At 42.8% G+C, this 144,179-nt stretch overlaps 1 protein-coding gene across 1 annotated transcript; it reads right to left on the reverse strand.

Annotated features, from left to right (window-relative positions):
- Positions 1-18,257: 18,257 nt before the first annotated feature.
- On the reverse strand, positions 18,258-103,712 carry LOC124720159. Its single transcript, XM_047245467.1, has 4 exons — positions 103,623-103,712; positions 59,699-60,275; positions 49,085-49,249; positions 18,258-18,742 (listed from the first exon to the last, which is right to left on the reverse strand). Exons 2-4 carry the CDS (start codon positions 60,262-60,264, stop codon positions 18,358-18,360), a joined length of 1,116 nt encoding a protein of 371 aa, XP_047101423.1. The 5' UTR covers positions 60,265-60,275; positions 103,623-103,712; the 3' UTR covers positions 18,258-18,357.
- Between the last annotated feature and the right edge of the window lie 40,467 nt (positions 103,713-144,179).

The following is a 144,179-nucleotide window of genomic DNA, read 5'->3' on the forward strand; positions in this document are numbered from 1 at the left end:
GGAATGTTGTCTATCCCTTCTGACTTATTTGACCGTAAGTCCTCCAAAGCTCTTTTAAATTCCGATTCTAATACTGGATCCCCTATCTCTTCTAAATTGACTCCTGTTTCTTCTTCTATCACATCAGACAAATCTTCACCCTCATAGAGGCTTTCAATGTATTCTTTCCACCTATCTGCTCTCTCCTCTGCATTTAATAGTGGAATTCCCGTTGCACTCTTAATGTTACCACCGTTGCTTTTAATGTCACCAAAGATTGTGTTGACTTTCCTGTATGCTGAGTCTGTCCTTCCGACAATCATGTCTTTTTCGATGTCTTCACATTTTTCCTGCAGCCATTTCGTCTTAGCTTCCCTGCACTTCCTATTTATTTCATTCCTCAGCGACTTGTATTTCTGTATTCCTGATTTCCCCGGAACATGTTTGTACTTCCTCCTTTCATCAATCAACTGAAGTATTTCTTCTGTTACCCATGGCTTCTTCGCAGTTACCTTCTTTGTACCTATGTTTTCCTTCTCAACTTTTGTGATGGCCGTTTTTAGAGATGTTCATTCCTCTTCATCGTGGAACTATCGTGGAACAAGGCTAAGATTATTTTGATACACAAGAAAGGAAGTACTCACAATATTAAAAACTACCGTCCTATTAGCTTGCTCTGAATTTTGCACAAAATTTTCACAAAGATGTTGTTAAATCGAATTAGTTGCACCCTAGACTCAGCCCAACCTATAGAACAAGCTGGATTCCGAAGCAATTTTAGCACTATTGACCACATTCTGACCGTTAGTGAAGTGATAAGCAGAGCGAATGAATACCAACTGCCTCCCTGCATTGCCTTTGTTGACTTTGAAAAGGCATTTGACTCCATTAGCCATGTAGCTGTCCTCCAAGCTTTGAGTGAGCAAGGAGTGGGAGCAGCATACATTGAAGTGCTCAGGAAAGTCTACGAGAATTCTTCAGCTTATGTTAACATCGGCGAATCAACTCAAGAATTCCGCATCATGAGGGGTGTCAAGCAAGGCGATCCCATCTCCCCAAAACTGTTCTCTGCTGTATTGGAAATGGCTATGTCAAAGCTGAGCTGGGAAGGTAAGGGAATTAGAATTAATGGAAGAAGGCTTACAAACTTGAGATTTGCCGATGATATTGCCATACTGGCCAAAGACTTCGCAGAGCTCAAAAACTTAGTTACAGATCTTGCATCGGAATGTCAGCTGGTTGGCTTGAACATGAACCTTTCCAAAACAAAAGTAATATCCAACAAATGGGTCCCAGCTGGAGATGTGAAAGTCAAGGACAGTCTACTAGAAGAGGTCAGTGAATATGTCTACCTTGGCCAGATTATAATTATGAAGGGAGACATAAGGCCAGAAATCTATCGATGCATCAAGCTTGGCTGGCAAGTATTTGGGAAGAATTCAAAAGTATTCAGATCAAAAATGCCAGTAAATCTGAAGAAAGCAGTATTTGATCAGTGCATTCTTACTGTGATGGCGTACGGCTGCGAGACATGGACACTGAACTCATTCACGAAAGGGAAACTCAGGACAGCACAGAGAGCCATGGAGAGATCAATGCTGGGCCATACAAGAAAGGACAGGAAAAGGGCAGATGACATCCGGTCTGTGACGAAGGTTAATCACATCTTAGAGAGAGTAGGTTCCTCGAAATGGCAGTGGGCTGGCCACATTGCAAGAAGAATAGACAACAGATGGACGAAGCTAGTACTGGAGTGGAGTCCGAGAGAGCACCGGAGGCCTAGAGGAAGACCACCAGACAGATGGGACAAAGACATCAAGAAGATCGCTGGTAACACCTGGCACAGAACTGCCCAAGACCGTCCCACTTGGAGAAGACTGCTGAAAGCCTACCTGAATCCACGACTCGAAGAGGCCACATCATCTAGTGATTGAATTGGCTGCTGCTGCTGATGATGATGATGATGAGTTCATGTAAGTTAATATGGGTACAGGTCATTCATGGCATCAGGAATAAAATAATAATTGGATCCTTTTACTGATGCTCCAGCTCAGATGATACAATTGCTGAGAGGTTCAAAGAAAACTTGAGTCTAATTTCAAACATGTACCCGACTCATGCAATTATAGTTGGTTGTGACTTCAGTTTACCATCGATATGTTGGCGAAAACACATGTTTAAATCCGGAGGTACAGATACAACATGGTCCGAAACTGTGCTGAACACATTCTCTGAAAAGTATTTCGAGCAGTAAGTTCATGAGCCCATTCGAATAGTAATCAGTTGTGGAAACACATCTGACCGCTTACCAAACAAATAATCCAGAGCTAATAACGGGCACCAACACATATACTGAGATTACTGAACACAGGATTGTGTAGTAAGAATCCACGTGCATAAACACAGGACTGTCGTACAGAAACTGAATATTGTAACTCCCTGACGAAAGATCCGTAACCCAAAGAGTGGAAACTTGCACAGGTCATATTAATATTCAAGAATTGCAGTGGGCGTAATCCATCAATTTACAGGGCCATATTATTAACGTCGATTTGCAGCATGATTTTGGAACATATATTGCGTTCGAACATTATAAATAATCTCGAAGAGAACGGTCTATTGACACACAGTCAACATGGACTTAGAAAACACCATTCTTGTAAAACACAACTAGCGTTTATTCACACGACGTATTGAGTGCTGTTGACAAGGGATTTCCAGGTGATTTCGTCTTTTTAGATTTCCATAAGGCATTTGACACTGTACCTCACAAGCGGCCTCTAGTCAAATTGGGTGCTTATGGAATATCCTCACAGGCTGGACTGTGACTGGATTCGTCATTTCCTGTCACAGAGGCCACAGTTCGTAGTAATTGGAGTAAATTCATCGATTGAAACGGAAAAGATTTCCACCTTTTTCCAAGGTAATGCTGTTCCTTTTCTATATAAACGATTTCAGAGACAATTGATGAATCGTCTGAGGTTGTTTGTAGATGGGCTCTGAGCACTATGGGACTTAACTTCAGAGGTCATCAGTCCCCTAGAACTTAGAACTACTTAAACCTAACTAACCTAAGGACATCACACACATCCTTACCCGAGGCAGTATTCGAACCTGCGACCGTAGCGCTCGTGTGCTTCCAGACTGAAACGCCTAGAACCGCTCGGTCACTCCGACCGGCTTGTTTGTAGATGATGCTGTCATTTACCGTCTAGTAAAGTCATCAGAATATCAAAACCAATTTGCAAAACGATTTAGAAAAGATATCTGTATGTTGCGAAAATTGGCAGTTGACCCTAAATAATGAAAAGTGTGAGGCTCTCCACATGAGTGCTAAACGGAATCGGTGAAACTTCGGTTATACGATAAATCAGTCAAATTTAAAGGCTGTAAATTCAACTAAACACATAGGAATCACAATTATGAACAACATTAATTGGAAAGCACACATAGGAAATGTTGTGGGTAGGCGAACCAAAGACTGCGTTTTATTGGCTGAAGATGCCACAGATCTACTAGAGAGACTGCCTACACCACGCTTGTCCGTCCTCTTCTGGAGCGCTGCTGTACGGTGTGGGATCCCTACCAGACAGAATAAACGGACTACATCGAGAGTGTTCCAAAAAAGAGCAGCACATTTTGCATTATCGAGAAACAGAGGAGACAGTGGGACTGACACGATACAGGATTTGGGGCGGACATCATTAAAACACAGGCGTTTTTCATTGCGGCAGAAACTTATCACGAAATTTCGATCACCAGCTTTCGCCTCAGAATGCTAAAATATTTTTTGACGTCGACCTACACAGGGAGAAGCTGGCATTATCATAAAATAAAGAAATCAGAGCTCGCTCGGAATGTAATAGGTGTTCTTTTTTTGCGCGCGCTGTTCGAGACTTGCTTAACAGAGGATTATTGTGAAGGTGGTTCGATGAACCCGTTGCCTAGCACGTAAGTGTGATTTGCAAAGTATCCATGTAGATGTAGACGTAGATTCCGAGTTTGCTACGAGTGATATTGCAGTGGACTTTAAAGGCCGTCTATGGTTCTTGCACTTGCTCGCGTGAAGTGTGACAATAATTTATTTAATGCATGTTTGTTTTTGTTGGGAACATTCATATTTTACACTTTGATGTGTTATATGTATGGTAGTTTATGTTTTCTCCTTGATCTTCATTATGTAAATCGTTGAATAAATGGTCTCTAAAAATGTGTGTTCCTAGCAATACGGTGTGTTGCGTATTTGATTAAAAGGTCAACTTTATAATCTCACAGAGGACGAATTAGAGTCAATATCTAGTAGTTTTTCATGTTGTTACTTTCTATTCTTCTACCTCAATTTATTTCTGATATAACTTGTGGCTATTCAATTACTCGCGTGAGCTCCTATGAAATTTTATTGTATGTATGTCTATTATCTTTCTTTTCTGCGATACTTTCTTTGGTTTAGGAATAAACCTCATTGCCTTCAGATGTAGCGTCTGTGACTTAGATATGACGTCAGTCAGAGCCATAGAGTAGAAAAATCTCTGGAGTGTGCACTGCGTGATGCTCACGTTGTCAGCATTAAGCTGCAATTATCACGTGATCTCGTAATCACTCTTTTTAAGACCAGTTCACCTCGGCCATTGAGTCCCGTCACATCAGGTCAAACATCCCACAATGCATTTCAAATGGTGGCATTCAGTCAAGTCGTCAACAGACCGTCACGTCACGTCACGTCACGGCAGGTCACGGTTTCCCGGGAAGGAAATGTCGACAGTATCATCGTCTGCTAACATCGTAAGTTAACCTATTTTGCCGCATTCACGTGTATTATGGTAGTGGATATTGTGCTTTTGTATCTTCTTAATCTTTATTTTTATTATTGTGCTTTATTTTCGTGGAAAATTGTATATGTTTCATGCCGACTTGGAGGTTTTTTGCATTGGATGTTCTTACACAAGCAATGTGAGATATCCGAAAGTGAAAAATTATTTAGGTTTGACAGTAACAGAACAGATGCCCACTTTCCCACAGCGCAGAAATGTCGACGTTTTGAAATGTTGTTTCACGTCTCAGCACAAACGAAACTGATCAAGAACATACCTTATGAGGTTTGCTTTGGCCATCAACAACCTTGTTTCCTCAATTGCAATACTATACTCTCACACAGACTAAGGGAATTGACGCTACATGACGTGACAGATAGTGTGAACACACGCTGACTTGACGGTGCAGTTAGATGACGCCCGCTCATTTTACTCATCTAAGCTGAGAGAAGAATTTATTCCAGGTATCGAACGCAAATTGTTATGGTGTCTACAAAACGCCTGTCCCAAATACACAGCGCATACGAAGGGACTCTGTCGGTACTAAGGATATGGCGGCATTCCAACTTTATGGGACGTTTTACGGACAAACCTACGCCGCCCCGAAAATCAAATCCGTGCATCCGAATGTTCACTCTGTGGTCAAAGCCGAGGGTGGAACGGGACACTAGAATTCATTCACTGCTTTTTTACCGTTTGTGTATCATTAAATGAGGCGTCTTTATCGTCCTTGCGCCAATGAAATTCGTATCCTGCAGGTTAACGAGCATCTTATGGGTGCCGCCACTTACTCTGCCATCGACTGCGTTTTATTTGCAAAGCTGGCTTTCAAATGTAGAGAAATGATTACGTCCTTCTTTACTCTGGTAAGTAATTACATCTGGCTACATTTTTAACATTACATTCTGCTACCCCCAATGCTGTCTACAGATTCCCTTATGAACTGCACTAATAGCATTGTTCTCCTGTTGTTTTTCAGCACATTTATAAATTTATTCTGGCTGCCACTATTTTTTCTGTCAACAACTGTGTTTTATTTGCAAAATGAAGATGCTCTGGCCGAAATAACGCTTTTAAACACACAGGAATCAGTACCTCCTTCTTTACTCTGGTAAGTAATTGCATCTGGTTAACATTTTTACTATTACGTTCTATATATTAAAAGCATCACCTCGGTTCCGAGAGTTCCGGAAACTGTACATTTCCGCCCTTTTTATTCCTCACGAAAACCACATATATGCATGTTGTGCCACCATACAGCGAGACCTTCAGAGGTGGTGGTCCAGATTGTCGCACTGCTAAACGGAGATTCGTCGTAGATCCCTAAGAGTGGTTGGTGGGTCACGTCGTCCATAAGCAGCCCTTTTCAATCCAACCCAGGTTTGTTCGATGGGGTTCATGTCTGGAGAACACGCTGGCCACTCTACTCGAGTGATGATGTTATGCTGAAGGAAGCCATTCAAAAGATGTGCACGATTGGAGCGCGAATTTGTCGTCCACGAAGACGAATGCCTCGCCAATATGCCGCCAATATTGTTGCACTGTCGGTCGGAGGACGGAATTCACGTTTCGTACATCCGTTACGGTGCCTTCCATGACAACCAGTGGCGTACGTCGGCCCCACATAATGCCACCCCAAAAACATCAGGCAACCTCCACCTTGCTGCACTCGCTGGACAGTGTGTCTAAGGCGTTCAGCCTGACCGGGTTGCCTCCGAACACCTCTGAGACGATTGTCTGGTTGAAGGCCTATGCGACACTCATCGGTGAAGAGAACGTGATGCCAGTACTGAGCGGTCCATTCGGCATGTTGTTGGGCCCATCTGTACCGCCCTGCACGGCGGTGTCGTGGTTGCGAAGATGGAAATCGCCAGGGACGTCGGGAGTGATGCTGCGCATCATGCAGCCTATTGCGCACAGTTTGAGTCGTAACACGACGTCCTGTGGCTGCACGAAAAGCATTGTTCAACATGGTGGCGTTGCTGCCAGGTTTCCTCAGAGCCGTAATCCGTAGGTAGCGGTCATCCACTGCAGGAGTAGCCCTTGGGCGACCTGAGCGAGGCGTGTCATTGACAGTTCCTGTCTCTCTGTGTCTCCTCCGTGTCCCAACGACATCGCTTTGGTTCGCTCCGAGACGCCTGGACACTTCCCTTGTTGAGAGCCCTTCCTGGCACAAAGTAACAATGTGGACACGATCGAACCGCGGTATTGCCCGTCTAGGCGTGGTTGAACTACAGACAACACGAGCCGTGTACCTCCTTCCTGGTGGAATGACTGGAACTTTTAATATATTTTGTGGGATCTGAAATTTAAAAACCTCTCTCACACCGGCCTGATTTAGCTTCACTGGTCAGGATAGTAAAAAACATTCGTATATTAAGGGAATTTTCATTCACAAAGCAGGCTTATCACATTCACACAGTTCAATACTGTTCTATCCTGATTAAAGTGAGCTTAACTTAAATTCCATAAGGCAGTGAAGCAATTTCCAAGTCTCGGTGCGACGAAAGTTGTCAGTCGATCTCCTGAAAACGTTCGTAATAATTATTAACTTTCGGTGACCACATGGGGAAGACCGGAGAGCTGCTAGTAATACGGTGTTGGCCCATTTATTGAAAGTAATAAACTGGATATCTTGAGCGTACAAAACGGCAGGTTCGTCCAGTGTAAATCAGACGTTCCCCACTGATCCCGTGCAACACAGCGTAGTAAGCAGACACTGTCAATAATAATCAGTTAAATAATACGCGAACACACTTACTTTAGTTTAGTTCATGTATTAAATTCCTTCTCACACAGAATCTCGTCAAGATGGCGACTAGCTCAACAATACATACATATACATCTTCGTTCTTTCACGGCTAATCGGCAAGATCTGAATCCTTCTTTTCATAAGAGAAAACGTAGACAGCAGAGGAGCTATTCCATGGAGTAAATGCACGCTCCAAGGAATAATAGGACTTGAAACTACTTTGCATTAATAATCATCGTATATTAAAGTTTATCGGTAAGATAAGAAAAGATATTTCGAGATATGTACTGAGTTATACAATTTAGAAAATTTCTGAAAATATCGCGGAGAGACCGCTGCAACAGACATTACAAACTGATCAGCTGTCGGACCCGCTCCATCTATTTGCCGCTGCTCATGCATCGTTGTTTACATGTTTGGGACGGTTTAGTGACATCTCTGAACAGTCAATATCCACAGTCAACGTCTCTCTTCAGGAAATCTGGGAAGCGGGGTGATGCAAAAATTTTTTTTGATGTGTGTACTTGAAACAAAACATTTAGTTCAAAACTACTGACCAAATTTGCCTGCTTAGTCAGCTTCATACCTGTTATCGCCAATAGTGCGGAACGAAAGACTTCGTTTCAAACAAACTAACTGCCTCAACGGAAAAAAAATTAATAGAAGCAAAGTCCTCCACAGAACTGACAGAAATAGCTACATTAAGACATTAATGGTTCATTGTTAATAACGTGGAAATAATATAAAACCAGAAAACTGAAACTACTGACTTATTTTAGTCTTTCATTATTATGAGAATGCATATTAATTCACTTGATGGCTGCCAGACACAGAAATCCGTTTTGTTTTCATTTGATGTGGAAGCTGTAAAGGAAGAGAGACCGGCAATATCACGAAACATACACACGGGTCACGTGGAGAATGACCCCCCCACTTAACTCAGCTTGCTCTGCGCATATCTGGCGTTATTAAGAAAAATTTCTGGGTACCATCTGGCTACTCGCTGCTGCTGCTCACACGCGAAACAGCCGCGTCTCAAGTAGCCAGGAGCGGGAGAAGCACTGCTCATACGCGAATTCAGCTCTGCGCATGCGCACGAACGCGCTGGCAACTGCTCACAGGAACCTCGGGCTTCCTACGCAGTCGCCACCGCGCGTGCGCAGTGACGCCTGTTTCCTGGCGCTCGCTGGCAGCTGCTCAGCCGGACGTAAGCAGCCGTAGCAAGACCAAAGGCCGCACAAAATTGTCGCCAGAAATAGAAAATACTTTTTTTCCGTTACAGATGTGACACAGGGTGAACTTAATTTTTATCAGCGTATGACGCGGAATGTACAAAGTAGCTGTTTAGCGGAAGAGTGGAATTGTTTTCTGGCAACACTTCGGTGGTTAATTTTGGTTGTGAATGGCGGTAGCTTTTTAGTTTCATTCCGTTGAGCTAAACACATATCTGCAAAGAAGAGGGATTTGCTTCCTGAAAGCGGAGGAAAAGCGTGACGCATTACAACTGTAACAACACTCATGTTGCCATTTTTCCAGATGTCGATGAGTCTATCACTACTTTGTGGGTGACGTTGACCTTTCCACAAGTCCTGCACTTTCCAGCCGATTGACACAGGTAACAATGAACATTGAGCCATCCAGAGTGACAATGTGTATTACCCTGTATAGAAATGTGGGTGCAGATACTGACTGCAAATCCGCCTCTTCACGCCTCTCAATGAAAGCGTCCTTTTATCGCAAATTCAGAGACTGATTTCATTGTTCACGGTAGAGTCACTGTGAACAGCGGTCCTATTCTTTACATATCAAACGAAACGTACCAACACCGAAATTTGAATTATACACTTTTAAGACCTTCTTCTCGGTACCTTCTTTATTATCTTTCTAGACGTGATTTTCTGCGATGTTTTGGAAGCGGGTAGTCCAACTTCGTCAAGCACAAATTCTTTCGCTCCTTATATCGTTAGCAATATCAGAAACCATGTCATGCAAGATGGTGTTTCTGTCACTGATTGACTTTTCTATTGCTTCATAGGAATAGGTCCAAAGTGTGTATATTAAACGTCGCGACTATTGAGGACCGGATTTCACGTTATTCTGCATCTCCCTATTCATCGGATTGCTTCCCATCAGGGCTACCAGTATGTAAGCATTCCTTACCACACACTTGTCAGCACGTTCTTTCATCCCATACACCAACGCTTTCCGTACTTGCGGCATGGAAATTGTAACTCTTAAATTTATTTCGGAAACATTTGGTGGTCATCTACGGCACTGTCATTGGCCGTTTCTTTACGAGAGTAACTACCTACGATTTCTTCACTTCGGAGAACCAGCAGTCTGTTTTATCGAGCATTTCAGTCCCAACGAACCACATGCTGCACTATTTAAACGCTCATCTGAATGGTTAACAACAATTTTGTTCTTCACACAGTCCTTACAGGTGTTTGTCTTTGATGCGTGTTTCATTTTGATGCATTCAGTTGGCGCCAATCCTAAATCTCTGTAGCAAGCTGCGAAACATTCAAGGCACTCCCTATGACCTGGGTGGCGAGACTGAATGCGAAGAATTTTTTTAACACGAATTACGCTCATGAGGTGATGGTGCGGATTTATTCCCTACTGGGCGTTGTGTAGCTGTGGCTGTGGATAAATGACGAAACGTGTAAGCAGTGGGCGTGGGGCGAATTGTGTACGACGTGAGATCGACTTAACGGCACTACTTTGAGTTCTGGAGGACACGGTGTGTGTTTTGCCGTAACCTCTCACACCTCGCTACAGCCAGCAACTGGGTACAGGAGTGCGCTGTGCCACCTCTACACAGGGTGTCCAGCACCACGGCGACGGTGTGGAACATTGCGTGCGACATGATTAATGCAGTTCCTATAGCAATATTGGGTATAAATAGCAGAGGACGCGAAAGAACAAGACTACAGCCAACAGGCGCTCGCCATCCAGAGTAGCTTAACTTGGGTCGGCGGACGAGAATCGGTGTATTCAAAAGGTACGGCCGTGTGGGCGTCTCTCCAGACATACAGAATTCACAACTGTCGGACGAAACCGGGCAATATTTTATCCAAGGATGGCCTTCCTGCATTGTGTAGGATGCGGTACTGAAATTACGTGTGTAAGTGGTGGTGAAGTGTTGGTCTGTTTCTACTGTACTCCACTCCGTTCCACCCTCGATTGGATTCAGGAGTTGATACTGGCGCTAAACTGGAGGCACACGCTTTTTGGAAAATGCCCATAATGCAGAAATATCTCGTGTTGGCACTTAAATGAGAAATGGAAACGCGGTGTCCTATTTGCTGTGCCAATTTTCATGTACTTTGGGTCATAAATCTGAATGAACCTGTGAATTTGACAATTGCACTCAACCTCTGTAGTATCGGTACAACCATATTCGTTGTAGGTCTGTTGCCGACAGCACGGGTGTTGCTTCCTTTCACGGCAGTAGCAGGCTGTGTGTGTCGGGCGGTCTGGCTGTGTACTCGGCTGGAAGCTGGCCTGCCGTATGCTGGAAACAGCGTTAGATCAGGGGGATTTTGTAGCGACATACTTCGAGTAATGAAAACATGTCCGTATTTCACATACTTCTGTCTAGTTTGTTATTGTTATGACACTGCGTATGGCTGACGTTTGCAGCAGAAATTTCATATTGCAACATAACGTTTTGTCTCGTAAGTGAAACAACTGTTATCAAAATAGTGTTTAGTGTTAGTGCACCGTATACGGCCATTAGGTAGATGTAACCTGCTGACATACAACTGCGAAATTATTGGTAGATCGGGGGAAAATATCTTTGTAATTTCGTGACATTAACTGCCAGCCGGACCCTGGTGTCTCCGATCACGGCTGAATTTTGAATTGTTGAGTAGAACTGGAGCTCGAATCGCCAAAGACTGTTGCAGATTTTATATGCTAAGTGATAATCCCGATTTATTTTGAGCCTCCCCGTCGCGTGGCCGGTCTTCTCTCTCTCTCTCTCTCTCTCTCTCTCTCTCTCTCTCTCTCTCCCCCCCTCTCTCTGCTCGCAGCGCCCATACCGCCTGTTCCCGCCACGCCCGCCGCTTCTGCGCATGCGCGGCCCTCGGCCGGATTCGCTGCCCACATTCCGCGTCGCGCCCCCACCTACGACTTTCCCCGCGGCGTAAATGTCGCCCCCTGAACCTACTTGTACGTGGATAAAAGTGCCGTAAACGTGTTTGCCTAAACCACCAGACCGAATGTTTACGCAGGTTTTCATTGCGTACACAGTAACCTAACATGTTACAGGTGTGGATCGCTTCCCACAAAGAACTGTTTCTTTGGCTCGAGTGCCATTGTTGACATTCGGATCTCTGACATTTCTGTAGACTCTTCTCTCGTGTTCTGGCGTGCGCCGAGGCGCACTTGTATGGAAATCAGTGCCTTAAACTCACCGCTGTGATCCTACAGCTTACTGTACGATGCTCTTCAACTTCTTCCATTGATACCCACGCTTTTAGTACTGCAGAGGAAATTTTAGTGCTGACTGCTCAGGTAGTCTGAAGCCTGTTTCTCGTCGCTCTTGCTAGGCAGAACGACCTTCCCACCTTTCTTTGTATTCCTGTTTACAGTCGTCTTCAGTGATGCTGTAACGGCCTTGTGATCGCCGATTCCCAGTTCTACCCCAACACATTCGAAAAGTTCGGGTCTCTTTGTTACCGGCAGGCCTAAGATGTTATGTTCACCAGTCGCTTCTCAGCTTAATGGCTCGAGGTAGTTTTTGGGTAAAGCACTTGGATCAATTTATTATGATTCTCTGGGCCTACCACCATTCTTAGCCACGTCAGTCTCCCTGTATAGATGGCAGGATAAAGTTTGCACCTAAAACTATAACATGGCCAGCAAATTCACGCGAAATATTCTCCAGGTTCCCCTCAAACTGTTGCGCCACTTTTGCTGCTGAGTCTATGGAAGCATCTCATTACCACATTTGAGCCAACCTTAACACTTCTGTTGATACAAATTATTTTACATTCGGGATTTTCATTGATTTCTCTAATGTAATCCTACTTTTCACTGCTTTAAACACCAGCGATCGACCTCTCTTTACGACCTACGTTTCGACCGGAATTTAGAATCTCGTTGCTACTGACTTCGCGTTTCATCCAGCTTTCCGTCCCTACTGCTGTGTGACCATTGTTACTGCTTATAAGCGAGATTAGTTCTGAGAACTTTTCGTAGACGCTGCTGCACTTAACTAATATCATGTTGAGACAGTGAGAACAATTCAAGGCCAAGTTCTCCAGATTATAGCGTGCTGCATGCGTGACGGCGCTGGATCGGTTGCAATAAACACGTCACGAGTTGCGCGGATTCTGGGAGCAATGGCCGCCCAACGTCGGTCTGTTGCCAAAGGACGAAAGACCAGACAGAGCTCTTAACAGACGAGTAGTCCAAAGGTATTTCTCGCACCGTCCCTGAGGACTAACCTGGCATGGCCTTTTACTTACCAAATATTCTAGAGTCCTCTGTTCCAAATCATTGATACATGGGAAGCATGCCAGTACAAACGGCAGAATTTCAGCTCCGTTCTCGATTGGTTCCTGAGTTACAGTAAGCCTAGCGTGAGAATGAACCTTGTCCACTACAGTTGTGAAGGAGCTTTTAGGAAAAGGAGGACAATGCAATTTCATAACCTCAATACAGTTCAACAGAACTGTATAAAAATTAAATTTTGAACGGAAGTACGTGAAGGATGCGCTCGGCACTTCCGCTAATCGTAAGTGGAACTGATACTTTGAGCTAGAACTTATGAAAGCTGTTTACTCTTGTGGACGTGAAGTTTTTCACTCGATTTCAAACATTCTGATGAGACTAGAACACATTCGCGACTGCAACAGGCAAAGGCTGGAACACCTGTGGTACTCAGACTTACCTCTGTCACACACCAGAATGGCTCTGAGCACTATGGGACTCAACTTCTGAGGTCATTAGTCCCCTAGAACTTAGAACTAGTTAAACCTAACTAACCTAAGGACATCACACACATCCATGCCCGAGGCAGGATACGAACCTGCGACCGTAGCTGTCTCGCGGTTCCAGACTGCAGCGCCTAGAACCGCACGGCCACTGCGGCCGGCACACACCAGAATGCATCTGTGAAGATATCATTTCAGACGTTTCTGATCGGTAAATTGTTTCAGAAAGGTGTTATTTGTCAATTTTTAAGCAGTTTGTCACAAACTCAGATGCGTTAAATTTTATGTTCATTTGCATTATAAATACAAAAGCAGTTCTGGTACAATCATTGTTTCCATGTCTAAAGATAAGGATTAACAGTATCAAGGGCCAACATTTTAATCTGAGTCATTAGTTTTGTAGACTAGTTGCGTATATAAACTACATTCAAAACGGCCTGCTCTCTCGCAGGCAAATTGTTTGATGAACTGGCTACAGGGGATTTCGCATCGTGTAGCGTGTCCTTCACATACATTTTTATACAGTTCTGCTGCACTGTATTGAGATTTACGCATTTCGGTATCAAATTTCAACAATTTCTCAGATACCACACAGACACTTTAAACGACGAGTTTAAATAAATACGAACACGTTTCAAAAGATATCTCTTTACTTTTATCACTGTGAATGCCGTTGTGTTTGGTGATGGGAAGAACGCAGATGGAGTTCTGGGCTGTTTCCCTTGTGCTGAAGCGTGCCGTACCGTTGTAGTGGGCCTTGTAATACCAGAGAACAACAGACGAAGGCCGTTAAAGGAGCGATCCGAATTTTCGGCAGTCGCCGTTCTTCAGCGCGCTCTAGCGCCGTCACCGCTCGCTGTCAGAAAATCAGACCCGATTGGTGCGTTTTGTAGAAGAGTTTGGCTGCTGTAATTTTGTGCCGGGTTTCAACTTCGAGAAACGCATAGTCTTCTTGGAACCGACCAAAATCTGAGAGGAGAGTCAAAATTTTGAGGCTTTGTGGATCTTTCGTTGTGAAGCCGATCTCCTACAATGCACCAAATACGAAATTCGGATTTAGCATCACAAAACACGTAATTATAGAAGCGCTGAGAAATGATGTTCCGCAGTTTCGTTATGGGACAACCTCCAGTTTTCTGCGCTTCATTCAGTTGCAGAGGTGAAAACAGACATACACACAACGTTGTATTTTAAGAATCTGCCAATGGAAAGACGTCTAAAACTAAACTCTGGAATATTTGTAGTTATTTAGCTCTTTTACTTTGTAGATTTTTCCACTTTCTTCGAAGGAGGTGCGCTCAACAGCGATAATGTTAATTATTTTTCCACTTCAGCTCTAAGACATTTTTTTGCACAATCAGATATCCGTTGCGTCATTTGAATTACATTACAGTTACGAAATTACGGTTGAACCTTTCTTCACCTGATTGTTCTGTAGTCTCCTAGAGACTGTCGCAACATGTAAGAACTGTTCTATAACTGGCAATGGGAGAAAAACAGAATATTTTTCCTAATATCAGCCTTTACTGTGCAGCTGTAAGTAAACATATACAGGGCTGATAATATTTCGTAATTATTTTCTCATGTAGGGTGTGGGTCGTGCAGCACTGCATTCAGACTCAGTTCTGGAGACGTATTGTGCTGGAACAGCTGGAGGCTGTCAACCACAGACGTATCAGTAAAAACACGAAATGTAGAAATTACCCCAAAACTAATAACATAACAAAATATTTAAAAGATGAAACGATGTAAACAATCATGGTGGCAAGGTGGAAAATGTGTTTTGCATTATAGCACAGCACTGTAGCTATCAACGCAGCGCGCGAAATCACAATAAATTCTCCAGTTCCTGCATGGTGAGTCGTTTCAAGTATTTTACTCGTAGTGTGTAAACGAATCGCACCAGGGAGCGTGCTGACATGTGTAGTTGTGAGTAATTCATGAAAGGGTGTGTTGCTGTTGTGGTTTAGTGAAGCATAGTTATACTTGGAATCTTTCATTTGTCAGTCGTTAACTTCAGTTCCTCTTTTTTGGTTTTTGACAGTTCTGTCATTTACTAATACTAAATAGGTTGCAGAAGAAACGAACCTTCCGTCCTCAGTGGTAGGCCAACATATTTAATTACCACTGCCCACTGTCAGATAGTGTAATTGTCGGGATATATCTGTGAAAATACATCATTTCAGAAGTTTCAAATCGGTAGATGATCTAAGACAGGTGTTACCTTGTGAGATTTGGAACAGTTTTACACAAAGTTGGATGCGTAAAATTTTGTGTTCATTTGCTCTGTAATTACTGTAAAACTGCTGGTACAGAGATTCTTTGCGAGGCAGAAGATAAACATTAACAGCATTCAGGGCCAACATTTCAACCTGAGTCATTTGTTTGCAATCAAATAGCATTTGTAAGTTTCATTGAAAACGCCATGCTCCATCGCAGGCGAGTTGTTGGATGTGGTGGTCAGACTGGATTTCGCATCGTGTAGCGTGTGCTTCACATACTTCCGATCAAAATTTAATTTTAAAACAGTTCTGCTGCCCTGCTCTGAGATTAACCTATTTACATATCAAAATAAATTTTACCAGTTTCTCAGTACCAACCAGACATTTACATACACCAGTTTAAACAGGAACACGTTTCAGACTATTTGGCGTCCGGTTATTGAGCGATATGAGCAGTGAATTGCGGCGTGTTTGACGATGCGAGGAAAGGGGAGGGAGTTCTGGGCTGTTTCCCCTCTGCTGTAGCGTGCTGTGCCGTTCCAGTGAGCCGCAGTAGCAGACAACACCAGGTGGAGGGCGTCAGGCGCGTGCCGAACTTTCGGCGAGATGCATAACATGGCCCTCTGTTACCTCCATAAAGAGCGTTTAATATCGCGGCGGAGGCGTGTAAGATTGTGTCTGATATGGAAGTCATAGTTGCACACAGAGCAACGAAACGTCAGCTTACATGTGCCACATGTGGGGAAGATGTGGCAAAAAGAAGCACTCGAGTTAACTGCGGTACTTCCGCATGACGTTTCTCCTCTGTTTTCAGTACAACTGCTGTTTCTAAGAAACTCATTTAAATTGAAAGTGGCAGCTATGGAAAGTTTTAAAAAGAAAATATCGGCAACGAGAGGCTCTGTGTGGGTAGGTGCCACGCATCCATTTGCCGAGGATTTGCCAGGATTACAATGGGCAGTTGAACTTGCTAATAACCTGGACTGCGGGAGCAACACATTGAACTAAGGAGCATTCATAAGTATTTGAAATTATTGGCTGCAATAAACATACGTAAAGTTGTACTTCAAACCAGATAAACATATGTTTCAAGTAGTAGTAAGAAGAGTCTCGCGGAAGAATGAAATCAGCTCAGAAATGTTGGGATCCTATTTATGCAGGAAGTTGCAAAGTAGCAGAAAATATTGGAATATCAGCTGAACCGAATGTAATGATTGATGAAGGAGAGAAAGGGCACGGCAGAAGAAAGCGCTTTGTAGATGAAGCAGCAGGGGACAATTTAAACCATAGCTCGACGAACAGTTTTCAGCTAAATGTTTGACACGTTATTACACAGCTGTAGGGAACTTGACTGTAGCGCGTGCAGCCACACGCAACACGGACACATTCCGTTTCCCGTGGAACTACGTAAGCGAAAACGATTCCCCGGTCCAAGAGCTTGTGGGAAACGACGAATCTTGCTACAGTGTAGACGTTAATAACGACGGTCTCGGAGAAGAAATTTTACTGTTGAAAAGATTCGTGAAGGCAATGTTGTGTCTGAGCATTTCTTCTGCGCCTTGTCAGTACTCTTTGTGAGTGAAGTGTGAGTGACGGCCTCACGGACTGCTCTGCCGTTTGCCTGCTGGCGCCTCACAAGCAGAGAGGCCGCTGACAGTTGTGGCAGGAGTCACGGAGTGGCGGGGAGCGGCGAGCTGCGTCAGCTGCGGACACAGGGAGTGAAGTGAGGTGACAGCAGCTGAGTTGACAGGCGTACACTCTCCACTACACTTATTTACTCGATGTATGAGTGAAGGTAAGTGTAATTTTATTACCTGTAGTTGCACGACTTGCGTCACCGTCTCAGCTGTGCCGTTGTGACCGATGAGTGTCGAGACTGGTGTGCGTCGTTGCGAAATTGGTTTCGTGTGCTGAAACTCGGGCCTCGGTGTTCTGTCTCCAATACAACTAGAATTACTTTGCTCGTTGCAATCTTTTACCTCAAGTAGAGACAACAGTACCAGATAGAGGATTTCCTTCACATTTTGTATGCGTGTCATGTTGTGGTCTGATTGTGTTTAGTTAAATGTAGACTGACTGTATGGTTCCAGATGATAGTCGCATTATGTAGTGTGAATACTGCTACTAGTATCTCATTGTTATTAAACACAACAGGTACGGTAGAGTAGAATGTTTGCTGAATATGGAGAAGTAAACTGAATCTGATATCAGGAGCGAAAATTCTGGTGATAGAACTGATATAGTGTCAATCTCGGTATGTTGCAAATTAGAATAGTGTGATGTAGCACCTTGTAGAGTGGTGTGAAATACTTTTCAGCGATCAGATATTATAGAGCAGTTGTGATTGTTCACAATGAAGTGTTGACTTTTGCCATGTTTAGTCTGGAAGTGAACTCCAGACATTTTTCTTGACAGAAGGATTGTCCGTTGTTACCTGAATTATTTTGCTGTTATCTGGTGTTGTCTCAGTTTTGCTACAGCGTTGCTTAGAGTATTTGTGTGCTGTATGCTACTCGAGGAGGCCTGAAATTAGTGAGTCACGATAGGATTGAGTTTTTTGCTTCTTTATTTAAAAAATATGACGATTGCTTTTCTACAAATTGTTTCAGTTCCTGTTTTTTTGCACAGAGTTCGCTGGACGGGCTGCCTCATGACAGCATCTCCACCAGCCGCCTCCTGTCGTACTGCCTGGCGAGGTCCAGCGCTGTCTCCCCACCAAGAGTTGTGGCCCCCCTGTCGGCCCCCGCATCGAGCAGCGCACCCGCCACTTCTGCGTGGCCATTGAGTGCCGCCCAGTGCAGCGGCGTCGCCCCATGGTCAGTCCTGGCGTCCACCGCCGCCCCCGCCCCCACCAGCAGCCTCGCCGCCTCGACGTCTCCCCTGTGCGCTGCCCAGTGCAGGGCGGTCCAACCCCTCCACTCGTCCCTCGCCTCCACGTCGGCCCCTGCGGCGATCAGCGCCCTCAGCTCCCCCACTGCCCCCAGCTTAACCGCCTGGCCCAGCCTCCTGTTCCTCTCCTCTGCAGAGAGGCTCCTGCACAAAACACACAAACTGCCACTCTCTGCTGCAAACACACAGCGCACAGAATGAGGAAAACAGCCACACGAGGAAACAAGTGTTGCGAATACAAATCTGTCCTGAAACAAACCTACCGTATTCCCCCTCCCACAGTACAAAACAGTGCACAATTGTGTGTATGTATTAAATTACAGTACATCTGTTCTATCCCCCTCATAAGAAAATCTTCATTCATCGTCCATTACAAATAGCATTATACAACCTCTGAAAGAATTACATTGTGACATTTTGTCGCACTCATTCCTGCAAGTCAGCTCGTTTGCTCTCGGCACGCTACACCTAACCAGTCGCTCACCTCCACTAGAGAACAGCCTTCTTGCAGCTGATACTGGTCTCTGTCTGCAGCTTCACTGCCAGACGTCACACACAAGAAGAATCCCATCTCCTGGTTTTCAAACAGACACTTTCCTGGTACGCAGGCAAAAAAATTTCACTGCAGTTACCGGCAGTTTTCTTCATTCACCCTCACCAAACACTGAAACTTTGTGACACATAGACAACAATTAATTCAAAACGTGGGAGATAAACACCAACTCGGCAACACCACCCCCTAAAAAAAACTGTGTGTGTGTGTGTGTGTGTGTGTGTGTGTGTGTGTGTGTGTGTGTTTGTTTGACATTTTATGGCCTCATAGCACATGTATTTAACATGTGCTATCATGCTCAAAATCATCTGAACGATCTCAGTTGTCGTCCATCTTCATGTTTTTGCGGCGTAAGGACTGTTCCATAAAGTTTCTGGCGTGCAGCCGCATAAATTAAGTGGTTCGGTCCTCGGGTTTAAAAGGACGGATCAAGTGCAGCAGCGTCACTCACCACAGCTCACTCTGGAGATGGCGGGACGGTGTTCGGCCGAAATATTAGGAGAAGAGGATGAATTTATGCGGCTGCACGCCAGAAACTTTATGGAACGATCTGAATTGTGTTTCGCCTGATTTGTAATCCGTCCTCATAACATTGTTCCTCTGCTCTGTTTTCGGTACAGTCTTTGCCTGTACAAAATGTTCACTGCATGAGGCCACAAGAGACAACTGCTCTGTGTCATTATCGGTTTCCTCCTTTAAATGACACGACGAAAGTTTTTTCACTGCGCTACTATCCGGGAATGCAATCTAACAAGTAAAGACGAAATATCTCAAGTATGGTTTCAGTCACAAGTAACAAAGAGTGTGCAACTTCAAACTCGAAATGATCTGCCATAAAGTTGTGTGTTTCCCGGAGATTCGAACGCAGCACTTAATCGGATGGTTAACTGAGCGCAATCAAACGTTAGAAATCGTTATTTTTAACCAGCAACGAGATGATAGACTAAACCCAGGAGACGAAAGTGTTTTGTGTTATGGGCATTCGAAACCAACCCCTATCGACACGGACCTCTAGTCACGCGTAGACGTTATATAATGATTTACTTCATAAGCAGCGAAATGTGCACATGTCTGTATTGTAAATACAATTATGAAAATTTTCCGCTGACTAGGAATCGAACCCTGGACACACAGTTGTTGACTACATAGACACGTTGACTGTACTATCCTCTTTCACGAGTAGCTGTGAGTGGCATGTTTGAAACTGACATGATAGGACGAAAAGCTGCGTGTCTGACTAGGGAGTCGAATCCAGAACCCACCATTATTGTTGATAAAGCGCAGAAAGGCATTAAAAATCATAATAATATCTCACATGTATTTTCGTGTGGATGTGATGCAACTTAAAGTGCCATGACAGCATTCGAACCCCACAGACATGTCTTTTGTGAACGTCTTTATATTTTGCAAGCAAGTGGAAACAATGAAGCAGTGGAAATGCATCACTGCAAACTGATCAAACGCGACGAAAAGGGAGATCTGAGTGCACCACCAATATTTTCTACATCTCAGGCTGTGATAGAGTCAAGTGCCCTGTGACCTGGCACAGCGATTGGCTCATTCATTAAAAAAATGGCATAAGATAGATAACTGGTGACTGAGTTTCGACCCGGCATGACTTCCTCCTCTGTCAGGGCCCAGTCTGTACCGACTCTCCTCCAGGTTACCAGATGTGGGAGAGCTGCTACTTCTGTTGGATGAAAATGACTGCCGGATGTAAAAAATTCTACAAATGGTTTCACTTATGATTTCAGGTGTGCCGCAGGGGAGTGTTGTAGGACCGTTGCTGTTCACAATATACATAAATGACCTGGTGGATGACATCGGAAGTTCACTGAGGCTTTTTGCGGATGATGCTGTGGTATATTGAGAGGCTGGAATGATGGAAAATTGTACTGAAATGTAGGAGGATCTGCAGCGAATTGATGCATGGTGTAGGGAATGGCAATTGAATCTCAGTGTAGACAACTGTAATGTGCTGCTAATACACAGAAAGAAAGATCCCATATTATTTAGCTACAATATAGCAACTCAGTAACTGGAAGCAGTTAATTCCATAAATTATCTGGGAGTACGCATTAGGGGTGATTCAAAATGGAATGATCATATAAAGTTGATCGTCGGTAAAGCAGATGCCAGACAGATTCATTGGATGAATCCTAAGGAAACGCAATCCGAAAACAAAGGAAGTAGGTTACAGTATGCTTGTTCGCCCACTGCTCGAATACTGCTGAGCAGTGTGGGATCCGTACCAGATAGGGTTGATAGAAGAGATAGAGAAGATCCAATGGAGAGCAGCGCGCTTCGTTACAGGATCATTTAGTAATCGCGAAAGTGTTACGGAAATGATAGATAAACACCAGTGGAAGACTCTGCAGGAGAGACGCACAGTAGTTCAGCACAGACTTTTGTCGGAGTTTCGAGAACATACCTTCACCGAGAAGTCAAGCAGTATATTGCTCCCTCCTACGTCTCGTCAAGAGACGGTGAGGATAAAATCAGAGAGATTAGAGCCTACACAGAGGGATACCGACAATCCTCCTTTCCACGAACAATACGAGACTGGAATAGAAGGGAGAACCGATAGAGGTACTCACGGTACCCTCCGCCACATCATCTAACTTAAAACTAACTTACGCTAAGGACGACACACACGCCCATACCACAGGGAGGACTCGAACCTCTGACGGGGGCGAACGGAGGAAAGTATCAACACCAAGGCATCAGACGTGACGAAAAGGGAGATCCGAGTTCGAATCGCAGTCCAGCACTGATATTTTCCACATCTCATGCCGAAATAAAATAAGAATCAGCTGCCCAAGTGATCTTGCACGATGAGTGGCACATACATCAAAAAACAATCTCGCGTAAGAAAGCATACTGGTGACTGACTTTCAACCTAGCATGATTAGGTGTCTGTCATGGCTCTGTTTTGAAATTTGTAAGACTGGATGTCAATTATGACTATTAAGGTAAATACATTGCTTGTTCTGTATCAAAATCTTTCATTTGCTAACTATGCCTATCAGTAGTTAGTGCCTTCAGTAGTTTGAATCTTTTATTTAGCAGGCAGTAGTGGCGCTCGCTGTATTGCAGTAGTTCGAGTAACGAAGATTCTTATGAGGAAAGTCATTTGTGAAAGGTATAGGTTAATGTTAGTCAGGGCCATTCTTTTGTAGGGATTTTTGAAAGTCAGATTGTGTTGCGCTAAAAATATTGTCTCAGTTTAAGCAGTCATGTATAAATTTTTCTAAGGAGACATTTCATATGTCGACCCTTAGCCGAGGATACCTCACTGGAATCTTCTGATTTTTTCTTGTAGTTTGTGTAATTAGTGTAGATTTTGTTTATTGCTAGCACGTAATTGTAGAGAGAATCTCCTTTGTAGTTGCAGTCTTTCATTGCTGTACAGTAAAACGGGTGTGGTACGCATGTAGATTTGCAGCAAGTATTTCGCAGCTTGCAATTAACTAGATATTATTTTCAGCGCTATGTTAATGTGTTATCGTGTGAAATATTGTGACAATAATGGCGTGTGAAAAACGTAACACTAGGCTCCAAAGTAAACTGAGAAATAATAGTGACAACGAGCGTAGCTTACCAGCACCGCTGTGTAATGAATTAACAGACATTCAAAGTAGTAATTTCGTAACTGTGCATAGGGAAATGGAGCGGGCGTCAAATAATGGTGTAGACAGTGAAACAGGTAGTGAACAGGGAAGCATTATCGATCGATCGGTCGGCAACAGGTCGCCTCAGGAATCGGGAATGGCAGAACACAATATTGCAAACACTGTAGACTCAGGTTTTTGGTTCTCACCGTTTTCTCAAATGAGTCAAGACATTTTCCGCTTGTCAAAATGTGAATGTTGCCGGTGCAAATTCACTGCCGAAAAGCACTGAGGAACATGTTTCAGACACCAGTGCATTGTTATTACAATTAATGCAACAAATGAGACAAAAGCTTCAAAAGTTAGATGCAATGGAACAAAATCAGAGACAAACACAGCAAAAGCTTCAAAAGTTAGACATAAAGGAACAAAATCTTCAAAAGTTAGACACAATGGAACAATACCAGAGACAAACACAGCAACAGTCACATGCAATGGAACAAAATCTTCACACCACGCTTGAACAAACACGTGAAGATTTAACTTCTGAGTTACATAAAATCTAATCTAAATGTCAAAAAGTCTGTAACGACATAAAAACACAAATTTGTGAGCATTTTCAACCTATTTTTTCGCGGCATGAAAACGCATTACAGAATCACGAAGCAGCCATAAAAGAACTGCAAATTATTGTTCATGAAAATCATGAGACCTTGCAAGCTAAAACTGACTCAGTTGCATCTACCGATTCAGTTACGCAACTTGCAAAAACTCAGGAAAACTTAAAGGACACAGTAGAAAGACACATGGAGGAAATTAGTTCATTATCAGAGAAAGTAGTTGAACTTTCGGATCAGCTAAATAAATTAACTACGAAGGTAGATGATAATCTGAATGACACAAAACCAGTAGTCTTTAATGACACAGAAGAGTGCGAACAAATTAGGAAATTCAAACAAAATCAGAATCAAATTAATACGCAACACCAAAGAGAAATCCGGGAAGTACAAGATCAGCTGACACAGGTAATACAAGAATTACGTATTTCAGAGCACACTCGCGCTCCAATACGGGAAGAGGGACATAGAAATACGGAACAGTCACAAAATAATAACACAGGACACTTCGGAAATTATGAAAGAAATTGGCAATGTGCACCGAATTTTGAGATGGAACCGCCGACACGACGTAGCAATGACCGACAGGCGACTCGCCGACATGATAATTTTGACTATAAGCTGTTCATTACTACACGTAAATTCAAAACGTTTAAGAATTCTGCCAACGACATTTATCCACAAGCGTGGCTCCATCAATTCTCTCATTGTTTTCCTCCCAACTGGTCATTGGAGCACAGGTCTGTAAGAATGCGATCGGTCATTCACGATTGCCACAGTGAAGGAGAATTTTACCATGCCTTCCTCTCAGCATATTGGTCTCAAGCTACACAAGCCCGAGTAAAACATAGCATCATAATGATGAAACATTTCGAACAATCTGAATTTTCCAGTCTTGTGAAATATTTTGAAGACATGTTGCACAAGAATCAGTACCTGTCAAACCCATACCGCCCCTCAGAACTCATCCGCATTTGCTTAATCAAATTACCTGAACATTTACGACATATTATTTTGGCAGGATGTTGCAAAGACGACACTGAAGCTTTTCAGGGACTCTTACAAGAATTAGAAATTGACACTGATAATCGCGAACGCGAAAACAGGAACACAACAATTACAGGTCACATCCGTCGCAATTCCGCGATGAAAGAAGTAATAACTGGACACGACAAGACTATTCTCACAACACAAATCGTGACCAAAGCAGACACCACCCGTATGACAACCGTTGGCAGAGTAGTAATAACTACAGGGAAAGATCACCTCTCCGCAGTAGTGACTATCACAGAGACAATCAGAGAAACAGACAATATGGGAACCAAAATAATTATTATCGAGGGAGACAGAATAACTTCAGACGCAACGGTCCAGCGCGCAGTTACGATTCAGGGAGAAATTCTCCACCACGTGACCAACATGAAAGAAACTATGGAATCTACCAACATGATGACAGACGATATGATCATAATGACAGACCTGAATTGCATCAGAACTGGCGAGATTCAAACAGAGCAGGGCCCTCTCGACAAGGTGAATTTGTAGAAGTTAGGTCTCCTAATCCCAGTAACGACGCGCGCCAACAAAGAAACAGACAATGACTCGTACCGCAGGCAGCCACGTGTGCCCGCTGGCTCAGAGAAAAATAACAGACGCTAACCTTGAGAAAAATTCCAGCATTCTTTACCGACGTATACAACATGATAATTGTGTTCAAGTAGAAACTGTGAGCACTAGGAAGAGTAAAGGATTGCACCACATTTCACACGTAAAACCGTTTATTGAGAGATAATCTGCTTTTTAACTTTGTCTTTCCACTTTACATTGCTACTATGCTTTGTCAGACTTATAATCTGTTAACATGCAACAATGTTTGAAGTTAAATATCCAGTCAAGAACCAAGAGAACTTATTTAAACAGAAATTACGAATGCATTGTTATTGTGAACAGATGACACAGTGTTATTGTGTGTGTACATTCTTGCTTGTTAGTTGCACGATTACGTAACAACTATAAGGCTCATATACTTAGAACAATTACTAATACTGCTAATGAGATTTTAATGCAACATTTTGGTTTACTTGAAAATACATTCTGGGTTTAAAGTACTTTCTGTGAGATACCAGATGACACAGTGGTTAGTTTATGTGACAGCTACACGATTTTATCACGACGCTACTAATGAGTGACAATTTACAATGTTGCTTTTTCAGTGCTTCTGTTTTATATCTGCACAGTTTTTCTGTATTATTCTGGAAAGTGAAACATGTTTTAGTAGTAAATTTTGTGGTATAGCAACAATGGGACAGCCTTTTCCGTAGCACAACAATACATTACATTATAGTACTTTCTTGATCACGGTAAGGTACGTAATAACTACGGTATCTATACGCACAGAATTTCACTTTCATTTATGATGAGGTGAGTACATTGACTTCAACAGAACTTTGCTTACAGAGGATGATAACTACGACACTTCCACAGAATTATCTTATAGCAAGACGCACATTTAGCGCTACAGGACATGCATTTGAGTGATTAATTTTGAACTTAAAACATTTTTTTTTAAAGATTTTGGAATTACAATGATACAAAGGTTTTCTGTGATACATTTCATTCCATTGCTGTAATCTGTAATACCTGAGGTTATAATTACGTTAATGCTCAGGGGGGTACACGCTTACTTTGTGTATCATGTGTTTGGCAAGCACAAGGAGCCCTACCTAATATGGTATTCGCTTATACAACTTTACACATCAGTACCATATTTCTGTAACACAGAATTACACAGCTATCTGATCATTTAACTAAGAGAGAGAAACATTTTTTTTTACTACATCAGTGACAGATGTTTACTTAATTACACAGTTGGATAACTTCACACTTATGAAATTGTATTTTGTCTGTCCTTTGTGAACTGTTCATATTTTTTTCAGAACCATTGTGATACTATGAGAGATTTGATGTCGTATTTGGTAAGGGAGCATGATTTTTAAATACGTTTGAGGTAGATGACACTATTGAAATGAGCAGATAATTTTTTTAAGGTTTTTACATTATTGCAGAAAGCTACGACGTTTTTGAGATTTGACTGAGGTTTATGATGTTATTTTTATGACGACGATGTGTATTTTGCTGTTGAGGTATGTTTATGATCAATAAGCTGATGCTATATGAGGAATTTGATTATGCTACATATTTATAATGATGAAATATTGAAGAGTCGATGAATAAGGTAAGAAATAATGAGTAGTGGTTAGGGACTCTGGTTTGTGAAAAAGGTTGCTGGAAACCAAGAATCGTACTTTAAGAGTTATGAAATGTATGTAAATGCATGAATGTATTACAATGCCGACGAAAATTTTTTGGACTCTGTTTTATCAATAGGATTTTGTTTCTACAGATTTGTAATGGAAATTCTTGACCTGTGAAATATTTTTATATGAGACTGTCACTGTAGCAGAAACTGCTGTCGTAAATATTTCCGTAAGTTAAGTGACCACCTGCACGTAATGCGTCGTGGGTACCCAGCTGTGTCAGACGCCTGGAGAAAAAGCCATTGGTGTGTGCCTTTTCAGAGACACAGTAGAAAAAAAAAGGGAGGCCATTATCCTCGCTATTGACATTCCTTTGTAAAAAGCATCGCAAATACGACACGCTCAAACTTGAAAACATATGATTATACTGTGGAGATATTTACTAAAATGCCTAATGAAACGATGAGAAACATTTCACGGCTATTGTCTTGCTAGTTGAGAGAAATGCCATATGGCTTGCTTTATGTATTTATTTACTCATGTTGTTTAATATCTAGTTTCTAGCTGCACTGCAGCATTGGTTAAAATAAAATTTAATAGATGTACTAATATAAATATTTTATGCCTACAGATCCAGTAAATAATTTTATGACCTATTCAAAAAAACGAAGGAGCATAAAAGGACATTTCCCTTCACAGGAATTGGATATGGAATTTTCTTTTCAACTACTTGGTAATTTTTTTGGTAGAATAACTTCTTGTGGTGCACCACTTTAATTACATAGACATTAAGATGTGAACATACATTTCCCTTGTCTGCATTTTTTACTTTAATGTAATATTTTTTCTGCTTGAGCTATGTCATGTTTAGATATAAATTATTGCATTTGCTGCTGCTGTTTGCCAGGCACAGTGTTACTGAATTTGACTGTGTTACTCTGCTAAGCCAGTTTACTACTGATTTATTTTTCTTTTTTGCTGCTCATTGCCTTATATTAGTTGTAATACTGTTGCTTACTTTGTCAATTTGTATTTTTTTTGTCCTTGCTGTTTGTGTTAATTTGTTATGTACTGCTGCATTGCTTCGTCCCTTGGTTTAGCATTTGAGCTCAGTAGATTTAAGTTAGCTTAAGAGGGGGTAGACTATATAAGAGAATGAGTTGCGATGAATTGGAAGAAATGCATTGAGAAGTTATACAAAAAAAGTACAGAAAGCAGGTATAGATAGGACCTTGTGGGAATAATGATGAACGAAGGGAGATCTCCAAGAAAAAAAAGGTTTTGTTTGCAAAATACTGCAGTACCAAATGTTACACTGAAAACAAACCCTGTCCTTTCCCCCTGTGTTATTCTGCTTTGTGTTTGTGTACTCTTGCATTTTTGTGTTTTTCCTGTCTTTATGTGTTAAGCTAATAAGACTTATGTTGTAGAATTTTTCTAGTACTAAGCTACATATACTATGATGAGGAATACTGTTATCCTCAAGTATAATTTGCATTAATAATACGTTATATACTTTGTAAAGATGTTAGACATTATAAATTCTGCTCTGTTTTAATGCTCATGTGTGAAGTTGATGTTTCAATAATTATTCTGATCTTTTATGTATTTACTTATGTCATAATTCCTATAACACTGATGTATATGTTACTTCGATTCTTTTGTAAAGCCTGTCCTACAAATGTTATCTGTATTGTTATGTTCTTTAATGATGTATTTTGTACCTTTGTCATTGTATTTTTATGTTATAAAATTGTAATTGACACCAGTTCATCAAATTAAGTAACTTGTAAGTTACATTTCACTGCACACGTTTCTGTTAGTCATAGTATATGGACAATATGTGAGAAGTAGGGACTGATAGTGTTTGCACGTGTGTTAATAATACAGCAAGGGACTGGTTAACAGCATTGCCGGTTCTAAGGACAATTCCAAAAACTTTGTGAGTGCACAAGTGGTGGTTTATGGACTTGCTATATTGTCCGCAAGACTCTTCGATGGTGATTGTGCACCTGCACAGTTGCAACAGATGGCTGCTGGCCATCTCTGCAAGGACTACAGTGGGTCTGCACCTTTGATGACCCACCAATACCATTATTTCTACAAGGACTACAGTGGATCTACACCTTTGTTGACTCACCAGTACCATTATTTCTACAAGGACTGCAGTGGGTCTGCACCTCTGGTGGCCCACCAATACTGTAATCTCTACCAGGACTATAGTGTGTCTGCTCTGTGATGACCTACCTACCAATACGCTTCAAAATTTCGACTGACTCTGCTGTGGGTTTGCTCTGTTGTGGACCAATACCTGTCTGCATGTCAAGAGTCAGTACTGTCTTTCCATTGGAAGGACAATACTACTTCTTCAAGATTGCATGGAAATCCATTACTTCCGTGTGCATTTTCTTTTACTGCTCAGACTTTGAGAGAAACACTGCAATGTTACTGTGATGAATGATCAGGACTGTCTTTATGGACTGTAAGAAAATTTTAGCTTTTGACCAACATTGTATCAATAAGTAGGTGCATTTGATATCTTTGTTATTGTAATTATGAAAAATTTTATCAAATCATTATTGGTCACTGCCCAAAACAATTTGTAAAATTTTTTGTGGGGAGCATGGGGGCTATGTAAGTAGGCTGTTTATGTTTTCTTATTGACAACGTTACGTAGCGCTCTGTATGGAAATCACTGGCTATGCTGTGTGCAGTCTGTGGCTAGGTTTGCATTGTTGTCTGCCATTGTAGTGTTGGGCAGCTGGATGTCAACAGCGCGTAGTGTTGCGCAGTTGGAGGTGAGCCGCCTGCAGTGGTGGACGTGGGGAGAGAAATGGCGGAGTTTTGAAATTTGTAAGACTGGATGTCAATTATGACTATTAAGGTAAATACATTGTTTGCTCTCTATCAAAATCTTTCATTTGCTAACTATGCCTATCAGTAGTTAGTGCCTTCAGTAGTTTGAATCTTTTATTTAGCTGGCAGTAGTGGCGCTCGCTGTATAGCAGTAGTTCGAGTAATGAAGATTTTTGGTGAGCTAAGTGATTTGTGAAAGGTATAGGTTAATGTTAGTCCGGGCCATTCTTTTGTAGGGATTTTTGAAAGTCAGACTGTGTTCTGCTAAAAATATTGTGTGTCAGTTTCAGCACAGTCATGTACAATTTTTCAAAAGGGACTTTTCAACTTACGCTAAGGACGACACACACGCCCATACCAGAGGGAGGACTCGAACCTCTGACGGGGGCAACCGTGCAGACCGCGTGGCGAACGGTGGAAAGTATCAACACAAAGCCATCAGACGTGATGAAAAGGGAGATCCGAGTTCGAATCTCAGTCCAGCACCGATATTTTCCACATCTCATGCCGAAATAAAATAAGAATCAGCTGCCCAGTGATCTTGCACGATGAGTGGCACATTCATCAAAAAACACTCTCGCGTAAGAAAGCATACTGGTGACTGACTTTCAACCTGGCATGATTAGGCCTCTGTCATGGCCCACCCTATAAGGACTCTCGCGCAACAAGTAGCAAAGTGACGTCTCTTATGTCCGTTTGGAACCACAGTGCAACACTACATTTTTCGAATGGCGTCACCAGAGGTGAAGATGTGCTGTTCGTACTTCTTAAATTGATTGCCTTATGTGAGAACCTAGCCCCGACCATCACAAGAATCATTCCAAATAAACACCTGTCTGCACAGAGCATTGGTTCATGACTGTGTCGTAATGAAGGCCTTTCCACACTAATGGAAAATTCCGATTCCATGGAGGTCGATTAAAACTTGTTCGAAACGTTTCTTTGTTGGTCCATATCGACAGTCACTGGCCACCGTGGCTACCTAAGGCGTGCTCCTGACTTGGTTCTGTTATCGCCGAAACAAGATCACGTTAAGAGGCAGCTGCACGAACGGGCAACACGGTATAGTGCGCAGATTTCTGCAGGATGTGCCTTTCCACTTGCGGTTCTACGCTCATAGTATTTCGGGTCTATTCACAAATTTTTGTAAACCCAAAGGCTAGATATTGAACATACTCTCGTCTTTGGTTTCGAAATTGCATTTCGTCTCGCGTAATTGCATTCCTGCAGAATTTTATGGGGAGAGTACTGAAGCATGTAAGCAACCAGGATAGATTATACCTAAAAACTGGACAAGTTTTTGTCAAAACTTAAATCGTGTTTGCAGGTGCTAGTAACATAATAATTGGTTGGATGAAAACGTGCACTTTTGAAATGCAGCAAACAGCTGAAGTATTGTTCTGCGAGGTGATTAAGGCCCACCTGCCAGGAAGGTGGAAATAAAATAAAATCTGAAACTAATAACATGTTTTAGTCTACCGTACTCATATCAATGTATTTTACTTTGCTTGATAGCTCCCGGCCACAGAGATCAATTTCCTTTTCGTTTGAAGTGACAGCAATAAACGAAGAGGGGACAGCAAACTCACTAAACGTAAACGCAGGCCACGTGGAGATTAGCCACCTCCCCAACATAACTCACAAGGAGACGGTACGACGACGTGGTCGGGGATTTGTCCGAAATTTTGCGTGGTCAAAGGCACCTAACACCTCACGTGGTTAAAATATTAGGACGCACTACTTGGAAAATCCCGAGAAAAATCGGTCCAATGTTTCTCAGGTGCCTTATGAGTATAAAATGTTGGTCCAGTGCCGAGCCGCCGTGTGGCATTATTTTGTGAATAGGAAATTTTCTACGAACTCCAGACTACATTCTATTAATCTGGCTGATTCCCCTTCGCGTACCACTTGCAACCTGATTGACACAGATGAACATCAATTTGTCTGTGGAAATGCAAATAATATATGGTTGTCCCTCAGAAAAAAATTAGCAACTATGCAGAGAAAACCGCCGTATTTGATAACGCCAACGTGGCTTTTATTCCCGGAAGAAGAATTATACCCCACCTCAAAGAAAAATGCCGTCAACTGGTTGAAGGGACACGCGGTATTTTACCCGCTGTCCAGTAAAAAAAAGGAGCAAAGGAGATTTTTGGACGTACATCTCCGACCGGCATCACAAGCTACTACGCATAAATAATTACTATGATACATACACCAACTTCCTCAGAAGAAGCATCATGTGAACTCCATTTTCGATTATGCGATTCAGAATATGAAGAAATGAGAGACAACTTAATCTTTGAAAAACAAATATGATCAAGTGACGAATGTCACTATTTGGTTTAGGCCTTGATTTCTTCTAAAACATCAAGGAACCTGTAATTAATTTTCGTTAGTTTTATTGCGCTCGATGAAGCAACAGATCTTACAGATACAGCCCAAGTTGTGATATACATACGAGGTGTCGATAACGCACTGTGAAACAGAGGACGTTTTGGACTTAGTACCTTTGCAAGGGACTACTACAGGTGCGGACTTACTCCAAGCTGTCGAGCAAGCGATTGATGGTGTCGGTATGGATTGGAATCTGTAAGTCTCAAATGGTTCAAAGGGCTCTGAGCACTATGGGACTTAACTTCTGAGGTCATCAGTCCCCTAGAACTTAGAACTACTTAAACCTAACTAACCTAAGGACATCACACACATCCATGCCCGAGGCAGGATTCGAACCTGCGACCGTAGCGGTCGCGCGGTTCCAAACTGTAGCGCCTAGAACCGCTCGGCCACCCTGACCAGCGGTGAGTCTCAGTGACCACAGATGGAGCACCATCAATGCAAAGCCATCGGAGAGGACTCATAGCACGGATGCGCCAAAGGCTAGGACGCACAAATGAGACGTACGGATTCATTGCATTCTGCATCGAGAGGCGCTTTGTGCAAAATCAGTAACGTTAGCAAATGTCATGCACATTGTTGTGCATACTGTAAACTACCTGAAGACACATGGACATAAGCATCGCCAGTTTCGGCGGTTCTTGGAGGAATTAGGAGCGGAGTACGGTGACATAGCTTACTATACTGAAGTACGCTGGATCAGTTGAGGTAAAATGCTGAAAATATTTTTCGATTTACGTTTGGTCATAGTAAAATTCTTACATGAGAAGGGAAAAAATGAACCTATGTTGGAAGACCCTTGTTGGATATCAGACCTTGCATTTCTTGTGGACATTACGTCTCACATGAACAGCCTGAACGTCAGTTTGCAAGGTGAAAATAATTTAATTTCTGACATGTTGGAAAAAGTAACTGCCTTTGAAAGGAAACTTGCGCTTTGGGAGCGCCAGCTAATGACAGAAAATACTGCAGATTTCGCGACTCTTGGACTGGTGCATGAAAGTGCTAGATTTCAAGAATACGTGTCAATAATTGGAAAAATTAAGGAACAATTTCGAGCACAATTTGCAGATGATACGAGTTTGCCTCCTGCCATTCGCCTCTTTGCTCGACCGTTCTCGTCGTCAGTTGATGATGCACCAAATGACCTACAGATGGAACTGATCGACCTACAGTGCAATACAAAACTGAAGGACAAGTTCTTTGCAGTGCGAAGTACAAAAGAATTCTACAAAAATTTTTCACAACAAGAATTTCCACACCTGCACAAAGATGCCGCGAGACTTATGTCTATGTTCGGGTTGACATATATTTGTGAAAGGTTTTTCTGGCTGATGTAAATGAATAAATCAAGGTTTCTATCAAGCATAAGTGATGAAAATCTTCACAACTGCTTGCGTTCGTCAATGAGCTGATCTTTTATGCCCGATATTAACTATATCATTTCTCATGACCAGTGATAAATGTGTTTGGATTTATTCCTTTCATAATAAAAAGTTATTGTTTACTAACTGTGCATTATTGCATCATTCTGCTCCATGGTACATTATTATCAGGAAAATTGCTCATTAAACCGATTGTTCGAATGTATACTTACATTTACGTTTTTTTTTTTTTTAATGTGTGAAGGGCTACGCTCAGCTGATGTCGATAAACAATAACCTTCATCTAATTGTCGGTTATTATGCATATTTTAGACGGAACTGATACTAGTATTGAAATAGCAGGTGATCGAGAGGCCTGCGGTTATTATTCTGTTCAGAGGTCAGTGAGACAGAAATTATGTGGGTGTAACTGAGGGCACCGAGAATTAGTTATAGGAAACCTTGCATTAGTTTAATGTTATTTGAAATCACGAATAAGGTTCGCTGGAAGTCGCTGACTGCTCTCTCTCTTAAATACTAGATCAAAAACATTACGCGTATTTGCGTGCCGTCAGTCAAGCTGCCTTAATAAAAACGCACGGTTGTTAACTGTATTACTTTTCTTACTGGGTTAAACTGGTAACATAAAAGTAGAAGTCTCAATGAGTAGATTGTGACAGTATTTTAAATGTTTTAGTACGCAAAATACCTTCCCATGGTTGGCTTGCAAGCTGTGGAAAGAGCACTAGAATGCGCTGGTACAGAGTACCCCAGCAAGTGGATAAAGCGACATCTATGCATAGAAACATGCACTACATGAATGCTGACGGCTGCGGAATGCACGCTGTGACCCGGAAGTTGCACATGTGCAGGAGCACCACACGTGTGCAGAATTTCTGGCCGGCCCTGAGAAAGCAGAATTTATTACTATCTTAGAAAGCAACAGTAGATCATTTTTGGTTAACCCGGACTGGCTCAAAATTTTGGATACTGTATTGCAACTCTGGATCATGATCCATTCTTTGTGGAACCGTATTTGGTACCTTTTTCTAAGAAACAGGCTGTGCAGAATGAAACAGATAAGATTATGGAATGAGGAGTGATATAATACAGTAACAGCGAATATATCAGTTCACTTATCATTGTAAACAAGGATGGAGGAGTACATGTGGCCATTGGTGCACAAACTGTGAACAAAGTAAAAAGAGAGGTTCACAGGCCTGAAAATCTGGACAAAATGTTGCAAAAATTTCATAATGAGGTATTTAACCAGCTTCAACATGACTGCTGGCTATTGGCAAATCCCATTAAGTCTAGAATCGCATGGATATAAAGCAATCCTGTTTACCGGGAAATGTTATCGATACAAAGTAGTTCCATTTGGACTGAATACCTCTCTGGCAGTGTTTATTAGAGCTCTGGACTGTGTTAGGAGAGGAGTTCAGTTCCAGGTTAACTATTTATGTAGATGATTTATTTATCTCCAATGAAAACTGGCAAAAAAGCTCCAAACTGTTGCTTTTCAAGCAGGAGGCATCACTTTAAAATTATAGTGAACATGAACTTGTAAAATTAGAAATTAAATTCTTGAGCCATATTATTACTACTACCGGCATTAATAAGGACCTCGAGAAAGCTATGTGCCTTAGAAAAATTTCCCCCACCAAAAAATAGGAAACAGTGGTAAGCCTTTTTAGGTTGGTGTGGATTTTGCAGAAAATTTGTTAAGGGGAAACCCTTCAATAATCCACACTTGAACAATCTATAAAAAGATTTAGTGCTTTTGTTTAGACAGATGGGAGTCAGCAGGATTGTGAATCCTTAAAGATTAAACTTTGACAGGATAATGTTTTATATCACCCAGTACTGTCAGAGACTTTCAATATGAATACTGACAGTAGCACCTATGGGATTGGTATTGAAATTTTCCAGGAGATAAATGGTACAGGAAATTTAGCTCTTAGAACTATAGCTTTTGCCAGCAGGGCATTTACAGGAAACAAAAGGAACCATACCATATTAGAGGAGGTAACCTTGGCCATATTATGGGACCTAAGGAAATTTATAGATTGGTGGGGTTTTAAGATCATCACACATTGACCACAAAGCTCAAACATTCCTTAAAGGTTGTTGCCTTCTAAATGGCAGGCTCACCCAATGGACTTTATACCTGCAACAATTTAATTATGAAATCTGCTATGTAAAGGGTACAAAAAAATTATGTGGCAATGAATTGTCCCAATGGTACAGATGAAGTACCCAAGGAATGCAATGGAGATGGAACTTTCCAAATTAATTACATGAAGAAGATCAGGCTGAAATGAATTTGAACAGATTTGCAAAACCATGCGATATCATCAAAATGAGCAACCAAATTGGAAGAAATCTGTATAAGTAAATTTTGATTTTTAAAACTATCTTGTATAAGAGGAAAGGCTTCATTACTCAAGAATGGATGGTGTGTTGGCCTACCCAATTTGATACAGATGTCAGATTATTTTCACTAGCATTGGGCCAAAGGAGTGTCTAGATAAACTGGCTAGTGTTATAGTGATTGCCAATAGTATGAGTCGAAAGGTAACTGAACGTATTAGGTCTTGTGACATCTGCCAGATAGCTAAGGTAACCAATAGAACTAATCAAGGTCCAATGCAGAACACGTTACCTAAAGATACCATGGATATACTGCCTGTGGAGTTGTATGGACCCCTCCCCACAACTTCTGGTAATTGTAAATGTATTTTAGTGATTTCGGAAGTATTTTCTAAATTTATAAAATTGTATCTCCTGAAAAAGGTGACAGCAATGTCAGTATTCGATATGATGATTCAGTATTTGAGAACCATTGGAAAACCCAGTGCAGTACTGCCCAATAATGGCCCCAATTTATTTTCAAAACCTGGCAAGATGGAATGGAGCAGAATGGTGTAGAAACTAAATATATTAATGAAGACCTTGCCTCATGGGTTTACTGAGTTCACACCTGGGGAAATTCTGCTCAGTACTAAGAGCAAATGTTTAAATGAGGAAAAACTAGAGTTCCCACCGTTTACAGATTTGGGATTAGCCCAGAAGAAAGAATTGGTAAAAGAAGAAACAAAGCCGAAACGAGATCTAAAACGCACAATAGCAACCTGAAGTTTGCCATGTTCAAAATTGGAGACTGTTTTTCTGAAGACCCATGAATAATTAAGTGAACTTAACCACGAAATTTCTAAATTTATGTATATATAATGGGCCATTCACAGTACAAGACACACCTCACAACAATGCCTACTATTTAATCTACCCAGAGTCGAAGAAGATCCATGATGTCCATAATGTAGTGGATCTGAAACTGTATGTGCCTAGGAATGAATACATGAAGAAATCATACCAGACTAAAAATGTATATTATGCTGTAGATGAAATAATGTATCTATCTTATGAAGCTACTATACTGTATTTAACTGTAATTTATGTTCTTATAAAAATGCTGTTACCTATGTAAAATTGCTGTTACTATCTTAGAAGTTCCAGATTCTAAAACCTGTTGTAAAATATGTGATACCCTGTACTGAAAGGGCTACAAGCAAATGTTGCCAAATTGAAAAGGAATGTGGAATGCCTTTAATACAGAATGGGCAGCATAGAAGACTTGCCAAAGTGGGGAAAAAAACTATGTCTGTAATAGACTGCTAAAACCCAAAATGGGCAGCCAATTGATTAATGTGATATGTAATTTGTTAATGTTGTCAAATGCAGTGCAAGATGCTATTGCAGGTAGCAAAATTATTTTATTTTCATATCTGTTAGTGTTGTATGTGTTTTGCTACAGTTTTCAAAGAGGGACTGTGTTTCAAATAAAGGCAGTAAGAAAAGAATAGTAGGTTCAGTTTAAATATGTTTGTTTACATAAATATCAAAGAATAGACTACTATTATTAGAATCAGCATTGATAGTTTCCTCCTTTGTAAATTTGAAATCATGCTATAGGATGTGTTGCATGTACAATGTCAAATTGCTTGTGATATATGTAGGGGGTATACTTGTATGTGTATACCTACATTTCTTGAATGCTTACAACATGCTACTGAATATTCTTGACAATACAGATAAATTTTGCTTACTACTCAACTTACCGTTTCACAAAATGAGAATCAGATGTGACAGGTGTACATAATTTAATAATGTTGCTTATATCTTGTTTTGGTAATGAAGTGTATACAGTGTATAGTGTTTCAATGTGTTTTGCAATGTATTCTTTTCATGCTCAACTCTGGATAAAGTGATTATTTTCGACTGCTTGGTACCATTAAGGTGTTATTGATGTTTGCCTAGCAGGAATCTTCAATGAACCCTGGGGCATATGTAACATCCATTTTTGACCTACTTTGTATTGATATTTCTATTTGTAGAGTTGCTTATGTAGAGTGCTGTATCTGTCATATGTAGAGTGTTTTGCCTGTCACGGAAAGTCTTTGACAATGTATACATATTTCAGTTATGTTAACTTTTTGAACAATGTTCAATTTATGCTTATGAATGTAAATAACTACTGGAATGATTGTTATATAATGTACTGTAAATGACTTGGTCCATAGTTAGGGAACGCAGGGTTGAATGTAAAAGATGTGGGGAAGCCCTACAGCTACGGAAGTAGCCTGGCGGAAAGGAAAAGGAGTGGTTAGCGCAAGCTGAAATGTGTCCTTTGCAACGGGTAAGGAATGAGGCCTGACCAGTGCTGTGGTTAATATCTCGCTAGCAGTAGCGGAACATTGTAGTTCATATTCTTGGAGTGTTGAGGCAGAGGAACTTAAGAGTGTTATATATGGACCTCGGATGCTGCATTTGGTGATACCATTATCATGGCATTGTTTTCGGCCCTGCAAAAATATAATTCAGAAGATCTATAACAGGGCAAGGCCAACAGTACTGCCATGACTACATCACTGCCATATTAACAGCCACTGCAAATCAGGCCACCAGTGACACCAGCTTTCCACCAAATTGTTTATATTTGGCACTGTAAATGAACTAGGTATTTGTGAAATTTGGTTGATTTTAATAACAATCGTGGTGTTGCTAAAATCTCTATATTACACCTGTGATTATCCCAAATCACAAACCTTGAGAATCCTATCCTAGTGAATTTAATTCCGAGTGTGCTAATTTATTATGAAAAGACTATTAAGCAGCCGTAAAAATAGTTGGGATTGCTTTCTAATGTGTGGAGTTATTGTGTTTCAAGTTCAGTTTAATAATTTGAGAAATACACCACTTCCAGTGCATTTTTAAATCGATCTCCACTAATTTTCTTAAATACTTTGCCTTACTTAAAAGCTGTCCAAAAATAGTAAAGTTGTTAGTTAAAAGAATAATAATACTGATTAGAACTGAAAAAGATTATTAATTGTTGCATTTATGCACTTTGATCAGAATTACAAAGTTTTATTACTGTTCATTCCATGAGAAGGTGTTTGAACTTGAATTTAATGGTGTTGGCATTTGCCCACCCAACTATATATTGAGAAGGTTAAAAGACTACTTTTCAAAGCACATTTGTTATTTGAAGAGTTATAGTTTGTTGTGCTTCACTTAATGAATAATTATTGATGAGAATACTCACCATTTTCCATACACACTTGTGAACATTTGTTAATGAGCATGGCTGTTCAAACCATGAAACTAAGGCCCTCATGTACTAAACTAGTTAGTTAATGAAACAAAGCAAAGGTCCCTCCACAGCCAATGTAGTTAGATTTGCATTCTGTTTAAGTGCTTCAAACTGGGCTCAATAAAGAAATATTTACTGCATTAGCTACTTAAATGCAAGCTGGGTAACGTAAAGGTATAGAGACCGTGTACTAGCAATGATGTTATATGGTATGATCTTAATAGACCTCCTGATTTAAATCAATCATTTCATGCTCTGCCCTGTTTAGTATTGCTATTAGTTTCATGTGTGTTGGTGACTGGTTCTATTAACTGCTGCATCTAGTTCATTCAAGGCAGGGCTTAACTTTTAAACTTTTAGGTGCCGTAAGGCACCCCCTTTTACCACTCCCCACTGGCCACAGAGAGAGACTTGTGATAAGACTTACAATGAGAAATTCTTTCTTAAATACAGTTCTGAAATTCAGGTTTTTAAACCATAATATCTTATAATCAAAAACATAACACCACAAGGTGCCACCATCTGCCGTACCAGTGTCACTTTGCTCCATAGTTCTGCTTCACATGTATTGGCACCAAGTCATACTCACGACATCACGTTTTCAAATGCTGCCAGCCACAACGTTCAAACAGTTTTTTGTAGCTGCTCTATGAACGTGTGTTCAGTATTTATCAACAAGGCATTTAGCAGTTAATGACTGAGATATTCCTGCTCCATCTGGGTCTAGTACAATTTCGATTTCCCACGTCTTCACGCAACGTTAATTCTGTGAGCATTTTGTACCATAGCAGCCGATCATTGCGTCGCGCCTGAGTTGATAACAATGCAAGATAAAGTTAAAACATTCCCTTTCCCCCTTCCTCGCCCTGAGGCTGCCATAATCTTCCTCCTCTCCTCCCCACATCATGTTACACTGCCATGGGGAAAGACTATATGTAATGTTCTTCAGTCAGATTTTGTCACTTGAAACTTTCATGATAGTGAGTGAAAAAGAAAGCACAAGTTTTACTTATACAGGTAATAAATAAATTCCCTTCTGAATGTAAAATGTAACTAATAGATTAAGAAATATCTATGACTTAACTTTTGCACTTGTAAAATAATTAAGTAGTTCCTATGTTACTAGCCAAAGGGAAAGGTCTTTACCATTTAATTAACATGAGACTCAACGTGTAAAAATTGAACTGAAAAACCACTATTGTTCCCAGAATGAAATTTCCACTCTGCAGTGGAGTATGCGCTGATATGAAACTTCCTGGCAGATTAAAACTGTGTGCCGGACTGAGACTCGAACTCGGGACCTTTGCCTTTCGTGGGCAAGTGTTCTTTATGTTATAATAATCAGGAAATGATAAACTCGTCATAGAGATGACAGATTTGTTCTTTTCCATAAGTCCATAGTGTCTTAACTGAGAAAAACATATTTCATGAGTAGCCGCTGCAAACTGAATATTTATTTATTAAACCACAAACAATCAAAAGGGACCTGTTATTATAAATGTGAACACATTTTCTGCAATCTGACCGAAAAATGTTTTACATGTAGAATATATCTTGTAGGAAAAGCAATCAACGCATTTGGCATTGAGAGAGAATTATTACAAAAATAAACATGCACTTATATTAAAATCAGCTTCACAGTGAAGTCTACAATTTCAGTCAAAGTCACACTTATAACAATCATCCATCTTTGGCGAATATTTTACAAAAATGTCAAAGCTTCTTGAGTTCCATTACAGCTCTGTTAAAATTACTTTTTCATTTCCAATAACATACTGTGTATATAAAAAAATTGGTTTGTACATTAAACCATTATTTAAACAATTTTACTTCAGCGGGCTGCACGAAGATGTTACACTGTTTCAAGCAGCAGTTCAAAACTTCAAGAATCCCACATCTCAGTAGATTTTTAGGTCTATTTGCCGTTCAACAATTAAACCGCTAATGACCAATAAACTGAATCGGTCAGATTGAGTATTGATCTGTTAACTCATTTATGATAAAATTACAGATGATTCCAAATCAAGAATATCACATTAATAATAAATTGTACTGAGCATTAATTTTGAGATTACAGTTTTGTAGTTTGAAATATGAATTTAATTTCCCTTCACTCATAAAATAAGTCCTGTCAACATGCAGTATATATCTTTGACCTAAGGGTATACAACTTTGTTTAAATATTTCCCTTTAAATTTTATTACACTTTCAACATAGCGTATTAACTTAAAATGACAAACATCTGTTATCCTGACAAAAGTCAGTGGCATATGACCAGTCAGTTTATACAGAATATACATTGTGTATTTATTGTTAAAAAGTACCTTTTTAGGATGTATTAATAACTGAACTCCTAGTTTCAACTAAGTTCATACTCAGTGGCTCAAATAAAGGAAGAAAAAGTAAGCACTGTGAAATTATTTCAAACACAATCAATGGAGATGGATTAAGAAAAACATTTCCATAATACAGAATTATCCTCATTATACACTATCACTTCATGCTTTTGACTGTGTAGCAAGTGCAGAATGATATCCCTTTGCCATCCAAGACACCCATTTTCATATCAAGCTACAGATGGTCCCAGAAGTCTGATGCGTAATGAACTACAAACAGTGCTGATGTAGAGTGAAGATCTCAGTGGTGTCATAATTAAGTTCATTGCAGAAATGCCACGTTCACACTCTGCAATCGACACTGCAATGCTGTTTATTATTGATACAAAATTTTTGAACATTGGTGGCTGTACAAGAACAGTTGGCATTTCTCCGCTTAGTACTGGTTTCAGACCCCGTTTGTACTCCCTCAAGTCCTTCATTATTTCAGAGGGCTATTAATCTTAAATCTTTCACACTTTCGATAAATCTCATTTTCTCCGTAAGTGATCGATATGTTTGTAGGCCAGAATTTCAGGTGAATGGCCTTCACGTAATTCATAACTTCATCGTAGCTTTCAGATGCATTCACTGTTGATAGCAACCTGGATGACAAATTATTTGCCAAGCTGCGATAAAACTGTTTATCAGGAATCTTAGAAATATTTCTTCTTTGAGAAAGTTTAACACATTGAAAGTTCATATTTTCCAGTGCAATGTTAGCTACATTTGCATGTTGTCCCATTGCATCAACCAGACTTTCAAAAACTTTTAATAAAAGTGTAATGTCGTTGTGAGCTTGAACAAGGTTAACACTTGATCTTTGAAGCTGTAGGGATAGATCGGCCAACTCTTCTAAGGCATCAGACATTACAGCTAGGTTGGAGATGAAAGATGTAGATGACAATGTATTACAAAGCCCTTTGTAAGTAGACCGTTGTTTTGAATCTCGTTTCGTGTCCTCTGATACTTCTAAAAAATGACTGTACAGAGCCCTGCAATCTTTCCACACAGCTTTTACTGCCAATAAACTGGAGGCCACCCAACGAGTGTCAAAACACATGACCAATTTTTAAATTTCTTGCTCCAAACCTTTAGCAGCAACTGCCAGCTCACTGCTGTTTTTCAGAGAGCAGCTGAAGATATTTCTAACTTTATCCATGAATATTTTAAAGTGATTAATTCCCACCACTTCTTCTATCATGTCGTGCATGGTGAGTTCTGAACGATGATTCAAACAATGCCAGATGAATAAGTTTCGAAACATCAGCTTTGCAAGGTCAGACTTTTTTCCTAACATGACAGAAGCTCCATTGCAAGTCAAAGCGATTAAATGGTCTTTCAAAAACTCACAGCCTAGTCCTAGTGATTCTAACTGCTTTAAAAGTTCTTTCAAGATATCAGATGCTGTTGTGTCATTTAGCTCAAAAAGTTTCAAAGAAATTGTCATGGTGTTTTCCCTTTTAACAATGTTCTGAACTATACAATCAAAGCTTTTTTGTGTGAAAGAGAAGGGGCTTTATCCAAAAGAAGTGAAAATTTGGAGTCACTTTTTATTAAATTATTTATTAGATCTGATGTCATCTGGTCAGAAATATGAATCACTATATTAGATCAAGCAACATTTGAACATAGTATTCGGCCCATATCCAAACCATTTTTAATTTGGAGATCAATTTCTGACTCAAACTCATAAAACAGTCTAACTTTGCTTGCTTATAAGCTGTCCAAAAACACGCACAGTAACAACTTCTTGTTCCTTTACCTAGTGTAGATACATTTCTACAAACTTGGCCTTTTTTTAATAATTAACCATGGGGTTTTAGCTTTATAATCTGTACATTGTTTGACAGACCGACAATCTGGCTTTTCATCATCATTACAATTATCAATACTGTCTATAGATGTTTTGTCTGTATCCATATCCACCAACTTATAGAAATTTTCATTTTGTTACAATGACATAGGAGAAGGATTGTCTGCTTTGTTGTTTGCATCGTCTTCTCCAGCCACAGCTGATGTCATGGATTCTACATCTAAACTGTGGTTTTCATTGCTCTCACTAATGTTTTGTCTTTTAGGTTTAAAGAAGTCACTAATATTTGTAGAGATATACATTACTATTAAACTCTCCTGTCCACTCAGTCACAATGTGTAAATAAACACTACAAACAAACCGAAACAATGCTGTCGGTTCTGAGCAGAACAACAACTGAACTGCAAGCGATTGACCTACATAGAGTGACTGAGTAATATCGTTGAACTTCAATTCCTAAAGTGCCTGTTGGATTGTCTGTTGGCTTCTCTGTGAGGCAGCAATGGCTAACAAGGTAAACTGATTCAAACTGAAAAAGCCGTAGACACGACCTGTCTGAATCGTAGACTACAAAGACTGAATTCACAAACAGACATACAGATAGGCAATTGTAACGTGAGAACCACTTATGGGATTTACATGTTTCTTTCTTTAACTCACAGACATATTCATTTACTATCTATTAGTATATATTTCGCTACTTTAGGCAGCACAAGAAATAAGCTGTGGCTATAATTGTAAGTCAAGTCACAAAAAAGTCAGCTGCCTTCGTGCTCTCTTACAGTACGCTGCATAAACTATTAGAGGAAAATCATTTGATTTTTTAATGAATTGTAGACCTCAAAAAGAACCACGAAAAGTCAGCAAGAGCATATGTTTGTCTTTCACAGTTGAGTCACACTCACACTTTTTCTGCTTTGTGGGTGCTGAAACAGGTGATTTCAGAAGACAAAAATCATAATTATTCTTCAACCTTAATCTTTTATTTAGGTACATCTTTTTGAGCTCTACAGTTTGGTACCACATAATGTGATGTAATTCTTATGGACTACATAATGTATTTCAAGAGAGCATGCTGGCGGAAAACATTTTTACTTCATATAGCTCATGACATTTAAATGGCTGAACAGACTTTCAGAAATATATCTAAGAACCGTCCTGATTAAACCAGCTGTCAAGTAAAAAAACGGCTTTAAAATTGGAACTTTCGTTTGAGAACTATGTTGGGGCAGACAGACAGACAGACAGACAGACAGACTTATGGGTCAAATATATACATGTCCGTTCTGCATTGGGAGTTCAAATTTGCCCCCTGTGGGAGCTCCTCTCTACTGTATAGTGTCAACCATGTTCTAACAAGGGTGCGGGCAGATAAAGACAATGGTCAAGAGTGCCGTGGACAAAGGGATGTATCGGATCGAAAGACTGCCAACTTTTAGTCGTGTCTGTTCCATACGCACTTTTGATTTTTAGCTGTGACATAAATTGCAAATGGAATGAAATGATTTCATGAAAGCAAATTATAAAGACATTCACATTCAAACACGGCTTACATTATTTATTTCTCATTGACACACACGAGACATTGCCTTGCTACTACATCGCTGAGGTTGTTAGCAGTTGTAAACAAAAGGCGATATGTACCAATCACAACTCTGGAATGATACTCACTCACTCACTCACACACTCACACACTCACACACTCACACACAGAGAGAGTACCTCCTGCCCATCACATCACGTTGGCAACCCATTGTCACGTTCACTTGTTCTGGTGCAGCGGAAAATTATAGTTACGTTTTGATTTAATACTATTTCAAATCTCCAGTGCTGTACTGTAAAAAAGGGAAAAAAAGGGAGAATTAGAAGAAAGGGAGTTTCTGGGAGGTGCCAGAACGTGTTCTGACTGAAATTAAGCCCTGATTCAAGGTACATGTTATTGTGGGGATATGCTGCTGTTTGCTATCTCATTGGCCATTTGTTTGACTTCCAAATTAGTACTACATTTATCTGCAAGGCTACGTTTCTCTGTTGTAATGTGAACAGATATAAAGAAAGAGTTTTGTGTGTGTGTGTGTCAAGGAAAGTTAGGTTAGCCTTAGCACTGCCTTCTGCTTTATAACATTGTTTGACAAGAATTCCTGATTAGGCTGGTGACTAATTTTAATACATAACTAATATTTAATTAATAAGACTTGCTTTCGTGCTGGAGAACATCTGTTCCTCACTCAAATTTTTAGTGTTGGTTATACTCCACTGGGGTGTTTTGGAAACGAATCCCGGTCTGTTTGTTCTGTTCCCATTAGGCTATCTCACAGTCACAACTTTCTCAAAAATTCCTCTGAGAGGTTTAATACAATCACTGACTGCCATTTATGGTGGTCGGTGTTACCATTACAAGCACTCCCTTTGGAGGAGCGCTCCTGAACCATTCCACCACACGTGGATGGCTGACTTGCTGCAAGGCTATGCCCTGTGTTCTGTGACATTTGTGCGGTTGCTTCGGTATCTCAGCATTTTCAGCTCTTAAGGAGGGAGGCAGAGCTTTAGCTGGTAAAGACATTTCCAGCTGGAGTACATCACAACCAGACACACACTCTGGAATCAGGTACTGAATTGTAAGGTGTATCCAGGAACAGATGTGCACTCAGATCACAATTCAGTTATGATAATCGCTGGTAGATCATCAGCAGTCGGCTTATCTTTGGCGCGTCCCCGGGCATGAGCATCTTTGCATTTTCGGCTGGGGCGCGCGGGACGGCGAAAGGCAGTCGTTTGGGGTGGCCGGTGAGACTGGCGGAGTTGTGGCTAGGGCGTAAGCACATGTGTGATGTCTGTTACGCTGGGGCTGTTTGTGAATAGTGAAACTCCTGCGGCGGTTACTGGTTGCCTGGAAGGCATTTTGTATAAATTGTGCCAAGCCTCACAGTGAGAGAGGAGTCCGGAGTTGGTGTTGGCCTATATGTTTGTACAAATTGAGGTGCCTGTGTGAGAAGCACGGCGTAGGGCTGTTGGTTGCTTCCTCCTTCTGGGAGCCATCGCAAGCAGATGTTCGCTCGGAATGTGTACAGTTTGTGGTGAGCATAGTGTGAACAAGTTCCCATGGGATGTGCTCCCGGCCTGACTCTTGGCCTATGTTATTTGTGGGCGCCGACCCCTTGTCTGTTACTGCTTTCGGGTGTCTAAGATTTCACAGCAAAACTGTGATTTTGGGGCATTCTGTGTTTCTGGCTCAGCCTCCGCCTAGAAAGGGGAAAGATTTGGAATTCCTTAATGCTGTAGTTTAAACATATAAAAATATTGTATTTTATTCCTGTTTAATGTCAGACAGATTCAAATGTAACTTCATTTATGTATTTGAAATAAATGTGTTGGATTGACCTTAATGAATTATGTGCAATCGAAGTAAGGGATCCAGTCCTTCATTAGTGCTTAACAGTGGCGTGTGGTCCGGGTTGTGACCCCTGTGCTTGGACCAGTTCGTGAACTAAATTTTAAGAGAATTGTTATGAGAATTCAGTGTGTAAATAATAGGATACTGAAGTACACAGGAATGGAATGGGAATTTTAACTTCTTTGAGGCTCTAGACAATGCAATAATAAATGGCAATCACGAAATATTCACATTTGTCTGCGTAATCCATGAGACAGGAGTCATAACAACAGACTGCCAGAGAAACACCATCCAGGCACTACAGAAGCAACCAAGCACCTATAAGTGCAATAGCTAAACAGCTCATGAATAGAACTTATTGAAAAAATAACAACAACATGCAGAAGAACGGGAGACGAAGGTGACAATCTGTTTGAGAAAACTGAATTTGGAGTAAAGGATCGAGGGATAGTAGAAGGGATGTTCAAGAAAAATCAAGAGATCTTTATTGGATTTGCAGATCTTTACATGACATTTGACAACATGAAACAGTGAAAGTGCATGAAATTTTTAAAAGGTACATATAAGATATATGGAACAGCAGGTAACATAGAATATGTACAATAATGAACAAGAATTGGTATTCTGAATTAAAGATGGTTAAAGATAAGGATGCAGGTAATCTCCACAAATGTTCAGATGAACACTGAAGAAACATTGGTGGAACTGAAGAAACTTATAGCAATTTAATTAAAACTGAAAGTGAAAAGGATATCATTTATAAAATTCACTGGTGATATTTCTGTGTTCACTGAAAGTCAAACTGAATCACCAGAATTGGTGAATGTAATAAACAGTTGAATGAGTACCAAATCAGGATTAATGAATGGAAGAAAGAGGAAAGTATTGGGGTGTGGCAGAAATAACATTGGTGGCAAAGTTAACAGAATTAAGGACCACACAGTAGACCACTTGTAGGGACTCTGGTACACTTGATGCTAATTTACACTGAGGGTCAAAGCACGGTTGTTATAAGAAGTAATGTAGCATGGAATAACAGGAGATTCCTCGCAAAACAAAGTTACTAATATCACAGATAGGCCTTAATTTGTGTTAGACATACCTGAATGTATGCTTGGAGCATAGTACTGCATAAAAATTAATCGTGGATTATGGAAAAACAAGAGGGGAATCGGAGCATTGTAAATGCGGTGCTATTGATGGATGTTTAAACTAGGTGAACTCATAACAGAAGAACTATCGAACATCTCTCAGAATAGGTGAGGATAGTGTGATATGAAGAAAACTGTGACAAGTACAAGGGTCAGCAGAGTAAGTTATATTTGAAGGCATCAGGGAATAACTGCTGTGGAACTAGAGGTGGTTGCTGAGGTTAAAAACTGTAGGGAAAGACAGAGATAGGAATGCATGTAATTGTGGACTCTGGGAGCTCATGGCACTGCAAATCTGCTGCTCAGACAGACAGGCACATTGTCAACAGAAGGCAGAGTTTCCCCTTTGCATGTCTGTGGTTACCGAGACTGGCTGTTACAGCAGAGTACAGTGGGGCAACCAAGGTGGTCCACACCCTGGCAAGCTGAGGCTCTGCTGACGTTTGCTTCTGTTTGGTGATTGCCGAGTATATTTCTTGTGACTAACAGAAACTTTATAGCAAATCACTGGGTTCTTTCTCCTCTCTCATTCCTGACAAGCACCAAAAATGGTCTCATAAATGTGTGTGTGTATGAGTCTGACCTCTACTAGGCCATTACAATACATCTAAAGTAATAGACATTTATCTCATCTGACAGTTTACACATTCAGTGCACTCATACTCTCCCCATCACTAAATTTTCTGGGCATGACATTGTCTGAATTATTGAAACTTCCTGGCAGATTAAAACTGCGTGCCGGACCGAGACTCGAACTCGGGACCTTCGCCTTTCGTGGGCAATTGCTCTACCAACTGAGCTACCCAAGCACGGCTCTCATTCTGGAAACCTCCCCCAGGCTGTCGCTAGGCCGTGTCTCCGCAATATCCTTTCTTTCAGGAGTGCTAGTTCTGCAAGGTTCGCAGGAGAGCTTCTGTAAAGTTTGGAGGGTAGGAGCCGAGGTACTGGCAAAAGTAAAGCTGTGAGGATGGGGCTTGACTCGTGCTTCGGTAGCTCAGATGGTAGAGCACTTGCCCACTAAAGGCAAAGATCCCGAGTTTAAGTCTCGGTCCAGCAGACAGTTTTAATCTGCCAGGAAGTTTCATATCGGCCACACTCCGCTGCAGAGTGAATGTCTGTCTGAATTATTGTTGGCATTGGTTTGCTGGTCTTGGTGAATAAGACACTGAACTGTTGACAATAACTATTTTTCCTACCAACCTATTCTTAACTAACCTCTCTCCCATGATACTATGATCTAGTCGTGGGGATACCACCTCTGATTGTATGTTTTGATTTTATTCCCAGTTCACTTTGCTGACCCTCATTAAATCTAGACTGAGCATTTACACTTTGCTTTTCAGTGTTTATATCTTACCTACCATATAATGGTGTGTGTGTGTGTGTGTGTGTGTGTGTGTGTGTGTGTGTGTGTGTGTGTGTGTTTTGAGGGAACTCACCGCATTTGAGAGACAGTGGCCTCATCAGGTCGAGGAGTTGTGGGCCGCGCAGCAGCAGGTGTCTGGTGAGGTGCGCTGGCAGAGGTGGCAGCGGTGGTGGTGGCGGTTCTGGTTGTGGTTGTGGTGCTGGTGGTGGTGGTCCTCGGCTCTGTAACGACTGGTGCACTGCACATACAGAGAGGCAGGGTGTGAGCTGGCTGGGCGTGTCCTCGTGGGGATGTGGAGGTGGCTCACTATGGCCAGCACTGCTGAGGGACCATCCACACTGGGGATAGGGCTGCAGTTAATACAAATGAATTACCAGTAAGCTAAGCTAATAACAATCAATCGTACCATCCGAGCTTTCCATGGCAGTCGCTCAACCCCATACAACAGGTAGTTCAAATCTAGGTGCAGCCAGAAGGTACATACAACGCCCAATACTTGCACAAAACAATTACAGAATTACTGGACACGTTAGCTCAGGTGCTATCGCCATCAAAACTATCCAAACGGCCTGAATTCCACTCCACCTAAATTGTATGATGATGATGATGAAGTGCCATATTCCTTGACAGAGTGTAGGGGGACGACGAATGCACCCACATAATGTTACTGTCTTGCAGTTCCTCTGATCTCTTTTCGATATGGGCATTTCATGCTACAAAATGATTATTACAAGACCCCACTTGAAGCAACTGATTTGTAACACTGAGTCCACAATCAGACTAATATCACGATAATGTGAATATCGAAACCTGTTATAATTAGATGGCAGCTTGTAAACTCAAGTTTATTGCAATAAATGACTTTTGGAAACTAAGTTTCAACTTGAAATTAAGTGACGAAAACATTTGTATTAAGACTACCATCCAGGATTCCAATTGAGCACCTATTGTCTCTGTTAACTAAGTACGAAAGATCTTAAATATCATTTCAGCCACATGTAAGCATGTGTGTGTGGGTGCATGTTGAAATGACTCGGCATTGTGTTCGATGATTCAAACCTAGCAACTAATAGGATTGTTAACTAAGTGCAATAATACAATACATATCCAAATATAGCAAAATGAGAATCTGAACTGTCGAGAAAAAGTATTTTGTTCCTTTACTGGGATGGATCTGAATCCACCACCTCTCATTGTTTTCTAACCACAAATACATGTTAAAAATTTGCTTAGTTTAGCTGTAGCAGGATGTGCCCATATATATACTGGAAATAACCTAACAGAACATTCTGTGTAGGTTGGGAATCTATCCCCGCGTGCTGCATGCACCATCGTTGTTGACTGCACACAAGATGATGTTGATTATCGAATTCTTTTTTGCCACTTGCTAGGAGGTACATGTTTTAACTTTTCAAGCAATCATTTAAAGTTGTGTGTGACAGACTTGAAATAGACACCAGCTGTCATAGCTGACAAGACATGCAGAGGCGATAAAAATCAAAATTGCTTTTCCCCTCTGGTTTTATGTGCACAACACAATGAAAATCTTTGCGGACAACCATGAATACAATGGATGCTAATAAATATGGACATATCCGTGGGAAGAATTTCTTAACACAAAAGAGCTTCATTACACCAGATGTGTACTGTTACATTCTGAGGACTCACATTAGCCTTTGATTTTACGTTTTTTGTCAGGACCAAACATTTTTGTTTTATGAAGGTAAAGTCAAATAGTTCAAATGTCCATCCAACCATCCTGTTTTAAGTTTTCCTTTATTTTCTTAAACTAAGCAATGCAAATACTGTGACCATTCCTTTGAAATGGCACGATCTATTTCCTTTCTAACATTTGAGAGCTGTAGATTCTACTTTGTCTCTAATGGTCTTGCAGTCGATGGGATGTTTGACGCTTAATTACTTCTTTCTTTCTTCCTCCTCAACATTTCCTATTGAATTAAAGTGCCGCATGATGGCTAATTGGTCACATTTCATGACATTTGGCAGTAATCGATTGAGCCATACTGGTAAACCACCACATCAAAACAAACCAACTGCAAATGAAAAAATTATTTCCTGACGTAATTTCTTTGACACACTTACCACATACACGCACAAAATAATACAACAGAACAAACACATTTCCAGAATACAAAAGGACTCACAAGCTGAAAACTTACAAACACACACTGACAACACCACACAGAAAAGAACCAGATGGTACACCATGACCTACACACATAAGCAGAGCCAAAATAAAAAAAATACCACACACACACACACACACACACACACACACACACACACACACACACACAAGCGCACACACACACACACACACACACACACACACACACACACACACACACACACACACACACACACACACACGCGCGTACACAAACAGATCACAGATACTTCAATAATTACACTCTAAAGTTTCGCAATAACATTCGATCTTTGGTAAAAACATTTGACAGTCAGCAACAGAAACCAAAACATTGCACTGAAACAATCTTTCAGTTCATAGTGCTGTGGAGTGTGGGAAAAAACTGCAAATTGTCATTCATAAGAAGAACACCACCAAAAATGCAATGGGAGTGTAATATGTAAGAAATTGTCCACACAACCTGTAAGTACAGTTCAAAACATTACTACTTAATAGGAAATACCAACTACCAGAACTGTTTATAACCTATAGGCACAGTGACAAAAATGTAAATTAAATAGCTAACATATGTTCATATTCCAGGCCACTGATAACGCCTTGCAGAAAATAAACTTTAAACGCGTATGGCACTAAAATTGTGTTTTATTCAGTTGCTGTCACATGGTCCATAAGTAAAAATTATCAATATACTGTGATGCACAAAATACTTCATGCAGCATTTTCAAAGGTTTAAACAACAATCCTTATGACCTTCAAGTGTACAATATTCAATAAGTCACTCAAAGAATATTTTATAGCTACAAATAAAAAATTATGATTGATAAATATACTTATTCCAACCTGCATGACAACACGTCAGACAAAAGTCTATGATATTATGCATGAATCTACTTGTTTCAGTTAAATTATGGGTGGTCCTTTTAGGCTACATGCATCAATGTAGTATGCTACATGAGGAAAAATTATGGACTTTCTTACGCACTTGCAAGGTACATTTTTAGGCCCCCTTTTTCCACATGGAATTTATATGGAGGGATTATCTGTGCTACATAAGCTACATTTACTGAAGACAAGCCTCATCTTTGCCAAGATTGACGGCGTTAATAATAACATAAGAAATTATAATAATGAATGATCTCTTCAAAAAACTATTATAGTGGATAAACATGGCTGCTTAGTAGCTTAATACCACTTCAAAGTAAAAAATAAATTCCTTCCGAGATTATAATAAAGGGAAACCACTTCAAGAATAACAATGGATGCATTCTCAAACAACAGTCACTGCCTATGATTGACTTCCTTATATATCAAATGCATCTCTTCTTTTAGTAAAATTATAAGCCTCTATCACAATAATAAAGAACTAGAAAATAATTAACGTTCCTTGACACAATGCCACACTACTGCAGTTATAAATGTGACAATGATCCCTGGAGAACATTGTGGAAGTTTGATTGATACTTGTCGCTGAGTTTATTTTGTACGATCTAGTGTTGGTGTAACTTAAACTCTTACAAGATCACAGCAGCTCAGGTGGGAGAAAACACTTCCTGCACAAATTTCTGTAGCCTACAATAATGCCAGTAGTGCAGCTGACAATTATGTGATTTTATTTCAGTGATTACAAAAACAACTCTAAAGTACACATTAGGTAGCTGAGGCAACTAGTGGCCATTGATATGGATTAACAAGGAAAAGAATGTTTTGTAAAGGTTGTAATGAACCTCGAGGGAAACAGAACACTCATCCAGTGAGGAGCATCCTTCGTTAAAGGCAAAACAGTGGCACTGCATTGAAAGTAGTTTGGTGGTCTGTTAAAATTGCTCTACCTTCATTTTCTTAAGCTCTGTGTTCGAGTCACTGATCAGCCAAACACTTAACAAGTATTAACAGACCCTCTTTGCCTCCGGTGACTTCTGTTGAACAACGTAAGGTTCCACTTTCCTTCCTAATCTACAATAAAGCCGACGGTCATTCACTATCTGCTGGAGGAGAGTCGGTGTATGTTGGGCCATGACAGAGGCAGACGTCCGGCTAGTGGAAGCTCACCATTAACCTTTCTTGCACCAGAAATTTTATTTCATTGCTGAAACAATTGTCATGTAAAGTCACGGCAAACTTATTTGAACTTGCAATGTTGAAAATGTTGGTGCTGAACTGGGAATCTAACTCGGATATCTCTTTCTGCCATTTTGAACACTTTTCGGACAATACAGTTCCATCGTTTTGTTGGGTCCCTAACATTCCATAGTTATCCAGGTTTCAAAGAAAGGGGAAGGTCTGGTTTTAAATACTGGTTGGGTACAAAAATTTTCACTGTGTGATTTCAAGTTGTAGCATTCGCACTGCAAGTAATATGTGGAAAGCAATAATGATTTTTAGCATTTGTGCTTGCAACGTCAACAATAACAATTGGTGCCAATTTTGACTATGAAACAGGCAGAGAACGTTTTATCCTATTATTTCAGATTTATAAATTTCACTCCTAGTGGCTGGTGGATAAGTATTTGACAGGTGTGTAGCCAGTGGTGATAGCATATACAGGGTTAAGAGTCCCAGTCAGCACAGAACTTTTCCTCGCATAATTTCTAGTTCAGGCATGAGCATATTTCACTGGTGGTGAAATAAACCGACGCTGTGTATCTATATGTGGCTAGAAAACAACATGATATATGCTGGGTTCGAAACGCAGCGGGGGAATACTTTGTTGTATAATCATTTCAGTTTCATCATCCCTCTAGCGGTGAAAAATTTTGATACATAAAATTATAACATTTTATTGTGCTTCATTCACAATCCCTGCCCAAAACAAAACTTTATGCCCCATCATATCAAGTTTGAAAAAGTGCATATGATGTTACATGTGGTTAAAATGATAGTTAAGATCTGTAGTGACCGGATTGGAGTCCTGGATCCCAGTCCATTACAAAAGCATGTAGTCTGAAGCTGAATCTTGCTTTTTGAAATGTCATTTATTGTAATTAACTTGAGTTTACAAGCACTGAGGACCACCATCTCTGGTAAAGGGATTTCTGATATTTACATTACTGTGGTATTTGTTTTCATATGGACGATAATAGACAAAGTGCAAGAAAGTTATGTGGCTGTGTACAAACCAGGTGGAATGCAGTTCAGGAAATTTGGCTGCTTCTGAGCATGGTAACACACGCATATAAATTTGACAGGCACGACACTCGTCTGATTGTGAAACATTTCGATTGTAATTAATGTGATACTTTGATCATCAGACATCGTTCAAAGCCTGTTTTAAAAACTGGTCTTTGAAAGGTACAGGTAACTAAATGGTTGACAGCGTGTTTCAAATTGAGCTGGAGAAGGAATTCAGTACAGCGGATAGTAAGGCACGGTGAAACCCATGATTTGACAACAGAAAGAGGCTGTGGTTGTGCAACAGTTACATGTCATGACAGTATTACCACATTCATCTAAATTTCATTCATTAAATACGGTTGACAGGAATTTAAGTATTTTTCAAGTGAGCATCCTCACCTTGTAAGCACACATGAAACCATGGGGTAGTTAAAGTAAGCTGTGTCATTCCCCAGTGATGGAAAAACACACACTACTGTGTGTGTGTGTGTGTGTGTGTGTGTGGGGGGGGGGGGGGGGGAAGGGGGGGGGGTGATGAGCAATGTTTGTGATTGATGATGTAAGTTGTGCTGTGAACTTGCTACTGAAATAAAATTATGTTTGTCCTTCACATACAGTAGGTATGAATGGTAAATTCCGTAAGAATTTGATGTCTATCTAGAAGGGCTGGCATGGATACAAGGGGGAGTAGGATGAACATGGGATAGTGAGACATCCTCCCCAAAAAATGGGAAAACACTATATCACTTCACTGTGTGAAGTGGACACTGTATGAAGTAAAAAATAATTCTGCTTACACCTGGTTTTATACATCTTATTTTAATTATTGTTAAAATCATAGGCACCTGTGGTGTATAAAATTTGAGTGTGACACTATGTATAATTTTGAGAGGTTGGGGGGGGGGGGGGGTGGAATCAGTGAAAGACAGAGGCAGTTCCAGAACCAAACATTGTGTATCTGTCTGTAACTGACACCCAATAGTGTGGGAAGTATGAGGCAGTGAACTAGGTGAAGATCACGACAAGAATCTATTATACATCATCAAGAGAATTTTTAAAATATACACAAAGATTACTGCTAGTAAAAAGATTCCCGTTAACAAAAAGTTTTTCAAACATAAGTGCTTGAGTCATTTCCCACAGCGTGCATAACGAGTTTGGAATAATATAATGCTTTAAATTTTTTTCAAGAATGTAAACAATTGTAATATGTTTGTTGTTTAAACAAGGAATTTTGATGTTAATCTTTATTGAATAAAAGAGAAAGACACTGAATGATTTACAACACTGGCTCTATGTTCATTACAATTGGTTCAGGGAATGCACAGTGTCATCTTGAGCACAAGATTTCTGATATGTCAAATAGCACATAAAATACTACTACATCATCATCATCATCATCATCATCATCATCATCATCATCATCATCTAAGACTGATTATGCCTTTCAGTGTTCAGTCTGGAGCATAGCCCCCCTTATACAGTTCCTCCATGATCCCCTATTCGGTGCTAACATTGGTGCCTCTTCTGATGTTAAACCTATTACTTCAAAATCATTCTTAACCGAATCCAGGTACCTTCTCCTCAGTCTGCCCCGACTCCTCCTACCCTCTACTGCTGAATCCATGAGTCTCTTGGGTAACCTTGCTTCTCCCATGCGTGTAACATGACCCCACCATCTAAGCCTGTTCGCCCTGACTGCTACATCTATAGAGTTCATTCCCAGTTTTTCTTTGATTTCCTCATTGTGGACACCCTCCTGCCATTGTTCCCATCTACTAGTACCTGCAATCATCCTTCATATCCGTAACCTCAACCTTGTTGGTAAGGTAACCTGAATCCACCCAGCTTTCGCTCCCATACAACAAAGTTGGTCGAAAGATTGAACGGTGCACAGATAACTTAGTCTTGGTACTGACTTCCTTCTTGCAGAAGAGAGTAGATCGTAGCTGAGCGCTCACTGCATTAGCTTTGCTACACCTCGCTTCCAGTTCTTTCACTATGTTGCCATCCTGTGAGAATATGCATCCTAAGTACTTGAAACCGTCCACCTGTTCTAACTTTGTTCCTCCTATTTGGCACTCAATCCGTTTATATTTCTTTCCCACAGACATTACTTTCGTTTTGGAGATGCTAATCTTCATACCATAGTCCTTACATTTCTGATCTAGCTCTGAAATATTACTTTGCAAACTTTCAATCGAATCTGCCATCACAACTAAGTCATCCGCATATGCAAGACTGCTTATTTTGTGTTCACATATCTTAATCTCACCCAGACAGTCTATTGTTTTCAACATATGATCCATAAATAATATGAACAACAGTGGAGACACGTTGCAGCCTTGTCTTACCCCTGAAACTACTCTGAACCATGAACTCAACTTACCGTCAACTCTAACTGCTGCCTGACTATCCATGTAAAGACTTTTAATTGCTTGCAAATGTTTGCCTCCTATTCCATAATCATGTAGAACAGACAATAACTTCCTCCTAGGAACCCGGTCATATGCCTTTTCTAGATCTATAGAGCATAGATACAATTCCCTGTTCCACTCATAACATTTCTCCATTATTTGCCGTAAGCTAAAGATCTGGTCCTGACAACCTCTAAGAGGCCTAAACCCACACTGATTTTCATCCAATTGCTCCTCAACTAATACTCGCACTTTCCTTTCAACAATACCTGAGAAGATTTTACCCACAACGCTGATTAAAGAGATACCTCTGTAGTTGTTACAATATTTTCTGTTTCCATGTTTAAAGATTGGTGTGATTACTGCTTTTGTCCAGTCTGATGGAACCAGTCCCGACTCCCAGGCCATTTCAATTATCCTGTGTAGCCATTTAAGACCTGACATTCCACTGTATTTGATGAGTTCCGACTTAATTTCATCCACCCCAGCTGCTTTATTGCACTGCAATCTATTGACCATTTTCTCCACTTCCTCAAACGTGATCCTATTTCCATCATCATTCCTATCCCATTCTACCTCGAAATCTGAAACATTACTGATCGTATTTTCACCTACATTGAGCAACTCTTCAAAATATTCCCTCCATCTGCCCAAGGCATCCACAGGATTCACCAGCAGTTTTCCTGACCTGTCCAAAATACTTGTCATTTCCTTCTTACCTGCCTTTCGAAGACTGCTAATTACACTCCAGAATGGTTTTCCAGCAGCTTGACCCAATGTCTCCAACCTGTTTCGAAAGTCTTCCCAAGATTTCTTCTTGGATGCTGCAATTATCTGTTTGGCTTTGTTTCTTTCTCCAACATAACTTTCTCTGTCTACCTGAGTTCTAGTATGTAGCCATTTTTTATACGCCTTCTTTTTCCTTTTACAGGCTGCCTTGACTGTGTCATTCCACCAAGCTGTTTGCTTCCTCCTACTTTTACACACTACTGTTCCAAGACACTCTTTAGCCACTGTGTCCCTGTACCTTGTCCATTCCTTTTCCAATGACTGTAACTGACTACATTCAACTAACTGGTACCTTTCTGAGATCGCTGTTATGTACTTTTGCTTGATTTCCTTATCCTGAAGTTTCTCCACTCTTATCCTCCTGCATATGGACCTGACCTCCCGCACTTTCGGCCTCGCAATCCCAATTTCACTGAAGATTAAATAATGATCAGTGTCATCAAAGAATCCCCTGAATACACGTGTGTCCCTCACAGCCTTTCTGAATTCCTGATCTGTTATTATATAGTCAATGACAGATCTGGTTCCCCTGCCTTCTCAAGTATACCGGTGAATGTTCTTATGTTTAAAAAAGGAGTTTGTGATTACTAAGAGTTGTTTCCCGTTCCTGTTGGCCTCCATATCTTCTCCAAATTTACCCATAACCTTTTCATACCCTTCTGTTCGATTTCCAATCCTGGCGTTAAAATCGCCCATGAGCAGAACACTGAAATACTACATAAGTATTAAAATCTAAATGAAAAATAAATGATCATTTATCAGTGTTAGTGGCTATTAGACTTGTATGAACATATGTAACTGTAAGATGGTGCAGAAAAATGGGAACTCTGGTCGCACAGCCACTTTAAGCGTCACAGACTATCAGAGGTGGAACAGCAACAACAATGGATGGGATAGATTATGTCATAAGGTGTGCCACAGGAGAATGGAAGCCTGTAGTGTTCACTGGGTGGCTATAGTAAAGCCATAGATCCACTGAAACACACACACACACACACACACACACACACACACACACACACACACACACACACACACAGGGGTGGACACCTGTTCGTCGAATACACAGTAAGGCACGGTATTCTGTGTGTCACAGATGGGAACGTATCAAAGCACTGCGTGAGCTTTATGTAATGCTGAGTACAGAGGCGAACAAAATGAGGTGGGAAGACTCAATTTTATGGGACCAGCTGGAACTGCTGGTAGGTCTGGCCTGTGATCCTGCAAGGTGGTCTCAGGCTGCAAGAGGTGTGAGCAGACAGACACTGGGGCACCGATGCTTACTTCACCTGGTTTTCTGAACATCTTCCATACAAGCCCTCACAGCAGAGCATTCTTTTATATTATGTGCCTTTAGAGCAATTAACATCTTCCGTGTACTGTCTGGATTTGGAGAGAACTAAGAATTATCTTGGAATAGTTACTGGCATATGGCTTGCACGTGGAAAGAAAGTGACAGACAACTACGTAAGAGCCAAAGCTGTAATACTAAGGTGTGAATAGTGATTACTCCGATAGTCTCCTTTACTACACAAAGAAAATTCCACAGGTCAACATCAGCAATATAAAATTGTAGACAAGTTGCCGCCCTCCTCTACTCATTCTGCAGTACACTACCTTTCTCGAGGTGTCGGCTGTAAGTGACTTACTCGGTCATCATCTTTATGCAGTGTGACACTATTCAAAGGTATCTCATTGTCATCAGCCACAGAGGCAATGGGCAACTTTAGAGACTACTTTATGGGAACAGGCCTACAGCAACCAGTACAGGCTGCCGGTTGCAAACTACACCCGTCACTGTGTCGGAGCCTGTGCTGGGCAATACAGCTTTGTGTCCACAGCAGTCTGGGTCATGCTCTATTCACACAGTGAGTGTACCCTCTGTCATGACAGTTGATGCTAAAACCTAAACAACCACTTTCTGTATACATGTAGTTTAATATAATGCCTACAAACTGGCTCTTTGATGATCTTTGTTAGCTAACATACCTGGTAATGAACACTGTTCAGTTTAGGGGTTCACTGAAACTGCTACACGAGGGTAATGATAGCATTGTGAGCTATGGTGAAATGACTGTCTATGATGGTGTATTTTACAGCAGACACACATCTACGAAAATTCAGTGGGAAAAATTATACAGTCGGAAATACACACACCTAGAACCGAGAGACACGAATCAGTGGGTTGTCTCACACTTACCTGGTTTGTGGTGGTGGATCGTACAGCAACCGGCTCACTTCGATCAAGTCTTCCGGCTGCTTCCGCATGGCATCTGCCCAACCCTGAGTGGCCATCACCTCGTGGGTACGTGCCTTAATAAATTCGATGGCGGCTCGCCTGAGGTCACTGCAGGAGTGGCGGACTGCGAGGACGGCTGCGGCCGCCGCGGTCTCCACGGTCAGCTGAGCGGCCACCTGCCGCTCGCACTCCGCCTTCAGCCCCGATGCCCCGTACTTATCCGCTGCAGTCAGCAGCTGGGGGGCCGTGCCGGGCAGCTGGGGGGCCCGCAGAGTGTACAGGTAGGAGACCAGCTGCCTCAGCACCGGGCCCCCGATGTCGGCAATCCTCACCACGCCAGTGCAGGCCTCAAGGGTGTCGTGGGCGAACATTGCCGCGAACACAGGGCTCCTATCTGCGAGGACGGCCCTGTGCACCACCAGCCGAGTGTCACCTGCCTCGAGTATCACCATGGCGTCGTCCCCGGCGTCCAGGAGAGCACCCAGGTCCACAGCCACCGTCTCTGTGATGCCCTTAACTGCTTCCATTGCGGACGATTCTGAAACACGGCAACACGGAGCAGCCCTTTCAGCATACAGGTGACTGACGATACTTCTACGAGTGACAGCCACACCTGTCTCCAGCGACATTTGATAAATACAGTGTGAGTCACTTAACATTACCGCTGGATATATTTCGTAAACCACATCAAGTACTGACGAATCGATTCCACAGACCGAACGTGAGGAGAGGGGCTAGTGTAATTGGTTACTACAAACCATAAAAAAATGCACGGAAGTATGTTTTTTAACATAAACCTACATTTTTTTGATGGAACCCCGTTAGTTTTGTTAGCACATTTGAACATACAAACAAATACGTAATCAGTGCCGTTTGTTGCATTCTAAAATGTTAATTACATCCACAGATATTTTAACCTAAACTTGACGCTTTAGTACCACTCCTATGCTGTTCGATCGTGTGTATCGGAGAGCACCGAATTACGTAGGGATCCATAGGGAACGGTGATGGACCTTAGGTACAGAAGAGACTGGAACAGCACATTACGTCCACATGCTAACACCTTTTTATTGGTCTTTTTCACTGATGCACATGTACATTACCATGAGGGGTGAGGTACACGTACACACGTGGTCTCCATTTTCAATTGCGAAGTGGAATAGGGGTGTCCCGACATGTCAGGCCAATAGATGTTCAATGTGGTGGACATCATTTGCTGCACACAATTGCAATCTCTGGCGTAATGAATGTCGTACACGCCGCAGTACATCTGGTGTAATGTCGCCGCAGGCTGCCACAATACGTTGTTTCGTATCCTCTGGGGTTGTAGGCACATCACAGTACACATTCTCCTTTAACGTACCGTACAGAAAGAAGTCCAGAGGTGTAAGATCAGAAGAACGGGCTGGCCAACTTATGCGTCCTCCACGTCCTATGAAACGCCCGTCGAACATCCTGTCAAGGGTCAGCCTAGTGTCAATTGCAGAATGTGCAGGTGCACCATCATGCTGATACCACACACGTCGACGCGTTTCCAGTGGGGCATTTTCGAGGAACGTTGGCAGATCATTCTGTAGAAAACCGATGTATGTTGCAGCTGTTTGGGCCCCTGCAATTAAGTGAGGACAATGTTTCAAGCGTCAACTTTAGGTTACAACATCTCTGGATGTAATTAACATTTTAGAATGCAATAAACGGCACTGATTACGTATTTGTTTATATGTTCAGATGTGCTAACAAAACTAACGTGGTTCCATTTAAAGAAACGTAGGTTTGTGTTAAAAAACATACTTCCGTGCATTTTTGTATGGTTTGTATTAAACAATTACACTAGCCCCTCTCCGCACGTTCGGTCTGTGGAATCGGTTCGTCAGTATTTGATGTGGTTTACGAAATATATCCAGCGGTAACGTTAGGTGACTCACCCTGTACAGTCCATCCTTAGTCGGTTCCAGCAGTATCACACCCTTTCTGTCTGACTGATGCCATTGGTGAATAACAGCAAATCTTTAATAATACCATTTTCCAGCTTTACCTTTTCTTTCAGCATATTTCATTTGGAGAACAAGCTCCAGAAGCGGCAAGGACATTATTTCCATCATTTTTTTCTACAGTGCAATGTTATTTGGTATGGAAATGGTTTGAAATAGACTTCTACCAAAATACTAAATAGGCTGTACAGAACTACAGTATTACTTTATTCAACGAGATGTTCTCTTTACTTCTCCTGTTAACAACACTGTTTTATGACCTGAATCTGTATTATTCGTCATTTAACAAGCAGTCATGCGTGTACCCTTGCAGGAGTTGCTTCACACAGTGGATGAAGCCTGTGTGTCGGGAGACTGACTCGTGCGTTCACAGTGAAAGGTCGTGAAGTGGGTTCAGTGAAGTGGGTTCAGTCGAGTAGGTAGTTCAAATTGTCATCCACCAGGGTACAGTAGCGGACAGACACATTCAAGAAACAGTCAAGGGAATGTTTTTGTGAATTGTAATGTTTATTTCTTGAAGGATTTTTCTTTTATTTTTGTACAGTTTTGTGTATGTCTTTAGTAGTGTGGATGATGCGTGAATGTGGTCTAAAGTAAATATGTAGATCATTGTTATAGTGACAAACGCCGTACAAAGTAACGTGAGAAATTTTTAATACACTGTGAATGAAGACGGGGAATTTTGTATTATAGTGTGTCAAGTAAGTTTATGGTAAAGGGAAGCTAATTTCAGTGTAAATGAAAACAGTTAATAATGTAAAGTATAAATAAAGTATCAGAATGTTAAATATTTTGGAAAAAAGTACAGTTCGAGAGTGTGTTGTTTATTGATTTGTTAGTCATGAAAAAAAGCGCGCTAACACAGGAGAATAATATTTTTGTATTGGCCTTAATGTAGACTGAGCAATCAGAACAGAGTATTCTTCACGCATCTCTTCTCTTGCAAATGGAGAACGCTTACACCAATCTAAGTAGTCAGAGCAATACCTTTCAATGGTACGGTCGTGTGTAGTATGAGCTCCGAAGGAAGTTATTGTTTGCCAGTTTCATGTCTACATGTGCTACATGTCTCAAAAGTGCTTTACAGTGAAGGCAAACAAATTCATTCCTTATTTTTTTGTTTTGTTCTAGAAAGTACGGATTTTTTAAGTAGTTTTGTGTATGAGAAAAGACAAATTCAGCGTGGCATATTGAGCAGATCGGTGACCAAAAATTTTAGTATATTAGACATCGATAAACTTAATAGTGTGGCCAGCATTTTCGTTTAAGAACAATCCTTGCTTAGTAACTGTTCATATTTCAGGAAATCCGTTACCATAGACTTGGTAACGTGATTTAAAGGGGTCTGCACATGACTTAGGATTAGCAAGGGCTTGGCAGCTAACTTTTAATTCTAAACTTCAGAATATAGTTAAGGCCCTTTCCCGACTCTTAGAATGTTACGCTGTATGCAGCCTGGTGCGAGTCTCTGGGGGTCTCTGTGTTTGTTCGGCCACCATCATTGCCTGTCGGTTTCACCGCCGCGCAAACCGACAAATTCGAGTGAAACAGGAGGTCTTTCTCCTACCGACCGAACAACCCCAAACGGGATCATCTCCCTGTCAGTTCACTTCATTTTTAGGGTTCCAGGCCAGGCGCAAATTGAGACGCGTATAGTGCGTGTGGCGCGACGCAGCGCGCGTTTTCCTAACTTCAGGTTCAAATGGGGACGCGCAAACTGCGACGCGACGCGACTGGGACGCGACGCGCGCCTGCGCCAGGTCGCGCGGCGTTGTGGTTGCGGCACAGTTTCTGGCATGGCGCGTCACGCGAGTACCGCGTGAGGGGTGGTGAGGGGGGGGGGGGGGAGGAGGAAGGCAGTCCTGCCGTGTGCTCACTCCGGCACGGCGCGTATGGGCAGTGGAGGTATTGCCCATCCCAAAAATACAGCCTTATAGTATACTGAATTTTATTGACACTGAGTATATAACACTGCAACAGCATTTACGTAGCTTATTCAATCAAATACCAAGTTTGGCTTCGTATGTACGATTCCCCAACAGAACAATTAGTCCTGTCACGGAAAAGCCACGTATAACACTCTTGTCTGCTACTGCTATACCATAACCTTAAAGTTGGAAGCAGGTCGTGAAATAAAACTATCTTGTTAAAGCAATTATGGTATAAAGCAACAGAGCAGTGTTACCCTCTGAGAGGAATTTTGTTATGTTGACCGTGTTGTCCCTAACGGAGGTGGCTTATCGGAAATGAAAGTCAGAATTACGTAAATATTCGAACAGTAACAAACAAAATTTTGCCTATCTGCACTGTTCAACGGATAAAGAAGAAGGTCGCCAGCCTAACTAGGCAAGAGAGAGTGATTAACATTCTCGTTCAAGAAAATAGTTATTAGTAACTTTAATGGATAAACACAACCTATACTTTGTCACACGCGAGTGCAGTGAACTCTGACACATACATATGTTTGCGGTAAGATTGACACTAACAGTTAGGGCAGCAGAGACTATTTGCAAAATTATAAGAGATACCGAAACACACTATTACTTTCAGGCTTTAAAGAAAGTATGGTTTTCCTAATTAGTGGTCTTTCCATTACCGAGCATTAACACAATAGACAAACTGTGGATCCTGTTATACTATTATTATGCACTTCTAATATACAAGAGAGACAAATGCTTAGCAAACATGAGTATAACTTTTCAAAACTGCAGTTTTCCACTTTTACTACCATGAGACACAAAATTAACAGATATGTAAGATACTGACTCACCTGCGATTTACAACAGGCAGTAATGTGAACATTTACTTTATAAGCCTCTGTCTTAAGAACTTTTAATTTTACAATTGGCAACAGCACTTTAATAAGCAGTTTTAATAGGAAAATTATTTTCAGCGAACAACATTTACTTTAACTCGCTCTCTTGCTACATTAACTTTAACTTTCTTTTGCTAAGTTCAAGAGGCATCAATTAGCAAAACACTGGTCATTAATGTTCTTTCAGTGGGGACACTCGGTAATTACTTCAGTTCAAACGGAACGGCACCTGAGGGGTGTTATGATGAGGAGAAAAATCAAGGTAGGTACATAAATTCAGATATAAATTACCTTATATTTGAGCACACTAACATCCATTAAGCTGATCCTTCACTGTACATCATTGTAGTATTCCGATGCAATGATTGCGCAATGTGGTGGCAACTGCATGTTGGTAGGTGGAATTGCAGGTAGAATTGCTAGACTCTGTCAGTTCTTGGTGGCGATGATAGATACAAATTCAAGAATAGTTCCAGCTATTTATCCATCCATCCGAGGCATTGGAAATTAGCAGAAAAAGCCTCTCTCGGAACCAGCACAATATGCATCCTTTACATGGCAGTGCACAGTTTGGTAGCTCATCCCCGACTCGTAGCTCGTCCCCGACTGACTCTTGCTCCACCTTTCCTACCTAGGCCAACCACAATTTGCGCGCGCTACACAGTTCCGTTCCCGAGGGGAACCACTATACCATTAACATACAAACTAACTAACTAAGAACCCTAAGTGAGGATCAACAGTTTACATAACAGCAACCAAACTGATTTAATAAAACAGAACATTTGCACATATTGACATTTCTACAAAAAATTATTCACACAGAAATTACACTTATATATAGTAAGTTTTGTTCCCTCCAAATGGGACAAAGAATTTAAATGACAGATACACTACTTTGCATAGAATCAAACCATGACATCAAAGTTTCAACAAAGAAAGGAGTAAACGATTTTGTGTTGTCTATTCAATCAAACATATTTACAGAAGCTCAACGATGTAACATTAAATGAAACAAAAGCAAAATAAATCAGTAGAGCATTAGAGCTATGGTGTTACAAGTAGTGTTTCGTCTTTCGCCGTTCAAGCGCTCCATCTATTTAAGTTACTACATAATAGTTTTCAGTTGCAAATTTCTCTGCAGTAGTTCTGTTTTGTTTCTTCTTTTGCCAAGAACTATGAACAGTTCAGTAACTTGTGAGCCCTTAGCCACTGGGATTATTATCTTCTGCCTCCGCCATGTTTTCAGATCGTAAGAAGGGACAGAAGATTCATCCTGAGGGTTGTGAATAAGGAAGTAAGGAATAATTATAAAATCACGTGATTTAGAAACGAGGCAGTAAATTAAAATAAGGGTATCTACTTGCTGCCTGAAATGCTGACGTATCTCTATGATCTGCCGCAAGAAGTCGAAAAGGCGTTATTTCCACAGGTATGACCTCTTTCTGCTTCTGATAAAATGTCGAAGATATTAAGTACGTGGGTTTCACTGTCGTTACTTGGATATAGATCTCATAAGAGACATTATAGTGTGTACCTGTGGACATCACATTTCCACTGCAAGCTAGAAACACTTGAAAAGCAGTCAGAAATAACAATGTTTCAATTGGCTCGCTAAGATGAGAAACAGCATTTCAATTGTTGCATGCACATTATTCCGCATTAATTAAACTAATTATACAAATGAAAAAAATGGTATTATTACGAAAGTAGGAATATCCAAAAAGAGTGTGGTGCTTAGATATATTTAATTTGTTGAAATGTAGTGCTTACAAAGGGAGATCTACTTTCATGACAATGTTCTTGTAACTCCAGCTCACAAGGCACACATGGCCAGCTTCTGCATTCCTGTCGCGCGTATTATCCTCCGCTGCTGACAATCCACTGACCAGTGTGTTGTGCGACAGATCAATTCTTTCCTTCTCTCAGTAACAACTATTTCATTCGCTATCACACAGTTTGGCCAGAGCAGTAGGTGAGTAACCAGCATCCGGCAGGTGCGTATTTACTCCGCCTGAAGGAACGCTCATCATTATTTTAATACTGCTCAGACAAGAGAAGAAATAAAATCCTTTGGTAATTTTCCATTCCAGTTCCTCAGTGTTAGACACAATGGGTTACCAGGGGATTCGACCAAAACTCCAACAGAATTGGCAATTAATTTTTGTGTGAGTTGTTAACCTTTTCTCATTCGAAGAAGCGTCACCATTTATGAGTAACGCCCACATTTCTCTTGTTAACAATTTTAATTGTACTTTGTCAAAAAGGTATAATTTGCACAAACTCATCTCACAGCAGCTACTGCGGCAGAATTCTGAAACAGAGTGCCTCAGAAAACAAGTAACTGGCAATCACAGAGGTCAATAGAGTGTCGGTTTGTAGTAACATAAGAGAAGAAATTTCATTTCTATTTTCATACTAGGAAAATAAAATGAGACGGTTGTAGCCTATTCCCGATGTTATTCAATCTGTATATTGACCAAGCAGTAAAGGAAACAAAAGAAAAATTAGGAGTAGGTATTAAAATCCATGGAGAAGAAATTAAAACGTTGAGGTTCGCCGATGACATTGTAATTCTGTCAGAGACAGCAAAGGACTTGGAAGAGCAGTTGAACGGAATGGATAGTGTCTTGAAGGGAGGATATAAGATGAACATCAACAAAAGCAAAACGAGGATAATGGAATGTAGTCGAATTAAGTCGGGTGATGTTGAGGGTATTAGATTAGGAAATGAGACACTTAAAGTAGTAAAGGAGTTTTGCTATTTGGGGAGCAAAATAACTGATGATGGGCGAAGTAGAGAGGATACAAAATGTAGACTGGCAATGGCAAGGAAAGCGTTTCTGAAGAAGAGAAATTTGTTAACATCGAGTGTAGATTTAAATGTGAGGAAGTCGTTTCTGCAAGTATTTGTATGGAGTGTAGCCATGTATGGAAGTGAAACATGGACGATAAATAGTATGGACAAGAAGAGAACAGAAGCTTTCGAAATGTGGTGATGCTGAAGATTAGATGGGTAGATCACGTAACTAATGAGGACGTGTTGAATAGAATAGGTGAGAAGAGGAGTTTGTGGCACAACTTGACTAGAAGAAGGGATCGGTTGGTAGGACATGTTCCGAGACATCGAGGGATCACCAATTTAGTATTGGAGGGCAGCGTGGAGGGTAAAAGTCGTAGAGGGAGACCAACAGCTGAATACACTAAGCAGATTCAGAAGGATGTAGGCTGCAGTAGGTACTGGGAGATGAAAAAGCTTGCACAGGATAGAATAGCATGGAGAGCTGCATCAAACCAGTCTCAGGACGGAAGACCACAACAACAACAACAACAACAACTAGAAAAATCTTGTTTCGCTAGCTGTCGATAACTCAAGAAATAACTACCAATGGAGTCAAAAAAATAAGTAGGGAAGTATAAGTACTGATATATCGCCAAATATAAAGTTCCCTGTGTTTACGAATTAGCAAAATACTCTCCTTGTGTGCCATCATTCGCCAATCTTTCGTTTCGATGTCTCGAGCGGTTTAGGAGATAGGAGAGATGTTGCGAGTATTTCATTCTCGCGGGCGTGAGATTGGAAGTGAGCGCGCTACATAGGATGCGTTTTCTCGAGATCGGAGGCAGATAGAGACCTCCTCCCAAGTCTAAACAAAAATTCAACATGTTGGCTAAATTTCAAACGCAACAACATATGGTGTAACCAAACGCAAAATCATAGCGACCCGTATTTTTCATTGCAGACTTTTCGAAGTTTGCGTAGCGTCTTACTATAATGTGTATACCGCAATAAGTATGACAATTGGCGAGATGATGGGCACTTGGCCACGAAGCTGCCATATAACGCTACAAGCAAGTAAAAAATGAAATATTTTTACTGAGTAGTTTCTGTAAAATCGTTTGAGAAAGATTACAGTGTGCGCGCGCTTCGATTCTGTCAGCGTGGAGCGCCGTCAGCCGGCGCGTGCAAAACACGTGCACGCGTCTCGACATGCGCTGGACACGCGTGATTCGTGCGCGTCGCGCTGTAGCCTCGTGTCGCGCCTCAGTCCGCGCCCAGGCTGTAAGACGGCCCTTCCTCAGCAACGGGCGGGCTGGCACCAGCGGGGCTCTGGTGGGAGTGTCGCGGACTCGGTGGCGGCAGGAACGCACTGCGGAAGCGTGGAGCAGGAAGGAGGACGCTGACCGCCAATCGACGAACCACATTCACCACAAAACCGTACAATTTGTGTTGTCAAAGTACGCCAGCATGTCAACAATTATATTATTTATGCGATCTGAAGGAAACTGTTGTTCCACTCGTAAACCGTAAATTTTAAGTGGTGCCAGTGTTTCCTGTTACGAATGTACCGGTATACTCTCATCTGCATAATTGTTAATTCGTTACATCGCCCCTTACGCGTAGCAATCAAATCTAAACATGAAGTACTAAACAATATTGCGATGCATAATGTAGCAGGAATGAGTTACCACCCGCACTTTACGGTGTGTAGTGGAGGGTATTTCGTGCACCGAGGCCATTCTACTCTGCGCCTCGCTGGCTTCCCGCCCACCCCCGCCGACTATCACCAGCGTGGCCGCGTGACGTCACCTCCCGCCGCTGCCGACCCTGAACTGGCGACACGCACTTATCTGCACCCACCGCGCGGACGCCCGCTTCCTGCCGACAAACCGCAGTGCCGCAGTGCCAGCGTCTCTCCTCGACGCTTTCAGGCCTGCAGCGAAATTAGCGAGACGAGAAAATTCTAGAAACTGCAGCCTACACACGGGCTTACCGACGATGACGCCAGCCACGTACCACTCACGAGCGGCACAGCCAAGGCGGATGGGAGCAGTCAGTGGTACCAGAGTACCCTCTGCCACACACTGCCACGCGGCTTGCCGGCACGTACATACAGACTTAGGTGTTAGACTTGCAAGTTTGCTGAAAGTCCTACAGCGGCATGAGGTACAGTGCAGAGGTCTCACAAGTCACAACCAGTATAAACCCCACGCCACGCCCGATTCTGTCAAGACTACAACTCGCACTTATACTGCACATGTAATCTATTACTTTACAAATGCACCACTGTCTCGAATATTTGACGTTATGCATGGAAGGGAGAGAAACTTTTGAGGAGGTTTGAGATAATGTTCAAACTTTGTTGCAAGTTGCCATGTGCTGTCATTCCCAGACGATGGATGAACGTATCGTGGGTTATTTGGGCTCCACGAGATGCGATGGCAATCTCCGTATCTGTCTCGTTCAGCGTAATACTTGTCTCGCTGTAAGAGGGCTTTAAACACAAGTTTGTACCTCTTAGCGAGCAGTTTACGCGGATAACAGAGTGAAATACTGAGAATAAAATTTTTGTTGCCTTCAGAAGTCGTTTGAGGCGCCTTATTTAACGAAATAGGTTCACCTACGTAACTATTTGTAAGAGGCTTGTACAGACGACGTGGGCCATTTCTAGTTTGATGTAGGCTTGTCGATATAAACGAATTTTATTTAGCCAAGACGGAGTCCGAGGTATCCTACTTACTTCACCAGAGTACTTTCAGTCACAGTTTCACTTCTAAACATGGAATAAAATTTCCAGAGTGAAATTTTCGCTCTGCAGCGGAGTGTGCACTGATATTGAACTTCTTGGAAGATTAAAACTGGGTGCCCGACCGAGGCTCGAACTCCCGACCTTTGCCTTTCGCGAGCAAGTGCTCTACCACTTGTTTTTTTGCATTTTGTTCGTTGTTGATCGTTGTGTACGTCACTACGTCACATGACATTCGGTCAGGTTCGTTTGTTGATCCTTTGACTCAGTTTTTTTATTACAGAGGCCAAACACCTCTCTGACCGAACACGCTGAGCTACCGTGACGGCTTATCGGAGCTACCGAAGCACAACTCAAAACACCTCCTCATAGCTCTACTTCCGCAGCAGAGCACTTGCCCGCGAAAGGCAAATGACCCGAGTTCTCGACTCTCGGCCCGGCACACAGTTTTAATCTGCCAGGAAGTTGCGTGCAATAAAATTTGTTTCGCGAGAGGCCGTGTCTGAGGGAGCAAGTAATTTTCCTTCATTTCTATTCTGTCACTTAGTAGCAAGCTGAGTTTATTGTACCTAAACTAGTTGTGTTGCTGCCTTTTCAGATCACTACAACGAAAAAATTTTTTTGTTTTGAGATTAAACTGAGTACATACTGTCAATTGTAACAGCTGTCTGTACTTTGCGGCTCTTTATACTGAATTCAACTATTAGTACCGGCAATAGTTGCAACATTTTTTGCAAACAAATCTCGCACTCTTCAGACAGCACGGGGCGATCGCGCGTCGTCCCCACCTGCTGCTGCGCCCACACGCACACTCGCCCGCCCCGCCGTAGGAAAGCGACTGAGCGCCGCCTCGCTGTCCCACAACCGGCGGGCCGGCCCGGGGCAGCGGCTCTCAGGTCACGTGACCCCTCCGCCGCCAGCAACGCCACGACCTTGGCGCTTCGTGGCAGCGTTTCATTCCCTTCTCCGAGAAGCGAGCACACGCAACGCTTACTGCGACAGAACGCTGCCTAACGAATAAACAACTCCGTCGCTCGCTTCTCCCTACGTTCAAAAATGGCTCCGAGCACTATGCGACTTAACTTCTGACGTCATCAGTCGCCTAGAACTTGGAACTAGTCAAACCTAACTAACCTAAGGACATCACACACATCCATGCCCGAGGCAGGATTCGAACCTGCGACCGTAGCGGTTGCTCGGTTCCAGAATGCAGCGCCTAGAACCGCACGGCCACTCCGGCCGGCTTCTCCCTACGTCATCGCCTGTATTTTCCGTAGTTATTTTGATTTCAGTCTTAACCGAGAAGCTCATAGGTCACAAGTACATAACGCAATTAATTCGCATGATCTGGCCATTCATCTTATAGCGTTTCAGTTGACTGCCTGCTGCCCTGGTGTCCATGCAACAGCTTAAAATTTCCTGTCTGCTCCGATGTACTGCGCAAAGTACGACGGTCGAAATGTTTATTTTGCAGCAGCAGTTTTTGCAGTAAGCGGTAGTAATATTTAACAGTTCGTAATAACAGTGTGTCATCTGTGCTGTGATTGGCTGAGGCAGAAAACACTGAGCAGTCGTCGTATCCGGTTTCATACTATCGGCGCTTTGGTGCCACATTTGCTCACTTTGTATTGAAACTTACGTCCAAAGCAAAAAAGGCCACCGAACACTCGATATACCTGCGCAATTTCTTACAATACAACGGCGCAAAATAACGGAATACCAAAACGTCATCCCCGTAAGTTGCAGTTACTTTAGGGTCAAATACCAAGTTTAATTTCCGCCGCTTCAGTGTAAGGCCAACACTGTGGATCACCGCACAAAACTGTTGAGGTCATAGTAGTTTTCTATACTCCTGTCTGAAAAATTTCGTTCCAGAAAAACCACGTTCATAAACTTTTGCATCAGCTGGAAACACTGTACTATTCGTCATGTAAAGAGTGGGTATTGCATAATGCAAGAAAAGACCCTACCACACCAATTACTACACTTTTTTCAAGACCTTCCCAGTGACCTCTGCTCGTATTGAGACAGTATTTGACTGCTGTGTCCTCTACAGAGTCCTGACTACTGGACTGACGTAAGGGGGTTCTCTCCCAGCAGTTGCTTTCCTGCTCAGAAATCCGCGCCCCGCCGTGGTGTGTAAGAACGTGGCGGTATCTGCTGGACCGCGGCCACACAGGACGGGCCTGGGAATTATTTTTGCATGTTTCATTATTATTCACTATCGTTGTTCGTTCGAGTGTTTAGCTTTGCTGCCACTCGTTCTCGGCCGACGATAAACTGCTACAAAGATAATAAACCTCAAATAAAAATTTGATTAATAAAAAGATAAAAAATCAGCTCCTTATTCTCATATCAAGTCGACAGACTTCCACCCCAATTAATTCTGAGACGACAGATAAAGTACGACAGATAAGACTGCTTACTTCCAAAAGTGATGTACATCGAAGATACCCCTAAAATATAGATAGGCTTCTCGTCCAATTTCGCATCGAGAACTTACATTTCACCATACAATATGCAACAAAGTTTTCCAGACGAATCATTCACAAAATTTATGCCACACAACATTTTCACCGTGTACATGATCGTACCCGTGGTCTAGGGGTATCGCCTTTGATTCATAATCAAAACGTCTTCGGCCCCGGGTTCGATCCCCGCCACTGCCTAAATTTTGATAAATAATCAGCATTGGCGGCCGAAGACTTCCGGCATAAGATGTCAGCCTCATTCTGCCAACAGCCTTGTCAAAGAGGGCGGAGGAGCGGATAGAGGTTCAGGGCACTCTCTTGTCCTAGGGGTGGGAAATTGCCCCTAAAGGCGGAAGAATCAGCAATGATCAACGACATGAGGATGCAGAAGGCAATGGAAACCACTGCATTAAAGACACGTGATGTGTATCCACAGGACATGTGGCCTGTAATTAAAGAAGTGTCATGATGGTCTCTCCATAGGCAAAAGATTCCGGAATAGCCCCCCATTCGGATCTCCGGAAGGGGACTGCCAAGGGGGAGGTTACCATGAGAAAAAGATTGAATAATCAACGATAGGATAACGTTCTACGAGTCGGGGCGTGGAATGTCAGAAGCTTGAACGTGGTAGGGAAACTAGAAAATCTGAAAAGGGAAATGCAAAGGCTCAATCTAGATATAGTAGGGGTCAGTGGAAGGAAGACAAGGATTTCTGGTCAGATGAGTATCGGGTAATATCAACAGCAGCAGAAAATGGTATAACAGGTGTAGGATTCGTTATGAATAGGAAGGTAGGGCAGAGGGTGTGTTACTGTGAACAGTTCAGTAACCTGGTTGTTCTAATCATAATCGACAGCAGACCAACACCGACAAATATAGTTCAGGTATACATGCCGACGTCGCAAGCTGAAGATGAACAGATAGAGAAAGTGTATGAGGATATTGAAAGGGTAATGCAGTATGTAAAGGGGGACGAAAATCTAATAGTCATGGGCGACTGGAATGCAGTTGTAGGGGAAGGAGTAGAAGAAAAGGTTACAGGAGAATATGGGCTTGGGACAAGGAATGAAAGAGGAGAAAGACTAATTGAGTTCTGTAACAAGTTTCAGCTAGTAATAGCGAATACCCTGTTCAAGAATCACAAGAGGAGGAGGTATACTTGGAAAAGGCCGGGAGATACGGGAAGATTTCAATTAGATTACATCATGGTCAGACAGAGATTCCGAAATCAGATACTGGATTGTAAGGCGTACCCAGGAGCAGATATAGACTCAGATCACAATATAGTAGTGATGAAAAGTAGGCTGAAATTCAAGACATTAGTCAGGAAGAATCAATAAGCAAAGAAGTGGGATACGGAAGTACTAAGGAATGACGAGATACGTTTGAAGTTCTCTAACGCTATAGATACAGCAGTAAGGAATAGCACAGTAGACAGTACAGTTGAAGAGGAATGGACATCTCTAAAAAGGGCCATCACAAAAGTTGGGAAGGAAAACATAGGTACAAAGAAGGTAGCTGCGAAGAAACCATGGGTAACAGAAGAAATACTGCAGTTACTTGATGAAAGGAGGAAGTACAAACATGTTCCGGGAAAATCAGGAATACAGAAATAGAAGTCGCTGAGGAATGAAATAAATAGGAAGTGCAGGGAAGCTAAGACGAAATGGCTGCAGGAAAAATGTGAAGACATCGAAAAAGATATGATTGTCAGAAGGACAGACTCAGCATACAGGAAAGTCAAAACAACCTTTGGTGACATTAGAAGCAACGGTGGTAACATTAAGAGTGCAACGGGAATTCCACTGTTAAATGCAGAGGAGATAGCAGATAGGTGGAAAGAATACATTGAAAGCCTCTCTGAGGGTGAGGATTTGACTGATGTGGTAGAAGAAGAAACAGGAGTCGATTTAGTAGGGGATCCGGTATTAGAATCGGAATTTAAAAGAGCTTTGGAGGACTTACGGTCAAATAAGGCAGAAGGGATAGATAACATTCCATCAGAATTTCTGAAATAATTGGGGGAAGCGGCAACAAAACGACTATTCACGGTGGTGTGTAGGATATTGAGTCTGGCGATATACCATCTGACTTTCGGAAAAGCATCATCCACACAATTCCGAAGACGGCAAGAGCTGACAAGTGCGAGAATTATCGCACAATCAGCTTAACAGCTCATGCATCGAAGCTGTTTACAAGAATAATATACAGAAGAATGGAAAAGAAAATTGAGAATGCGCTAGGTGACGATCAGTTCGGCTTTAGGAAAAGTAAAGGGACGAGAGAGGCAATTCTGACGTTACGGCTAATAATGGAAGCAAGGCTAAAGAAAAATCAAGACACTTTCATAGGATTTGTCGACCTGGAAAAAGCGTTCGACAATATAAAATGGTGCAAGCTGTTCGAGATTCTGAGAAAAGTTGGGGTAAGCTATAGGGAGAGACGGGTCATATACAATATGTACAAGAACCAAGAGGGAATAGTAAGAGTGGACGATCAAGAACGAAGTGCTCGTATTAAGAAGGGTGTAAGACAAGCCTGTAGCCTTTCGCCCCTACTCTTCAATCTGTGCATCGAGGAAGCAATGACGGAAATAAAAGAAAGGTTCAGGAGTGGAATTAAAATACAAGGTGAAAGGATATCAATGATACGATTCGCTGATGACATTGCTATCCTGAGTGAAAGTGAAGAAGAATTAAATGATCTGATGAACGGAATGAACAATCTAATGAGTACACAGTATGGTTTGAGAGTAAATCGGAGAAAGACGAAGGTAATGAGAAGTAGTAGAAATGAGAACAGCGAGAAACTTATCAGGATTGATGGTCACGAAGTCAATGACGTTAAGGAATTCTGCTACCTAGGCAGTAAAATAACCAATGACGGACGGAGCAAGGAGTACATCAAAAGCAGACTCGCTATGGCAAAAAAGGCATTTCTGGCCAAGAGAAGCCTACTAATATCAAATACCGGCCTTAACTTAAGGAATAAATTTATGAGGATGTACGTCTGGAGTACAGCATTGTGGTGAAACATGGACTGTGGGAAAACCGGAACAGAAGAGAATCGAAGCATTTGAGATGTGGTGCTATAGACGAATGTTGAAAATTAGGTGGACTGATAAGGTAAGGAATGAGGAGGTTCTACGCAGAATCGGAGAGGAAAGGAATATGTGGAAAACACTGATAAGGAGAAGGGACAGGATGATAGGACATCTGCTAAGACATGAGGGAATTACTTCCATGGTACTAGAGGGAGCTGTAGAGGGCAAAAACTGTAGAGGAAGAAGAAGAGATTGGAATACGTCAAGCAAATAATTGAGGACGTAGGTTGCAAGTGCTACTCTGAGATGAAGAGGGCGGGCCGCATCAAGCCAGTCAGTAGACTGATGAAAAAAAAAAAGAAAAAAAATGATTACGGCGCGATTCACTCTTAAGAGCCTGGCAGAAGGTTGATCGAATTACCCTGCGACTAATTCTTTCCCGTTATACTTTCCCACGAGCGCGCGAGAAAAATGCACACTTCAAGACGTTCCACGACAACTTCAATTCTCTTGTTTTATTGCGATGGTCATTTCACTATGCAGCAAAGTATTCTTGTATTGGCAGGACAAAACTGGTGACTGAAATTTCGTGAAAAGATCTCGCCCCGACGAAATGGCCTTTCACTTATTGTCATCGCAACTCGCGTGTCATATCCGTGACACTTTCTCCCCTACTTAGTAATAAAACAAAACTAACTGTCCTTCTTTGGACTTTTTCGATGTTCTCAGTCAATCGCATCTGGTAAGCATCCCTTCTCCACAGCAAACATTCCGAAGGAGGAGACGTCAAGGGATCACCAATTTAGTAATTTGGTACAAGCGTGGTGTCGGCCGTCTCTCCAGTAGCTCTATTGTATCTACTAAGTGTTCTGCCCATAAAATGCGCTCTTTGGTTCGCCTTCACAACAACATTTTCTGTGTGTTCTTTCCAATTTAAGTTGTCCGTAATGGTAATTTCAGACGGTTTTGCATAAAGCTTAACACGTCATTATGTAGGTTCAGTTGCCAGTATTCGTACACCGTCTCCAAATCATTTTGCATTTCGTTTCGATGATCTGCTGACCTTACCAGACGGTAAATGTCATCATTTTATACAGTCTAAAATGGCTGCTCACATCATCTAGTAAAGCAATTACGTACGTCAGGAACGGCAGAGGACCTTCAACACTTCCTCGGAGCACCATAGATGCACTTTCTGTTTTACTCGATGACTTTCCTCGAATGACTACCAACTGCGACCTTTCTGCGAGGAAATGACGAATCCAGTCGCACAACTGGGAAGGCACTCCCTGGACACGCCGTTTCAAATGGTTCAAATGCCTCTAAGCACTATGGGACTTAACATCGGAGGTCATCAGTGCCCTAGACTTAGAACTACTTAAACCTAACTAACCTAAGGCCATCACACACATCCGTGCCCGATGCAGGATTCGAACCTGCGACCGTAGCAGCAACGCGGTTCCGGACTGAAGTGCCTAGAACCGATCGGCCACAGCGGCCGGCGACACGCAGTTCGATTACAAGTTGCATGTGAGGACCGCTGTCAAGAGCCTTCCCGAAATTCATAAATATGGAATAGATTTGAGATCCTCTGTCGACAACGCTCATTATTTGGTGTGAAAAAAGAGCTAGTTGTGCTTTACAAGAAATTTTTTCTGAACAAGTCGCTTTCTTTGAGGTAATTCATTTTCGAAATTATTCTGCAGATTGATTCCAGTGATACGAGGCTGTCTTTCATCGCATTACTCCCATTTCCTTTCTTGAGTATTGGTGTGACCCGTGCGACTTTCCCGTCTTTAGCTACGTATGTTTCTTCGTGTGAGTGGTTGTACGGGGTTCATCGGACGTGGCTTGATGCTGACTATTTACTTTACCAAAGTAGAATATTCAACAAGTAGAAGATTAATCACCTCTAAAGTATCACTGCACTGTTGTGTTCCACAACAACGTCTGAAGCAAGAGATCAAACTGGTAACTGTACCCTTCAGCATCACTCAGGACGGCTGTAAATACGCATACAGAGGCCGGCAGGTTATGTGGGGGCTCAGCATGAAAATATCACCAGCGGCTGTCTTGAGCTCCAGTGGGCAGAGTTCGGCAGCACTGTGCGACACGCTTCCGGCACGGGTGCGCCGGCCAGAGTGGTGACGGAGGGCCGACACCCGCCGTGGTTCCGCACCAGCGTTAGGAGGCAAACACGGCTCCACTGCAAAACTACGCGCGGCCAAAACCCCACAGCAGAACTAAATTAGAGTAAGGAGAGCCTTATGTGCAGCATTCAACGAATTTAGAAGGCAAATCCTGTCTACCAACTTCACAGGATGTACTGGTACCAGGAAGTTTTAGTCCCACTTTAAGTGAATAAATAGGTCGAAACCATCTATCCACCCCAAACCCCGTTTTTACACTTCCCTCCACTACTAAATTGGGGATCCCTTGCTGTCTGAGAATGTGTCCTGTCAACTGATGCCTTCTTCTAGTCAGGTTGTGTCACAAATTTCTTTGCGCGGCAATTCTATTCAGTATCTCATTACTTACGTGATCTACACATCAATTCTTGTGCATTCTTCTGTAGCACTGCAATCTAAAACCTTTGTTCCTTTCCTGTCTGAACTTTTTATCGTCGACATTTCACTTCCAGAAAAGGCTACCACTAATACTGTCAGGAAAGACTTCTTAATATTTAAATTTATATTCGAATTTTAAACATTTCTCTTCTTCGGAAACGCTTTTCTCGCCCTTACCAGTGTGGATTTTATATCTTCTCTACTCTGTCTACCATCAGTTAAGCATAACTAGGAAAGGTCACCTACTACTTTTAACGTTTTTTCCTAAACTAATTTCGTCAAAATCGCCTAATATAATCTGGCTACATTGTATCGCTTTTGTTGATGATCTTGTATCTTCCTTCCACGACACTGTCCATGAAGTTTAACTTCTCTTCCAATTCCTCAGAAAACCTCAAAACCTTGGATTACAGAGAAAAGCCCAAAATACTAAACGTCCTTTCCCAAAACTGTTTCACTGACGAATATTAGTCCGTAGTTCCGCCTTTAATAATCGCACAAACGTCAAAATAGCAGATATCGAAAGATGCGACCATGTGATAGAAAACCAAGTGGAATCGCAAGAGAAAGTGCTACTGCGCTTTTTCTGAGAACTGTCTTGAGCCGCTATTTCGGGAACCCACACACATTGGGAATGTTTTAGACGATGAAACTACAAAGTGACCTGACGCTATAGATATTCTAACTAAAGGACAGGAATTAATGATCTCTATTTCAACGTAGGGACGATGGTTACTGAAGCTAACACATGCTTCACGAAGCCTAGGAGAATATCTGTGATGGATATAGTAGATAAGCAGGTATTAGTATCTTAAGACAATGAATAGGCATCATTTAATTTCGATATGATGGACGTGAAGGAATTGTGGACAAGGTGTAAAATAATTGGAAATTGCTCTCTGAAGCAGTACGAGCCGAGTGAGTGGATTAAGGGCAGTTTAATCACAAAATTGCGGAAAATCCAAAGCATACAACTTCCATGTCATAACTCACTTTGCCAAGTACCTGAGAAAATTCTAATCCCACGGCACAGCTGGGGTGTGATCCAAAAGGAGAAAGTAACCTACTTCCAGCCGCTTTACGGTGTGTGGTGGAGGGTACTTTCAGCACCAGGGCCTTTCTGCGCTCCGCCGGCGCGCCGCCTTGTCTGCCGCACATTCCCCTTCCCCCCCCCCCCCCCCACCCCCCTCCTTCACCCACTACTGCCAGTAGTTTTCCGCGGGTGTGGCCGCATTGCGTCAGCTGCTCGGAGAAGTCCCGGCCTCTGTGCAGCCCGGGCTGGCCGCAGCGGACGCAGAGGTCTCCACCGGCGGACGGCCGCTCCCTGGCGGCAGACCGCTCTCTCCCGGCGGCTGTGTTGTGTGTCTCCCCAGTGTCCAGGCTTGCAGACACAGTGTTTACTTCCGCGCCTGTCTGTCAACAGGACGCCAGCCGCACCTGAGTTGTGTCGTTTGTGCCCCGAAAGAGGCTTCCAGCGCGGAACCTTCACTCTTGCCAGCTGAGCTAGCCGCCCACGCCTTACGACACAACTTTAAACATGTCCAGATACGCAAGCTTCATCTGTCGCGCGTCACAAAATTAAAATGTCAGCAAGTTTTACAACAGTATACGCTACCCTGCAGCGTTCACGGTTCATTCTGTTACCTCCTTTATACGGAAGATATGCAAGCGTCACATCTGACACACTAAAAAAAACTTACAAAATTGCAATTTGTGATGTTTTTCCGATAGACAATCTGTTTGCGTGTGAGAAACATAACCTCAGTAGAAACGTTACCACCGATCTGTGGTTCATCTAGCTTGGAAAGAGTTTTACATTTATTTCGAAATTTATTCCCATTTCGCGAATCCGAATTGACGTCCGCTATTTGCGAAACATGAAACGTTTTGCCGGAGCGGGACTCGAACCCAAATCCCGCACAAACTTCCATGTGCCACAAACGGCTCACGTAAATACAGATTCGTGAAATGCGAATCCATTTCGCTTTATTTACGCAGCTGTAATCGTGAGACGAGAGCGTATGCATCTCCCAAGGGCAGTGTAATGTGATACAGAGATGGTATTGACACTGCCATTGTAACCATCGAGTTCTATTTGTTTCAGAGTATCTAGGCGTTACTGTAGCTCGATTAAGGATCTAGTTGAATACACTGGAATATGCAGTTGGAACTATCGTGCACTGACGGAGACGGAGACTATTGGGTTAAGATTTCCCAGAGCAGTCTTGTCAGGGCGCGAACAAGCGCATACATCTGTGACGTGGCCCACTTGTACTTTGATAGCGATTTGTCTCTACTTCGAAATTACGCTGTCTGCTTCGCGAGCGGTAGTTTCAGCTGTCATTCCTTGCACAGAAGGACGCAGATTTCATTTCCATTCCGAGCTCAGTAGCAAACTGCACTCGTGAATGACGCTAGCAAGACAGTGTCGTACACATTGATGTCTTCTGATGTCACTTAAACGATGTGAAAACTGCGTCTTCCTTACAGGTAAAACACAGCACATGTCGATAATTTTGAAATTCGTCTCTGCTTGTACGTATTTAAACTGATGTCTGCATGTAACTGCCGAAAACAGGAATCACGTTTTTGTGAACAAAGTTAACACACTAGAGAGAACAAGACGGGCTGCATGTCGTACAGAGAAATGTGCCCGCCGATATGCAGCATGTAACACCATAGCTCTAATGCTCTACCGATTCATTTTGCCTTTTGTTTTATTTAATGTCAGATCGTTGAGTTTCTGTAAATGATGTTTGATTGAATCGATGACAAAATTGTATAGTCCTTTCTTTGTAAAAACTCTGATGTCTTGGTTTGATTCTATGCAATGTAGTGTATCTATCATTTAAATTCTTTGTCTCATTCGGAGGGAGACGAAACTTAAGGTATATAATTGTAATTTTGTTTAAATAATTTTTTGTAGAAATGTCAATATATGCTAATGTTCTGTTTTTTTAAACGTTTGTTTGCTGTTATGTAAACTGCTGACCTTCACTTAGGGTTCTTAAGTTATTTCATATGTAAAAGGTGTTGTGGTTCCACTCGGGAACGGAACTCCGTAGCACGCGCTAAACGTGGTGGGCATGGACAGAAAGGTGGAACCAAGAGTCAGTCGGGGCCGAGCTACCAAACTGTCAACTGCTCATGTAAAAGTTGTGTATTGTGCTGGTACTGAGAGAGGCTTTCCGTGGCGCTTTCCAATGCCTCGGATGGATGGATGGATAAAGAGCTGGAGCTATTCTTGAATTGGTATCTATCATCGCCACCAAGAAATGACAGTCCAGCAGTTCTACCTGCAAATCCACCTACCTAGATGCAATCGCCACCACATTGCGCAGCCACTGAAAAGGAACCAAGGAATAGTAGAAGTGTGTGGTGAAGGATCAGCTCACTGGATGTTTTAGTGCGGACAAATACAAGGTAACTTACACTCGAACTCTTATACCTACCTTGATTTTTTTATCCTTAGTCACACAACCTCTTAGGGTCCTTCCCATTCTAAAGTGATTACCGAGTGTCTTTATTGAAAGAACATTTCAAGCTCAGTGTTTGAGCAGAACTGAGTAATACAGTAAATAATGCTTGCTGAAAATAATTTCTCTATTAAAACTGCTTATTAAAATTTTATTGCCAACTTCTAAAGTGAAAGTCCTCAAAACTGAGGCTTATGAAGTTTGCTTAGTAAATGACAGTGCAGTCTGTTGAAAATCAATCAAAGACGAGCTATTGTCTTATAACCACATCGAGTTGTGTTCTACTGCAGTAAGAGTTGAGAACTAATACTATTGAAGGTTACATGTTCATACTTGTTAAGGCCTTGTTTCTTTAGTGTACTGAAATTGTGTTTAGTATGCTCTGCTACAGTGGTCATGATTAAGGGCCCCTCTCCACTCAAAGTAGTTTCTACTATTCTTGCTATTCAAGTGAAATTCTGTAAAATATTGGGTTCCTCTTGTGTATTAAAGGTGACCATTAATGGTGTAACAGGAGCAACAGTTTGTCTATTGTGCCCATGCTAGATAACGATTCATAGAAAGACCACTATCTATGAAAACAATAATTTCTTTATTCAAAAGACAGTGAGGAGTAATCTGTTAGTTAATTCCATTTAATTTTCATTTTAAGTAGAAAGGTGCTTAGTAGCGAAAGACTAAATCTACGCACAGTAACTAAATTTGCTGTGGAGCATATCCATATTTCATGTCAGATAGGAATTTGTTTGAAAAGTAATATTAAATCTGTGTCCAATTTACGATTCTACAGTGAATATTAGTAGGAACGATATTGAGAGCATTCAATTTCACCAAGTCTTCAAGGTAATACTGTGTTTTGTTATGTGTTATATTTATGCAAATAGTTTGTTCTGATTTGGTAGCTCCAGCCTTAACGTGAACATGCTGTATTCAGGTGCCAGAGTTCATTGCAGTCACGTGTGGCGAAGTATAGGTTGTGTTGGTCCAGTGAAGTTACTCACACCTATTTTGTTGAACAAGAATGTCAATCGTTCTCTTGCCTAATTAGGCTGGCGACCGTTTTCTTTATTCTTTGAACAGTGTAGATCGGTAAGATATTGTTTGTTACTGTTTAAATATTTACGTAATTTTGTGTTTCACTTCCGATAAACCACCTCCGTTAGGTACAACACGGTCAACATAACAAAATTCCTGTCAGAGGGTAACACTGCTCCGTTGCTTTATACTATAATTGCTTGAATAAAAATAATTTCATCATACGAACTGCGTCCAGTTTTGAGGTTATGGTATAACAGTAGGTGTATTTGACAGAAGTGTTATACGTGGCTTTTCCGGGACAGGACTATTTGCTCTTTTGGGGCATAGTACGTAATATACCAAATTTGGTATGATTGCACACGCTACGTACAACCGGTTGCAGTGTTACAAGCAGCCTGTGTCGGCAGCTTCGGCAGCATTTGGTCTGGACTGGGGACACGCCACGACGCTGCAGAAACAGTCTGTGTGTGCCTCGCGCCGCCCTGTACCACCTGTGGGGCAGTCGCCAACGGCACTCTTAAACCTGAACTCCAGAAAGTAAGTTGCTCATATACGAACGCTACTGAAGAAGACATGAGATAATGTTTTCCTAACAGAATATATGAATCAAAATCAACTGACAAAGTATTGGCGCATTTGTGGACGTCACGGACACACGCACTCTGAGAATAGAGATTGGCCACTGGCGAGTGTCTCAGAAACAGCCATTCAGCAGCGATCCGGTAACATTCTCGCTCGCCACCCTGTCGTGACACGGGAATATTACTATCCGTGAGTTCAGCAGCGCAATTCGCCTGGAAGAGCTGAAGAAACTGGCACTCGCCACCCCACTGCGTGGTTCGGCCTCTGCCAGCCCGACTGCCGTCCCTCCACTCCTGAGGGCGTGGAGCGGCTCCCACTCCCTCCCTCCCTCCCACAGCACGTCTCTGCGCTCAGCGTCCCGGGCAGTTTCCCCGACGCGTCGGCGCTATGCGACACGGCGTTTTACCGCGGGGGAAAATGCGCGGTTTGCCGGCAGGGGAAGCTGTCAGGGCGTAGGCGGGAGCGCGCGCATTTCCCGCCGCGGGCAAATCGTTCGTACGAAGCGCTGTTCCACAGGACACTTTCTCCCAGCAGAAAACGCGAGGATTTTCGGTGGCAGAACCGCTCGACCGCGGCTGTTCGCGCACCGACTGTCAGTCTGCTGTGTGGAGCGGGGCAGGGTGGACGACAACGTCGTTTGGCTGTCGCTGTGCGCACTTCCGGTTCTGAAACTATACGGCTGCTTGAGCAAGAAGAGGAGAAGGACACCAAAATTTTCGACGAAGAAATGGCTGCAAAGAAGAGAGGAGAGTCTCTCACCTAGAATTGTTGCCAGTTTTAGAGTGTGGTGATTTCGACAATTACCTAAGAATGGATGGAGAAACTTACCAGCACTTGCTCCCCCTTCGTGAGCCCTTTACTACAAAGACGGGAGACACAGATGGGGAGAGCTGCGGCACCGCATGAGAAATCAGCGCCAACATTAAGGTACTTAGCTACTGGCCCTACATACCGTCATCTGCACCACTGTGTTGCTATTTCACAACTGGGTCTCTCGAAAATTGTGCCAGATACTTGTGCCGCAATTTTCTATGCTTTGATAAATGAACACATGGAGGTAGGTTGTAAATTTTAAAAAAAGTTGACGTTATATGTAGCTGTGTTTTTCCTTCCTATGTTACAGTTCCCAAGGTCTCAAGAGGGATGGATTTACAACGCAAAAGAGTTCCGAAACGTCTTGATCATATCGACGGCGAACACGTGTGCGTTTATCCTCCCTCCTCCTGGAGAGTGGCAACTACAATGGCTACTGCAACATGGTGCTGCTTGCAACAGTAAACGCAAATTACGAGTTCACTATGGAGGCTTTGGAACCAATGACGGGATACCTGATGGTGGCGTTGTGCGAGACAGTATTTTGCAACAAACCGAAGAAAAGTAAGTTATGAATACCGTGTGAATCTTGTGTCATAGGTCACAAACTGCTGTATGTTTTTGCAGGAGAAATGCCTTCTGCGTAAGGCACGATTTTATTGATCCCTATCAAGGTACTAAATTCTGAGAAGTTGGTTTGCTATTATCCCCAATCCCGTTGTCGAAGAACTGTGGAGAACGTGTTTCCGACTCTCTCTTCCACATTCCAGTCCTTTAAAAATTGATACAGAAAATATGCAGAATGCGGTGCCTGCCTGCTGTGTACTCTGTAACTACTTACGACGAAGATGCGGCCAGCTCTACGCACCACCAAGCACGTTTTACGCACAAAACCCGGAGGAAAGTGATTTTGCTGAAGTAGAGGTACCATGTTCTGAATATTGCCACGATTGGATGTGGGGAGCAGTCACTTCAGGAAAACTAATAACAGAGTAGTCTACGCCTAATCTTGCCGTTATTGCACTGGAAATGACAAAATTCTACCGTCGTTGTAGACTGGACGTGAAAATTTACACTACTCTTTAATCGTGTCATTTGAACTTCAAGTAAAGAAGTTTGTAAGTGACAGCGTCAGTCGTCCATTCTTTCGTAACAAAGGATGCTATTAACGCCCAAGCACGACTGCGGCAAATTTTTTGCACAAAAAGCCACACAGAACTCGAGGCGTTTCGGAGAGATCCCTTGTGCTTTGCTTTGTCAGCACGCCATGGACTTCTCACGCAAATTTTAACACAAGAACAGCCAAAACAAAGCACTGCAGCGTTGCATAGTACAAAAAAAGTGTTGTGTCTGATAGCTTCCCTTTCATCAGCTAATCTCAAAGCAGGAGACGTGACGTCACAGATGAAAAGAGAAATATGCAATATTTGATTTCACGAAGCAAAACATCACCACAAAACTTCGAGAATCCGCCTGCTGCTAATCCAGCCTTCGCCTCAGTCTAACCGAGGTGCAGGGGAGCGCAGCAGGTCTCTCGCTCACCACAGCGTTAGTTCCATAAAATTGTGAAAATACCGAAATGAAGAAGGTTGTATACATAGAAGAATCCTGGAGATACTAGAAAGTATCAGATAGATTATATAATGGTAAGACAGACATTTAGGAACCATGTTTTATATTGTAAGACATTTCCAGGAGCAGATATGGACTCTGACCGCAAGCTATTGGTTATGAACTGTAGATTAAAAACTGAAGAAACCGCAAAAAGGTGGGAATTTAAGGAGATGCGACCTGGATAAACTGACTAAACCAGACGTTGTACAGAGTTTCAGGGAGAGCGTAAGGGAACAATTGACAGGAATGGGGGAAAGATATACAGTAGAAGAAGAATGGGTAGCTCTCAGGGATGAAGTAGTGAAGGCATCAGAGGACCAAGCAGGTAAAAAGACGAGGGTTAGTGGAAATCCTTGGGTAACAGAAGAAATATTGAATTTAATTGATGAAAGGAGAAAATATAAAATGCAGTAAATGAAGCAGGCAAAAAGGAATACAAATGTCTCAAAAATGAGATCGACAGGAAGTGCAAAATGGCTAAGCAGGGATGGCTAGAGGACAAATGTAACGATTTAGAGGCTTATCTCACGAGGGGTAAGATAGATACTGCCTACAGGACAGTTAAAGAGACCTTTGGAGACAAGAAAACCACTTGTATGAACATCAAGAGCTCAGATGAAAACCCAGTTCTAAGCAAAGAGGTGAAAGCAGGAAGGTGGAAGGAGTATATAGAGGGTCTATACGTACTTAAGGACAATATTCTGGAAATAGAAGAGAATGTAGATGAAGACGAAATGGGAGATACAATACTGCGTGAAGAGTTTGACAGAGCACTGAAAGACCTAAGTTGAAACAAGACCCTGGGAGTAGACAACATTCCATTTGAACTATTGACGGCCTTGGGAGAGCCAGTCTTGACAAAACTCTACCATCTGGTGAGCAAGACGTATGAGACGGGAAATACCGTCAGACTTCAAGAAGAAAATAATAATTCCAATTCCAAAGAAAGCAGGTGTTGACAGATTTGAAAATTACCGAACTATCAGGTTTACGTCACAGCTGCAAAATACTAACGCGAATTCTTTACAGACGAATGGAAAAACTGGTAGAGGCCGACCTCGGGGAAGATCAGTTTGGATTCCGTAGAAATGTTGGAACACGTGAGGCAATACTGACCTTACGACTTATTTTAGAAGCTAGATTAAGAAAAGGCAAACCTACGTTTCTAGCATTTGTAGACTTAGAGAAAGTCTTTGACAATGCTGGCTGGTATACTCTCTCTCAAATTCTAAATGTGGCAGGGGTAAAATACAGGGAGCGAAAGGCTATTTACAATTTATACAGAAATCAGATGGCTCTTATAGTCGAGGGGCATGAAAGGGAATCAGTGGTTGGGAACGGAGTGAGACAGGGTTGTAGCCTCTCCTCGATGTTATTCAATCTGTATATTGAGCAAGCAGTAAAGGAAAGAAAAGGAAAATTCGGAGTGGGTATTAAAATCCATGGAGAATAAACAAAATCTCTGAGGTTCGCCGATGACATAGTAAATCTGTCAGAGACAGCAAAGGCCTTGGAAGAGCAGTTGAATGGAATGGACAGTGTCTTGAAAGGAGGATATAAGATGATCATCAACAAAAGCAAAACGAGGATAATGGAATGTAGTCGAATAAGTCGGGTGATGCTGAGGGAATTAGATTAGGAAATGAGACAAAGTAGTAAAGGAGTTTTGCGATTTGGGGAGAAATATAACTGATGAATGTCGAAGCAGAGAGGAAAGCGTTTCTGAAGAAAAGAAATTTGTTAACATCAAGTATAGATTTAAATGTCAGGAAGTCGTTTCTGAAAGTATTTGTATGGAGTGTAGCCATGTATGGAAGTGAAACATGGACGATACATAGTTTAGTCAAGAATAGAAGCTTTCGAAATGTGGTGCTACAGAAGAATGCTGAAGATTAGATGGGAAGATCACATAACTAATGAGGAGGTATTGAATAGATTTGGGGAGAAGAGGAGTTTGTGGTACAACTTGACCAGAAGAAGGGATCGGTTGGTAGGACATGTTCTGAGGCATCGAGGTACCACAAATTTAGTATTGGTGGGTAGCGTGGAGAGCAAAAATCGTAGAGGGAGACCAAGAGATGAATACACTGAGCAGATTCAGAAGGATGTAAGTTGCAGTAGGTACTGGGAGATGAAGAAGCTTGCACAGGATAAAGTAGCATGGAGAGCTGAATGAAACTAGTCTCAGGACTGAAGACCACAACAACAACAAACTGAAATGAACCCGAGTGCTGCGTTTCATCGCCACAACCATGTCGGGATGACGTCACGGGTTCTGATTCGCGAGTGGATTACAGGACACGCAATGCCGACACACGAAATAGCGCCCGACAACTGGTTGCTTTATAAATGAGTTAACGCGTGTGATATCCTACGTTACGCATGTATGAGAGAAGTTTGGGAACGGTTTGAAATTATTCTTAACGTGTGTTCGATGTGGACAAGTGCTCTCATTCTGAAACACAGTTGGATTACAGTGTGGCTAGTTGACACTCCTTTTTAAACAAAATGAAGTCTCTCGCGCGACTAAATGTTCGACATGCCAATCTCCCAGTGCGCGCGCATGTTTATGTGCGTGTGTGTATGTGTGTGGGGCGGGGTGACATTAGGGGAAATTATCTCAAGTGTTTGAAATGTTGTCTGAAGTTGGTTCCCGGTCGCTAACTGCCATCATTCTGAAGTACTGGGTGAATGACGACCATGTATTTCAGAACTGTGAGTTACGTCACCTCGAGACACGCCAAGTTTCCAGCTGTGATACATCCCATTTTCTTAGCAATCACGGAGACAACAAGAAGAACTGCACTACAAGATGATTATTTCTACACCAAGCCAGGTATTTCCATCGCAGCTCTTCAACATATATCAGAACAACCATCAGATTTCATAAAACCATACTCAACATTAAGTTCAATAAACTATGTTTGGCTTCTAAAATTGTACCTATCTATATAACAATAACTGTAAACAACATGTCACCAGCAGCACAGCAGACAAAACGTAAAGCAGAAATCATGTGAATAAAGCAAGAAATCCGGTCTCTGTATTCCAAAAAACTGACTCTGGACATTGAATTATACAGATTGCATATAGAACTAGCTAATCACATAACACACCCACCATTTTTTGATGAACTAATGTACAGGGTTAGAGCATACACAGATACCATAATAGCAGGAAATAGACAATCCAACAAAAGAAACTCACAAAAATGTTAAATCACACAAACACCCACCATTCCCACCACCGATACAACAAACACACCTTTCACAAAGGAGTGATTAATCTAACAGACATAAAATTATCTGAACAAGAAAGCAGCCTACTTGAAAAGCGTCCCAAACATAACATTAACACAGTGGTGTCACACAGGACAGTAGAAAATATAACAGAAGCTGAAAACATCAAAGCAACAAGAAAGACTAAACACACCTGTATTCAATGCAAACCTAACAAGAGAACTAATTGCTGAGGAAATAAACATAATCAAAGAGAACAAAACCACCATAAAAGAAAACACTAGGACTCCTGAAGAAAAAACCTACAGAAAACTACAGAATAAATTAACACAAGAAAATGCCATCACCACAAAATCTGACAAAGGTAATTCAATAGTAGTCATAAACAAACAGGAATGCATTCACAAAATATTAGAACTCATCCAAAGCAACAACATCACAGAATTAACCAGTGACCCAACAAACCGATACCAAAGTGAGTTACAGAAAACCATGAGAAACATAGAAACAATTTTCACAGAAACACAGATTAAAAAAATGATACAGTAAAATCCCAAGGCCCCCACCCTAAAATCATTGCCTTAAGTTCACAAACCCAGAATACCCATATGTCTTAATAAACTTCACCAAAGCCACAAAACACCACTTCACCAAACACACTCTGCTACAGACAATATACAAATACACTGACAACAGAAGTCTTAGATAAAGTAAGAAATTAAAACATACCAAACACAGCAACATTGGTTTCATTTGATATAATTTCAATGTACACACACACCCCAACAGAAGAAACCATCAACATAATAGAAAGAAACCTCCAACTGCAAGGAAACATACCCACAACAAACATACAAGAAATATTAGCCATACTCAGGCTCATCACAGAACAAAACTACTTCACATTCAACGATAGATTTTACTCTCAACAAGATGGACTACCCATGGGATCCCCAATCAGTGGCCTCCTACCTGACATTTTCCTCAGTCAGATGGAAAAACAAATCTTTGACAAAATAGTAATACCATAACAGTACAAAATAATGCACTCCTGGAAATTGAAATAAGAACACCGTGAATTCATTGTCCCAGGAAGGGGAAACTTTATTGACACATTCCTGGGGTCAGATACATCACATGATCACACTGACAGACCCACAGGCACATAGACACAGGCAACAGAGCATGCACAATGTCGGCACTAGTACAGTGTATATCCACCTTTCGCAGCAATGCAGGCTGCTATTCTCCCATGGAGACGATCGTAGAGATGCTGGATGTAGTCCTGTGGAACGGCTTGCCATGCCATTTCCACCTGGCGCCTCAGTTGGACCAGCGTTCGTGCTGGACGTGCAGACCGCGTGAGACGACGCTTCATCCAGTCCCAAACATGCTCAATGGGGGACAGACCCGGAGATCTTGCTGGCGAGGGTAGTTGACTTACACCTTCTAGAGCACGTTGGGTGGCACGGGATACATGCGGACGTGCATTGTCCTGTTGGAACAACAAGTTCCCTTGCCGGTCTAGGAATGGTAGAATGATGGGTTCGATGACGGTTTGGATGTACCGTGCACTATTCAGTGTCCCCTCGACGATCACCAGTGGTGTACGGCCAGTGTAGGAGATCGCTCCCCACACCATGATGCCGGGTGTTGGCCCTGTGTGCCTCGGTCGTATGCAGTCCTGATTGTGGCGCTCACCTGCACGGCGCCAAACACGCATACGACCATCATTGGCACCAAGGCAGAAGCGACTCTCATCGCTGAAGACGACACGTCTCCATTCGTCACTCCATTCACGCCTGTCGCGACACCACTGGAGGCGGGCTGCACGATGTTGGGGCGTGAGCGGAAGACGGCCTAACGGTGTGCGGGACCGTAGCCCAGCTTCATGGAGACGGTTGCGAATGGTCCTCGCCGATACCCCAGGAGCAACAGTGTCCCTAATTTGCTGGGAAGTGGCGGTGTGGTCCCCTACGGCACTGCGTAGGATCCTATGGTCTTGGCGTGCATCCGTGCGTCGCTACGGTCCAGTCCCAGGTCGACGGGCACGTGCACCTTCCGCCGACCACTGGCGACAACATCGATGTACTGTGGAGACCTCACGCCCCACGTGTTGAGCAATTCGGCAGTACGTCCACCCGGCCTCCCGCATGCCCACTATATGCCCTCGATCAAAGTCCGTCAACTGCACTTACGGTTCACGTCCACGCTGTCGCGGCATGCTACCAGTGTTAAAGACTGCGATGGAGCTCCGTATGCCACGGCAGACTGGCTGACACTGACGGCGGCGGTGCACAAATGCTGCGCAGCTAGCGCCATTCGACGGCCAACACCGCGGTTCCTGGTGTGTCCGCTGTGCCCTGCGTGTGATCATCGCTTGTACAGCCCTCTCGCAGTGTCAGGAGCAAGTATGGTGGGTCTGACACACCGGTGTCAATGTGTTCTTTTTTCCATTTCCAGGAGTGTATATTGGTACAGATACATAGATGACATAACTTGCTTAATAGATGAACCACTGTCTCGCATAAAAGAACTTCATGATAAACTCCATGCACCCACAAATACAATTCACCATAGAAACACAAACAGATGAAAAACTTCATTTCTTAGATCTCACTATACACAAGAGAAACAACAAACATGAATTCACAATCTAAAGAAAACCCACACCCCACCAGCACCATTATTCATAACCAATCCAATCACCCCATATCTCACAAACAAGCCAGCTTCAGATATTTACTTCACAGGCTGAACAAAATACCCACAAACAAGCATGACTACACACAAGAACTGAACACGATAAAGCAAATTGCAAAGGAGAATGGATATGACGCAAAGAGAGTAGACAAAATAAACCAGAAAATACAGAAACAAACAGCACATAACCATCAAACACACACATCACACAACAAATCAGCAGGCAGTAAGCAACAAATGGCACATAATGACTTGCAACAACAAGGTCACACACAGGGTGGGTAATATACTAAAGAAACAAGGACTCAACATAGCATACAGAACCAACAACACAATACAGAGCAGACTCTGAAGAAATATCACCAACACTGACAAATACAGCCAGTCCGACATCTACCAACTTACTTGCAACTGCTGTCAATCTGTATATGTGGGCCAAACATGCAGGACCTTCAGAACCAGATATAATGAACACCTCACAGCACTGAAAAGCAATAGCACACACTCAACATTTGCAGACCACCTGGTAGCACACAACCACTACCCAACAACTGACCTTCACATCCTAAAAACTAGCAGCAGCTTATACCAAAAATTAGCTACAGAAGAAAACTACCACATCCAAAAATCAAGAGCCCAAGGAAGTAAAGTACTCAATGAATACACATCACTGTGCAACAAAACCCTCTTCGCTACAATAGAAGAACTATACAAGTGACACACACACACACCTCTCCCTCTCTGCCCCAGTACTCACACACACACACTCCTATCTATCTATCTATCTATCTATCTATCTATCTATCTATCTATCTATCCCCCCCCCTTCGAAACGCGTCGTGGAAATAAATAAAACGGTGACTGGTAACAGTGAACTTGTTGTTTCATTTAATGTCAGCAACAGTCACGGTAAAGCCTAACCTAAAAATGTTCGCATTTAAAATAAATTACGTTTTGCTGTTTGCAGATGACAAGTTGTATATTGTGTAGCAGAACAGCTACCAAAATACGTGGACAATAATATCATGTAACGCATGTTACTCATGATTACACCCACTTTTCGCCAATTAAGTTATAAATGCAACTTTTACATAATGTTGTAAACGACACAAATGTTAATATGTTAAGAACAAATTTACAGTTAAAAACAGACATAGAACCCACTGACTAAAGCACAAAAGTGCTGAAACATGTATGTGTGAAACAAAGAAAAAAGGTGTCTTGCATAAGGCCGAGCTTCTCATCCCATTTTCTTAGCAAGCACGGAGACAACAAGAAGGGCTGCACCACAAGACGATTATGTGATACTTTCCTTACTGCGTGTCAGATTATACCTCTTAATCAGTACATTACAACATTTTAGATGTTTAAAGCCGGCCGAAGTAACCGAAATACGGAAGCTATAATTAACGAGTTCCCGTTATCAGCTTTCGTAACTAGGGCGCCATTATTCTCTAGTTTACGATTAAAACTTTTCACGGTTCTATAACGTAATGCTTTGATTGAGCGACAGACAATTCATTTCCTAAGATTTCACAGAATTCTTAGCCTAACCGCGTTTGAACATTCTTTGGCGTTTTGGTACACTCCAAACCTAATTTAAGGCCTGCTATGAAATTGTCTACCACGTGTGGTTCTTTAATCGCAGGTGCGATATTGAATTTCAGCCCTTTGGACAGTAACTGGGTCTTAGCTGTTGGAAATATGTTTTACTAATAACACGTTCACAGAACGTGGGTTTAAAACTTTATTATTCGAACATCCTTGTTGGTTACCTCTGATAACACCCTTACACACATTTGACGCTTTTTCGCATGACTTGCAGCGTGTTTCTTCTTTCTATTTACCAATGAAATCATTGGCCAGTGCCCAAAAATCATCTATTCGATAATTTTAAGACTTCGAATAGTGCATCAATATTTCAAGTTACAACAAGTAAGCTTTCTCGTTTAACCCATCTTTCTTTGTATACAATTCCGCAATTCTGTTATTGAGGATCTGAGCTATGAATTTCTTTTTGAAAGTAGGCGATTTGTAATATAATTTTCCTACATAATTGCGAGTACTAGCATGGCCATTTCATTTATTAATAAGTGTAAACAGAATCACTTGACCCCGAAGCTTGTCAGCGGATATTCGATGCCGCAAAACACAATCTTTCTTTCCGTTGAACGGACAGCACGGCTCTTATCAGAGACCCATCTGAGAAGAAATTCGCATGTTCTAGGTCAAAATGCGAGTAGATTTTTGTTTTGTAGAACATCTTCACATCCCCCCCCCCCCCTGGGCGCCCCCCCCCCCCCCACAGAGACAAAACTCGACGTTGTTAAGGCGGTAATGAAAGGAAGAATTTCGAAACACTGACTGCTTCTAGCAGGAAAGAGGTGGTGAGCCCTACACAGCGTATCCCAGACCGACTCGTGTTCACGGTCGGTGCAGCAGTGTCCGCAGTCCGTGGTTAGCGTCCCAGGTTCGATTCCCGACAGAGTCGCTAGTTTCCTTCTCTCGGGGTCTGGGTGTTTGCGCCGCCCCCGTAACTTCGGCTCATCTCACCGCCGAGCAGATGGGCCAAGTCGAGTGAAACGGGACGGCTTTCTCCTACCGGCCGAGCAACCCCGGGAGCAAATCTCCCGGCCAACACCGCCACCTCATTCTGTTTCCATGGCTCCGCAGCTCAGTCGGTACAAACTAAACTCTTGTAGGACCACTCGTGTGTGTGTGTGTGTGTGTGTGTGTGTGTGTGTGTGTGTGTGTGTGTGTACGCGCCAGTCCACAGACAACTTTTACTATATCTAAACAGGAACGAAAAATTTATACAATTACTGTTGTCAAATTATGCCAACATGTACACTTCTGTATGATTTATACAAGCTGAAGGAAACGTTCTTCTGCCTGAAAAATTCCTGTGGCGTACACATTTTACGCCCCAGTGTTTTCCGTATCAGTGTGAAACATCTTTCAAACGATATGAACCACACAAAATGCACCGCCATGAATGAACCTGTATACCCTCATGTGCATAACCGTAGTACGTTATAGTACTCTTTTCCAACACACTTCTCATGTATGAATCAAATCTAAACATAAGCACCACAAAATTAATGTCTTGATGGGGCATGCAGTAAAACTAAGTAACCACCTACAGATTCAAACCTCACACGACTTTGCGGAATATGGAGGAAGGTACTTTGTTCACCGAAGCCGTTCTTCGCTGCGCCGTGACGTCAGTCTCGCTGCTGCCCCCCCCCCCCCCCCCTTTCCTGAAACTGTGTTTCTCACTGCAGCCGGTTTCCACCAGCCTCGCCGCGTGACTTCACCCTCTGACCCTGCACTGGCGACCCGCAGTTATCTGCACTGCGCGGACGCCCGCTTCCTGCCCACAAACCGCTGTTCCGCAGCGCCAGCGCGTCTCCTCGAAGCTTCCAGGCTTGCAGCGAAATCACGACGACGGGAAAAATCGAGAAACTGCGGCCAATAAAGACGCCTTACGGAGGATCACCCTACCCACGCGCCATTCGTGGGCGGAAGAGGAACCTAAATTTTCCCTGTCTGTTCCCTTGTGCTGCGCCGAGTACGATGGCCAGAACTTATTTTATGGCGGCTGTTTTTGGCAGTAACCCTTATATATTTGCGCTGCTCACTTTCAACAGTTCCCAGTAAGTGGCTGTTGTCTGCGCTCTGATTCGTTGATGCAGAAGAGACTGACCGGTCGCCGTATTCCGTTTTATACTACCGGAGCACTGGTGCCACATTTAGTGGCTTTGTATTGAAGAAAGAGCAAGGAAAAAATCCCTCGAAATCCCTTAGTTAAATATACGAATTCTTACAATATAACCGCGCAAAATATCGCTATATGACGTCATCCCCCAAGCTGCAACTACTTTACGTTCAAATACCAAGTTTAATTTCTGACGCTTCAAACTAAGCTCAGTAAGAAAGTAACTACAGTAAGGTCCGCACTGTGGATCACCACACAAAAACTGTCAAGAGTTGACGCCATCGTTTTCTTTAGTCCTGTCTGAAATATTTCGGTCGAGAAAAGTCACGTTAATAAATCTTTGCGTGAGTTTATAAAAAACTGCACCGTTCATCATGTAATGAATATACACTCCTGGAAATGGAAAAAAGAACACATTGACACCGGTGTGTCAGACCCACCATACTTGCTCCGGACACTGCGAGAGGGCTGTACAAGCAATGATCACACGCACGGCACAGCGGACACACCAGGAACCGCGGTGTTGGCCGTCGAATGGCGTTAACTGTGCAGCATTTGTGCACCGCCGCCGTCAGTGTCAGCCAGTTTGCCGTGGCATACGGAGCTCCATCGCAGTCTTTAACACTGGTAGCATGCCGCGACAGCGTGGACGTGAACCGTATGTGCAGTTGACGGACTTTGAGCGAGGGCGTATAGTGGGCATGCGGGAGGCCGGGTGGACGTACCGCCGAATTGCTCAACACGTGGGGCGTGAGGTCTCCACAGTACATCGATGTTGTCGCCAGTGGTCGGCGGAAGGTGCACGTGCCCGTCGACCTGGGACCGGACCGCAGCGACGCACGGATGCACGCCAAGACCGTAGGATCCTACGCAGTGCCGTAGGGGACCGCACCGCCACTTCCCAGCAAATTAGGGACACTGTTGCTCCTGGGGTATCGGCGAGGACCATTCGCAACCGTCTCCATGAAGCTGGGCTACGGTCCCGCACACCGTTAGGCCGTCTTCCGCTCACGCCCCAACATCGTGCAGCCCGCCTCCAGTGGTGTCGCGACAGGCGTGAATGGAGTGACGAATGGAGACGTGTCGTCTTCAGCGATGAGAGTCGCTTCTGCCTTGGTGCCAATGATGGTCGTATGCGTGTTTGGCGCCGTGCAGGTGAGCGCCACAATCAGGACTGCATACGACCGAGGCACACAGGGCCAACACCCGGCATCATGGTGTGGGGAGCGATCTCCTACACTGGCCGTACACCACTGGTGATCGTCGAGGGGACACTGAATAGTGCACGGTACATCCAAACCGTCATCGAACCCATCGTTCTACCATTCCTAGACCGGCAAGGGAACTTGCTGTTCCAACAGGACAATGCACGTCCGCATGTATCCCGTGCCACCCAACGTGCTCTAGAAGGTGTAAGTCAACTACCCTGGCCAGCAAGATCTCCGGATCTGTCCCCCATTGAGCATGTTTGGGACTGGATGAAGCGTCGTCTCACGCGGTCTGCACGTCCAGCACGAACGCTGGTCTAACTGAGGTGCCAGGTGGAAATGGCATGGCAAGCCGTTCCAAAGGACTACATCCAGCATCTCTACGATCGTCTCCATGGGAGAATAGCAGCCTGCATTGCTGCGAAAGGTGGATATACACTGTACTAGTGCCGACATTCTGCATGCTCTGTTGCCTGTGTCTATGTGACTGTGGTCCTGTCAGTGTGATCATGTGATGTATCTGACTCCAGGAATGTGTCAATAAAGTTTCCCGTTCCTGGGACAATGAATTCACGGTGTTCTTATTTCAATTTCCAGGAGTGTATTTTTAAAGCACCTACATGAAAGAGGCTACAAAGATGGTAGTAATTCTCTTTTAGCCAATTTAGAGACTAACCGTCCATAGAAATTTTTTTCATGTTTTACGTCCATCTAGGTGGTAACGATTATTTGCATATTTTTATGCAAATAAGTAAAAAAGAGGAAATAATTTGTACACGCGGTAAGTATAAAGAAATACGCAATACTAATTTCTGTAGGAGAAAAAGAAAGAGAAACAGCTGTTTGAAACTCATAGATAAGGAGACAAAAATCCCTGACTTGCCGGTCGTCTTGTTTCGTTGGAGTTGGCAAAATTTACACGACAGAAGAAAGAAGGCATGAAGGTCGGAGACATATTTTGATAAACAGTAAGCAGAACGATATTTGCTATCAGCAGATTTGCCCAAGTATTACGCATTTTAATCGTCAATAAAAGAGAGACGGAATCATTCGTGAGTGGTAACGAAAATTCATTGTATCAGCTGTGCAACTCAGAGACAAGCAAAGGTCCTGCAGTGCTTTATAGAGGGCGTTACTTCACCTACTGTGGCATTTCGTAACTTGTAATCGGAATTTTACGTACGGAAAGGAACGACGCTTCAGTGATACTGTAAGTGAACTAAGGGTAGGTAGGGTGTGAATTACAAGTTAATGAACAGCAACACTGACAGCTCACCATACACTAGCTATTTACGCGTTAAAAAGCACTTGTGTATAAATTTCTCAGCATTATTTTGAAAGAATAAAGCCACTGATGCAGTGGTTTCCGTACTTGGGTCTCCACATAACGAACTTCTACATCCAATTTTAGAATTCAAACACTTACACTCGACGTATTAACGATACCCGCGTCTTTGTATACGTCAGTTACACGCGGAACTGCATCGGTTACATGTACGTACATAATTAACTTGTGTACCACAGAGGAGTAATATGGGTTCAGTAGAAGTAGGCATATACTCATCATTTACGTACATTATCTTTCATTGCTTACGGAAAGATTCTCGACACTAAGGTACACAGTGTATGTACTGGGATTAAAGTCAGCACGTGAAGTGTAACCAAGCGTGTTCAGAAAGTACCAGATTCTGTGAATTAAATATTGGGCGCTGCAGTGATTAATTGTAAGGGCACGGAAGTACTTTGATGGTTAACATTTCGCGGGTGTTCCTGGAGGCACATTACGTGTACAGATATTACGTACGTTATTGAAATAATTCGTAAATGCAATGTTGTCAACCAGACTGACTAAGAATTTAAAGAATTCCTGGCCTTGTGTAAAATGAGCAAGGGGATCGAGATCATGAGTTGGGCTGCTCAGCACCGTACTGGTGCAGAAACTGAAGACGACAGACAAAAGGCGAAACAGAGGGCTACCATGAACGATTCACTCGTTTCGACAATTCGAATTTTTCCGAAGTATTACGTGTACGAATATGATTGCATGCCATTACGAATTCAGCGCCTTGCCAAATTTGCCGACAAGGCAAGGGAAGACTTTTCGTGTGTTGTAACATGCGAGGTATTTGACCAAATGTGGCAGCTGCAAAAAACCGTGTAAGGGGTGGGGGTGGGGGGCTGAACGAGATTTCTGTACGCAGTCCACACAAGTCAACAGCACGCAAAAGCCACGAACTCTGAACACCGCAGCAAAGTGTGTGGAAGACAGTGCGTCGGCGGTTACACTGCAAACCGTACCGTCTGGATCCCTTACAACAATTAAAAGCGGACTGTTACGGCCGGCGCCTCCACATTTGCGCCACATTGCAGGGATCAATTGAGGATGGACATTGCGCCCCCACGCTTATATTCAGCGACAAAGCAATGAACACTTTTGTGAAAAGTTTAGCTCCGCAATGTGAGAGTGTGCCGAACTGAAAATCCTCACCAAATTTCGGTGCATGAGCGCGATTCGCCGAGGGTTAATGTATCCTGTGCAGTGTGACAGGCGAAGCTGAATGGGCCGTTTTAATACTGTAACACAACTGTGGCGGGTAGATCTCATCTCGATATGTTGCAGTTGTGGTTGTTTCGACTACTCATTCCTTCAGGGAGCATCGATGTTTGTTGCTACCTAAACGACGAAATTTGGCATCGCTGGATTGGCCGTAGGCGGTTAACGCAAGTACTGATCAGCTTGCAGAAGCACTTAACAATGGATGTTTGAAAATCTGGAACTGGTCACGGGTTTGTGTAATTAAACTGTGTGTGTCGCGATTGCGGTTGTCTCCTATATTTAAGTCATGTTTATATTTCTACTACAGCCCTGTTTCTCTTAATGTTTATTTTCGAAAATCTAGCGATTAAAATAGGGTTTCATTGCACTGTGGCTGACTCAAATGAACTTGAAATATTAGCAGAAGGCCACTCGATCACTGATTACACAAAGCAGAGGCCATACTGGATGTTACCGAGAACTCGCGCCACAGGTATGTATGCACGATGATCTTCAGAGCCATTTTGTTTCTGTTTAGACCACTCGGCCAATGGGCTTGCGAAAATTTGAAAGGGCGCGAAACACAGGAACGTAACAGTGAGACGCAGTACAAAAAACAGGCAAGAAAACACCGCGGACGGGAGAGCGCGGTCTGTACTCGTCCGGAGAGTGGGGTCTGCCGCTGGCTGCCGTGCTCACGTGTCGGGGGCGTGCGCGGCTGGCCGGCTGCACAGACAACGAGGCTGCGTGCGTCTCTCGCACACGCAAAGTTGCACAGGTATACGTGCCTCCACACTAGGGACAAGCGGTGCCCCGCACTGAACCTGCCGATTCCAACAGTGCATCACCAAAACGGACATACAACACTCTTCGAAAGCTAACATGCGTGAAATACGTGCCACACAAAAATTGTTACTGTAGCATTCCACTTCTCTCGCTCCGCTGAGTGACAACCATACTGTAACCTGACAACCTGTACCAGAATTCTGGCCAAGCAACGGATCACTTTTCCACCACAACACTCTTTACAGAAAATAATATAGCAGCCACGCGTTCTGTTGTATCCGTGAGTGTGTGTGACGTCACGCAGCGCACCATTACGCCACGGGTCAATGTCGACGGCCGCTATCAGCAGCTGCGAGCTGCTCCAGTTTAGGCAGCCGCCTGTACTGGAAATACGGGTACTGGCAGAGCCTTGATGCTTTGAGAAAAGTGAAACACACGACGGAACTCTGAGAAAACTGCAGATTTTTTTAACTGATTCACTACTAAATGGTTTATGACCACATGGGCCACGAAGGCGACAGCGAAATTTTCTCGAACCGTTTTTTTCTCCGTCTGAGACATTCAAGTACCGGGTGCTCGTAAGTAAAATGCAGCTACTGACCCAAGTCCACTGTGGTCTGTGAGTATGGTAAGGCAGCGAAACACTGTAGACATGGTAATGCGTTAACGCGAAACCAGTTGGCGCCGGAGGAAATCAATTCCAATGTTGGTTACCAGGTGCGAATCTGTCACTGTGCAACACCTCGCGGAAGTCTCCGGTGCTGATACTGAACAAGTTCTGCAAGTGGCGGTTAGTAATATCGACAGTCTGCCTTTCTCGCTTGTTTCTCCCTTCCTGTCCACATTCCGTTCCCAATGCATTACATATGGGAACATTTCTTTCCAGTGTAAATCGGTTCCGCAAGGGCGCATTAGCATACCAAGTTTCGCCGCCATACAGCAGTCACAGCCCACGATGGACCTCTGCGAGTGGCTCAACTTGAGACTACAAGCAGCCAGTGGTAGAGCACGGTTCCTCCTGCACGCAGGCTACCCTCAGCCACGTGTCAGGGCGACAGCTCGCCACCGTCTCCACGTTGAGTCACGTTTACTGCCAGCCCAAGTATCATGTGAGACACCACAGTGAGAAATTTTATGCAACTATCACATTTTGCTGGTGGACAGAACACCTAATGAATTGAAAGCACCCGGAAACACTGTACACATTCCCAAGTCACGAGTGACCTTACTCCCTTATTATTGGATATCTATGTGTGACGTAAACAGCTGATTCCACACAACCGCGATTAAATGGAGGCCTTTTTAGGAAACTGTTTTGGTTGCCGCTACTGTTCATCCGTGAACGCCACAGTTTTCTACAATTCAGCAAATCTTATCTCGCTACACACGACACGTTTTGAACAGGTCTTTAATACGGCGTGCATCGATTGCGTTGTACATTTTGTGATAGGCGAGTATAAATACGAAAGCCATCACACACAGTTCCACGTCACGAAAGTGAAGGGCATTTAGAGCACCGATTCCGGGTTACTTATTATACATAAAATCGCGCAACTTTTATCAAATCATCCTGTCCCTCACGTGTGACGACAGTCACTTTTCCGTGACGTCACGCGTTCTGTGCTGCCATTGGATAAGGGGAGCACACTGAACAGTCGTCGTGTTGATCTACCTGTTTCCGAAGATAAAATGGTCAATTTTATGGTTTTGGTATTCAAATTTGCGTTTTACGACGATGTGCAGTCCAACTGACACATGGCATTTTTGAACTCTTCAAGACGGGTCGTCTTCAGTACTTTGTCATGCCGAAGTGCCTGTACATGCGACGTCAGTGGCCACCCACGATTCCGAAACTGTGACTTACCATCAATAACGGGTAAGGCTTCTGTAACAGTATTTGGCTAAACGAAATAATGTTTGCTGTATGTTTCTGTCAAACATAATTAGCAAATGCCCCTACAAATGTTATATAATTCTGACGTGATTCAGTCCTCTGACGGAAAGTAACAACAAATCTACCTGTATTCTCGCAACTGTTGCACTGGAAATGGCACAAATTAAATCTACATTCTGCCGCCATCAGTGCCTGCACATAGAAATCTACACTGCACTTTAATTGTGTCATTTGAACGTGAAATGAAGAAGCTGGTAAGTGACGGCGTCAGAATCACCGACATTCATTCCTCCCTCACATAATACACGACTGAAGCGCAGGCCGCACACAACACGGCGCGTCTCACAGATCGCTGATGCGTTGCTTTGTCGACACACCGGGCTCTCTCATCAGGCAAATAGTAACACGAGAACAGCCAAACAAAGCGATGCAGCGTTGTAGAGTGCTAAAAAAAATTTCATCAACAAATCACAAACGAAGAGACGTGACAGGGCGATAAAAAATACGAAATGTTTATTTCGTGAAGCACAGACATTACGATAAATTCTCAAGAATTCGCCAAGTACTACGCAAATGGTCGCCTCTGTGTAATGAGGGTGTTGGCGAGAGCTACGGATTGCTCGTTGACCACAACCTTAATTCCACAAAATTGTGAAAATACGGAAGTGAACGCGAGTGCTGCGTCTCATCGCCACAAGCGTGTCGGCGTCACGCCACGAGTTGTGATTCGCGAACGGATTTCAGGATCCGCAACGCCCGCGCACGAAACAGCTTCCTACGTCTGATTACTTTGCAGACGAGTAACATGTGACGTTAAGCATGTAAGCGAGAAAGTTTACAAACGGTTTGAAATTGTTCTTAACGTGTGTTCGAAAGCAAGTGCTCATTCCGAAATACTGGGTGAATACAATCTGGCTAATTTGCGCTCCTTTCTAAAGAAAATCCCGTTTATCGCGCGTCTATATTTTTGACACGTCATGTCTACTGATGTGTGGGCGGTACGACGATGTAACTTTTGCAGATACCCTACGGGGTGTGCGGATACTGTCTGCAAACTGCGTCGCGAATAGCTAGGTACTGATAAATTACAACGATACGTCAGATGCCTAAGTTGACTCCATGAACAGCGACAACGTGGCCGGGTGGGGGGGGGGGGGGGGTAGCGGAAAAATCTCTCCAGTTTTTGTAGTCTTGCGTGCAGTTTCTTGGAAGTCGGTAACTGCCCTCATTCTGAAATACTGCCTGAATAACGTCCGCGTATTTCGGCGCCCTTAGTCACGTTACCTCGCGACGCGCCATGTTTCCAACTGCGGTACTTCTCTTACTGCGTGAGAACCGCAATTTAAGATTATACCTCTGAATGAGTACATCACAACATGTTAGATGTCTGAATTCGGCCACATTACGCGAAACATTAAAAAATAAATTTCTGCCACGCCTGCAAGCCGCTACACGCCTTGTCGCACTAAAACACGCTTACTACAAAGTTCTGCATTTCATGGTTTTCGTAAACTTGCGTCCTACGAACATAATCAAGAACGCGAGGTTTTCATTTTAAATGCCTGTTGTACGTGAATTCCGTGGCACATCGAAACACTAGCCGACTGAATGTGGCGTTATTTTCCATTCGTTCCACGTTATTCTCGCTCAAGTTTTCATAGACTGGAGCAAGGCCATAAGTAACGACCAATAAATCACTGAACACTCAAAACGGTAATTTAACACACTGTTAGCCACCCCCTTTGTTCGTAGCGATCGTAATTTTTCAAAGTAAGACAAAGTATTAGACAAGAGCAGTGAGTTACGCGACGAAAACCACACAAAAGCGTGCAGAACATCCGCCGCTCCCATAAATTCCTGCCTTACCTTTCTGAGGTATTCCCGTGGAGACACAAGATACACAAGCTTTGTCTGGGCAGGCAGGACAACGTGGCACGCTGCTTCCCTCCAGGCTGCTGCGTCACAACTGGACCGCACAGACAGCCGGCTGCCCCCCCCCCCCCCCTCAGCGCTGACGTCACGGGGCGGCGTTGCCAGCTCGCGCGGCAGGCGAGGGAACGGCTGCAGCAGGGCGTCTACGTCCGTGTCGGCACTGCCGGACCGCCTGCGTCCCACCCACGCCACAGTCTGTTATCTCGAGCCGCGCTATACAGCTGCCAACACACACCCCCTTCGCCTGGCGCCCCAAAAACCGGATTTCGTCAACCGATTTCCCAGTACCGCTTTTGGTCAACGCAAAGTTGGAACAAAGACGCTGCATTTTGGTCACGGGATGAGGAGAGGTGTGAACACAACATCTTCCGTCATCGTGCTGAGTGCCAGTGACTTACGCGCGTGCTTCGCCAGTGACTTACGCGCGTGCTTCGCCAGTGACTTACGCGCGTGCTTCGCCAGTGACTTACGCGCGTGCTTCGCCAGTGACTTACGCGCGTGCTTCGCCAGTGACTTACGCGCGTGCTTCGCCAGTGACTTACGCGCGTGCTTCGCAATTCGTTATCGATCATTTGCTACTCCAGAAACGACGGACGAGTGTGACAAGTTTTCGTTAAAGAAGGTTACAGGGATATCAATGCTGAGGTCATCGGTGCCTGGGCTCACGCACTACTTTAACTTAAGTTACACTGAGGACGACACATTTACCCTCAACGTGCGGACCAACTGAAATCATTCTGTGATTTCGTTGATACTGGGTACGGCAAAGTTCTAGGTAGTATTAAAACTAGATGGTTGTCATTGTTGCCAGGAGTTACGAAAGTTATTGAACCTTTGAAATCTTGTTTTCTATCTCAGAATAGGTGTCCCACGTTGCTGGAACAAATTTTCGAAAACAACAGTCACTTCTTTGGCTTCATTTCGCACAATGCCCATTGAAAATGTTTTTAAATTCAATCCAAAAGCTGGAAATAACCACGGTTTCAGCTTGCTTCAAGAAATAATCAATACCATTTTAATTAACTTGGGAAAGGAAGGTACTTTCACTCGGTCAAAATACGAGCCTTTTACCAATTCTAAGACACTTCTACACTTTTGTGACTTGTTTGGAAAAGTAGAGTTCTCCACTTCAACCTCTGAAATCATTTCATTGAACACCAAAAAAAAAACTGTTTCTTGGGGTGAACTTTTAAATTTTCTGATAATTCTTAAGGCAGTAGACTCATGTGCAACATTTCAGACGAGAAGGATGCGTGAACAACATTGTATCCCAGAAACTTGAGGAATTGGAAAAAGCTAATTTGGAAACAGATGAGAGACTGTGCGATGTATTCAATACTCTTAAAAGTACAGGTACTTGATGTAAAAATATAGACACACTTGTGAGTTTTGCTCCTGCTGTACCACACATAAATATTGTCGTGCAAAGAATATTTTCAATTATAAGTTCCCTTTGGAGGGTGGAATGTGTAGTGCTAGAACCACTTCATTCCCCACAGGTGTTGTGTGTCTCATATTAGAGGCCAAAACCGAAGATAAAATTCTTTGTCAAGTACAGAGTACAGCGTGTTCTTATTCGGTAACTGTACTGTCTAATTATTGGGTTTATAGTGAATTCTTGCAACGGGTCTTTGTCCTCAGAAGTTGACTGTCGAAAGTATTTTGCTCTCTGTCCCAGTGTATTTCAAAGCAGAATAAGCAAGCATTCTTCAAAACTATATAATGTATGGATGGTCAGTGTCTGCATCAAGTAAATCCTACCCCATATTTGGCAGATTGGGTTCCGCATTTGGAGGCTGCATTCGAGAGACACGTACCATATGTTGAAGTTTCAGCACCATTTAATATTTTCGTGTGTTTTAATTCAGACATAAATGTCGAGTGGCTCTTTACATACCACCTCATAGAGCCACTCTGCTTCCTAGTCAAGCTCCCTCAAATCATTCAGTTCTTATCTTCCCTTAATAGCGATCAATAAAATTGTAATATGTTGTCTTGTGTATCCAGTACGAGGATGTTCATTCCTTAGCTCATACAACAGCCTGACAGGTGGTGGTTTTCTCGGCTATTTTTCCAGTACATGAACGAATTTCAGCCACAATCTAAGTTTGTGTGTCTGGTGCCTGCTCAATGAAACGAAAATAACCTCTGTTTGCCTGGTGGCTGTTGGTATTGGAATTCAGAAACAGGTTTCATTCAGAACACCGACTTTGCCATTAAATCTGAATTTTGCGGAGAACAGGTAACCTTCATAATGGCGAGACCCTTTTGGACAGCATTTCGGTCACCCCAGGGATCCTATGTTGATGCTGTGACATTGTTAGGGTGTACTAACATGTAAATTTTATTTTCTACAGATCTCACACAATTACTTCATTGTGGTTGATCCGCGTTGTTGCTTGCTTTATGAAACAGTGTCGTCTTTGATGTCTGTTTTGAATTTTGTGTGAAGTGTGTTTATGGTACTTTGGGAGCTTTTCGTTGTAATCCTTGTAATCGTTGTAATGACAACCCAGACCTGATATGCACACCTCCAGAGAGAGGTAACTAGTGTATGTACAAAATATCTAATATTTAACAACTAACTGCAATTAACGTAATAAAGAAGTCCCAGAACCTTTACAAACGTGAAGGTGAGATGGTAGGACGCGAGTCACCTCCGTAGCTACCCTCTGCTCTTTAACTCAACGCTTACAACCGCTGCCTCACAATCAACCGCTGGAAGATCAGCCCCCGCAACGTAAACTGAATGTAATGAAGGCTTTAGCAGCCGATACGTCCTTATATGACGTCTGATTATAACACATCAGAAAGAAAGTGACGTGTTTTTATAAATCTTCCATGTACCGTTGCCTTGAAACGGTGCTGTTTCATAATACGGAATTTAGGACCTCATATCCAGTAGCAGCCATGACAAATGACAACTTTTTTCATGCATAAATAATTATAACGGTCACGTGCAAATGTCGTCAACTTACGGGGTAACAGTGTGATAAGTTTCTTTTTTTTTTTTAACCATTCTTGACGGCCCACATCAAGTCTGGTCTTCCGCCATTTCCTTTGTTTGTCTTCACAGGAACACAGGCGACCAAGCGGGCAGAACCGTTGTTCCAGCTCCAAGTACTGGAAACGCTGTCCAATGCTCCGTACTGCATGCCTGGACTGCACAATTGCGAAGGACGTTTCCGTTTTCCAATATCTATGTACACTAAAACGTGTCACTAAGAGTTTCGAGGCGTGCAATTTAGTAAGTAAGGACTACAAAATGCACCAGTTAAGCTTCGCCGAAACTGAATGTAACCTGGCGTCTACTGCGACTGCTGTTTCCCACCAACCACAACACGACACAACTGAAGTCATGGGAGAATTCACTAACTTCCCGCTAATTGTAAATGACGGGAAAATTCTCCGCACAACTTCGTATGCATTACGTAGCTAAAAATGAAATTTCCATTCTGATGACAAATTTATTACTGTCCGTACATTTGCATACTGATGAGCGAACCACCATTTGAATTCTAGGTTCCGTATAACACTTAACAGGTTTGCATCAGAAGATCACATGATCAGAAACACCTAAAGAGTGAACAGAAAGAGGTTTCCGACGCAGACTGAATGCACATTTAACAGCACATGACGATTCTTTGCTGCACAAATTTCGTGAAAGGAAATACGGACCAGTACTCTACAAGATGTGTCCACACTACCAGTAGGAAAATACCGTTCATGTTGGTACCACTGCCCATGTTTGACCGACGACGAAAATGCCGGATAAACCACTCACCAAAATGCAGTATGCGTAAAATACGTGGAGTAACAAGGACTATTTAATTTGTTTCCATCAGAGCACATTCATACACTTCACCAAATCACAAACTGCCCTTTCAGTCGCAGCTGCAGAAACGTGTCAGCACACCCCGCCTTCCAAGCAACAACGTGGGAGGGAAACAAGCGTCAGTGCTGTGTTCTGCCTCTGCACTGGGAGTAGAGAGAGTCCCGTGAAACTACGGCACAGGTCAAAGCCAGTGTGTGGCATCGCTAGGTCACTCTGTGGGGAGTCTTGTTTTACGGTACGTGGTTGTGCTGAAGTTACCTTGCAGCCTTAGATTTTAATTTGGAAGGCATGTGCGTTAAATCTATTGCAAATCTGGACATCGGCCTATAGTCCGTTCATCACAATAAACTTCATGTAAACATTACACTATGTACTCTTCTGCGTTTGCTGGAACCTCTTTGGATTTAGTTTCAGGAGGAGCAGATGCCAAGCGGTCACTAGTGCAATCAAGTACGATAATGAGGTTTCGTTTTATGCTGTGCCTATCGACTTGTGCTGTAATACGGGGCAACAGCTTTACCGGCGCGTTTAGATTTGACAGCACTGGCCGGGCAAGTGGTCCAGCTAACGTGCACTGGTGTGAGCAGTGGCAGTTCAGACGTAGAAAGAGACGAGCAGAGGACAACACAGCTTTGGATGTGAATTTTTAAACAGAAGGAAATAATATATGGTAAAACTCGGGTGATTTTCTCCTCAGGTGACCGGACGGAAAATATAACATGCCATAGATATTAGCGAACATAGTATTTTAATTAAAAGCAGGAGTGATGAAAATTCGCGACTAACGAGGGTAATTTTTCTACATGAGCTGTGTGTGGCGTAAAAGCGCAATGTAGTAAAATACTAAGCCACTGAAGGTATCGGAGCCAGTTGTCTGGTAATCTCTGAACTCCTTCCACATCGGACACCGCTGAACACACTTCAGTACCGATAGGTTGATAACGAGTCTATCAGAGACAGAACTCCCAAGCCACAAAAATGTCCACATTTCCTCCTCCTCTTTCGTGACGTGCTGTTCTGCAGTTCGCTATCGTTAGGCAGTCACGTGTCACAAAGCTTCGCGTATTAGTTGCAGTACGTTTGACAGCGTAAAGTCTTGTTATTTCTCGCGACAAATCCCTTAACTTGGCTCCATATCAATTCTGCCGGGTTCAGACTACAGTGTTACGACCACAACCCTAAAAATGCTTCATTTGTACAGCGTGCTCGACGGCGTCAAAATTGTCTTCCATGTTTCTGCGCCATTTATCACTCTGGCTCATGTTAGATCACATCTGTCCTACAAAACAATGGGCATATGCGAAGAGCGTACTTGACTTTACAATTTTTCTCCAAGAAACTTATTTATATAACGTTTTATCTTCAACCATCTTTTACCATCTTATATAAAATATCGGTAATTGAGAACTTATACTTGCAATGAAAACCAGAAATTTTCGTGTGATATGTAATTCTGAACTACAAGATCTGCATTTTTCTTAAAATTGGTGACTCATGAGTTAATTGCCATATATGGCGCAAAACCATATCAACCAAAACCACTAAAAACAAACGCAAAATATAACTATTTACAACAGCAGATAAAAATTCTGCTTGATGCTTTCCTAAGAGTGTCTCCATTCCTTCCAAGCTAATTATGTAAGTGTAGAGAAGATATGGCTCAATTTCACAGATACAGTATCGACAGCAATAGATTCATACCGCCGAAGTTAAGAGACGGCACTGATCCACCATGGTACACAAAACCCGTCAGATCACTGTTGCATAAGCAACGAAAAATGCATGCCAAATTCAGAGGAACGCAAAATCTCGAGGACTGGCTAAGATTCACGGAAGCTCGAAATAGTACGGACGTCAATGCTAGATGCTTTTAATAGTTTCCACAATGAAATATGGTCTCAAAATATGGTACAAAACCCAAAGAGATTCTGGTCGTATGTAAAGTAAACCAGTGGCAAAAAACAGTCAACACCGCCACTGGGCGATAGCGATGGAGAAGTTGCCGATGGTGGCGCCACTGAAGCGGAGTTACTGAATACAGTTTTCCGTAATTCCTTCACGAAAGAAGAAGACGTACAAATTCCAGAATTCGAAACCAGAACAGTTGTTAGCGTGAGTGACAAAAGTAGATTTGTGCTGCGAAACAACTCAAATCACTTTACTAAGTCAAGTCTTCAGGTCCAGATGATATAGCAATCAGGTTTCTCTCACAGTATGCAGACAACACCGCCTTTCTTATGAATCATATACAACCGCTCACTTGAAGGGTCTGTTCCTGAAGACTGGAAAGTAGCAAAGGTCACACCAATATTCAAGAATGGAAATAGGAGTAACCCATTTAATTACAGACCCAAATCAATGACCTCAACTTGCAGTACGATTTTGGGGCACATACTGTACTTTAACATTATGAATCACTTTGAAGAAAATGACTTATTGATACATAACCAACACGGCTTCAGAAAATATCGTTCTTTATTCCCATCAAGTAATGAGTGCTGTCGACAAGGGATCTCATATCGATTCGATATTCCTAGATTTCCAGAAGGTTTTCGATACCGTTCCTCACAAGCGACTATTAATCGAATTGCGTGCATATGGAGTATCGTCTCAGTTGTGTGATTGGATTCGTGATTTCCTCTCCGAGAGAGGTCACAGTTCGTGGCGATAGACGGTAAATCATCGACTGGAACAGAAGTGATACAAGGCGTTCGCAAGGTAGTGTCATAGGCCCTCTATTGTTCCTGATTTACATACATGATCTAGGAGATATCTGAGCAGCCCCCTTGGATTGTTTGCAGATGACGCTGTAATTTAGAGTCTAGTAAAGTCATCAGACGATCAATTCCCACTACAAAATGACCTAGAGAGAATTTCTGTATGGTAAGAAAAGTGGCAATTGGCACTAAGCAAAGAAAAGTGCGAGGTCATCCACATGGGTACTAAAAGAAATCCGAGTAATTTTGGGTATACGATAAATCGCACAAATCTTAGGGCTGTCAAGTCGACTAAATACATAGGAATTACAATTACGAGCAACTTAAATTGGGAAGATCACATAGATAATATTGTGGGGAAGGCGAAACAGACTGCGCTTTGTTGGCAGGACACTAAGGAGACAGCCTACATCACACTTGTCCGTCCTCTGCTGGAATATTGCTGCGCGGTATGGGATCCTTACCAGGTAGGATTGACGGAGGACATCCAAAAAGTTCAAGGGACGGCAGCTCATTTCGTGTTATCGCGAAATAGGGGTGAGAGTGTAACTGATATGAGACGCGAGTTGGGCTGAGAGTCACTGAATCAAAGGCAGTCTAGATTGAGGAGAGATCTATTTACGAAATTTCAATCTCCAACTTTCTCTCCCGAATGTGTAAATACTTTGTCGACACCCAACTACGTAGGAAGAAATGATGATGATATTAAAATAAGAGAAATCAGAGCTCGAACGGAAAGATATAGGTGTTCCTTTTTCCCACGCGCCATTCGAGAGTGGAATGGTAGAGAAGTAGTATGAAAATGGTTCGATGAACCCTCTGCCAGGCACTTAAGTGTGAATTGGAGAGTAACCATATAGATGTATATGTAGATGTGATGAGTTTCATATTTAAATGCTTTAGGTATTCAAACCAAACAAAGAAAATTACGCACCACGTGGAGCGTAGAACCACCGCCCGCCGGCACACACGATGGTCAGTCTACGACCCTGTCTATCACGCCACGCATGTAGTTAACACCTCCCTTATTTCTGATACATAGTCCTACTCGAAAAAAGTAAAAAGCTGATTTTTGTCTGTAATCTTGTGAAGAACATTAACTACTTGTTTCTCGCCATTAACGGTGTTCCACGCGCGTGTTTCACTACGAAGCAGGAAGCAGTGTCGTCCATTTTCGCGGTACGTATGAACAGCGAGACAATCAGAGCACAAGTACTGGTTACAGAGACACTGACTGTACACAATTTAAGATAATAGTTACGTAGGTAAAGTACGATTAAGATAGACGTTGATGGCTGTTAATACGTCAGAATGTCTGAAAGGTTCTTCCGCAATGACATACTAATAAGCTACCGAACACTTAAGTTGGACCTACTTCCAAGAGCGGAACACCACCAGTTTAAGAGAGCTACGGCTGCTGACCAATCATCCCGCTTGCGTTTGTTTACATCTGGTTCGCTCTTATGATGAAGTACATGCTACATACGAACCCCGTAGCCCCACCCTTTATTTCGCATTCACGTTCATTTTCTTACCCGTCTCACAGCCATACCACCTTACTCCACACCAACCTAGACCTCTCGCTGTGCTACGGAGTACTGAAAGCTTGTTCCCAACAAATAAGGAGTCTCAGCCAGATATGTATTTTTCCTGATAGACTGAAATACGCTGTTCAAAAACTGCGTAAAAATGAGGGGTCGACAGAAGCGTCCGATCCCACGCGTCGACTTTCACCCGTGACGTAAGGGTGTTGTGTGTGACGTCACGACGGCGCGGAGTTTGGTTTGTGAGTGTGGCGTGTTTGTAGATGTCGTCGTGTTGTGGTTTGTTGTGCTCTGGTGGTACGTTCAGGGTTTTCGTTTGTGTGGTGTAATGGGCTCAGTTTGCTTTTGTTCATTATCCAGAATTGTTAGTGTGTCAGCTGTGTTTGTGGTGGAATTCGTTTCAGTGAGTTAACGATTTTGTGTGAAAGTTAATTTAGTGTTCGCTGTACATCGTGTGGTAATTTTAGTAAAATTAATCGATTGTTGTTTTTGTTCAGGAATGGATATGACGGATAAAATTAACAGTGCACAGGTCAAGGGATGTGTTCGATCCCAATGTGTGGCTGCGTATGTTGGTGTTGGTATTGGTATCGGGAGATGTTTTTCGAGCTATATACGCCAAGGAAAGTGTTTGATCCTAATTTATGGGATCGGGAGCTGCTGTTGAGCTATATAGGTCAAGGGAAGTGGCCGATTCCAGATGATATTGTGTTTAGTGGTATTTGGAGAGTTTTGTGTTGTTTTGTATTGGGGTGGGTGTCTAAATTAGTTTATATTTAGTTTGCCCCCACCCAAAAACACCCCACTTCCCGCGCTTGTCCCGTTAGTCTCATTAGGCTTTTTGTGGAAAGTGTGTGTGTTTTTCGATGTATTTTCGTCCTCATAATGTGTACGTAACGACTTTATATGCGCCATATTGGAATCGTGGTTTATGGTCGTTTCCGCCATATTTGTGACGCCAAAGCAGACGGGCGGGATCGGAAGCTCCCGCATTTCCAAAATGGGGATAGGTCTGATGCTAACAACTACCGGCCAGTCTCACTTCTGATAGCTTTATTCAAAAGTCTTGAAAAAGTAATGTATTCAGGAGTAGCATCAGGTACCTGTAAAAATGAAGTACTAACAAAATGTCAATTTGGTTTTCAGAAAGGCTTTTCAAGAGAAAATGCTATAAATATGCTTTCACTGATCAAATATTAAATGCACTGAATAATCAAACATCACCCATTAGGATATTTTGTCACCTCTCAAAGGCTTTTGATGGTGTGAATCATGAATTTCTTCTACACAAGCTTAAGTACTGTGGCATGAGTGGGACAGTGCACAAATGGTTTAATTCATATTTAACTGGAAGAATGCAGAAGGCTGAAATTATCACAACAGATTGTCTGCAAAAATCAGCAGAGTCCTTTAACTGAGGAGGTATCAAGAATGGTGTCCCACAGAGTTCAGTCTTGGGTCCCTTACTGTTCTCAATATATATTAATGCATGCAAAGCTAGTTCTTTTTGCTAATAATACAAGTACAGTAATCACACTCAAGGAAATTGTAAATAATGTCTTTCACAAAATTATTAAGTAATTCTCTGCAAATGGACTCTCATTAAATTTTGAGGAAAAAGTGTATGCAATTCTGTGCCGTAAATGGCGTAACACCATTGATAAATATAGGCTATGAAAGCAAGTCTATTGCTAAGGCAGAGTATTCAAAATTTCTGGATGTGTACACTGATGAGAAATTGAATTTGAAGAAACATCAATGATCTGCTGAAATGATTAGGTTGAGCTACTTATGCTACTGGGGTTATTGCAAAATATTGGTGATGAACATCATTAAATTAGCCTACTATGCCTACTTTCATTCACTGCTTACACATGGTATCGTATTTGGGGGCAATTCGTCACTAAGAGGGAAAGTATTCATAGCATCAGGCTAACAGCTGGAGCCCACCGAAGATGACCTTGCGGACATTTATTTAATGAACTTGAGATATTCACAGTACCTTCGCAGTACATATATTCATTTATGAGATTTGTCAATGACTCACCCCAATTCAAACATAACAGCAAAGTGCATAGCTACAACACTAGAAGAAACGAAGATCTTCACTACTCTGGATTAAATCTCACTTTGTCACAAAAAGGTGTGAATTATGCTGCCACAAAAATACTCGTATTTGGTCATTTGCCAAATAGCATTAAAAATTCGGCAGATACCTAAACAACATTTAAAAGAAAATAAAAGTATTCCTGAATGACAGCTCCTACTGAATAGATGAATCTTTAGACATGAAGTATTAACTATAAAAATATTTACTATTTTGTATAAAGAAAACTTATGTTAAAGTGACACATCCCACATCATTACGAAATGTATTAATGCTCTATGCAACAAGGATCAATGTATGTATGTATGTATGTATGTATGTACGTATGTATGTACGCAGACCAATTTGTCAACACAACCCATATTTCAGGGAGGTGATGAGGTGGCTATCGTATCAGCCCTTCTTTGTGGAAGTTTGTCTACAACCACCTGCATTGCTATTTTTCCATTTACTTCCACAAAAGACGATGAAATTACTCTTAACGTATTAATGACAAGAGATCCGCTTGCTGTGATATAAACTGTGTATTCCTTCCTCTACGCAACAGCAACACACTTTATACTGTACGCAACTACAGATGTAACAATGCGTTCTTCTTAAAGCCGCAACAGGTGAATAATTCTTTATTTGTCGTGATAAAGTATTACTCAGCAGCACCCGTTTGGTTTGACAAGAACATGTATGTGAATCTTCAGTTTCTCCCAGCTTATTTTTTGATGGAACAGTCCACAGGTGAACTGCCTGTTCGTAGTGTCCAGCGTGCACGCTATGAACCGAAAGTACAGCTATGGACTGTTCCATCAAGAATATACATAATAGTTGAGTTCTGCAGCGAGATTTGTAGCTGATACTCTGTATTTTGATATCGTTCTCAGCAATGACAAACACTTTTCAGAAAGGATTCTGAGGATGGCTGGTTTTACTGCCAAAGTGTTTGAGTACTGGTCCTTTACGTGGGATACTGCCTCACTCGTCCAGATACCCCCTTAGCAGAAAACCGACTACTTTTCTGGTAAGTGTACGGCACAGTCACTGCCTGGAGATGCACGATTATTAACAGAAGTGAAGACGAAGCCCGTAACGCCGGGAATTTTGACGACTTTTCTAGCAAGAGGATCAATTTTAGGTCAACGTAAGAATTCAATAATTTCTGTACTTACACATATAGAACAAAGACGAAATGGACGATAACATTTTCTGTCTTACTGACTACCCAACAGACTACCTTGTCACCAAAAACATTTCTCTAGAAAAGTGAAGATATCGAAATTCAATGGAACAGCGTTCTGTGTTAAAACACATTTGCGTGACTTAACGTGCTGACGATTGCTAATGCAGGACTGGGGGAAAGACGCGAACAGATTAGTTGTACTAAATTCGGCAGTTTTCGTGGAGCCGACTGCTTCGGGAAATATCTGATTCAATGCTCCACTATGGAACTGTCAAAATGCGTCTCGCTTGGTTTGATATCAAGCCATTAGGAGTAGGATCAGACTGTCCCAAGGTCTACGCACTATCCTGACGGAAAGTAATTGTTTAATTCCTCTATAGTCGAAGTTGCCATAGCACCTTATCTACTTGCACAAGCAGTGTTGCATCATTCTGTTCTGTTATTCCTAACAAGCAGAATAATCCTTTTATGGATCACATGTGTACAAATACGAACCTACATTTCGGGGAAAAAAATTCAACAAAATGGCGCGAATACGAGTATAAATCTCGTCCGAGCCTATGCTTTTCACTCATGCCTAAAGTCCGTAGAACAGCAGAATTAATAGGAACGTCGGTAGGACTTTAAACTAACAAGATTTGTAATACGAAATTCGTTAGTATTTTGAGAGCGTAATAAACGAACGCGGTTTGCTTTATACGCGATAGTCTCCATAGTGAACCTAAATGAAACGTTACAGCTGCCATGACTTTGCAGAAACAAACCAAAAGAAAACAAAGAAAATAATTCAACACTGCGGGAACGCATGAAAACAGTCGTCCTTACCTTATTAGGGGTGTGGGTGTAGCAGAAGAAATTCTCGGCGCAGAAACAGCAGCACGAAATCCCAGCGCAGAATGTCACACTGGACACGACTCGCTGCAAATGCGACAGACGCCTGGGCTGTGGCACGCAGTCAGTGCTGCCAACGGCTGCGAGGCCGGCAGGTACCAACTGCAGTCTGCCTCGGACAGGGGGCAGCGCTTCCAGGGGCCGCGCGCTGAACATGCGAATTTAATACGAAGACTGTCGTCCCAATTTTGTTATTGCTGATAAATTCAAAAAAAATACAGTAATTAAATTTCATCATTTTTTCACTTGCTATTGGCTTTTCTTCATAGGTAAGACAGACTCTTCGGTTAATTTGGCGCAGCGTACAAACCATGCTTACAAGTGTATGAAAATCTAGAATTTTCCAAATCTATAAAAACTCTGGTAAAAACTGTGATAATTGACAATAAAATTAGATTTTTTATCTAAACATAAAGTTTAAAATGTAACAGCTTACTCATTTTTTCATAAATTAAGTAAACTCTAGAGCTTCATACAGCTGTAAGTATGGTTTGTATGCTTTGCCAAATTCATAGTAGAATCTCTCTTGAATGAGATTTTCACTCTGCAGCGGAGTGTGCGCTGATATGAAACTTCCTGGCAGATTAAAACTGTGTGCCCGACCGAGACTCGAACTCGGGACCTTTGCCTTTCGCGGGCAAGTGCTCTACCAACTGAGCTACCGAAGCACGACTCACGCCCGGTACTCACAGCTTTACTTCTTCCAGTACCTCGTCTCCTACCTTCCAAACTTTACAGAAGCTCTCCTGCGAACCTTGCAGAACTAGCACTCCTGAAAGAAAGGATATTGCGGAGACATGGCTTAGCCACAGCCTGGGGGATGTTTCCAGAATGAGATTTTCACTCTGCAGCGGAGTGTGCGCTGATATGAAACTTCCTGGCAGATTAAAACTGTGTGCCCGACCGAGACTCGAACTCGGGACCTCTGCCTTTCGCGGGCAAGTGCTCTACCAACTGAGCTACCGAAGCACGACTCACGCCCGGTACTCACAGCTTTACTTCTTCCAGTACCTCGTCTCCTACCTTCCAAACTTTACAGAAGCTCTCCTGCGAACCTTGCAGAACTAGCACTCCTGAAAGAAAGGATATTGCGGAGACATGGCTTAGCCACAGCCTGGGGGATGTTTCCAGAATGAGATTTTCACTCTGCAGCGGAGTGTGCGCTGATATGAAACTTCCTGGCAGATTAAAACTGTGTGCCCGACCGAGACTCGAACTCGGGACCTCTGCCTTTCGCGGGCAAGTGCTCTACCAACTGAGCTACCGAAGCACGACTCACGCCCGGTACTCACAGCTTTACTTCTTCCAGTACCTCGTCTCCTACCTTCCAAACTGTACAGAAGCTCTCCTGCGAACCTTGCAGAACTAGCACTCCTGAAAGAAAGGATGTTGCGGAGACATGGCTTAGCCACAGCCTGGGGGATGTTTCCAGAATGAGATTTTCACTCTGCAGCGGAGTGTGCGCTGATATGAAACTTCCTGGCAGATTAAAACTGTGTGCCCGACCGAGACTCGAACTCGGGACCTTTGCCTTTCGCGGGCAAGTGCTCTACCAAATGAGCTACCGAAGCACGACTCACGCCCGGTACTCACAGCTTTACTTCTGCCAGTACCTCGTCTCCTACTTTCCAAACTTTACAGAAGCTCTCCTACGAACCTTGCAGAACTAGCACTCCTGAAAGAAAGGATATTGCGGAGACATGGCTTAGCCACAGCCTGGGGGATGTTTCCAGAATGAGATTTTCACTCTGCAGCGGAGTGTGCGCTGATATGAAACTTCCTGGCAGATTAAAACTGTGCGCCCGACCGAGACTCGAACTCGAGTCTCGGTCGGGCACACAGTTTTAATCTGCCAGGAAGTTTCAGAATCTCTCTTACTTATGAAGAAAAGTATACCTATAGCAACAAATGCAGCCAATAGTGGGTGAAAAATGTTGAAATTCCACATGTAAAAAGAAAATTATTTTGTTATGTTTTTGAACTTCCACTGCTATGAGTGTGATTTCTGAATAAAATGTCCTGTGGTGCCTCTCCTGTTACAAGTCGGGCCGTTTGACGTCCTACCCCCTTAAAGACAGCACAGCTGTTCATGTGCCCAGTATGTGCGGCGTTCCTTGTAAATGTGGCAGCATTTACATGCGTCAGACAATTCACAGTTGCAGAGCTTTGTACTGAGCATAAGATATTAAACACAGGGAGCTTGTCAAGTTGACCATAACTGACCTTTACTTGGAAAACGGACGTGAACTACAGTTCGAAAACACGAGAGTCCTAGCTCACGTATCAACATACTGGGATTCCGTTATAAAAGAGATGAATGAGATTAGCCGGCCGTGTGGCCGAGTGGTTCTAGGCGCTTCAGTCTGGAGCCGCGCGACCGCTACGGTCGCAGGTTAGAATACTGCCCCCGGGATGGATGGCGATTGCACCTGTCACCACCATCGAGCACCTGTTCATAATGCACGGTCTGTGGCGGAGTGGTTCACGGCAGTAACATTCGTGCAATGGTCTAGCCTACATGGAGTCCTGGCGTGAATCCTATACAACACCTTTGGGATGTTGTGGATCGCTGTCCTTAGGTTAGTTAGGTTTAAGTAGTTCTCAGTTCTAGGGGACTGATGACCTCAGAAGTTAAGTCCCATAGTGCTCAGAGCCATTTGAACCATTTTTTGAATGAGATTAGAGTGGACAGCAACAGTTTTAAAAGAGACGACGGGAACACAGTTGTCAGGGCGTGGGGGCGGGCACTGTATGTTGAAAGGAAACAACGGTGGACGCTCGACGTTTTCAGAGAGACGGGAGCGGCAGCTTCAAACGTGTCGCCGGCCCCTCGTTCCAGATGACGTCATTCGGTCCCGCGGCGGGCCAGCGCTGCCACACTATGTGACCAACAGTATCCGGACACCCCCAAAAACATACGTTTCTCATAGTAGGTGCAGTGTGCTGCTACCTACTGCCAGCTACTCCGTATCAGCGGAACTCACGAGCTTCGAATATGGTCAGGTGACAGATGTCACTTGTGTCATACGTCTGTACGCGAGATTTCCACTCTTCTAAACATCCCTAAGTCCAATGTTTTAGAACGCAAAGGGACGCGTACAGCACAAAAGCGTACAGGTCGACCTCGTCTGTTGACTGACAGAGACCACGGACAGTTGAAGAGGGTCGTGATGTGTAATAGGCAGACATCTGTCCAGACCATCACACAGGAATTCCAAACTGCACCAGGATCCACTGCAAGTACTATGACAGTTAGGTCACAGGTGATAAAACTTGGATTTCACGGTCGAGCGGTTACTCACAAGCCACACATCACGCCGGTAAATGCCAAACGACGCCTCGCTTGGTCTAAGGAGCGTAAACATATGACGACTGATCAGTGGAAAAACGTTGTGTGGAGTAACGAATCACAGTACATAATCTGGCAATCTGATGGCAGGGAGTGGGTATGGCGAATGCCCGGTGAACATCATTTGTCAGAGTGTGCAGTGCCAACAGTACAATTCGGAGGCGGTGGTGTTATGGTGTGATCGGGCTTTTCATGGCGGGAGGGGAGGCTTGCACCCCCTGTTGTTTTGCGTGGTACTCTCACAGCAAAGGCCTGCACTGATGATTTAAGCACCTCTTTGCTTCTCATTGTTGAAGAGCAATTCGGGGATGGCGATTGCACCTGTCACCACCATCGAGCACCTGTTCATAATGCACGGTCTGTGGCGGAGTGGTTCACGACGGTAACATTCGTGCAATGGTCTAGCCTACACGGAGTCCTGACCTGAATCCTATACAACACCTTTGGGATGTTGTGGATCGCTGACGTCGTTCCAGGCCTCACCGACCCACGTCACTACCTTTCCTCAGCGCAGAACTCCGTGAAGAATGGGCTGCATTCCGCAAGAAACCTTCCAGCACCTGATTGAACGTATGCCTGCGAGACTGGAAGCTGTCATCAAGGCTAAGGGTGGGCCAACACCATTTTGAATTCCAGTATTAGCGATGGCTAGTGCCAAGAACTTGTACGTCATTTTTAGCCGGGTATCTTGATACTTTTGATCACATAATCTAGTTAACCGCCTCTTAACAGCCAATCACACAGAGGTGCGGAATTACCAATAGAAATGTCCATCACAGAAAAGTAACTCAGCGACTCAGAAACTATTGGATTAGAGCAGGCGGTTTCTTGCACTGGAAACGATGAGACAACTAGCTGTTAATTAAGTACTGGTCAAACAAAATGTAGAATGATAATGAGACTGCATGGTAGGCTAAAAATGACTGATGAAAACCAGTTAGCAGTTCATTACCATAGCACCAGCACTGGTGGTAGACATCCAAACAGATGTCTGTACGTTGTCAGTTTGGATGCTCCATACTCAAGGGGCTGATTTCATGTATCAGGGTTTGACTTGCAATTGCAGACAAGTATATGTGATTTTGACCACTACCAGTACCCCTGTTTTTCTCTTTCTTTTTTTTAATGAAGCACATACCAGTATTATTATTGAGCTTATAGAAAACAGGAGATTATACAAAAATGCAACTAATGAAAAAGAAAAGCTGAATACAGAAGACTAAGGAATTTAGTTAATAGAGAATCTAGGAAAACAAAAGAAAATGTGAAACTTCCAGGCAGATTAAAACTGTGTGCCGGACCGAGACTCTAACTCGGGACCTTTGCCTTTCGCGGGCAAGTGCTCTACCAAGTCAGCTACCCAAGCACGACTCACGCCCCGTCCTCACGGCTTTACTTCTGCCAGTACCTCGTCTCCTACCTCCCAAACTTTACAGAAGCTCTCCTGCGAACCTTGCAGAACTAGCACTCCTGAATGAAAGGATATTGCGGAGACATGGCTTAGCCGCAGCCTGGGGGATGTTTCTGGAATGAAATGTTCACTCTGCAGAAATGTGCAGGGAAGTGGAAGAAAATATGCAAAACGGAAAAAACTGATTTAGCCTACAGAACGGCAAATCAGTTTTTTAACGAACGCAAAACAACACTCTTACGCACAATAGAAAACAAAGAGGGGAAATTGCTGTTTGGTGGAGACTTAGTGAAGAGATGGAAAGAATACATAGAGGAGTTGTACGCCGGAACACCTCTTTCCGAGGAAGTAATAGGAAGAGAAGAGCAAGAAAATGAAGGTGACAAGGGAGAAGCCATTCTGCAAGAAGAATTTTACAGAGCTCTAAAAAAACTACGAGACAACAAAACAATGGGTATTGATGACATCCCTGCAGAACTAATAAGAACGTTGGTGACAGCACGAAAATGATGCTGCTTAAACTTATTAGGTGCATCTATAACACAGGAGAGATACCGACAGACTTCCAGATATATATCATTGTTCCTATTGTAACGGAACTTGTTGTACCGTTCCAATGTTTTATTAAATTGCTAGCACGCAGAAATTATTAGCAAGAGCCTCTTCTCTTGCAGGTAATACCTCAGCTGGTGTCCAAAAGGAGAGAATGGACTAAACAGTGTTATTTATTGAATTTTTTTATGTTGTGTACCACGTTTCCCATTTTCTTTTCCTTAGTGCGGCCTGGACGGTATAAATGAGTGAATGTGTGAACTAGCAGAAAGCTTTAGGCACAGATTGTAACACTGCACGAATGGTCGTCCTGGCTGAGGGTAGTACCAACCCCCCCAAGCGTGAACAAGTTTAACAGAGACCAAGTTTGCAGGTCAGGGCAAATATGACACGTGGGCGCGCGTGTTGGCTCTGTCAGGTTGACGCGCCACCCACACCACGTTTGTAAGCGGAACGGTTAGGCGAATTCGCTTGGAAGAGCACTTGTTCCTGGGTCGTGGTGCGGGACAGACATGGAGACGCAGCTCCCGTTTTGGTAATGTTAACATATGTATTAGATTGTCTCAAATCTGCTCTGTAATGAAGTCCAGATGTTGAAATCAGGTGCGAGATTACCACTGAACACCATAAGAGAATTGATTTTCTTAATTTACTCGAATTTCAGTAGACCTTGCATCAGTGCCTTGTTCAGGCAACGCACCATGTGCCTTAAGCTCACGGTCCCGTTACTGCTCCGTGCTTAACGGAAATTCACTCATTCAATGTATTTTAATCTGCTCTTCCATTTACAGTAATGTTTTTGGGATTTTTATTTATTTTCCATATGTTTTCTTTGTGAATGGGTTTCGCGCCACGTGGTCGGTTGGAGCAACCGCCGCATTGATAAATTGTAGTTTCGGTCTGAAAATATATTGTACACGATGAATAATCATACGATAGTGAGCGAGTGTAAAATAGGGAAGGGATAATCGTGTGTCCATACTTTTCTGGGTTTCTGTTGGCTACTGGAACTTGGCCATGTGGGTTGAACTGCGTTGCAGTGATGTTTCTTGTGCACCCCCGTAACGATCTGATTTGTTGGCGATGTTGTGCGTTAAGTAAAATACACGTGCCACTAGGAAAAGTATCGGATTTTAATGCCCACTGATTTGATAAGGATTTGCGAAATACTCTTCCACCCTGACCTAGTTTTGCTTGTATTGTTTTTGCGGAACTTGTTCTGAGTAATCTATAGCAACTGAATGTAATAACCGAGGGTTTAGGTATAATTGTGCGGTTGTATAATATTACATTGAAGCCAGGTCTGCGCTCATCTGTCCCATTTCATAATTACGTGGCAAAACTGAAGCATGTTAACTATAGACCGGTTTTGATGATGTACATGTTAAGAGAAACACGACTAGTTGTTGAAATACCATCGGTATTGCATAAATATCAATTATTCTTACCCTCGACTGATTATTTACTCCGTCCATTATACAGAATAGGTGACAGTCAGTACCACAGTCGAATTGTGGGTCATGAAAGCAAATAAAAGCTACTGCCTATTAAGCCCTGTATAGGTGCCTTCTGTAGTGGTTAAAAAAAATGCGTTATCCGTTGCGTTCAAATTTCTACCGGTCCGTTAAAACCTTCCGCTAGTAATTATTAATACCCAGCAATAACTCGCAGGGGCCAGTAATTTCGTGGACCACACGAACTTAAGAAACCATTTACTACAGATGGTAGCTTGAAGGAGCGGTAGGACATGTCAAAGCGACGGTAATCTACCTATGTAGGTAGACTTTTACCACCACCAGTACTAGAAGGTTATGTTGCACGTGGCGACCCCGCATGGATATCGAGTCACAGGTCCTTTTGATCAGTAATTAGCTTGCATTAAATTAACAAAATTGAATGAAATAATATTTTTTTTTTCTTGTATAGTGGAGCACAATTCTGCTTGTGCTGAATAGAGCGTTGCTTCTATCTATGTTGTGTTCTGCTGATTTTGTTGTGTCTCGGCCTATAGTTGAATTTACTGGTGTTTTGGTACATGAGATCGGTTAATTAGATATTTCTGGGTTATTTTATTGTACGTTGTATAGTGTGTAGGGGTCAGTGATTAAAACCGTAAACATAGGTAATGAGTCAGATTATTACTAGAGTGCGCGCGAAAAGCATAGCAGAGATGGATATGTTGCACGACGAAAACGGTGGTGTGTGCAGCACGCAGGGATTGCCGGCTGGTGTGGAGTACCAAACCGGGGTGAGCTGACCGCGGGCCACGGACAAACAAAACAGTGGAGCCTCGTGCGTTCGTAACGGGACTCGGGCCCCAGGCAGGTCGTGCGGAGGCGACCTTGGAAGCCAACAGCACGAGTGAGGGTGCGACTCAGGAATGTGCATCCGAGCCAACTTTCACAGCACAGGCTAGCGCGGGATATACGGGCCACGAGAACCCACTGCTAGCAAGTGTTTTGGAATTCGTGAAGCAGCAAGCCGATGATCGGAAGAGGGTAAATAAGGCGTTAGAAGACTCAGATAAGGCATTACCGGATTCAAACAAGGCGTTGGCGTTATAATATAATTTGACCTTACAAATTAATAACTCAAATAAGGCATTACGCGAGTAAATAACAAGAAAATTAGACGAACAGATAGGCGCAATTAATAGCCGTTTCGACGAACAAGAACGCAAGCTAGGGCACCAACAGGAACGCCTAGAAGCGTTAGAAACCCGAGTCGAAACAGCCACTGCTGGAAACCAGGCACTGGCTGACTCCATGTTAAAGGGGATACAGTCTGTGCAAACCGAAGTCAGTGAGGCCACAAGCAGACTCGAAAACCGGGCCACAGTGCTTGAAAGTGACCTGTCCCTGCGAGAAATAGTGCTTCCTTCCGAGTCGCGAGTTAGAGAAGTATAGGAGAGCGTCTGCACGGAACAGACAGAAGTGGTTGCTCGTGTGAGCGAACAGGTGGCCGCTCAGGGTGAGCAGCTAACGGCGCAAGCAGACGAGACTGATAAGGTCATCAGTCAGGTAGGCGTCCTGACGAGTGCGGTAGAGGAAATCGCGCTGAATAATGGAACGGACTCGGATAGGACACGGCCAGTACCTGTCGCGGAATCCGCAGAAATTCAGTCACTTCTGCAGTTTAAAAGGGTGCAGGCGGATACTAACAAATGCAATCGGGACATGATAGCTGACCTGTATAATAAGCTGCAGGAAAATGAAAGCGCCAACGGCAGTAATTCTGTTAGTAATGCGGCTAGGGGAGCAGAAAGTTCCAGCAGTTGAGCGTAGACGCAGAGAAGAAGAGGAATACCGTGATTTTGAAGGGAGACTCGGTAATTTAAGGCGTAATCCGGAGCCGCCTACTCGGACGACTGATCATGGTATGAATTTTGATACTGACGAGGAAGAATGCAAGAGACACTTTGTCTCAGTGCAATCTTATTTTCTTTTCGCCGACCCGACCCACGACGTAGCGCCCTCGATGTGGCTCAATCAGTTTGAACACTTGCTGCCTCGCTCCTGGGGAGATGTGCTAAGAATAAAATTCGCGCGCAGTCACCTGAGAGGTGAAGCGGCTACCCCGATTACAAATACTGCTTAAGGACTGTCGAACGTACGAGGACTTTAAGGCGGCTTTCCTCAGCGAGTTCTGGTCTCGGAGCATGCAAGAGCGGGGGGAATTGGGCAACTTAACGCGAGAGAACTACGTTTACAGTGCGTTCAGACACCCGGTAGAGTACTACAAAGACATGGTCAAGAGCAATCAGTTCCTTGATGCGCCGTATGATCCTAAGGAACTCAATAGAATCTGTCTTACTAAACTCCCGAGCAAACTGCGTAAAGAAATTACAATTGCGGGAAGAGGTACGGACGAAGTTAGTGGTTTTCAGAACCTGCTGCAAGAGTTGGGTACTGAAAGAAATATAAGTGAGCAGCAAAACGCCGTTAGGTTTGAAGGAAAGCGCGACGAGAATGTCGGGCGAAGGCGCAACCAGAGTTGGAGAGTTTTCCGGTAATAATAATCACGGTCGTGGACATGACGGGCGTGGGCGCGCCTCTTGGAGCCCGCGACAACGCAGCAGAGGCTGGGGACGCCCTAGGGAAGAGCGGTTCCACCGTAACGTGCAGAATTCGTGGCACGCAGCAGGCGGGAGGTCAGAGGAGCCACGTAATTCCCGCGGTAATACGGAACGCGAAAACAGGGGATCAATATCCGGCAGACTTCCAAGGAATCCTGAACGAAATTCCATATGGGACGATGAAGCTCAGTCCTACACTGGTCCTGAAGAATCAGGCACCCCCCAACAGAATTAAGGAACTGGTAGATTGGCCACCAGAAAGGCGGCAACAACACAGGGTAGTGGTAGAGTTAGCAATTGCAAATATCAGGAAGGAGGCGTTAAGTAGAAAAAGGCAACAAAAGGGACGCATTAGATAATTAGTACTGGAAATTGGTGATAAGGTTCTCGTGAGGACTCATAGATTATCCAAAAGACACCGGCATATTAGCAGTAAGTTTTTCAACGTGTATTCAGGACCCTTTAGGGTGAGACGTGTCGCACATCAGAACGCCAGTGAAATCGAAACTGTCAGGTCTCGTAAGCCAAGAGGCTGGCAACACATATCCAACGTCAAAAAATGGATAGAGTAAGAACTAGGGACAGGAGGGTCATCCTGTACAGGCAACCATTTAGTTTAGTGTAATCATAGAACTCCACAACATCTTAAGCAATGGATTTGGTACTCTTCTTGCTGTCCTTGCCTGGTCATAAGCTAGAAGCTAAGTGGAAAAAACGAGTGTCGAAGGAAGATATTCGTACGCTATGGTGGTGATTTGCTCTGGAGAAGCGAGGATCACTCGTAAGGGAAACGAGAAGTAGTTACGCTGGGAAAGGTAGACCTTTGCAAAGTATATTGATGGGGAAACGCGCCATAGATGCGCTTATGTGGTAGTAAAGGCTCGCGCCAAGGTAGCGACGGGACCAGTTGTCGGTTGCAAAAGGCACCGAATTTTTTTGTGTGGTTGTGGTATTTGTGTTTTAGCGTTGTGCAGAGACGCAGCGCTATGAAGTGTTACCGACTTATGTGGTGGTGACTTTGAGAGACCCCGAGAGCAAGCTGAACTTGGTAAGGAGTATGTGACAGACCATAGCAAGGATAATCAGACGGAGGCAAGTTAAGGTTCCTGGAGGTAAACCATCCAGAGGAATGAAGGCACGACTGAATGAAGAGGAAGCCCCAGGGAGGTAACAGGAGGGAGTACCGACTGCAGTCATGAATGAGATCTTGACGTAAGATGATGATACTCTAGATACAAGATATAAAGTGTGCCCTTAGATTTATAACTATTAGTATGTGGTATGCGGTTTCTGTGCTTGAATGTTTGTTCCCAGGGAATAAACAGCACTAAAAGGGACAAGATGCTGATTAGAATGACCTCAGATGAAATTGCGAGTAAAGAGGACTGATGTGACGACCCAGAGTTGTTGGTGTAATGTTCTGTGAGTCTTTTCCAAGTAAAAAACAGCCGTAACTTGTTCTTGGCGGACTGAACTTGACAAAACGGAGAGGAAACATCTGAGTCGGGTAAAGCATGAAACTGTAATGAGAGGTAATAACTCCAGGTGGTATCGTTCCAATGAACCTTTATTCTATGTTTTTTCTTGTGATGTGTAACTAGCTACTCAGTGTTTGATGGTGTGCTAAACTGGTCATACCTAATGGATGAGCAGTTACGTCGCCAGTGTTGGCATTGCCTGTGTGTTAAAGGAACAAAAAAAAAAAAAAAAAAAAAAACGTTGGGATAATGCTTCTAGCTATCTGTCAGTACTGCTAACGATCTCTCATAATAGTAGATTAGAAAATTTTGATGGTGAAAGGAATATCTAAAACGTTGTGGTGTGACATATGAATGTCTGCAGTAATACTCGAGTAGTTTGGAAATGCGAGCATGCAAGAAGGAAGGAAGATAGAGAGGTAGATCGTGGTGGTGGTGTAGTGGTTTACATAACAATCCCCAAAACCCAAGATACCTGCCCTACTCCACAATCGAGACAGAAGGGTTGCTCCTTTATGGGCACTCAAATATGATTGGTATCTAAGGAAGTAGCCATAAGAATTTGACAGTTGTCAGAGAGAAGTAAATGACCTGTAGCCAAAAAATAGGCTAGCAAATTTTATAAAACGTCTTCCGCACAGTAACGCCTCTTGGAGACGCATTTTTTTCCTGTGTTGTAATTATTATTCACGAATCGAGAACCTGTATTTGAACTCAGTTACTGTAAATTGCCAAACAGATTAGCGTAAGATTTCAGAGAGGCCTGTGTATAAACAAAATGTAATATGTAGAGGTTAAGAATTATTTTGTATTAGTAACTATTTGTCATCCACTGTAAAGCCCTGGTGAAACCTGTAAATAATTAAGATTTGTGTACTGTAGGTTAAATGAGAAATGTACTTGGTGTACTCAAGTGAGGAGATGATGACCACCAACAATTAACAGAATGACGATTGTTCTGTCTGAATGTTGCAAGGCGATGGCGAGAAAAGGGCGGCTTACCGAGTCCAGGTGGCAAGGACACGGGAGAACCTGCCCCGGTGCTGCAGCCGAGCGCGGAAGGGCGCGCACGCACGGGCCAGGCGGTGCGAATGGAGCCTTGCACACCCCTCCCCCCCACCACACCCCACGCGGCAGAGCCGGGGCGTGGCTCGTCGTCCACGGAGGCCCTGTGCTGACGCACCACTCTCAGCTGCTGGCACGCGCCGACGGCCTCGGGCGGCTACCTGCAGGTATTCACGGCCAGGCGGAGCGGCTAAGCCTTTAACCACTAAAGAGGCCCTGATGAGATCGCTCCGGCGCATCTCGTCAGGCGGCGACTCGCTTGCCGTTACGACTGGACGCAAGAGGCGGCGGTCGTAATGACTTTAGCACAAGCCATTAGCGTGACCGAACTTGTCAGTTGGAGAAGTAGGTTGCTGTTCGGTTTGTTTCCAGAGCCAAGAGATGATGGGGTACACACTGAAGGCTCCTAGTCTCATAAGTAACCCCTGTAGTGACTATGGACACGGAAATTAGGGAGAACCCGTGAAAGACTGGCAATATAAAGACAGCGGATTTCGGACTTAGGGCATAAACTCGCCGATATTTAATTAGATCATGATGAACTACACTAGCAGTTTTACTGATCCGTGATAGGTTTCGGACTCGAAGAGGACATAACCTCGCCGATATTTGACTAAGTAGATGGTATCACGATGAACTTCAGTAGCACTTTTCGTGATCCGTGATAGGTTTTGACGTAAAGAGGACTTGGACCCTCCGTTATTTAATTAAGAAAAGTGTGTCGTGATGAACTTCACTTGCATTTGCAGTGATCCATGACGTTGAGGTGTAGACACCGCCAGCAGTGCCTGGTGAGAGAGCTACGAACTGTTCGCCACCGAAAGTTAAGACAGTAAACGCTAGTAAACCTGCCACGCAATAATTTAGTGGTTGAATGAGGACAGTAGGAAAACTTCAAGCCATAAAGGGAAACAAACGTTCAGAACAATTGTATTACAGGTGATTTAAATGGGCTTACGGGAACTACTTTACCTTGAGTCCAGCCCATTCCACCAGTCATGGTGCTTGCAGGACAACAAAGGCAACCGCTTTAACAGTGTGTTCACTGCCAACGGACGACCACCTTGCCATCAGAATTTCGCAGAAGACAATTGCGCTGGGCGCAATAAAACTTAAGGAGACAGCGTGTGAGGAATGAGAGTCAGCAGAGTGTAATACGCTACCCCCCAAGTTACTTTGGAACAAAGCCCTCCCCGACGATAACCCTAGATTGTGTGCGTGTGACTTAACAGTGGCGTGTGACTACTTAAGTGTAGGAAGTGCCAGTGATACCCGACCTAACCAGAGAGCTAGCCCCTTCTTTCAAGTGTTTCTGTATCATGCCACTCTAACCTCAAGAGAGAATCTTGTATCTTATTCATGTGAATGTGTTGAGTAAGATGTATAAAATGTTACTTGTCCTACGTTACTCGTATCATTAGTGTATCCTTCTTCGATGACTTTGTAGCAGATTCTGAGCAGAGAGGAAAAGGAGAGGACCATTGGCTTCAACAGAAAGTATTATCTCTAAAGTTAGAAGTATAGTAAGGTGCATGTCGTTAGTCTGTCATCTACCAGCCTGAAACTGGGAATGTAAGATCAGGTAAATTTTCTGACCCAAAGCAAGATGTACGCCTAATGAGTTAATCAGAACCTAGGCCGACAATGTTTCTCTCAATCCTGTCTGGCCAGAATTAAGTGTGTGTCATGACAAGGCGGCCATAAGCCTCGGTGTGGCAGAGATAAGATACTTGATTTTAACTGGACCTAAGACATGTGTAAAGGGATATTGTTTTGTGAGCTATTTGTGCCTATATAATTGTTCATGACATTGCTTTCATGGCCCACGTGGCTTTATAGCAATCAATAATGAGAATGTTTTATTAAGGGTCTAGTGATAGGCTCGCAGACTCAATAACTAATGAAACTGAAATTAGAATTTTTATTAGAGTTTCTGATAAGACGAATAATAGAAAAAGGTTTGTAGCCCCTGAAGGCGATATATTTTTATTAAGTGATTGTTTATTCATTTTTGATGTGTTGTTAAACAGTAACTGCCACCCTTGCTATAAATGTTTCATCTCACAGTGTCTTGACATAACTAAGTGTTTCCATTATGTGCATTTATTTGTCTTTGTAATTACGTGAATATTTACTCATTTTAATATTTTGAACAGTACTTCTGTGATGCCTATTGAGAACCACTAACTGTTATGAGTGTTCCAATTCACAGTGTGTTAAAACAATTAAGTGTGTTTCCATAATGTGTCCCATCTGTATTGTACAATTGTGATTAATTACTTAAGGTGATATCGTTTCTAGAACCTTCAAGGATGCTCTGAATATTTGTTGCAATAATTCATTGTGTTTGCATAATGTGTACCCATCTGTATTTTATAATTGACATTAATTACCTGAGATCATGTCACTTATAGGACATTCACAACGCTGAGATTATTTGTTGCAATTGTCACCGTGTCAATTATATTATTTTGTGCGGTCTTGGCAGACTAACTGTCCAATGTTGTACTTTGAACAGTGCCTAGCAAAGCATGTTAAATATATATATATATATATATATATATATATATATATATATATATATATATATATATATACATATATCCCCATGGCATCAGTTGAAAAATGTTCTGGACTGTCGTTCCATCGGAAAGCCAGCCCGAAGTTCATTTTCTTCGAAGATACCCGAGTGTGATGAAACGGAACTTGTTGTAACTTTCCAATGTTTTATTAAATTGCTAGCACGCAGAACTTATTAGCAAGAGTTTCTTCTCTTACAGGTAATACCTCAGCTGGTGTCCAAAAGGAGAGAATGGACTAAACAGTGTTATTTATTGAATTTTTTTATGTTGGGTCCCACGTTTCCCATTTTCCTTTCATTTGTGCGGCCTGGACGGTATAAATGAGTGAATGTGTGAACTAGCAGAAAGCTTTACGCACAGATTGTAACACTGCACGAATGGTCGTCCTGGCTGAGGGTAGTACCAACCCCCCCAAGCGTGAACAAGTTTAACAGAGACCAAGTTTGCAGGTCAGGGCAAAGATGACACGTAGGCGCGCGAATTGGTTCTCTCAGGTTGGCGCGCCATCCAAACCACGTTTGTAAGCGGAACTGTTAGGCGAATTCGGTTGGAAGAGCACTTGTTCCTGGGTCGTGGTGCGGGACAGACATGGAGACGCAGCTCTCGTTTTGGTAATGTTAACACAGGTATTAGATTGTCTCAAATCTGCTCTGTAATGAAGTCCAGATGTTGAAATCAGGTGCGAGATTACCACTGAACACCATAAGGGAATTGATTTTCTTAATTTACTCGAATTTCAGTAGGCCTTGCGTTAGTGCCTTGTTCAGGCAACGCACCATGTGCCTTAAGCTCACGGTCACGTTACTGCTCTGTGCTTAACGGAAATTCACTCATTCAATGTATTTTAATCTGCTCTTCCATTTACAGTAATATTTTGGGGGTTTTTATTTATTTTCCATATGTTTTCTTTGTGAATTTGCTTTCGCGCCACGTGGTCGGTTGGAGCAACCGCCGCATTGATAAATTGTAGTTTCGGTCTGAAAATATATTGTACACGATGAATAATCATACGATAGTGAGCGAGTGTAAAATAGGGAAGGGATAATCGTGTGTGTCCATATTTTTCTGGGTTCTCTTGCCTACTGAAAGTTGGCCATGTGGGTTGAACAGCATTGATGTGATGTTTCTTGTGCACCCCCATAACGATCTGATTTGTTGGCGATGTTGTGCGTTAAGTAAAATACTCGTGCCACTAGGAAAAGTATCGGATTTTAATGCCCACTGATTTTACTCCGTCCATCATAAAAAAATAGGTGGCAGTGAGTACCCAAGTCGAATTCTGGATCATGAAAGCAAATAAAAACTATATACTGCCTATTAAGCCCTGTATAGGTGCCTTCTGTAGTGGTTAAAAAAAATGCGTTATCCGTTGCGTTCCAATTTTTACCGGTCCGTTAAAACCTTCCGCTAGAAATTATTAATACCCAGCAGTAACTCGCAGGGGCCAGAAATTTCGTGGTCCACACGAATTTAAAAACCATTTACTGCAGGAGCGGTCGGACAGGTCGAAGCGACGGTAACCTACCTACTTAGGTAGAGTTTTACCACCACCAGTACTGGAAGGTTACGTTGCACTACACCAAAGAAAACAGTAGCTACAAAATGTGAACAGTACCGAACTCTAAGTCTAATATCATATGCATCAAAAATTCTCATAAAATTAGTTCTGAAGACAAGGTGGAGGATATGCTGAGTGAAGATCAGTTTGGTTTCAGAAGGGGATTGGGAACAAGAGAGGCGATTCTGGCACTAATATTTGTTGTCGAAAGGCAATGACAGAAAAATAAACCAACTTGTATTGCCTCTGTAGACCTGGAAAAGGCATTTGATAACGTTATCTGGCAAGAGATGTCCAGAGTGCTGAAAAGTGGAATAAAGTACAAAGACATCCGTGTGGTACTCAGTTTCTATAAGAATGAGGAGATTAGGGACTGTCACCAAGAACAAGAAGCAAATATTAGAAAAGGGGTAAGACAAGGATGTGCTCTCTCTCCTCTTATATTCAATGATTGCATCTAGGAAGCTGTAGACCAAGTTCGAGATACTACTAACGTGGGTATCAAAATTAGTGGGCTGAAGATAGACATGGTACGTTATGCAAATGATATTGCTATAGTCACGGAGACAAAAGAAGATCTATGGGAAGTCCTCAGAACAATGGAAAAAATTCTATGCAATCAGTGTGGAATGAGAATAAACAAGAAAAAGACTAAAGTGATGGTATGCAGTACAGGAGCAGAATATGAACGTCTGAGAATAAGAATTGGAAGAGCGGAGCTGGAAGTCATAGAGGAATTTACTTACCTGGGAAGCAAAATCACAAGGGATGGTAGAAGCTGGAAAGAAATTGCGACCAGAATACAAAAGGCCAAAATTGCATTTAATTGGCGGAGGAACTTACTCACCAGCAACAACATCAGTCTGAAAATGAGGAAACGTATCATGAAAGCTTTCGTTTGGAATGTGGCCGTATAAGGGTGTGAAACTTGGACAATTGGAAGAGAAGAGAGAAGACGGCTAGAGGCCCTGGAGATGTGGTGCTATAGAAGGACGATGAAGATCAGCTGGAGAGACAAAAAGTAACAAATGAAGAGGTGCTTAGAAGAGTACAGGAAACCAGATGTCTGTGGAGGCACATCTAAACAAGAAGAGACAAACTCGTAGGGCACGTCCTACGACACAACAAAATGATTGGAACAATAGCAGAAGGAGCTACTGAGGGAAGCAATCGGCGGGGGTGACCAAGGATATCACACATGCAACACATCATGAATGACGTTGGATGTAACACATAGGTCGAAATGAAGACAAAGGCAGACAGAAGAGAGGAATGGCGCTCTGCTGCAAACCAACCTCAGGGTTGAACACTGAAAGAAAAGAAGACCAGTGTTAGTAGTCCGGGTGGGACAGTGGGTCCGTGTGATCCTGTGCACACTACAGATGAGGGCAAAGCTGCACCGACTCCACCAGGGCCACACCTACGAAAGAAGTGTGGTTGCGAAAAGCATTACTTGGCTATTGGCCACTGCACAGTCGTTAAAAATTCTCTTCGTCTACATCTCCATTCCATACTAAAGATGAAAATGCATTTGACGTAATTGTCAGAACATAGTTACACTTTGAGTATGCGAGCTGGTTGGAAACACGGTAAGTTAGTTTGGCTGTACAGACTCACTTCCAAGTGATACAGTGCCATTAACATCTGCAGGTGCATATAATATTTAGAGAAAAAGAAACTGTTTGGCTGGTGGATATTGGGTTTATTAGCTGGAACATCTTTCTTTCCATAATAAGAAAAGGAGTTTGTTATTAATTGCCTTTGTTTAGTAAAGAATTTGCAGAATATTTACTCCTCACTGTATGATGAAGCCGTAGTATATGCGGAAATGTTGTCCTTGTGTGACTGTGGAGTTATACAGTGTGACTTAGACAGAATTTCTGTTTTGTCTGGATGAATGGCCATATTCTCTAAACGTAGAAAAATGTAAATTAATGCAGATAAGTAGGAAGAAGAATCCTGTAATGTTTGAGCACAGTGACAGTGCTGTGCTACTTGACAAATTCAAATCGGTTAAATATCTACACATAACATTGCAAAGTGATATGAAATCTAATGAGCACATTAAAACAGCAGTAAGGAAGATGGATTTTCAGTTTACTGGAAATGTTTTAGGAACGTGTAGCTCACCTACAAAAGGAGACCACATATACAACACTAAGGCAACCCTATTCTTGGTATCCTCAGAAAGTAATACTAAAGAAAGACATTGAAGCAATACAGAAGCACTCTGCTAGATTTGTTACCAGTAGATTTGACCATCGTGAGACTGCTACTGGACGCTACATAAACTCAAATGGGAATCTCTAAAGGGAAGACGACACACTTCCCATGAAACAGCTACAGCTGCCTGCAGAAAATTCTACAGTGACCAACATATATTTTGCATAAATATCACAGACACCAGATAAATTAGACCTCTTGCGGAGGCATGTAAGCAATCTTTTTTTCCCTCGCTTCGAGTGGAATAGAAAAGGAAATCACTGGTAGTGGTACATGGTATCATCCACAATACAACATACAGTTGCTTGCTGACTTATGTACATAGATGTAGATGTAGCACAGAGTTTTCGAAACAGTATCAGAGTTTTCGAAACAGCATCAGAATGAACGTGTTGTCTTGTTGGGTCACTGTAGTGAAGTTGTCACGTGCCAATGGTGAACTGGTTCAAATGGCTCTGAGCACTGTGGGACTTAACTTCTGAGGTCATCCGTCCCCTAGAACTTAGAACTATTTAAACCTAACTAACCTATGGACATCACACACATCCATGCCCGAAGCAGGATTCGAACCTGCAACCGTAGCAGTCACGTGGTTCCAGGCACCGCTCGGCCACCGCGGCCGGCAATGGTGAACTGCCATGTTTCATTATTTACATCAGTGGTATGAGGAATCAATACAAAATCAAATAGGGGTAATGCAGGAGTAGGTTTAATAATGAATGAAAAATAGGAGTTCGGGTAAGCTACAACAAACAACATAGTGAACGCATTATTGTGGCCAAGATAGACACGAACCCATGCCTACGATAGTAGTACAAGTCTGTATGCCAACTAGCTCTGCAGATGACGAAGAAATTGAAGAAATGTATGATGAGATAAGAGAAATTACTCAGATAGTGAAGGGGGACGAAATTTAATAGTCATGGGTGACTGGAATTCGATAGTAGGAAAAGGAACAGAAGGAAACGTAGTAGGTGAATATGGATTGAGGGTAAGAAATGAAAGAGGAAGCCGCCTGGTAGAATTTTGCACAGAGCCCAACTAAATTATGGCTAACACTTGGTTCAAGAATCATAAAAGAAGGTTGTATACATGGAAGAAGCCTGGAGATACTGACAGGTTTCAGATAGATTATATAATGGTAAGACAGAGATTTAGGAACCAGGTTTTAAATTATAAGACATTTGCAGGGGCAGAAGTGGACTCTGACCACAATCTATTGGTTATGAACTGTAGATTAAAACTGAAGAAACTGCAAAAAGGTGGGAATTTAAGGAGATGGAACCTGGATAAACAGGAAGTGCAAAATGGCTAAGCAGGGATGGCTAGAGGACGTAAGGATTTAGAGGCTTATCTCACTAGGGGTAAGATAGATACTGCCTACAGGAAAATTAAAGAGACCTTTGAAGAAAAAAGCTCAGATGGAAACCCAGTTCTAAGCAAAGAAGGGAAAACAGAAAGGTGAAAGGAGTATATAGAGGGACTATACAAGGGCGATGTACTTGAGGGCAATGTTATAGAAAGGGAAGACGATGTAGATGAAGATGAACTGGGAGATATGATACTGCAGGAAGAGTTTGATAGAGCACTGAAAGACCTAACTCGAAACAAAGCCCCGGGAGTAGACAACATTCCATTAGAACTACTGACGGCCTTGGGAGAGCCAGTCCTCACCAAACTCTACCATCTGATGAGCAAAATGTATGAGACAGGCAAAATACCCTCAAACTTCAAGAATAATATAATAATTCCAATCCAAAAGAAAGCAGGCGTTGACAGATGCGAAAATTACCGAACTATCAGTTTAATAAGTCACATCTGCAAAATACTAACGCGAATTCTTTACAGACGAATGGAAAAGCTGGTAGATGCCGACCTCGGGGAAGATCAGTTTGGATTCCGTAGAAATATGGGACCACGTGAGGCAATACTGACCCTACGACTTATCTTAGAAGCTAGATTAAGAAAAGGCAAACCTACGTTTCTAGCATTTGTAGACTTGGAGAAAGCTTTTGACAATGGTGACTGGAATACTCTCTTTCAAGTTCTGAAGGTGGCAGGGGTAAAATACAGGGAGCGAAAGGCTATTTACAATTTGTACAGAAGCCAGAAGCCAGTTCTAAGAGTCGAGGGACATGAAAGGGAAGCAGTGGTTGGGAAGGGAGTGAGATAGGGTTGTAGCCTCTCTCCGATGTTATTCAATTTGTATATTGAGCAAGCATTAAAGGAAACAAAAGGAAAATCCGGAGTAGGTATTAAAATCCATGGAGAAGAAATAACAACTTTAAGGTTGGCCGATGACATTGTAATTCTGTCAGAGACAGCAAAGGACGGGGAAGAGCAGTTGAACGGAAGGGACAGTGTCTTGAAAGAACGATATAAGATGAACATCAACAAAAGCAAAACGAGGATAATGGAATGTAGTCGAATTAAGTCGAGTGATGCTGAGGGAATAAGATTAGGAAATGAGACACTTAAAGTAGAAAATGAGTTTTGCTATTTGGGGAACAAAATAACTGATGATGGTCGAAGTAGAGAGGATATAAAATGTAGACTGGCAATGGCAAGGAAAGCATTTCTGAAGAAGAGAAATTTGTTAGCATCGAGTGTTGATTTAAGTGTTATTTTTATTCAATTAACTGGAAGGAAAGTGATTTTTTAAATTTTTATTCCACTATCACATTACTTTAATCAGTGTATTAATTGTTTCAGTTGTTGCAATTACTTCTTCCCATCATTCTTTTTCCACTTCGAAACTTTGTGCATGTGAATTTCATTATTTTCAATTTATCTATCATAATACACTCCTGGAAATGGAAAAAAGAACACATTGACACCAGTGTGTCAGACCCACCATACTTGCTCCGGACACTGCGAGAGGGCTGTACAAGCAATGATCACACGCACGGCACAGCGGACACACCAGGAACCGCGGTGTTGGCCGTCGAATGGCGCTAGCTGCGCAGCATTTGTGCACCGCCGCCGTCAGTGTCAGCCAGTTTGCCGTGGCATACGGAGCTCCATCGCAGTCTTTAACACTGGTAGCATGCCGCGACAGCGTGGACGTGAACCGTATGTGCAGTTGACGGACTTTGAGCGAGGGCGTATAGTGGGCATGCGGGAGGCCGGGTGGACGTACCGCCGAATTGCTCAGCACGTGGGGCGTGAGGTCTCCACAGTACATCGATGTTGTCGCCAGTGGTCGGCGGGAGGTGCACGTGCCCGTCGACCTGGGACCGGACCGCAGCGACGCACGGATGCACGCCAAGACCGCAGGATCCTACGCAGTGCCGTAGGGGACCGCACCACCACTTCCCAGCAAATTAGGGACACTGTTGCTCCTAGGGTATCGGCGAGGACCATTCGCAACCGTCTCCATGAAGCTGGGCTACGGTCCCGCACACCGTTAGGCCGTCTTCCGCTCACGCCCCAACATCGTGCAGCCCGCCTCCAGTGGTGTCGCGACAGGCGTGAATGGAGGGACGAATGGAGACGTGTCGTCTTCAGCGATGAGAGTCGCTTCTGGCTTGGTGCCAATGATGGTCGTATGCGTGTTTGGCGCCGTGCAGGTGAGCGCCACAATCAGGACTGCATACGACCGAGGCACACAGGGCCAACACCCGGCATCATGGTGTGGGGAGCGGTCTCCTACACTGGCCGTACACCACTGGTGATCGTCGAGGGGACACTGAATAGTGCACGGTACATCCAAACCGTCATCGAACCCATCGTTCTACCATTCCTAGACCGGCAAGGGAACTTGCTGTTCCAACAGGACAATGCACGTCCGCATGTATCCCGTGCCACCCAACGTGCTCTAGAAGGTGTAAGTCAACTACCCTGGCCAGCAAGATCTGTCCCCCATTGATCATGTTTGGGACTGGATTAGGCGTCGTCTCACGCGGTCTGCACGTCCAGCACGAACGCTGGTCCAGCTGAGGCGCCAGGTGGAAATGGCATGGCAAGCCGTTCCACAGGACTACATCCAGCATCTCTACGATCGTCTCCATGGGAGAATAGCAGCCTGCATTGCTGCGAAAGGTGGATATACACTGTACTAGTGCCGACATTGTGCATGCTCTGTTGCCTGTGTCTATGTGCCTGTGGTTCTGTCAGTGTGATCATGTGATGTATCTGACCCCAGGAATGTGTCAATAAAGTTTCCCCTTCCTGGGACAATGAATTCACGGTGTTCTTATTTCAATTTCCAGGAGTGTATTTAAACGCTTTAAAATGCCATTTTATCATTAAAAAAAAAAAAAAAAAAAAAAAAAAAAAAAAAAAAAAAAAAAAAAAAAGACGTAAAAAACCTACTCCTATTGACTGTGGTATGGTGTCAAAAACATATTTTTTGTTACAAGGTGCATAGCTTTTTTGGATGGCAACTGCCACATTGACATTTACAAAAAAGTTCTTATTGCACTATGTACAAAACAACGCAGATGCAAATTAAGACGAAAGAAGGGTTATAAGTAAAACTGTATGTAGCAAAGTCAGGAATAAAAATAATGAAGGCAATAACATGGACGAGAATATAAGATGATAAAAGGAAAGAAATTAAATCGTAACCAATAAATCACAATAATTAAATTCACATGCACAAGTATCCCAAGTGGTAGAAGAATGTTAGGAAGAAAAAATGAGAGCAATTGAAAGAATGAACAGTGTAAATAAATTGACGTTACAAAGGAATAAAAAATGTTACATTTAAAACTGTTACTTGAATAAAAATAACGATCAAAGTAATTTAAATAAAGATTAGAAAATAAAAGAATTCTAAGTCTGTAACGAGATACGAACCTACTCAAAGCTCGAGTAAAGCTACTCACGAAATTCAGAAATTCTTTTCATGGATCACTCACAGACGAGGGCCCACCAGTGTGAACGACTGCAGGGTGTGACGCCTTGGACCATCACTGTATAACGGTTACAAAAATTTGAGCCCACTCTTGGAGACATCTTCTAGTCAGTGACTCTTCAGTGCTGTGACGTCACGTTGTATCATAGCGACAACTCCTACCGATTTGCGCACACAACAGAAGCGATACAAAGCGTGCGGACGCGACTGTCGATGATATGTGCCACTCGATTGTGTTGAATGAACACCGAAAGATCTGTTTGCGTGGAGATGTGACAGAAAGCTGCTGCCGTGTTTGGAGCTGCCAATAGCTACACGGTGAATGAAGTTGCCTGATTTGTTGGCGTATCAAGGCGTATTTTACAACATGTCTGCAACGAATGATTTCCATCTCGAAAACATGTAATACGGCACAAAATTGCTACAAAAACCAGACAGAAATGTCAGCTGTTAGTCAATGCTTGTCCTTCCCAATCAGTTTTTCAGGCATGATTGCGAAGGGAACTCCACGCAGTGGCAAACTGGAGTAGGAAACCTCGCTAAAGTCCATAAAGTCCATCCCTCGCAACGGCATGTAAAGCTGCACGTCTTCGATTTGCCACACAACGGCGCAACTGGACGTCACATGACTGTAGGGAGTAGCACGTTCCGACGAGTTTCGACTTTGCCCCTTTTCAAACAATGCAGGCCGTTGATTGGACCGACGGCTCTATGAGGCGTGTAGCCTGCAGCGTGGGGACGGTATAGTTGAGGCCGGAGGTGGTTGTGTGATGTTTTATGGGTGTTTCTCGAACCATAGATTGCGACCTTTCAGTCACATTACCTCGAACACGAACGCTGATCTTTATTTCAACATTATCGATACCAAGTTTTGCACTCTTTCCTACACCTTATTATGAGCACATGGTGCACCTTTGCTTATTCCAATACGGCAACACCTGTTTTCCCAGGGCAGGCTCATGGTTTTCTGGTTACTTGAAGTTGGGAAGTGTGTCGTACCTCGAATTGTCCGCTACGTTACACGATAGCTGTCCCATAACACACGTCTGTAGCTGTTTGTGCAATCATCATTCTCGCAGTCTCACAGCTTTTGGCTCCCAAACATCAGTGAATGCCTCTAGCTTGATCTAGTGCACCCGAAGAAACTCCTGGAATCTCTCCCTTGACGAAATGAGGTGGTGCCACACAGTATTGGCTATGAGTCTACGGGGGTCACTAACATTTTGTCCAGTGCCCTTGAAAGCCTACCAGCTTCAACATTTTTTTTTACTGAGCAGCCATTACTTGCGTTATTAGAGTGAACGAACGTCTCTGGAAGATCTCCATAGTACACCTGCCTAATATGGTGTAGGGACCCCGCGAGCAAGCCCAAGTGCCGCAACACGACGTGGCAGGGACTCGACTAATGCCTGAAGGGAACCGACACCACGTGTCCCGCAAGGCTGTGTAAGGGGGTGGAGATCTCTTCTAAACAGCACGTTGCAAGACTTCCCAGATACGCTCAGTAATGTTCATGTGTGGGGAGTGTGGTAGCCAGCGGAAGTGTTTAAACACAGAAGAGTGTTCCTGGAGCCAATTCTGGACGTATAGGGTGTCGCACTGTCCTGCTGGAGTTGCCCAAGTCCGCCGGAATGCACCATGGATATGAGTGGGTGCAGGTGATCAGAGAGGATGATGACATACGTGTCACATGTCAGAGTCGTATCTGCACGTGTCAGCGGTCCCGTATCACCTCAAATGCACACGCCCCACACCACTGCAGAATCTCCACCAACCTGGTCCCCTGCTGACATGCAGGGTCCATGGATTCGCGAGGTTGTCTCCATTCCACTACACTTCCATCAGCTCGATACAATTTGAAACGAGACTCGTCCGACCAGCCAGCACGTTTCCAGTCATCAACAGACCAATGTCGATGTTGACGGGTCCAGGCGAGGCGTAAAGCTTTGTGTCGTACAGTCATCAAGGGATCACAGTGAGCCTTTGGCTCCGAAAGGCCATGTTGATTATGCTACGTTGAATAGTTCACACGCTGACACTTGTTGATGGCCCAGCTTTAAAATATGCAGCAATCGGCGGTAGTGTTGCACTTCTGTCCCGTTGAAAGATTCTCTTCAGTCGTCGTTGGTCCCTTTCTTGCAGGATCTTTCTCTGACTGCAGCGATGTCTGAGATTTGATATTTTACCAGATTCCTGATATTCATGGTACACTCGTGAAATGGTCGTACGGGAAAATCCCCACTTCATCGCTACCTCGGAGATGCTGTGTCCCATCGCTCGTGCGCTGGCTATAGCACCACGTTCAAAATCACATCTTGATAACCTGTCACTGTAGCAGCAGTAACCGATTTAACGACTGCGTCAGACACTTGTAGTCTTATACAGGCTGTGCCGACCGCAGCGCCGTATTCTTCCTGTTTACATATCCCTGTTTTTGAATACGCATGCCTATACCAGTTTCTATGGCTCAGTGTATTACGGACAGCCAGTCAGTTATCCATATGTTCCATTGATTTCATTCACAAAGAAATGAATAAGATAAAAACTCATTTCCTCAGCTGTTACGAAGTACTTATTGAATGAATTGTGTGTAGTTCTTTTACTTCCAGACATTTATTGTCATTATGGATCATCTGTCGTATAGCAGTTGCTGAAGGGAAGCATCAGTTTGCTGTTAGAAGCATTTCCCTGCCTGCCAGACGGTTTTGTTTCATACACATTTTACTTTGTCCTATAACGCTGCAAGTGAAGAATGTGTTAGTGTTAGTGTACTGCCCTGTATAGCATTATCATTGTATGAAATGACAGTCTTCCTGTAAATCTGCTTCAAGAGCTGGAGGATGGTTCATTTATATCAGAAAAGGAACACAGTTATATCAAGGAACGAACTTGATACCGTAAGTGAACAGAAACACTTTCAAAAATCTGATTCTGAATTAACAACACTTGACATCAACAAGAAATCAGTTATTTTACGTATGTCTTAATCACCCAGTGTTAGTGTGGACCCTTTCTTCAATGAACTAAAACAAGTTGTAGATAATGTCTCAATTACAAGAGCCAATAAACATATCGTTTTGGCGGAATGTTTGTCTTCAGTTCCAAATCTTTTCTAGTTACATGCCTGATATGGCTCTGAGCACTATGGGACTCAACTTCTGTCGTCATAAGTCCCCTAGAACTTAGAACTAGTTAAACCTAACTAACCTAAGGACATCACACACACCCATGCCCGAGGCAGGATTCGAACCTGCGACCGTAGCGGTCGCGCGGTTCCAGACTGGAGCGCCCAGAACCGCTCGGCTGCCTGATGTGCCATCGTATTTTAAATGACTGGTGATTAAGCTTTTCCTCGTTATGTGTTGGAGGCCCATTTCAGGAATTATGCTGATATTTCTTGATAATGTGTATAGCTCATTCACAGACTATGTCGGCATCCTTCGTGTACGACATTCAACCAGCTTCTAGGTTATTGTACTCTCGAAAGCTTACCAGTCTCCTGTTGCTTTGTTCGTCTCTCCAGTAGAACGTAGTTCGAGTTTTATTAATTGTGCGATCCTGCCTTGATGGATATGAAATGTGACGCCAATATTTTCTATGCATGAGAATTATTTTGGTATTTTTGTTAAGAAATTCCATTTGAATTCCATCTGAAATGAATTAAATTTTACAAGAATTTTTACAAGACAGGAGAGTAAAGTAATCATCGAAACATGGGTAGAGCTAAAAATGTAAGCAAGTCTGGAGGAAATAGGGAAAGAACTCCAGAGACCATCGGTTGAGACAGAACGAAAAACTAATAAACAGTAATTAAGCTCAGGAGTGGATATCCGCCGCGATGTGAGTTCAAAATACCGCGATTCAAATTGGTCTGAGCAACACGCTACCTAGTGTTACTAGGAGCGTGTTGCAGAACAATCAAACTGCTGTGCGATAGCGGGAGCTGATAAAGAGTCCACATCCGCTGCGTGCGCCAGGACTGATGCTATAAGTAGCACACTGTTCTGTCTAGCGCATTCACTCGGTTTGAGGGAATAGCCACTGAGGCACTGCTTCTTACAATGATGCGTAAACGTTGCTTTCGAATGCTTATTTACAAATCGCTTGTCAATGTGGACGGCACTCTAGGTGTCTCGACATCTTCTGGGAAGGGTAAAAAGAATGAAACTAGAGAATGTGATCAAAAGTGTCCGGACACCTGGCTAAAAATGACTTACAAGTTCATGGCGCCCTCCATAGGTTATGCTGGAATTCAGTATGATGTTGCCCCACCTTTATCCTTGATGACAGCTTCCACTCTCGCAGGCATACGTTCAATCAGGTGCTGGAATGTTTCCTGGAGAATGGCAGCCCATTCTTCGCGAAGTGCTGCACTGAGGAGAGGTATCGATGTCGGTAGGTGAGGCCTGGCACGAAGTCGGCGTTCGAAAACATACGAACGGTGTTCTGTAGGATTCAGGTCAGAGCTCTGTGCAGGCCAGTCCATTACAGGGACGTTATTGTCGTGTAACCACTCCGCCACAGGCCGTGCATTTTGAACAGGTGCTCGATCGTGTCGAGAGATGCAGTCACCATTCCCGAATTTATCTTCAACAGCGGGAAGCTAGAAGGTGCTTAAAACATCAGTGTAGGCCTGTGCTGTGACAGTACCACAGGAAACAACAAGGGATGCAAGCCGCCTCCATGAAAAACACGACCACACCATAACACCACAGCCTCTGAATTTTACTGTTGGCACTACACACGCTGGCAGATGACGTCCACCGGGCATTCGCCATACCCACACCCTGCCATCGGATCGCCACATTGTGTACCGTGATTCGTCACTCCACACAACGTTTTTCCACTGTTCAATCGTGAAATGTTTACGCTCCTTACACCAAGTGAGGCGTCGTTTGGCATTTACCGGCGTGATGTGTGGCTTATGAGCAGCCACTCCCGCGTGTCATAGTACTTGCAGTGCATCCTGATGCAGTTTGGAATTCCGGTGTGGTGGTCTGGATGTACGTCTGCCTACAACACAGTACGATCCTCTTCAACTGTCGGTGGTCTCTGTCAGTCAGCAGACGAGATCG

The sequence above is a fragment of the Schistocerca piceifrons genome, chromosome 11, assembly GCF_021461385.2.
Source record: "Schistocerca piceifrons isolate TAMUIC-IGC-003096 chromosome 11, iqSchPice1.1, whole genome shotgun sequence".
In the NCBI taxonomy this organism is placed as follows: Eukaryota; Metazoa; Arthropoda; class Insecta; order Orthoptera; family Acrididae; genus Schistocerca; species Schistocerca piceifrons.

Coding starts and splice junctions, on each gene's coding strand:
- LOC124720159 (XM_047245467.1), bottom strand. CDS start 60,264: ATGGAAGCAGTTAAGGGCATCACAGAGACGGTGGCTGTGGACCTGGGT. Junction 49,250..59,698: donor GATCCACCACCACAAACCAG/GTAAGTGTGAGA, acceptor CTGTATGTGCAG/TGCACCAGTCGTTACAGAGC. Junction 18,743..49,084: donor GCCACTGTCTCTCAAATGCG/GTGAGTTCCCTC, acceptor TGTTTTGTGCAG/GAGCCTCTCTGCAGAGGAGA.